This window comes from Callorhinchus milii, unplaced genomic scaffold (assembly GCF_018977255.1).
Source record: "Callorhinchus milii isolate IMCB2004 unplaced genomic scaffold, IMCB_Cmil_1.0 Scaffold12, whole genome shotgun sequence".
NCBI lineage: Eukaryota > Metazoa > Chordata > Chondrichthyes > Chimaeriformes > Callorhinchidae > Callorhinchus > Callorhinchus milii.
This window is the reverse complement of record NW_024704753.1, coordinates 5,033,698-5,159,639: the sequence shown is the minus strand read 5'-3', so window position 1 is coordinate 5,159,639 and position 125,942 is coordinate 5,033,698. Positions and strand designations below refer to the sequence as shown.

Sequence of the window (125,942 nt, the reverse complement as noted above, 5' to 3'; positions counted from 1 at the left end):
GTCTCTCTATCCCCTCCCAACACACACACAGACATACACCCTCCTCTCTCTCTCCCCCCAACACACACCCACATATACCCTCACTCTGTCTCTCTACCCCCTCCCAACACACACACAGACATACACCCTCCTCTCTCTCTCTCTCTCTCTCTCTGTCTCTCTCCCCCCCAACACACACCCACATATACCCACACTCTGTCTCTCTCCCCCCCAACACACACCCACATATACCCACACTCTGTCTCTCTATCCCTCCCAACACACACACATACATACACCCTCCTCTCTCTCCCCCCCCAACACACACCCACATATACCCACACTCTGTCTCTCTATCCCCTCCCAACACACACACAGACATACACCCTCCTCTCTCTCTCTCTGTGTCTCTCCCCCCCCCCCCCAACACCATCCACATATACCCACACTCCCCCCCCCCAAACCCACCCACATATACCACACTCTCCCCCCCCCCAACACCCACATATACCCACACTCTGTCTCTCTATCCCCTCCCAACACACACATACATGCACCCTCCTCTCTCTCTCTCTCTCTGTCTCTGTCTCTCTCTCCCCCCCCCCCAACACACACCCACATATACCCACACTCTGTCTCTCTACCCCCTCCCAACACACACACATACATGCACCCTCCTCTCTCTCTCCCCCCCTCCTCTCTGTCTCTACCCTCAACACACACTCACATATACCCTCCTCTCTCCCCCCAACACACACCCACATATACCCTCCTCTCTCCCCCCACCCCCCCCAACACACACCCACATATACCCCCACTCTGTCTATCACTCTCCTCAGCTGCTATTGGGAAAGCTGCTGCTGGGGGGGGGGGGAAAAATTCGCTTTACTTTGCAGTGCTCCTCTGTTAATAAGGCTATAGCGAACAGGAAAAATAATCAGAATTCATCTGTTTCTCTCCTCTTCAGCTTTGCCGATTTCATTACCAAATAGACAAGAGGATTAGAGAGACTCCGACCCCCCCCCCCCCACCACCACCCACTGCCCCCATTGCCCCTATGATGTTTTTAATGGATTTTTTTTTGGAAAAAAAAGAAAATGAAGTCAAATGGTTATCTGACCTGGACAGCACAGGTCTGACAGGGAGAGCACTCACTCCACTCTGCTTTTTGAATGGGTTTCTTTTTAAGTTATTTTCTGCTGATTTGTTGATTTTGAAGCAGTAATTTTCTGCTTTGGAAGTGAATGCCCCGCTTTCTGGGGCAGAGAATGGCATTTATCCGGAGGTGGAAAAGGAGCTTTACCTTTGGGTCCCGACGGCCCCAACACCCATTCAGTCATTACTAACTGCTGGTAAGGAAGGCAGTGATCACTGAATTGACCTAAACCCCGTGAAATGCCATCTCTAACCCAACAGCGTTTATCGTTCCATAGTTGGTCTGTGTTTTTACCAAACCTGAAGCCACATTTACAGCACTCACCACCACCCCCACCCCCCCCCCCCCACACCACCACCCCCACAACCACCCACCCCCCCCCCACACCCCCACAACCACCCCCCACCCCCCCCACCCACACACCACCACCCCACCCACAACCACCCCACACCCACAACCACCCCCACCCACACACCACCCCACCCCACACACCACCCCACCCACACACCACCCCCCACCCACACACCACCCACCCACACCCCCACACCACCCACAACCACCCCCCCCACACACCACCCACAACCACCCCCCCCCACACACCACCACCCCACAACCACCCCCCACCCAAAACCACCCCCCACCCACAACCCCCCCCACACACACCACCCCCCACCCACAACCACCCCCCCACACACACCCCCCCACACACCACCACCCCACAACCACCCCCACCCACAACCACCCCCCACCCACAACCACCCCACCCACAACCACCCCCCACCCACACCACCAACAACCACCCCCCCCACACACCACCCCCCACACACACCACCCCACAACCACCCCACCCACAACCACCCCCCCACACACACCCCACCCACCACAACCACCCCCCACCCCCCCCCCCACACACCACCACCCCCACAACCACCCCCCACCCACAACCACCCCCACCCACAACCCCCCACACACCACCCCACCCACACACCACACCACCCCACACACCCCCCCCACACCACACCCACAACCACCACCCACAACACCCCCCACCCACACACACCCACCCCACCCCCCCACCCACACCACCACAACCACCCCCCCACACACCACCCCACCACCACCCACCCCACCCACACCACCCACAACCACCCCCACACACACACCACCCCCCACCCACACCCACCACACCACCCCCCACACACACACCCCCCCACACCACCCACAACCACCCCCCACCCACCCCACCCACACACCCCCACCCCACCCACACCCCCCACAACCACCCCCACCCCCACACCACCCCCCACCCACACCACCCACAACCACCCCCCCACACACCACCCACCCACAACCACCCCCCACCCACAACCACCCCCCACAACACCCCACCCACACCACCCCCCACCCCCCACCCCACACCCACCCACACCACCCACAACCACCCACCCACCCACCCCCACACCACCCACAACCACCCCCCACCCACACACCCACAACCACCCCCCCACACACACACCCCCACCCACAACCACCCCCCACCCACCCACACACCCCACCCCCACCCACAACCACCCCACACCCACCACCACCCCCACCCACCCACAACCACCCCCCACCCCCCCACCACCCCCACCCCACCGCTCCCCACCCCATCATCTCCTCCCTGGTATTGTAAAAATAAAGGATTGAATCCACTTTCTTCAGTACCTTGTGTTTTTCCGAGTCTCCTCTCGCAGAGGATCTCTTTGTCGATCTCTGTTCTTTCTCCTGATGGCGATTCTTGGGGGTGAGTTAAGATCCACTTGTGACACGACAGTGGCAGGAACTCCCAAGGTCGTAAATGCACCGGATTTGTGAGCAGCTGCTGGGATTAGAGAGACACAGAGAGAGAGAGAGAGAGAGAAGAGAGAGAGAAGAGAGAGAGACGTGTCACTTTGTGGGCAATGGGAGGGTGGAGTGGGGGCAGTTTGTTTGTTTGTTTGGTTTAAAATTATTATTATTATTATTATTATTATTATTAAAATAAAGTCTTTCTGTGGCTGGGATGTGAAACTGAGAACCCAAGTGGGAGATTTTCCAGATGTGCAGCCGAGAATATGTTGGAACAGGTGGAATTAACCGTTTCCGCGCCGCTGTTGGATTTCTCGTGTAAACTTGCACTAAGTACGTGTGACTGATTGCTTCCACTTGTGTGGAGCGATATCAATATAAGCGATGTTCCGCCTCGCACCTTAATTTAACATTGCAATCAGAATTTTGTTTAAAAAAAATTGACAGTGAAGTTGGGCAACTGATCAGAATGCAGCACTAACGGTTGAATAGCATTGCAGGATCAGTCCTGGGTGAGCAGTATATCAATGAATGACTGATAAATCATTAATATATTCTTAATATCCACTGATAGCGGTGACTAAAGGCAAAATGCATTACAGCCCAGAATGTTACAGGTTTGGACTGAGTTAGTTAATCCGAGCGAGGGTCTCACCCCTGATCTTACAATAGGTCTTAAGACCCCAGGTAAGGTAGAGAAGATGTCCCTGATGGATCTCTATTCAGCTATCCCTGCTGAGGCGCATATAGAATCATACAGAATGTTACAGCACCAAAACAGGTCATTTGACCCAACTCATCTAATCTGGTGTTTAAATACTTCGAAGCATTTTGCTTCAACCATAGTTTCCGTCAGCAAGTTCCACATTCTCACCATCCTTTGCGTAAAGATATTCCTCCTAAACTCCCTTTCGGGCTTTCTTATGTTATGACCCCTCACTTGGGACTAACCAACAAATGGAAACAGCCACTTAGCATCTATCTTGTTGAATCATTTCATAATTTTAAACACCTCTATCAGCTTCCCACTCAATTGTCCACCTCCATCCATATCCCACACCAAACGCCACCCAAACCCTTACTCACCCCTTTGCACTCCTCGCCTGTTTCCCTAGCTCCATCAGCCAGAAATTCCAACTTCAACACCCACAGCCCCATCTGCATCAAACTCTGCACACCCATCATCCCAGTCCTCACCAGGCTCCACTGTCTCCCCATCTCCCAGCAGATCAATGTCATGGTCTTCACCTTTCATGCCCTCCATATCTCTCTGATCTCCTCCTGTCCTACTCCTCTGCTCAGCCTCATCCACTCAGCTAACGTTTCTGTTGGTCAGTTCTGCATATGGTCCATCACTGAACACACATAGTTAAGAAGTGGCGGCCACATACGCAGGAATCGGCTGGAGTAGGAGAAAAGTGCAAGCTCTAATGTGAGCTGCATGGCTTACTGGTTTCTCACATGAACATAAACTCAATGTTTATTGGAACTTTTCTAATCTCACGTTTCATTTTAAAACCAGTTGCCCATTTACTGCCTGTAAATAGGTTGGCTTTCAAGAGAGCTCACTTTTTGACGCCCAGCACTAACTCACCAGATTTCCAGCTAATTAAATATTTATCATGCAAACAAGACAACCTTGTACCTTCTGTTTACACAAGCCATTTTCTACAAGATTGATCTGTAAAGAATCATCATAAATCTAAACTTCGGAACTTGAGAGCAGATGTCCAGGAAAGGCAGGTTAGAGACAGAGTAAATCTTCCCACAAAGGAAAGGAAAGCTCTTCAGATGGATTATTCCGGAGATTTATTTCTTAAATGGAATCTGCTAACATGATGTTGCTTTGCAAGATTGCATTTGCAAACAGCCACACATTCAGTGCCTAACCTCAGCAAATACATTTTGAATATTCCCTGCAGTAAATATTTGAACTTTGACTGGCAATGCTTCCTCTTAATAATAATAATCCGTGCATTTGATATAGCATCTTATCACGTCGTTGAGACATCTCAAACCTCTTCACAAAATATACTGTAAAGTGAATTGACTGAGAGTTGCTTTTGCAAAGTGCCCCAAACTGGCTCCTTAAGCTACATATAAACCATGTTTCTTTTTTGCAACAAATTGCTGCTATTTTCATGGCTATTGGTCACAAAGGATGCTGTATAAATCATCACTTTACAGTGTGATTCAGGAGCAACTCTTGCTGGAGACCTCATGTGTTGGACACACACTCCCTACACTCATAGTGAATAGATCATTTTCAATGTGCATTTCCAGCTATCTTTGTGGTGACAATGGAGGAAGGATGGAGATAATAATAATAATAATAATAATAATAATCCTTGCATTTGATATAGTGCTTTTCACGTCGGGAGGACGTCCCAAAGCGCTTCACAGAACACACTGTAAAGTGAATTGACTGTATATTTGTGGGCGAACGCGGCAGCCAATTGCGCACAGCAATGTCCCACAAACAGTCGTAGATTGAAAATGACCAATTTATTATTGTTTTTGTTTGGGAGGGATTATTATTAGGCTCTGTGTGGAGTAAGGAAACTTGCCCAAGGTTTCGCCCTCTGCCTGGAATTGAACTCAGGTCTCTCACTTGCAAAGCGAGTGCTCTAACCACTGAGCTACAGGACTCCACAGTGTACAGTGTACAGATGAACAGTGTTCTTGAGGTTGAGCTGGTTGCAAGATGGCACCCCTTTGTGGAGCTGAAGGCACAGTGGAGATGAGTTGACTCTCTCTGATGCAATTGTTGGTCAAACATCTAGGACAGTCAACTCCAAATATTGTAAGGCACAATATTGACCAGTGACTAACCAATCTACCTTTAATCATCCATGTCACAGTTGGGGGGGAGGAGGGAAAATTAGGTTTCAGCCCACTTAGCACCTGCTAACCTTCAAAGCCAATGTCCTGACAGGTAATATGGTCATTGCAACCACTAAACAAATTCTCATCACGTGATTATTTTTAGTTAAATTCCAATACACATCTTGAGGTTCCTAAAGCCTTGGCCTCTGCTCTGTGAGCACAGTCAAAGTGGGAGTTGACCTCAGGTAGGACAGTGCACTGCAATACAAGCTTCCCCTGTGAGTCTCCTTGTTGAATCACCCCCCCCCACCCCCCCAAAAAAAAAGATGCATCTGGTTAATTGTCTTCAACTTAAATCAACAGCAAATAGAAACATTTTACATTTTGAACACTTGGTTTGGAACTCTCTCAGCCCCTGCATCTTTTTCTGAGATGCTATTCAACATACATGGCAATAAGCCAACTCTTCGACATCCTGCCTCTATTTAACTGAGCAATCAGAGCTTACTGCTGCTTACTGTCAGCATTTCTCCAGTTTAATTTGAAAGACTTTGTGTTGCAACTACAATCTCTCAGCTGTCAACTGTTCTTATTTGCATGGATAGAAACAGCAGCTTAGTTTTTGGAGAGGGATGCTGCAGTTTAGGTAGAGAGCAGCCTTAAGAGGACCAGGCTGTTCCAGTTATGAATCCTTTTCCTCAATTTCATAGCACTGTTATTAACAAACAGGCCAAGAAAGAACACGCATTTGCATTGATCCCTATACCAGTCTGAGATCATGGCATGTGTGTACACCAAGGCTGAACATATCTGCCCTTATTTTAATCTGAGTGATGCTCATTGAAGTCTGATGGGATTCTTCATCATTTCAATTTCAGGCACAGCCTTCTAAAGGAAAACAAGAAAAAAAATTCCAATGTGTATCAAAAACAAAAAAACCAAGAACAAGACAATCATGACTTGAGTCAACACGTTGTCTAACACGACACTATGTACTCTAGTTCCAGCTCACCAATGCGGCAATGTCTACTTTAACAGCAACTAACCACCTCTGTGACCTTTATTATAATTGATGATTCAAATTCGAAAACAATCTGTTTCCTTCGTTTAAGTATCATGCAGGATATTATAATAACAAATAATAATCCTTGCATTTGATAAGGTGCTTTTCTAGGTTCTTGGGCCATTCCTGGTTCGTCTTGAAAAGCTCTGGATGGTTAATGCTCCTGTAGCCATCTCCTAGTGACAGCTGCAACATTGACCTTGTGTGGAAAGACTGCACTGTTGCTTTTTCAATGCAATGATCCATTTCACTATTGTCGCAATACAATTCTGTATTCTGCTGAGCTTGGAATGCACCGGTGCAGCTCAATGCTGTCGCTCATTTCAATGCTTTTGCAAGTGAACTGCTTTCATGAATATGCGAACAAGGAAACTTGAAAAGACTTACCAAATGCAATCTGAAGTATGTGTCCCTATGAATGAGACTCGTTTTGCTTTAGGTTCAATTCTAGTTCTTCAATATCACAGGAAACACAAGAATATAAGATGTGGCAACACGAAAAAGCCATTGGACCCATCCAGCCTGCTGAGCCATCTGGTTCATGAGCCAATCTCACTCTTTATCTCTTTTACCCGACTCCTGGAATCCTCTGAACAACTGAATAATTCATCAGTATTTACCACTGATTTCAATAGCTGAACCCTTATATCACAAGAAGTTACAGTAGTTCTTGAATGATTGCAGCAAATCAGATCCAACTCTAAATGTGTTGGATTGCAAGAAAGGTACATTTATCAGGTGCCAAACACTGCAAAGCGTTTATTTAATCGGTGCATAATGATCCATCGCCGACGTTTCCCTCACATTGACTGAGAAGGAAGGACGGGTACAAAACGATTGCTCTGAGTATCTGAATTTGTTAACAATCCTTCCTGGTGGTGCATTATTCACAGGTAAGGGAATTTGGAGACCACCCTTTAAAGATCGACCCTACCTTTGTCAGTCTGCAAATAAAATGCATGCAGTTGTAATAAATATATTTGTAGTTTCTTTTGCATTCGTGTTGGCTTGCACGCCACTAAGAAACAATTTAAATTACAGAGGACGTTTCTTCCTGTGGGAACCTGATTGGAAGGGAAGGAGCTTTTTAGAAAGGTTTGCAAGAGGCAGCGTTCCTTCCCAAATGTATTGCAATTTAATAGCTCAAAAAGGCTACTCCTGAAACAATGAGGTGGTCAGAGCTCACCTGTGGGCAACACATCTGGATATCAGCCTCTGTAAAAGTTCTCCTCCATTTCCTAACCCACAAATAATGTGTTCAAGCCTCGAAAATGCGAAATAAATAGCAAAAGCTTTAATCCCCGCACACAGCCGCCATCCTCTACACTCAGCATCACTTCCATAAAACGACCAAACACACCTTTGGCTTTTGTGTTATTCATTTGGGGACAATGGCAAACACTGAATTCACAAGAAGTGCAACAGACACGTTTGCAGGAAAAGAACCGAATTAGAAGCAACTTGTTTTGGTTTAAGCCCCAAAACTTTGTCGATCTTTCCCATTCCTTTCCCGAGCACCAGGTGATTGCTCGCAGCTCCATCACCTCTGGACCACAGCCCCAGCACATCGCAAAGAGCCCTCACCATCATCACACAGTGTTCTGGCTCCATCTACCGACAGATCAAGGAATACACCTGCAGGAAGCCCTCAAGGTACATTCAGCAGCTCTCTCTGTGCCTGATGTCCACCATCGCAGTTCCCTGTTTTAATAATAATAATAATAATAATAATCCTTGCATTTGATATAGCGCTTTTCACGTCGGGAGGACGTCCCAAAGCGCTTCACAGAACACACTGTAAAGTGAATTGACTGTATATTTGTGGGCGAACGCGGCAGCCAATTGCGCACAGCAATGTCCCACAAACAGTCATGGATTGAAAATGACCAATTTATTATTGTTTTTGGTTTTGGAGGGATTATTATTAGGCTCTGTGTGGAGTAAGGAAACTTGCCCAAGGTTTCGCCCTCTGCCTGGAATTGAACTCAGGTCTCTCACTTGCAAAGCGAGTGCTCTAACCACTGAGCTACAGGACTCGATTCCTCTCTCTGTATTGTTGGATTGATCATATGGTCTCAGAAGAATCTCTTTCTTTCAAGAACAAATCCGATAGGTTTCTGTTAGGAAATAATATTTCATACGGTATATAGTTTGGGACCAGACAGGTGCAATGCAACTGCCAGGACGGTGGAAGGCGAATTGGATGGATCTTGGTCTTTTTTCACTTAGCGACTTATTATGTTCTAGATCTGGAAGTGCTGTTCTTTCACAGGCAACTCCTTAATCCGGGCAAGAATTTTACTTTGTTCCTTTTCTAAATGAGCATCGACACAGATGTTCCATCAGATGACTTTTTTTTTAAAATCGGTTCATTCCTAAAATTAATTGATTTGAAATAATCACTTGAGGATCAATTCCTTATCAATCTGATTCCAAACTAAGAACTAAAACATACGCTTATTGTTTTCTTCTTCATGTCATGACTTGGCAATCAACACCAGCAAAAAAATAATAATAGAAGTTTGAGTTAGTGCCTATAAAAATAATAAAAATCCTTGCATTTGATATTGCACCTTATTACACCATTGAGACATCGCAAAATGCTTCATAGAACATACAGCAAAGTGACTTGATTGTATGCAAAAACTCGATGCATCGGGCTGAAATGGGGACGAAAGAGGAGGGAAAAGACCAAATAACAATGAACTTACCTCAAATTTTACTGTTTAAAACTTTCCCATCAAATTAAATCCCAGGATTCAAACATGGGGTCTTAAGACGTTGACAATGATGTAATTACACTGCTATTCAGCTGGTAGCCTGGCTCGGTTGACAGCGATTTCACCTCAGCGACCCCATGTTGGAACTTTGGGTTGATAGTCCAGGCTGATATACCAATGCAATAATACTAATGATCCTTGCATTTGGAATAGTGCCTTATCACGTCTTTGAGATGTCTCAAAGCGCTTCACAGAATATACTGTAAAGTGACTTAACTGTATATTTTATGGGCAAATTGTGTGTGTGGGTGGGGGTGGGTGGGAGTTGTATTGTCAGAGGTGCTGTCCTTCAAATGAGGTGTAAAACCAAGGTCCCACCTGCCTGTTCAGGTGGGCTTATTGAAAAAGAGGATGTTTTATCCAAGTGAATGATCTTCCAGATAAATTAGGTATCTATGTCTTGGCTGTAAATTGGTGTTAGTCCAGATATAGTCAATACATTTAACAGTAATTGTGAAGTGCTGAGAGAGGTTTCAACATCAAATGCAAGTATTATTATTATAGGAATGCATGGTCTGGATTTGTATCTGTACTAAGCAAGACAGAAAGGGAACATTTTTATAGATGTTATCCTTTGTCGAGGTTTGTTGAAATGTAGTGCTGTAACAAATCATAGGAATTAATTCATTGGGAAACATAACAGACAAAGGTGTTGACTTATAAATTAGAGCAGGCATTCAAGTATAGCTCATCATTACATCAGTCAAGATGAGTCTGAGAGTGCGACAGGAGGGATTGAAGAAGAATCCACATTAGAAATTAAAAGGATTAAAGTATCTCTATTTTTAGAACATTTTACAAGAGAATGTAGATGTGTCTAAGTAATATAATAATCCTTGCATTTGATATAGTGCTTTTCACGTCTTCTAGACGTCTCAAAGCGCTTCACAGAATATACTGTAAAGTGAATTGACCGTATATTTGTGGGTGAAATTGCGCACAGCAGTGTCCCACAAACAGTTGTGGATTGAAAATGACCAATTTATTATTGTTTTGTTTTGGAGGGATTATTATTAGGCTCTGTGTGGAGTAAGGAAACTTTCCCAAGGTTTCGCCCTGCCTGGGTGGTTAAACCTAAAGTGGTTGTGCGTTCCAGATTACTGGCATGTGAATCCCTCTTTATTATCCAAACAGTAAAGAGCATTATATAAAACTAGTTATGTCATAGAAAGCTGAAAAGAAATGTAAAGTGCATCTTTCTGTTCTGTAGCATGCACCATCTCTTCAATATTGTATCCTGCTCTTATTCTCAATTTGCTTTCAGACAACCAGCACAAGCTGTAATTATGTTGAGAATTAGAGTATCTACTCGTGAAAGTAATTTGGTGGTCAGCTTGTTTTGTGAAATAAATTGTTATGGGAGATTAAAAGAAAAAGTCCAGTCTCTCTCAGTCACTGCACTGAGTATATGTCGAAAGTGCTGTAATATTCACATGTATAGAAAGTGCTTCACAAAAGGTCATAGATAATTTTTTNAGTTGCCAAGAAATAAATGGAAAATTGGATCTTTTAAAAAGGGATTGGTAAATTCTGGGAGTTAAGTGGTTTGGATATATTTGATTTGGAATTTAGTTGTTAGCCTGAAATAGTGCCAAATATGCAATACTGCAAACTTGTATTCATAAAAGCACCATTCTTCTTAGAGTGTCTGTCTCAATGCACCTAATGTCATTGGATTCAATATTTCAGTGTAATTTGTGATATTTGCAAACAGGATTCAAAACAATAACATCTAATAGAATTACCTCACATGCAGCTTATCACTGCTTCCTGATGTTTAATACATTGTCCAATATAATGCACACTTCTCAACCTCATTAGATTTAATGCTATTGATGCAGATTTATTTCCCGCATTTCTTCACACAAACTCAATATTAGCAGAGCAAATACCTACCATTACACCAGAGAGATTAAGATTGCATTCATAAACTTATTTTGGCCAGTTTGTAGCTTGTGTAACAAATATTAATTTGCACATCTATTATTTTGTTTCACAAAAAGAGACAGAGACAGAATACGACAAAGAGGAAAGTGTGGTAAATGCAAAGGCACTCCAGATCTGTCTGACAATGTTATTGCAACAAGAACTGATCGAGATTATTTAATTGTATCCTAAAGATCTTCATTTTTACTAAAGTAGACAGAAAGTTCCTTCCTTTAAAGATTCATTTATAGATACTTTTTAAATGAATTAAAAATATGTAAACGAATATGTTTATCCCCCAGACCTTCAACATTCCTGTCACACTACTGAATAATAGATAAAAATGTTGACTTGTTAATTATGGAAGATAAAGCAGACAATTAGATATTTATAGCTAATTATACACCAGTAAATTTAATTGAAAGCACACCAGGAAGGGATTGAAGAAGATTTCTATTATCATTGTAGATGCCTCAGGGAAATAAGACAAAGCTCTAAGTAACTTGGACCCAGATTAAAGCATACAATTCCTTGAGTTATGCCTTTGAAGCTGGAACAAGAAGGACAATGGCTTGAACCCACAATTCCCAAACTACAGGTTCCTGATTTCAACCCGACTATGTGCAGAAAGTCATGCAAAGTGGTTCAATCGTCTAAAAACACAGCAGACTTAAAAGCAGTTTTAATAAAGTGATGACTCGTTGTTGCAGGGATCTGACAATATTTATTGGTGAGGACCCAACTCCAATATTAAGACTTAACAACAATAATGTTTGTGTTTGTTTCTGACATATCCAAGAGTCAGAAAACACAGTATAAATATTAACATAAGTCAAAAAAGAAGACAAATAAAACTATCAATAAAACAAATTGTACTGAAACTGGTCTTTCAGCAATCTAAAATAGCAATCCAAATGACACAATTATACCTGACCAGCCCTGCTTACAACCCGACATAAGAAGGAAGGTCTGCCTAAAGATGTTATTTCAGCCCAGAACAATCAAATATCGCTGTGAAAGAACAGTACAAACATTAAGATTCATGATTATTGCCCAACCACCGAAAAAGCTCAAAACTCAATAGCCTTTCACCCTGCAAAGTCATAAAATATATTTCACCACTGTATTTAATAGATGGTATCAATTATATAGATATAGACATGTGATTACATTTAAAATCTCTGTTAGCACTTTCAATCAGCAATTTGGAAGTTTTTTTTAAACATTTGATAATACATGACTCGTGTTAAATTGTAACATCTCCAGGCTTTAACCTTTTGGTCAGGTTTTCATGATGCCCAACAATAGCAGGAAGTCTTCTAGGAAAATTGCACTGTGTAAGATGTATGTCATTTTTTAAAAAAATATTAAAAACATCCTGATTTGCTCTTAGAGGAGTGGAACAAAGAATGCCCGTCAGTCTTTAAAAATTCCAGAGTAACATGTAAACAGATTGTATGAATTCACTCTATGCAAACACTGTGTTGTTCACAGTTCTTCGTGACTTTGCCTGAAGGGCCATTGAGGATGCCCTGACACCTTCTCAGCAGCAGACAGGACAAGGCGCATAAATTCGTTCACGTCAAAAAAGTAGTTGGTAAACTTCGGATGCTCTCCGAGTGTAGGATGGTGTCCCTGGATAGAGAGAATTGGCAAATGATTAAATTACACCTCTCTGCCTTCTGCAAAGCAGTGTTTAGGGATACATGGAATGGAACTAATCTAACTACAGACAAGGAAATCATGCCGTCCTCATTGTCCGTCATAATAACATTCCTAATAATGGGGAAAAAAAGACACGGTTTCAAGGACACGCATGTCTTTTAAAAACTATTGCTCTGTCAGTTTCAAACTTACTATAACTTAAACTTGAACAATACGGTTTAGCCACAAACCTTATCCTGAGGCACAACTTTCTCTTTTTTCTCCCAAGTCATGTAGTGAATTCCTCGGAGTCGAGCCAGATCAAGATAGCAACGCTCATCTTCACAGTTATATCTACAAGGGACAACAAAGTTCATCACAGTGTTGAATACAGCACAGTGCTGTCTGTGTCCACACTGCTTGGGAAAGGAACCTGCAAAGTATCTCTTACTTACTCTGCAGGAGAAACAACTCCGTTCTATCAGAGTCAAGTTACATAAGGGAGAAATAAAAGAGGCTTAGACTATTTTTTTTTAAATCAATTGTCGCTGGTTTTGCACTGCTGTGAAGATATTGTTCCTCAGGGAAAGAGCTTGTGTATCATTTGAAGCCACATGCTTCATAATTGCTCTAACTTAAAATATACTCAACGTCTTCTACTTAAACCTTCAGTTTGCTCAGTGCAACTTGTCATGTTATCTCTAAGGCACTGTTATCAGGTGGCCCTAATCTACCATCAAATCGACAAATATATTGTACACTTTAAGCAGAATGCATCAGAATTCTGACAGACACACTGGAGTTGGCACAGCCAACCTATTGCTAGCATTATTCGCTTCAATGTAAGTATGAATCTCCCATTCTGTTCAATTTTATGCCTAGCCAAAAGAAAATAGTGCTACTCTATAACAGTACATAGAAATATTGGTTTGACATGCGTTAAAATTCTTCCACAGTATTTGAGATTTGTAAGGAAAAATGTAAGTACCTACAATTCAAAAATGACAGCCCAGTCAGGTAGAAAAACCAAGTGTGTGAGGCCAGCTCCGTGAATGGCAATAAAAATGTCAGAATTGTGCGTTACTTTCACTTGGTCTAAGAATTTAATGTCTCTGTAAAAAGATAAAAGACAGCAAAGTGAAGATTACACTCTTTACAATGGAATCTCAGAACAAATATAGAACTGAAAGCAACAACTCAAACCACGTGCATTGTTCTTTCCTCTCCAACTTCTTTGTACTTTGTAAGCAAATATCTCTGTCTCCCTAATGTTGGCGAGGCGGTAAAAGAAAATAAGCTCGGAAACGACTTTGGAATTTGGGAGGAAAATTGGGGATTCGGGGATATGTAAGATCGGGAAAGATAATATTTGTAAACAGAAACATTCAGATGAACTGTACAGGTCATCTCCAGCCTACGTGTTGCAATGCCTGAAGACATGAAGCAAGGATTAAGTTGCCAACACTATTTATTGCCACCGGGTGAAGTTAACACCAACTGTTGTCTCTTGTGAAAATGAGGACGTTTCAGAAGTTAATTTGAAAGATAATACACACTGTACAGCAAAATCTTCCCTATAGGTGTTTGCACATTACTTTAAATGCAATTTCCTATTTGGATTTTATTTGGTTTGAATATTTATAGAATATTTTCATTATAGACCAAGATATTGCAGGATGCAGGCTTGTGGAGAAGATTATTACAAAAGGAATGATAAATAGAGTGACATATTTAGTGTGAAATTGGACTAGGAAACCTCAGTTAAATGGAAGGAAAGATTAAGCATTGTATTCAATATGTTCTGATTTTAAAATTATTCAGAGTTCACGCCTTAAGGTAAAGAATTGCAAACACTTCTTTAGAAAGGCAATCAAGATGATCACCATCAGACAATTTTAAGCACCTGTTCTCAATGCAATTACAAATGATCAATACTCTCACTTTTTAACATTGATTTTGCTGAGTTCCCTTTGCTGTCCAGCTCAGATACCCCAGTTTGAAAATCATTATGGTACAAAGATTACAAGTTGACAAGGAAGTTTGAAAAGTACAAAACTTGAATGCCACACCTTGAACAGAAGTTTAAGTTCACTGTTAGGCTGAAATAAGCGCTCTGGGACACCCAGGAAGATTGTGCGGTTCGGATAGAATAGAGGAAATGGGGATTTAAAATAAAAATTTCAGGATAAATTGCGACCAGCACAGGCACAAATAATAATACGAATAATTAAAGGCTGGAATGGCTTTCTTTGGTGCTGTTTTTTCTATGATTCTATAATATTTTCCTAACATACAAAATATAACCACTAGGATTCACAGAATTCAGTACTTACTTATGATTGTAATCCACCATTTTGACATCAAATATAGATACTGTCTTCAGTGCATTCACCAGCTGAGGACAAAGTTAAAATATTTGCTATATGCTCAATAATTTAATTTTAATGAAGCTCTAATAAAATTCCCAAACCACTTAACCAAAAAAACCTTTCCATAATTTATAAGCAATAAAAGGTGTAATACAATATACCAGCTTCTGAAACTAAGACATGGGTATTTTATGTAAAAAAATACATTCATGCAATTTAGAACATAACAGAATGCTACAAATTCCCTAACCTCAGCCACAAGGTTGAAATGAATGCGTTTTTTAAAAAAATGCTAAATTGGATTAAGTTCAATAAAACAAAATTAATCATTGGTGTATATCTTAGAGGTTTTTGTATTACTCACCTCATCCTGGTTCAGGATTCTGCGATATTGAGTGCTGCGTACCAGGAGTGTAACACGAATTCTCCGATTCTTTACAAAACAAAAAACAATTACATTTGCTAAGAGGGATCGACATTTCCAGGTACTAAAACTTAATTCCTTAATGTACCAAATACTAACTCTTAATTCCTTAACTTACCGAATATTGAAACTTTAATTCTTTAGGTTAATCTAAAGAACTTCATTCAGAAAAGTATTTCAAATCATCAAATCAAATTTGCCCTTTTTAAATATGTATTCTTCACCCTGGAGCTTTGGGGAGTTCACGGTTATAATATAGAATAATAATCCTTGCATTTGATATAGTGCCTTATCGTGTCTTTGAGGCGTCTCAAAGCTCTTCACAGAATATACTGTAAAGTGAATTGACTATATTTTGTGGGCAAAATGTGGCAACCATTGCACACAGCAGTGTCCCACAAACAGTCATAGATTGAGTGACCAACTCAATTCAGTTATTATTATTATTTTGTTGAAGGAATTTTGAAGGAATAGTTGCAACAGATGGGAAAATATCACCATGTTGAGGCATTCCTCGCAGTTGGGTGGGTGACTGGCAGCAATGGCTGTTTATACATCTCAAGTGACATCTTTTCAGTGACTGTATGAGGACCATATCAATCAGAGCCAGAGGAAAACAGGCTTCTATGGTTCTCAAAAGAAGCTATGTTCCCAGGCAATCATTCAGTGCAGGAGGGTTGTCTAGCAGTGTTGTGCGAAGTGTAGGAGGTTCAGATCTCCCTCTGGTTTTAAAATGTGCAGACACTCAAGTTTTATTTGGCGTTTCTTGAACTGCCAGACAGAACATTCCAATATTGGCTGCAGACAAGGTCAAGTTCCTGTAGTCCCACAAGGATTTTCTGGGCCAATATGTGTCCTCTGATTTGGAATCATGGACCTTGTAGCCAGAGATCTATCTGAATTCCATTTCTTTATAACTGTTTGTGGGACGCTGCTGTGCGCAATTGGCTGCCGCGTTTCGCCCACAAAATAGACAGTTGATTAACTTTACAGTATATTTGATGCAGCATTTTGAGACGTCTCGAAGACGCGATAAGCACTATATCAAATGCAAATTATTATTCTATATTAATGGTACAGATTGTAGGTTGATCCTTCCATCAGCATTTAGCAACATTTTCTGTTCCAACCCTCCTGACCTGCAAATCACATGTAGTTGCTTTTAACCCTAGACCTGAAGACGTTCTATCTGGAGTTCAGGGTATCGGTGGGTTCGGAACATAGAGGAGGTGGGTTGGGAACATTACAATTACAACAGTCACCTGTGGACCATCCTGGGTAATGTTTAATCTGAAGGTGACGTGCTGGGAAAATGCTCTAAACAGTCCTGTGTTGGAGCAGTCAGGCACCTGTAATTTACAACCAAAGAAAAAGCATTAGCACATTGACTTTTATTTGTTAAAAACCTCCTACTAGTAAATATTGTTCAAACAGAGAGGTATTCAGAACGAGCCATGTTACATGTATACAAGATGCAAAGTGCATGAATGTTCATTTAACAACATTTAGGCCCGAGTCGCTCAAACTGTAAGCAGTATCAATAGCTACTATAAATCCCAGTGTCTAAGTCTTTATTGTGCCTCGCTATGCATATTCTTCTCTTATCAATTAAAAACAATCTGCTGGCCACCTTAAGCTGAATATCATCTCGCAGATTTTCAATAAAAGTTTGCATTTTGCAAAATGAGATTAAAAGAACAGTAAACGGAATTCACTTGTGGCTAATGAAACAGAAATCAATTGCTTTTGATACATGAAACAAACTTACCAAAGGGGTATTGTAAAATAATCCATAACGCATGCGTGGGAGTAATGAAAAGACTGCTTCCTTGAAGCATACCTATTTTAATATGCACAAGAGAAAACAAAAGATGTCCAAACAGAATTTGAAAAAAAATTGTATAAATTATAAAAATTCAATAGCATTAAAGTATTCAAAATGTTAAATACCCTTTTAAAATCAAATGTTTTTAAGTGTACGATTTCATGGTCAGTGAATGCTTTCCAGGTAGCACTAAATAAATCACCATATCCATAAGAACTCTGCAAGACAAAACCATGGAAAGAAATTAGATATCTATTGTGGGCATTGCAAAATATCAACAGATACAAACAGCAATGACCAGCTTTATGGCGGTGCATCACACATTGCCACAAATATACAAATGTGATCTGTCAATAGACAGCAGTGAGATAGCTGCAGTATCAGCAATGTCTTGTTCTGGCAAAGTTGTCAAAGCATTTTCTTAAACATTAGTCAGTTTGAAATAATTCAAAATGCAGCCTCACAATCAGAGGCAGTGGAAGATAACAGCAGAGGTCATATGAAAGTCAGCAGGTTTAATGAAAGTGAAGTAGCTTTTGAAAAACATAGCTTTCTTGAATCAATTTACAAAGAATCAGTGGGGTTTTAACATATTCCTTCAATGATTCGATCAGCTAGCCGACCATGATCAAAGAAACAAGTTGCTCAAATCAACTTCAAGTATAGGATCTAACCACAGACATTGAAAAATAATCTAATTTTCAAGGAGCGTTCAGAAGGATTTTCACAAAGTAAAATATGGACCGTGTCTGTGTGATCCAAAAGGAGCTCTTACACTGTGAATCATAGCAGGTTGTAACAAATTTCATAGCTACCAGAGTGGAAGCACAATGCTGTGACACAACAGAGTAAGCAACAGCACACAAGGTGGATGTGAAAACAATTGAGACACTCATTAAGTCTGGAATCAGTGATCACTTTACCAGCAGCTCGCTTTCATCTCTCAACAAGTTTCTTTGTAAATAAGTCATTTTGAAACAATCTGAAATGTTGTTTGAAGAGCAAAGGAACAATAATCTAAGAAATGCACTGCGTTTGAGATAACAGCAGTGGGCATAATAATAAAGTTAACAACAGTAATGAATTTGGAATGGATTCTGAAAAGTATCGTTATCTAAAACAATTTATGTAGAAAGCTGGCTGCAAAATCCGACAAGCTTCAACCTTATCATTTTAATGGAACGATCAGGTTACAGGTGGCGTGAAAACAGTGAAAGTGTAGCTCAATTCATTTTGAAGTGCAGGATATCAACATCCCCAGAGCATCGATGTCAAAGAAGAGATAAGCAGACTGTGCAAGGGTGGCAGACTGGCACAATTCAACGAGATAAAAAAGTTGTTTTTTTAAAACAGCAGTAATCATGGTCACATGAAAAAGGTTATGCCAAAATTTCACAGGTACTGAAGCAACAAAAATTAGAAAAATTGCTACCCCCATAATAATAATAATAATCCTTGGCACCTTTTGCATTGGGAAGATATCTCAAAGAGCTTCACAGGATATACGGTAAATGTAGTGACTGTATTCTGGAGGCAAACGCAGCAGCCAATTTGTCAATAATGTGGCAGTCAAGTTCGCCCACAAGACACACAATTTCTAATCTTTACAGTATATCCTGTGAAGCACTTTAGGGCATCCACCCAATGTGAAAGACGCTATACCAAATGTAAAGATTATCATTTTTTTTGCTATTTGATGACTCGTGGGTAAGAAATGTATCGTTCTGTTGTGTTGTGATTTTGATAATGTGTATTTAGAAAGGAGAGGCGCAATCATTACTGTATAACTTTACATTACTAAAGGTTCTACCCTGAGTAGCTGTGGACATTTTCCTTTGAGCTTGATAAATGATTTCTTTGCAATAAGTTATGAAAGATCTTTGTAGTAACTTTGGATTACTGTGTGGACAATCAACCAACAAAACATACACACATAACATCAGGACCTCCCACACAGGACTCAAACACTCCATGAAAACATTCTTCAGTCAAAAGTACTGAGCTGGAGTATTCCTTATTCTCATCAGAAATAACTTTTATACCTTATATATCTTCTCCCTCACCAAAACAACTTTCCATATGCATTCCATATTCATATTTCATGCACAATAATCTCAATAAAATTACACTGAAACAAAACCCATCCGACCTTTTTATGAAATTGGTTGATTATTATAACCTTGTTTATACAAACAAAACAATACAGGCAGGACTGTATTATATGGTGTGATAAACAAGGTTATGATCTCCAATTCATGTCAAGAAACTGAATTATATTTTGTGTAAAAGGTTATTCTAATTCCGAGTGACTGACATATGTGAGCTAAGATAAATAAGAGTTAAATATTCCAGGGTTCTCAGTTTACAAGAAAGATAGGCACTGTGGGAAACGAGGTGGGGGGGTAGCCCTGTTAATTAGGGATGAAATAAAAGCAGTGGAGAGGAAGGATCTGAAATCCGATGACCAGGAGGTAGAGACAACAAATAATAATAAAATAAATAATAATAAGGGGCAGAAAATATTAATGGGAGTGGTGTATAGACCCCCAAACAGTGATCACAATATAGCACAAGGTATTAATCAAGAAATCAGTGGAGCGTGTAGGAAAGGTAAAGCGATAATAGTGAGTGATTTCAATCTCCACATAGATTGGGAAAACCAAATCGGCAAAAGTAGGTCAGAAGAAGAGTTCATTGAGTGTATGAGAGATAACTTTCCAGAGCAGCGCGCCGAGGAACCAACTAGGGGACAGGCCATCCTGTAGCTCAGTGGTTAGAGCACTCGCTTTGCAAGTGAGAGACCTGAGTTCAATTCCAGGCAGAGGGCGAAACCTTGGGCAAGTTTCCTTACTCCACACAGAGCCTAATAATAATCCCTCCAAAAACCCAAAACAATAATAAATTGGTCATTTTCAATCCATGACTGTTTGTGGGACATTGCTGTGCGCAATTGGCTGCCGCGTTCGCCCACAAATATACAGTCAATTGATTTTACAGTATATTCTGTGAAGCGCTTTGGGACTTCTAGGCGACGTGAAAAGCTTATATCAAATGCAAGGATTATTATTATTATTATCTTAGACCTTGTTTTGTGTAATAAAACAGGGCTAGTCGGCAGTGTAGGTATTAAGATTCCTCTAGGGCAGAGTGATCACAATATGATTGAATTCTGCATTAAGTTAGAGAGGGATATAGTTAAATCCGAGGCAAGTATTCTGAATTTAAATAAGGCTAATTTTGTAGGTGTGAGGAAAGATTTAGGTGAAATAGGCTGGAGAATCAGATTAAAAGTTAAAAATGTAGACCAACAGTGGTAAATATTTAAGGATGTAGTGCATAATTCTCAGCGGTCGCATATTCCCTTGCGGAATAAGAGTACCACAGGGAAAGCAATTCATCCGTGGCTAACTGGAGCAGTTAAGGAAAGCATCAAATTAAAAGAAAAAGCTTATAAAACTGCTAAGTAAAGCAGCAAATCTGAAAAGTTTTAGGAACCAACAAAAAAAAACTAAAAAACTCATTAAGAGCGAGAAAAAGGAGTATGAGGGTAAGCTAGCTAGGAACATTAAGTCTGATTGTAAAAGTTTTTACAAATATATTAAGAGGAATAGGCTAGTGAGGGTAAATGTAGGTCCACTTCAGTCAGAGACGGGAGAAGTTGTACTGGGGGATAAGGGCATGGCAGAGTCCCTAAATCTGTCTTCACCCTAGAAGACACAACAAGTCCGCCAACAATAGGGATGCACCAAGGGGAGAAGGACAGGGAGGAACTTAGGGAAATTTTCATTAGTAGAGAATTGGTGCTAGGGAACCTGTTAGCACTAAAAAGTGACAAATCCCCTGGTCCGGATGGCTTGCATCCCAGGGTTTTAAAAAGGTAGCTTATGAGATAGTGGAGGCTTTGTGTCTGATCTTCCAAAATTCCTTGGATTCTGGAACAGTCCCCATGGATTGGAAGATCGCAAATGTCACACCACTATTTAAAAAGGGTGGAAAGGAAAAGATGGGGAACTATAGGCCAGTTAGTCTCACATCAGTGATAGGAAAACTTTTAGAATCGTTGATTAAGGATGTAGTAGTGCGGTATTTAGAGAAGCACAATATAATTAGGCCAAGTCAACATGGCTTTACAAAAGGGAAGTCATGTTTGATAAATCTCATAGAATTTTTTGAGGATATTTCGAGTAAACCAGATAAGGGTGAATCAGTGGATGTGGTCTATTTGGACTTCCAGAAGGCATTCGATAAGGTGCCGTATAAAAGGTTAGTCCAAAAGATAGAGGCCCATGGAATTGGGGGGAGCATATTAACATGGATTGGGGAATGGTTAACGGGTAGGAAACAAAGAGTAGATATAAATGGGTCCTTTTCAGATTGGCGGGATGTGACGAGTGGAGTACCACAACGATCAGTCCTTGGGCCTCAGCTATTTACCATTTACATCAATGATCTAGATGAGGACATCGAAGTTAATATATCTAAATTTGCGGATGACACAAAACTAGGAGGAAGTGTCAACACAGAGGATGACATTAAAAAAATTTAAATAATGCAGCACGACATTAGGTGATTGGGCAGGTAGGTTTGCTGATGAAGTATAATGTAGGGAAGTGCGAAGTCATCCACCTAGGTAGCAAAAACAGTAGAGAGGGTTATTTTTTAGAAGGGGAGAGATTGGAATGTGTTAGCGACTTGGGTGTCCTTGTACACCAATCACAGAAAGTTAGTCTGCAGGTCCAGCAAGCAATTAGGAAAGCGAACGGTATGTTAGCATTCATTATGAAAGGATGAGAGTATAAAAGTAGGGAAGTCTTGCTGCAACTGTATAGGGCCCTGGTGAGACCACACCCGGAATACTGTGTGCAGTTCTGGTCTCCTTATTTAAGAAAGGATGTACCTTGCCTTGGAGGGGGTGCAGCGTAGATTTACTCAGTTAGTACCAGGGATGAAGGGGATGAGTTACGAGGATAGGCTGACCAATTTGGGCCTATATTTTCTAGAATATAGAAGAATTAGACAGGATCTTATAGAAACCTATAAGATCATCAAAGGGCCTGATAGAGTAGATAGTGGGAGATTGTTTTCCCTGGTTGGAGAAACTAAAACCAGGGGTCACAACCTTAAAATCAGAGGCCAACCCTTTCGCACTGAGTTGAGGAAGAAATTCTTCACTCAAAGGGTGGTGAATGTATGGAACTCACTACCCCAAAGGGCTGTTGGCACTCAGTCCTTGAACATATTCAAGACTGAGATAGATATATTTCTTATTGCAAAAGGGATTAAGGGATATGGGGATAAGGCAGGGTTATGTTATTAGCTGGAGTTAGATTAGAAGATCAGCCATGATTGAATGGCGGGGCAGGCTCGAAGGGCCGAATGGCCTACTCCTGCTCCTACATGTTATGTTAAGATGATTTCTCACTTGTGGAATGAACTGTGAATTTAACTGTCATTATGTGCAATAATTCTATCACACTCACTTTATATTTAAATAGAATGGGAGCATCTTGCACTCAATTAAATGCAATCAAGAATCTGCCAATGTTTGCTAGCATTTGTGAATTTCCCAATTTTCTGTTTAGTTACCGTCCTTGTATCTTTACATTATGAGAGGAACAGGTGGAACATTTCCAATATCAACAGTGTATACTGCGTAATGGCAGCCACGGGAAACATAAATGAAGGACGTTTTGAGGTTAATAAAGATAGTATTCCTCACAGTAACAATATTATTGGTTTATGAACCCAATTTGGAAGGCTTTTCTCAAAACACCAACTTTGGTGACAATACAGGGATTCGCAAAAAGCAAAAGTTACTAGTCTTACACCTAGAAAATATAGTCATCTATCAAGCAGTAAATTTACTTTTAATTGCTTTACGACAGCCAGCATAAAGGTTACCGGCATTCACAGATGGTGATAAATAATTCAAATTCAAATTACACAGTAATAAATGTGTCATATATGAAACGTGGGGATGAAAGGCCCTTATCGTAAATTTAATTAAGTTTACTGTGTATAAAATAATTGGACGGCAACCTCTTGCACTCATATTCTAAAATAATGAAAAATAGACATTTCCAGTTTTATTCCTGTGTACCAGAAATGTTCAACCGATAGATTGTGCACCAGATAAACATTCTTGACTTTGAGTCAGGAGAGTATTTTGGAAGCCTTTCAAAACATTTCAGCTAAAACTCAAATTCAAACTGTCCTGCAACGAAATCCTAAATCCAACATCCGCAAAAAATAATTATGAAATTTATAGCAACAATCGTGAAGACAGCAACGACTGCTAAAGCAATAACAACTATGGATCAGGTTGGAGTGCTTGGGATAGACAAGGTTCATACTACAGTATCAAAATCTCTTAAAGCCATGGTCAATCTCATTGATTTACCTGATTTAGGCACAGAATATGGACAAAGGCCTCATTATCAGTTTTGTAGTCCACTTCAAGTAGCAAAGGAAAAAAGTACTTACTGTATCCCACATTACGATATTTACATCAGCAGCAAAGGAGTTGTTGATATGTTGGGATATATAGAGGTTCACAAAATCGCAGAAGTGGTGGTACATATTGACACCTAACAGTTCAAAAAAAAATCAGTTAATGAAGCAAAACTTTTTTGCTAATTGTAAGGGGAAAAGAGAACCATAAATTCTAGTAGGGTTACCTAACTGGATTTCCCCTAATCTTTCAATTTAAGTTTGCCTATGGTGTATTTGAAAACATTTTATTGATACTTTTTTTTAAAATTAAAAACAGCATGAGGGCTGAAATATCACAATTTGATGAATCGCCAATAGGCATAAAATTATACCTTACTTTAGAGCTAAAGGCATAAAATTATACAAAGTCATTGAGGCTTTGCATTATTTGGAAAATGACTTGGCTTCACCTGCGTCTAACTTCATGAAATATGTTGGCTTTTCAATAATGAGGTCACAATTTCCATCTTCAATGGGTTGAAAGTTCAGCTCCGAATAGGTTTGTAGTTCTGCAAACCTGTGAAAAGAATAGATTATACTGCTGAAAAGATACTGAACCAGCACTGTCAAATGATACCAACTACTTAATAATTTAATTATTTCAATTTGTTCCACTTTAAAATGACAAAGGTTTCTTGGTGTTATGGACATCCACTACATCTGTCAGATTAACTGAATGTGGTGAAATTCGCTGTGACATAAATGAATATTGATCATTCTTTAGCAAACTCATTATTTTATCATTCTGTTTTAATATATTGCGTATTATTTGCTTAGGACATTTAGATATTAAAGCCAACAGTGTAAAATACAAAATTTCATTATAAAAATGAATTAAACACCAAGATATCTGAACATTACACTGATATTTGCTCAGCACGTCACTTGCTTACTTTTTTCAATTATAGGCAATACAGTATATCAAAGTGCTACTCATTCCACAGTTTCAGTTGTCACTGTCTGCTTTTTTCCATTAAAAATTTTTTTTTTTGCCCACTTCGAAAGTGCAGTTCCATGGAGTGTAATACAGTGATTAAAATAAATTAATTAAAAGTGACTTCTTCCACCCAGATGAACAAAATTTGTAAATTGCAGCCGATGTTGCAGAGATCAGCAATCAGGCTTAGCTTTGAAGCAATGGTCACTTTTGCTCCTGATCGGTTAAAGCCTATCAACCATTTCACCTTCATTTAAAATCTTGTTTCTATTTTTTGCTGTAATATTTGAACACATTGAGTATATTTAATATTTCGCTTATTAAATATCAGGTAAAATATTTATTGTTGGCTGCCATGTTTCGCCCACAAATACACAGTCAATCTGCTTTACAATATATATTCTGTGAAGCACTTTGAGATGTCTCAACGATGTGATAAGGTGCAATATCAAATGCAAGGGATTATTATTATATAAAAAGAGAATATTGATTTGATCACAGATACCAGAACTGACCAGGATTGCAGAGGACTTTTATGCTCTCCTTCAGCCAGCAGTGCAGCCTTGTTCAATTTACAAGAACCTCCAATTTCACCAGCTTGAAAGAAATCCTCCTTATACCTGTTAAAATGAGATTTGTATTTTCATTACAGTACTGAAACATCAGTAATAGCACATTTACCTTCGCTGTGTATAGTATCAAAAAACATTTAGTGTTATTATATCTCAAAACTCAACAGTCCGAATATTTAACATGACTGAAAGGAAAAACTGCATGAGGTAGGGTTAAAAATAACAACATGATAATTAAATGTATTTTGGGGGAATAATACATTTGCACAGTTACAGTGAATCACGCTGTGAATCATAAAAAAAGCTTTATTTGGCTTTATCTACTATTAATCTGATTTTCATCTCATTTGATAAAGGGTTTATGCACATGATATAGCTCAGATAAGTAATTCAAGGAGAGCAGTACACATTTGAATGAGTTGCGATATTACATAAACAATAGCAGATGGTAATTACTGGGCTCAAGGCAATTACATGCTGAGTTCATGCGATAATGTACTCTGCCATGATTTACCTCAAATATAAAGATTGATTTAAAGGCCTCAATTAGTAACTCACTCTTGTTGTGCCCAGCTTTTCCTTTACCTCTCTACACATTTCCGAGGAATTTCCAGGATTATTCCTGATGTTTGACAGGAAATTGCTAAGAAATATAGTAGAAATTGCTAATAACATTTTTTACTGGAGAATGGGGGAGAGTGAAATTTAAGCATCAGAAGCATTTGGCATTTTATGAATAATATACATCATTTTTAAAAAATTTAATAAAACAAAATATTTTAAAATCCAAATTCAGAGGAAATTAACATACAATGTGGAAAACATGAGCATTAACATTTAACTAATCTGATATACATATTCCTGTATTTGTCTGTACAGTGGATGGATTGCTGACACCTTGATTTTAAACCTAGGAGTTAAGATACCTTTATGATGATTGGGGGAAGAAAAGAGAGAGGAGAAAATTGATCAGGTAAAAAGGCAAGTGAAAATGCACCGAGATCCCTGCAATGTAAGGTCAGACAATCTTACTTGCCGGTGGAACAAACTCGTCGCAGGACTATGAACCAGTTTGTGGCTTTACTACTGCCATGTATTGGTGAGGTGTTCAGGATAGGTTTGGAAGGATATTCTCGAAACACACATTCATATAAAGAGTTTGCTGTTTACCGCAATGTGAGATACGTGAAATCAGAGACCTATCTGTGCTTCTTCTTGGGTGTCTCAAATCAATGTAGAGATTTGTGGCTCTGCAGAAGCGAGTGTACTTTGAGCAAGTTAGGGATGAATCCCCCTGAAAAAAAATCCCAAAGGGGGAAAAAATATTAATAAAAAAATCAAAAGGTACATTTCCAATTGAAAACAAAGTCTGAAATTAAAACAGAAATTTGAAGAAATGTAAATGACGCAATTCAAAAGCAAAAATTGGTTTGAAAATCTTACTGGTTTGACCGATTCACATAGTGTTTTCATCTCTTGAAGCATGACTTTAACATAGCCGAAATCAGCTTGCTTCCAGAAGATCTCTTGTGCTGCTTCGATTGTGGTCGACCTGTTTATGAAATAAAGTGAAGAAAACTAAAAGGCCAGCATTGGGTTGTTCCACACACTGATAGCAACACTGATCAAGCTGTCACTCCTAGAGTCAGCACTATTTTTTGACTGGTTAACCATCTTAAAGGATACATCCTGACAGACATGACAGAGTATGTACAACTCATTCCCAAGTCGAGCCATCAGAGAGGAGGAAGAATGAACTGCAGGGATTAAATGCTAATTAACCATGCCATACAAACTCAAATTAATGGGCTTAGAATTTTAGAGCGCACAAGTGCACATGTACATTTTTAAAAAATGACTATGTGTTAGTCAGTAACTAAGTTGGAAAGCCTGACCACAATGCTTAATAATATTAATAATAATCCTTGCATTTGATATAGCGCTTTTCACGTCTTCTCGATGTCTCAAAGCGCTTTACAGAATAGACTGTAAAGTGAATTGACCGTATATTTGTGGGTGAAACGCGGCAACCAATTGCGCACAGCAGTGTCCCACAAACAGTCGTGGATTGAAAATGACTAATTAATTATTGTTTTTTGTTTTGGAGGGATTATTATTAGGCTCTGTGTGGAGTAAGGAAACTTGCCCAAGGTTTCGCCCTCTGCCTGGAATTGAACCCAGGTATCTCGCTTGCAAGGCGAGTGCTCTAACCACTGAGCAACAGGACTCTTAATATTTCAATGGATCAGCTTCTCAGGCATCTAGGTGTATTACAGGACTGTCCTGGGCTAATTTGGGCTTGGATTTTTCTGTCTCCCTTATTGGAAAGATACACAAAGTAAATACAGATGAATGGCCACTCGCAGTATAAATGATTGGCAATCAATTCACACAGTTGAAATTGTATACATTTGAAATTGTAGAATTTTACAAGGAAATATTTAACATCGTCTAAGACTTCCCCCTAAAATATATTGTTCTTCACCCACCACATCTCTAGAAATAATTTATATTCCAGCAATTTATGGGACAAATTTCTTGTTTTTTTTTAAAAAAGGATTTGTTTTTGCTCAAATTTGGCTTTCCAGAAATCATCCAACTGATCACCAGTTCCACTAACTCCATACATCAGAGAGCTGCAAAATTATCCACACTTAAAGAATTCTCATTTAAACATAAATAAAAATGAACTGTACAGTCATATTTAACTAACATTATTGAAGTACATTCATATGCACCTCTTGCTTTCCACCATGATACAGTACATGGACCTCCCACTAGTTTATGCACTACAAGTTTGTTTGAAGGGCGCTATATAAGCGCAAGTTGTTTTTCTTGTACTGTCCATCTCTTTTTCCACGCTAAGCGTTCCTATATTGGTGTACAGAATGCAGCTATCAATACCTTTTGGAGCAAACTATTGTGAAATAGTTTCACAAAACTGTTGAAAACTAATGAAATATTGTGTCAACCGCAAGTTTATTTTGCAAGAATTCCATAGCATAAGTACGCTGCAGAGATTCGATAACAATCATTTTTACAAAAATTGAAAAACATGCCACAAGCAGGTTTCCTTAAGCTCTCCCAAATCCCAGAAATCCAACAGTAATTGAACCTTAATTCCTCTGAGTTTTCACATGCTTTGATCGTGCAAAATCAAATCCAAACGTTTGCTAGCAGTTTCTCAAAACATTGTTTATGTGTACAAATATGCTCAGATGCACATTTTTTTTTAAAAAAACACACACAAGCACACTCTCTCAGGGCTTGACTCCTACAGCCATGTGCATCAGGATTATCTTCATCGGGTTTGAGATTGTTTCTGTTGAAGCCACAGTTCATACTGTATTTCCTAATCCGCTGTTCAAGGACCACACTTGGTTCTGCACTAATATATTAAAAAAAACATAGAATGGGGATATGTTGTTCTCAATCGTCCTCGTGACAAGAAGATCTTTGTTATCTATTCAAGTTTGAAAGGTACCATTTCTCTTATCCAATCATCTTACTTATTTTATGGGAAATGGTTTTAAACTCCAGTTCAGCATTTCTATTAGAATTTTTTCTCTCATATAAAATATCATCAGCATTACTAAGGATGGCCACTATTTTTTTTGTAATGTATCAAATAATTATTTGAATGTGCTGTAGTGCTGCAAGGCTTTTTGACATTTAAGATCCTGTATCAAATGCAATTGATGCATTGAATTATTATTATTATTAATATTTCACAATTTAAAAATAGTCTGAAGTTTGGCATTTTTCTTGCAGAACACAGTATTCTTTTGAAATGCAGAGAAAGGAAAGCTAGAGTATCTGATTCTCAATAATAAATTCACTGCATTCGCAGCCTTGACTAACACTTGTCATGGGCTTCCGAGCAGGGGATAGAGGTGATCAAACAAAGACCAGTGCAACTGGAATTGTGTACGAGTCTCAAGGTTGGGCCATTCAACACTGCTCACTGAAGAATTTTTAGTTAAATCTACACTCCAGAAGATTCTCCCCCACCCAAAAAAAATTAAACCAGAGAATGCCTTAAAATGTACAAAGCATTTTAAAACAAAGTATTTTTAAGTACTGTACATACATGTTATTGACTGTTTTATATTAATCTACTCATTCACATTGTTTTGGTTTATCATTAATGCCATTAGTTACTGGCTTTAATGTGGAATCCTTGTCAGAAGACAAAGCTTCTACCCCATTTGAGTGTTGTTTTTGAATACTTTTATATCATGTTTGGAAAGTGAAAAATTAAGCATCTTTTGAAAGTATTCAATCAAAAACATGGTGTATCACAATAGCAATCCGAAATTAGAAGGAATGCAGGCCTACAATGTTGTTTGTTGTTGACTGATATTTTCAAAAATAGCTACAATTAAATTGACAGCCTCTCTCTAAAAGCAAACATTTTGTGCAGTCAGTGGCATTTACTGACTTTTACAACTTGAATTTAACAGTTGCGCTGACCAGATCCGCACACCCAATCTTCACCTGACCCGATCACCAACATCTGATTGTTAATTTGCCCACAAAGTCTCCAATTACTTCACTATCTTTTGCTCTGGGTCTTACCAGCCTGAAGTGGCCTTGGTGCACACAGGGTAGCTGAATCTGTATTCTGGCTTGCAGCTTTTCTCATAACCCCAGCAGGATTTCAGTCTCTTCACGGACTCCTGAAACAAGAGAAAATGTGCAGTGACTTTATCTTTCTAAAGGTCAAATGCATCTCGTAAACTTCCTTGCCTAAATTGGCCATTTGTGGTGATCTTTGGACTCTTCACTTAATAAAGTGATAACTGTACCCAGTATAACCGTAAGTGTTAAAAATAGTCAATATAGTAGTTTACAATATACTGGAAAGTTGTGTTAAAACGTTTCTCTATCACGTTTCTTGTTAATTGTTTTTCGAGTACTTTTTTAAATGATACGCCCTCCTGATGTGAAAGGGACTATACAAATGTAATTTGTTGTTGTTGATATCATAATCAAAGTGACCATCTAATAAGTTCCTCAGTGAACAGTGTTGAATGGCCCAGCCTAGAACCCTGCCGCCTGCATCCCTACCCGCACTAAACTCCGCTCCCCAATTACCCCAGTCCTTGCCAGACTGCACTGGCTGCCTGCCCCAGAAAGGATCGACTTCAAGACCTCACCCTCCACTCCTCTGCACCCCCCTACCTCTCTGACCTCCTCTCTCTTCAAAACAGTGCCCGTTGCCTTCACTCCACCGGGTCTGGCCTCCTCCTTGTCCCCCAAATCCTCCGCTCCACCCTCGGTGGCCGGGCCTTCAGCCACTACACCCCGAGGCTCTGGATCTGCCTTCCTCACTCCCTTCGCCTAGCACCCTCTCTTCCTATTTTCAGGTCTCTGCTGAAGACCTTTCTTTTCGACCGCGCCTTTGGTCACCTTCTTCCTCCTCCCCCTGGCTCGATCCCGGGATCCGTTACTGTGAAGCGCTCTGAGACGCCATTTGACGTGGAGGGCGCTATGTAAATCCAAGTTGTTGTTGTTGACCAACTTCAGGACCACTAAATAAACAAAAGGCAAAATACTGCAGATGCTGGAAATCTGAAATAAAACAGAAGTTGCTGGGAACACTCAGCAGGTCGGGCCGCATCTATAGAGAGAGGAAAGTGAATTAACGTTTCATCGACCTGACAAAAGGTCATAAACCTGAAACATTAACTCATTTTCTTCTCTCAATAGATGCTGCCTGACCTCCTGAGTGTTCCCAGCAACTTCTGCTTTTATTTTTGGTTCTATGACAGGATATGTTGCCAATAGTTCATGCTATGGAGAAATGTAGACAATATAGGGAGGAAGGAATAGTTGGTTCCTATCTGCTCCCACAAAAGCTGCCTTGAAGTCAGTTCCTCTAGTTCAACTCCTTTTCAGTTGCAGCTCTACCCTTGATTGGCACAGTTGCAACAGAACGTGTGTTGACCACAAACGATAATATAGATGTTTTAGGATATTCCAGTTTTACTCACTTTCATACCAACTGAAGCTTTTATTCAAATAGGTCATCAAAAATATGTTTGGATTCTATGCAAATTCCAGCATAGTTGTTCACCACAAGGTTTGAAAAACTTGTTATCTCCCTGCAGTCTCTGTACGTGTTTCCTTTCTACTGGGGTACTATCCCAAAACGCAAGTGAACTCACAAATGTTTCTGTCGAAGAATTGCAAAAATCACAGTTTATAGCAAATATTCAAGCAGCGCCCCCTTTAGGATATGTCATAATTTAACACTTGACTTGTCTCTCAGAGTCAGCGCCAGTATTTGAACTCTCCTCTGACTGCTGTGCTGTTTAGAACATATACGATTAGCAGATCTAATATTTCCCCACAGTGAAAATTTGCAAATGAACTGTTCATGAAATGTACTTTCTGATGGATACGCAAGCCTACCTTAAATGGACAAAGAGGATCTTTTTTGCAAACTGTGGCTATGGGTTTGTTGTTGTGCAGAAAGTAACGAATATGGTCATCAGGCAACCTGATGTCGCTGTAACTGTACAAAGGCGCTTGCTTGATACCATCTGTATTATTTTGGTCTTTCTCTTCGAGTTCAGAGCCTCCGGCAGGCTGCATTACAAACTGAAGCAGCGTTAACATCGTGACTGCACAGATGGCAGACCTACAAAAGAAAGATTTAAACTTCTAGCAGATTTTCATTTGTGACTGTTCAGTCAGGAGTAAATCGACTGTTTCTATTTAAAGAAACAATAACAACAAGCACTGTGATGTTTAAGGAGTACAAGCTTTTTACCTGGAATGGCCTTTACTGTAACAATATGTATCTTGCTGGCGGCACAGGTTATGGAATATTAAAGCAATCTATTGCTGGGCACACAATAAAAGCTAAAGCTCATTTCTTCTGCTACATAATTTTCTTTGGTGCTAAATGGAGTCACCTGTGATAGATCACTCTTTAATCTTATACCTTTTAATCCTCAAACAGAGACATGAAAATGATGAAGAGGGATTACCCAGACATCTGGTTCGTTCAAATCTGTGCTTAAAGCAGCACATTACACTTTATCTGGCCCTTAATTTGTAGGAATAATGATCAATTTAATAGCTACACAATTTATCCAAGATTTACGTTCTGAGATAAAACTAGTGAATACCCACATATTAGAATTGAATCGAGCATCATTTACACCAACCCAGTAAAAATTGTTACTGATAATAAATACAGTATGACAAACCTGCTCTCCAAATGTTGTGTTCAAAGACCACCACACCAAACTAGTCTCATGCTGTTGATTATGTACACAAGGATAAATATATTTTCTCTCAAGTAAAATGTAGTGTCCTGTTTTTTAAGCATATACAGTAAACCTCACATAAGTCGCATCAGTTGGGACCATACAGTTATTATGATTTATGCTACGTATGAGTTATGTCAAACTTTCATGGAATATAAACTCTTGAACAGGACTTAAGCAGATTTATGACAGATTTATCTAAGGCTGCGGTTATACGATTTATACAGATCAGACCTATGAGAGTTTTACTGTATTGGACGAATTAGATGTCTGGGTAATCCTTACTTTGTAAATTGAATGGCCATTGATTGACACTGCAAGGTGATTTAAAATAACTTTTTTTTTCAGTTTTGGTACGAAAATGTTGCCATACTTACAGCCTCTACTGCAATCACCACTCATATAATCTGTAGTAAATTCACATTTTTTCCACTTACCTGAGTGAGTATTCAAACTGATTTTCAATGTTAATGTTGAATTCTTCTCTTTCTGTGCATTTACATTTACTGTCAGGTTCATTCTCCCACTCTGTCCTGGTTATCAGCCTAAAAAAGATACAATTACTTAACTTCACTTCCTGTGCGATGTCAGAGTCCAGTGTTTAAGCATTGGACATTTGAGTTTAGTTACGATTTCATCCTAACACAGATTAATTTCTCACAGCCAACTAGGGACTATCCAGGAGGGGGCAGGGGATCTCCTTGTAGCTGAACTGGCTCCAAATGTTTGTTGCTGCCTTGTAACTTCCCATCCATTGCCTCCAATTTACTGTGTCCGACTTATTCTGTACTTATAACACTGTTTTTGCTCATTTGGTGGGTATGATGCTTGCACTCAGGAAGACAATGACTGATACTGTTGATACCACTCATCTGGACATGGAAGAGCAGAGGGTCTGAGATATAGTGAGTCACTACTCAATGCATCCACACTGCCCACCGAACCGCGGAAATTACAGTGTGAAGCGGTCAGTGGCTTGAGCAGTTGCATTAACAACTGGACTCATAAATGTCATGCTTCATGGGAAGGGACAATAAGAGGAAATGCCGCACCTTGCTCCTCTCCCTTTCATAAAAATAAATAATCCTTGCATTTGATATAGCGCCTTATCATGTCCTCGAGACGCATCAAAGCGTTTCACAGAATATACTGTAAAGTGACTGTATATTTTGGGGGCGAAACTCAGCAGCCAATTGCGCACAGCAGTGTCCCACAAACAATCGTAGGGTGAGTGACTTTTTTTTAAAAAGCGTTCTGAGAAAAACCGACTAACAACCGGGTTCCTACTTACTGACGGGTAACCAGAGTGTGCGTGTGGAGTCAGGAAACTTGCCTAAGGTTTCGCCCTGCCCCGGGGTGGGGGGTGGGGGTACGAAACCCGGGTTCTTTTGCTGGTGAGGCGAGGGCTCCGACAACCCAACATGCCACATGACTCTGTGTTTCTAGTGCCTGGCTGCCCCTCTGCCCTGTGCCCCCGTGCCCTCCCTGTGCCCCCCTGTACCCTCCCTGTGCCCTGTACCCTCCCTGTGCCCCCCTGTACCCTCCCTGTGCCCTGTCGCCCCCCTGTGCCCTGTGGCTGCCCTGTGCCCCCGTGCCCTGTGGCTACCCTGTCCTGCCCTGTACCCTCCCTGTGCCCTGTGCCCCGCTGTGCCCCCCTGTGCCCTGTACCCTCCCTGTGCCCTGTGCCCCCCTGTACCCTGTGCCCCCCCCCCCCCCCCCCTGTGCCCCCCCTGTGCCCCCCCCCCTGTGCCCCCCCCCTGTCCCTCCCTGTGCCCTGTGCCCCTTGCCCCTGTACCCTCCCTGTGCCCTGTGCCCTGTGCCCCCCCTGTGCCCTGTGCCCCCCCTGTGCCCCCCCTGTGCCCTGTGCCCCCCTGTGCCCTGTGCCCTCCCTGTGCCCTGTGCCCCTATGCCCTGTACCCTCCCTGTGCCCTGTGCCCCCCTGTGCCCTGTGCCCCCCCTGTGCCCTGTGCCCCCCCTGTGCCCTGTGCCCCCCCTGTGCCCCCCTGTGCCCTGTGCCCCCTGTGCCCTGTGCCCCCCTGTGCCCTGTGCCCTCCCTGTGCCCTGTGCCCCTATGCCCTGTACCCTCCCTGTGCCCTGTGCCCCCCTGTGCCCTGTGCCCCCCCTGTGCCCTGTGCCCTCCCTGTGCCCCCCTGTACCCTCCCTGTGCCCTGTGCCCTGTGCCTATTCTCCTGTGAGGGAGAGGGACACCACCCAACACGTCACAGAGGCGGCGAGTGACGCGCCGCTGCCTCGCGGGACCCTGTGGGCGCGGCCGCGCGGCACTGGAGGGCTGTGACCACCGGCGCTACTTTGTATCGAGCGCCGCGTTCCAATACCTCGGCGGCTGTTTTGTGAATGGGATGAGTCGCGGGCAGTTCGGCGCCATCACCGGTGTTACACCGCAAACCTTCCCCCCCGACAACCGCTGGGAGACAGGCGGTTCCTGTCCGCCCCCCGAAACGGCATCACCTGCCCGACCCGATCCCACATACTCTCGTGCATTTGAGGCTTCCGTTGCTATCACGGATTTTTTTTTTCTTTCCTAAACGGGGTTATAGCAATAATAATAATCTTCGCATTTGATATAGCGCTTTTCACGTCTTCTCGACGTCTCAAAGCGCTTCACAGAATAGACCGTCAAGTGAATCGACTGTGTATTTGTGGGCGAACGCGGCGGCCGATTGCGCACAGCAATGTCCCACAAACAGTCGTAGATTGAAAATGACCAATTTATTATTGTTTGTTTTTTTTGGAGGGATTATGATTAGGCTCTGTGTGGAGTAAGGAAGTAAGCGATCGTATCAAATGTTACGACCCTACACAGGAAGGGAGAGTAGTGGGAAGAGGGGGAAAGGTCTTTTTTTTTAAAAAAAAGAGTCTCAAATCGAACATGAATAAATGTTCAGGTCGTCTCAGCTGGTGGCAAAGTTATCGCCCAGAATCATAAGCTACACGAATGAAATAAATACACGGCATCATTGAACATTTCTGTCAACACCTTTTTTTTAAAAAAAATTTGTTTGGATGGTTTTGCTGCAAAAATGCTGTCTTTAGTCCCCCAGAAACTGGTTTTCAGCAAGTAATCAGAACCACGTTATTCATAATATTTGTGGTAGCAGCACATACTCAACGTAATAGTCATAATTTAACATTACAAGCACAAACTATACAAGTCTCCAAGTTAAATATACAATTGGGCTGAAAATATCACATTGCCACATTTTGTGCATAATCAGAGCACTCATAACAAACTATATAAATTGCCAACTTGGTTATTTAATAATATCCTTGCATTTGATTTAGCGCCTTACCATGTCTTTGAGACGTCTCAAAGCGCTTCACAGAATGCACTGTTTAGTAAGTTGCACAAATTTGCCTCCATGTTTAGTAATGTAAAATTAAACCAGAAGTGGTTTAACATTGTGGAGCGTGTTGCATTTGTTGACAAGAGTTCCAGTTTGCTCTTATTAAAAGGTTCCAATTGTGGAGTCCTGTAGCTCAGTGGTTAGAGCACTCGCTTCGCAAGTGAGACACCTGGGTTCAATTCCAGACAGGGCGAAACCTTGGGCAAGTTTTCTTATTCCACACACCTAATAATCCCTCCAAAAAACAAAAACAATAATGAATTGGTTATTTTCAATCCACGACTGTTTGTGGGACACTGCTGTGCGCAATTGGCTGCTGCATTTCACCCACAAATATAATCAATTCACTTTACAGTATTCTGTGAAGCGCTTTGAGACGTCGAGAAGACGTGAAAAGCGCTATATCAAATGCAAGGATTATTATTATTATAAAATATAAATAACATCAAAGATGTAAAATGAAATTATACTTCTAAAGCTGCTTTAATTACTGGTCGTCACTGAGGGAATTGATCTCAGTTGGTGCAGCAATTGAAGTGTAATTACAATGGGCTCCAGTTAAGCAAGGGCTAAAAGTTAGTTAGGGTTTCCGTTTCTCATCACTCTCCAGAGCCCCATACAATGTGTGTGTATACATGTAGATACAGGTAGAATTGGGCTCTGCTATGATGCCATCATATTGTCAAATACCATTCCAATGTTCACACAGGAATAATGGCCTCTTTGGTAAACTCCTATAAAGACACCCATACCTGTGGAACTCTACCCCATAGAAAGAAATGACAGAAAAATTAGCGGGAGGAGGAAATTATCTGGTCTCACTGAAGAACAACATTTATTCTCCTCAGGTTCCAGCCTGAAGAAAGTATTTCGACTCTGCTTGAATTTTCAGATATTCAGACATTACATTAAGCCAAAAATGTCAAATAATATGCTAAATGCAGATACTATACCACAGGAAAAGATAGATCAGTTAAGAGGCTTTATTATATCCCAGATTCCATCAATGTACACAAACTATTTATATTTTAAATTTAGTTAGAACAATAGCACAGAACATGAACTGAAGTTATAGAAAGTTAGTTTAAATAAAGCACTTTTAAATTAAACAGACAGAATATAGCACCAGGAAAGAGTTATTAAATGTACAATGTGCTCGTTCAAAATAGTAGATTCTACCATTAAACCCTTTGAAACTATATATTTAAATGATTGCAACTAAACTTATTAGAAAAGGTAGGTCAATATGCAGGTTTTTGCTTTAGACAATAATCAGCAGCAATTGTTGCATTTTTATATACAGCACTTTTATTTCATTTATTTTAAACTGCTCATATTGAATAATTCTGCAATTTTTGTATTTTAAATTTTTGTGACTATAAGAACATTGAATAAAATAATATAACCTCTTAGGTTTAAATTTCATTCTGCCTTGCTAGTGTGAAGCATTTATCAGAAAAACCACACAATTTCTGAATATTTAATCTGCTGGAACTATACTTTGTATAATTTAAAAGCTTACACCTCAGGTAACTGAAACAAAACTGGTCTGTCTTGTATTCAGAAATACATATCATTTTGCCAAGAAATTGCATGTTCCCAAAGCTAACTTTGCATCCTTAAGAGAGATGTAAATTAGATATACTTATAATATTGCACATGAATTGTACAGGCCACTTTACCAAGAATATGTACTTTTACCATTTACACCTTTAGCATCTTCTCCTACGCAGGAAGATTAATGTCACACTGTACAGTTTTTCCTTTAAGGCAACAACACAGGGGAACCCCGCTGTCACCAGGCTGTTGGGATCTCGGGGATTCCAACCCACGTCATAAGCTAAATAGTCGCAGATGGATTATCAACGTCACCAGCCAAATCACCTGTGTGAGCTGCGCATGGGTGCACAAAGCCGGCCGGCAGCTCTCACACGGCGAAATGCACTGCTCTTGCCATGCGCAACTAACCTTAGTTAACCAACCAAATCCTTGCAATAACACGTTTTTCCTACTTTGACACCACAAAATGTCAGCCTCCATCACATGACCTACCCGCCATACGAGCGAGGCAGCATTATATTGTTGGGACGTGATAACAGGGAACACCCCCGTATATGATTAAAGAGGACAGGGCATATATACAGTATTTGTCAGCAGTTTGGGATTTCACATTAACAACGGGAGCCTTGAAGAAAAAGTCAAGGCGTTTTAAATTCAGTGTGGTCGTTGCTTTAACAGTTCGTCGATTTGAGCCTTGTACATGTTTTTAACATCTTCGAGGTCCAGTCGGAGTTCCTCGGCTTCCTCAGCTTTCTCACCATACATCTGCAGGATTGTGTTGTATCGCTGATCGATATCCTGATGAATGAAACACATCAGCTTGGTCATAAAGTAGCAAATTTTTACCAAATCCCTTTTTTTTTAAATATTAAAATATTACCATTTTAAGAGAATCGCATAAATCGTACGTACCTTAAGCTGTTCACGTAGTATAGGGATTTCATTTACTTTCTCCTGTAGTTCATCATTCTGTGTTGTTAACTTGACGAGTTCCTCAGCCATGATAGCTCGGGTCTTTTCTAGGCTAGAGATTTCAAGCTATAAAAGAGGATTAAAGAAAGCTGGTGTTCATATGCCATCAGTTTTATCTTACATTATCATTTGCCTTTTAGAATCTGCAGAATTAGAACTTAACACATCAGTCTTTGGAAGAATAATGTGGGGCCCAATCAAAAAGCAAATTATAGCTCAGAGCTTGCCTCAATTAAACAAATAAAAATTTGATTTTTTTTCACAACCAATAAGGGCTAGTGGACATGGCGAAAATAAAGTTTTTATTTAATTTTATTGGTCTTGCTCCCACCTACCTCTCCGTCTCCTAACCCTCTATCACCCTGTTCCCTATCAACCTGCACGCTCAGCATGTTCCGGTCTGCTCCATGTCTCCTGCCCAACCCACCAAAGCATCGGTGGCCGGACTTTCAGCCTCTCTGACCCCAAACTCTGGAACTCCATCCCACGGTCTCTTCGCCTCGCTTTCTCCCTTGCCTTCTTCAAGGCCGGTCTCAAGACCCTTCTTTTCGATTGTGCCTTCGGTCGCCCTTCCACCTCTCTGCCTTCCCTCACCCCTACCCCACCCCTCACACATGCTCGGGTCCCGACCACCGACTGTCCAGCGCTTTGGGACGTCCTCCCGATGTGAAAGGCGCTCTATAAATGTTGTTGTTGTTGTTCCCTCCCTCCTCTCAGCAGGCTCCGGCCTGCTTCACATCCCCCGCCTTGCTCACCCCACTATTGGCGGGTGAGCCTTACGCCACTCTGCCCCCACCTTCTGGAACTCCATCCCGCAGTCCCTCCGCCACGTCCTCTCCCTTGCCGCCTTCAAGACCCACCTCAAGACCCTCCTCTTTGACTGTGCTTTCGACCTCCCTGCTTCTTACCCTGCCCTCCACCCTCTCCCAACCTGACCCTCAGCTCGGGTCTGTAACCCTGTTTGTCCAGCGCCTTGGGACGTCCTCCCGACGTGAAAGGCGCTATAGAAATGTAATTTTCTTGTTGTTGTTTTCCAATAAATGTACATTATCAACTAGAGTCTCAACCATGACGATCTTATAGCAAGTAAATCACCAAGTCATTTGTCTCAGGTTCAATTCCAGGTCCAGGTTGAGTTTGCTGATCTCAGCTAGGGTGACAGTGGGAGTTCTACAATTGAACTTCAGCATCCTTGGACTTAGGGAGGGTAAAAAAAAAACAGCTTCTGCGCTAAATCACTGTTCAATGATGGCCTGCTGGAAGTGTGAATGCTGGGTCAGGTTCAACTCACATGAAAAACACCTGAGTGATCAAGGTAACCAAGGGCAGGAGTTGGTACTTTTAGGAGAGGATAATAATAATAATCCTTGCATTTGATATAGCGCTTTTCATGTCGGGAGGACGTCCCAAAGCGCTTCACAGAACACACTGTAAAGTGAATTCACTGTATATTTGTGGGCCAACACGGCAGCCAATTGCGCACAGCAATGTCCCACAAACAGTTGTAGATTGAAAATGACCAATATATTATTGTTTTTAGTTTTGGAGGGATTATTATTAGGCTCTGTGTGGAGTAAGGAAACTTGCCCAAGGTTTCGCCCTCTGCCTGGAATTGAACTCAGGTCTCTCACTTACAAAGCGAGTGCTCTAACCACTGAGCTACAGGACTCCACTTACAGGATAAAGGGCAAGAGAACTGGCAAAAGAAAGAACTAGCATTAAGAATGTACCAAAGATGGTAATAGTATTATTATTATTAATCACTTTTTGGAAGTGTACCATTCCAAAAGCTAACTCTGTGGAGAGGGTGTCACATACTATATATTCCCAAATTCAATTCTCAGATCTCCACCTGCAACTGTGCAATTTCTCCTTCCCTTTGCTTCAGTTGTGACTGCAGATTCTCAAAGACACTGGATCCTGCCCCCATTCTCAGTGCCTCATACAGGTTGGTCCCATTAGCTGAAGTGGTCATCGATCCAAACGAATGCTCAAACAAATCCTCCTGTAGAAATAAAATGTAATTTACCATTCTTTACTCACACTTTCTGGATTGATTTATTTACCCATTTTTAATGGTCATTCTAGATTTGTGCAATGCTCGTGTTCAGTCACTATTTATTCAATAGTTTAATAATCTAATATGAAAAACCTTTTCAATTGTGCCAAACATATTTCTTAATGAATTCTAAATAAATAAATCTTTTAAAAAGTTTAAAGATACACAAATCAATGATATATCAGTCACTTTCCTTCTATATTTCTCTTCAAACTAAATTATTTAATCCAAACATCAATTGACACAATTACACAACTTAGTAGATGGCCCTTTCAGGGACTTCTACTACAACAACAAGATTGCATTTATAGAGCGCCTTTCACGTCGGGAGGACGTCCCAAGGCGCTGGACAGTTGGGTCAGGACCCGAGCAAGGGGGAAATGGTCAGGGTGAGGGGAGGGAAGGGAGGGAGCGAGGAGGGGGTAGAGAGTCGAGAGGGGAGCTGAAGGCATGGTCAAAGAGAAAGGTCTTGAGACCGGCCTTGAAGGAGGAAAGGGAGGAAGCGGCGAAGGCACTGGGTGATGGAGTTCCAGAGCCTCAGGGCTGAGAGGCTGAAGGTCCGGCCACCGATGGTAGGGCGGGGGATGTGGAGCAGACCGGAGCCGGAGGAACAGAGGGTACGGGCAGGTAGGTAGGGGATAGTAGGTCGGAGAGGTAGGAGGGAGCAAGGCCGTGAATGGCCTTGTAGGTGAGGATGAGGATCTTGAATTTGAATTCTAAACTGCAGGACAACAAAGTATTCCTTTTGAAATAGGATTCTAGCATTGGCTAGTCCTACCTGCGAATGAATGGAAGCCTGCAAGGAAGCCATCTCAGCCCCACTGACAGAGCTGGATCGAGAGAGCGTTGGAGTGTTTAATGCTGGTTCCATCACCTGGTTGCTGAACAATTTCCGCTCCTTTAGAACGAACAACATACAAATAATGAAACAATGCCAAGAGGATATAAAGGTTTTAGCAAACACAAAATAAGTACATTTTAGATGCTCCTAATGCATTTTGGGTTTATTTCTTTAATTAAACTGATTCTAATCAATTAATTAAATTTTGCTGAATACCTTCTCTTTTAATGTCTCTTGTGCAAGAGTTGCTTTTTTTCTTTCATGTTCAGCTTTCAACTTCTCCATTTCCAACTGATTTGTCAACAGTGTCTAATTCAGGAAATAGAAGAGAATGTCAATACAAAGATTCACTGTAAGATTCTGCTCCAGCTTGCATTTGATTTAACACCATTCACGTTAAGAGGCCTCCTCATAGATTTTACAAGAATCTTATTGTAAAGTGCAATGACTGCATTTCGTAGGCGAACACTTTTTCGTTTCTTACCTTTTCTCTCTTTGCGTCTTCAAGTGCCTTAGTGTATTCAGCTTTGAGATTTTCAAACTCTACATAGTGCCTAAAATAAACAAACATAACTTTTAGAATATTTTTCTTCTACTGCAGGATGTGAATAATTGCAAGATAAAGTGTTTTTTGTTTGGACTTTGCCTTTATATTTGCTTGAGATTCTCAATTCTTAATTTTTCATGATTTGCAGTCACTTATTGTACTTAACTAAATAGCAAACGTAATGATATTCGCAACAGAAAAATAGTTTTGAACACATTTTTCATCTGATTTTAGGTTGTAAATAGGCGTTGCCAGAGTAAAGGATGAAGACTACAAAACAAACACACACATACACATTATAGCCAAGCTTCCAGCTTTATGCCACTCTGTGTGATCAGTGTCTATTCTTCTCAGAAAGCAAGTAAGTATCTTTGGGTCAAACTAATCCTACAGACATAAAGACGATTATACAGTATTTAGTGGAAGTAATCAAGAAAGACAAGATGAATTATCACGAATATCCAAAGGGGGTGCTATACCAGGTACCATGAACATTATCCTAAAGAGGGCAGTAGTGTATTACTGTGTTTCTACAAACAAAGGTATATATTGACCAAAATGTCTCTAGGCTGGCATAAATCTATTTTAGGGTATACTTTTTATATAATCAACATAATTTGCAACTGGTAAGTATAAGTAGAACACAGTACATTCTGTCCCCCAAAAATCCCTTTGATAATGCCAATCCAATTACTGTTTCTACACACGTCCACACATCTCACTTGACCCTACTGTAGGAAAACAAAAACCCTGACTCACAAGTTAATCACTTGGTTCATTTATAGAAAATTCATGGCCCTCAGCTACAGCCCTCAGAATGGAATCCATGTTAAAGCTAGAATCTAATTAAGGTACACCTCCTGATTGGCTCCCATTAGCGCCTCCACACCTCAGGCACTGACAGCATCACCTTGCTAAGCCAGTCTGGAACCTTGGCGTCTTGTCTGACCCTCAACTATCCTTTCTACCCCATATCTGCGCCATGTCCCGCTCTGCCTTCCTCCACCACCGCAACATCGCCCAGCTCCGCCACTGTCCCACACCGCAGGCCACCAAGACCCTCATACTAGCATTCATAACATCCAGGTTCAACTACGCAAACTCCCTGTTTGTTGGCCTCTCCCTCCATAGGCTGCAGATCATCCAGAATTCTGCAGCCCATGTCCTCTCTCGCACCAGGCTGTGACCCTGTCATCCCCATCCTCGCCCCGAATCCACTGGCTTCCCATCACACAGAGGATACAGTTCAACATCCTGGTACTCAACTTCAAAGCCCCCTACGGTCTTGCTTCCCCCTACCTCTGCAACCTCCTAAACCCCTACCAACATGCCTGCTCCCTCCAGTCTGCTTCACGTCCTCTGCCTCACCCACCCCACCATTGGCGGGCAGCCTTCTTCCACTCTGCCCCCACCCTTTGGAACTCCATTCCGCAGTCCCGCCACCTCACCCCCTTCCTTGCCTCCTTCAAGACCCGTCTCAAGACCCTCCTCTTCGACATTCCTTTGGTCACCATCCTTCCCTCCCTGTCCTCCACCCTCCCCGATCCCGACCCCCAGCTTGGGTCCGAAGCACTGATTGTCGAGCGCCTTGAGACATCCTCCCAACGTGAAAGGCGCAAAACAAATGTAATTTGGTTGTTGTTGTTAATTTTTGGAGAGCATTTGATTTTGGGGTCACAACTGGATCTGCTGATTGAATAGATCTGATCTGATCCATAAGCCGTTTGATATTACTCCAATAGTAATACAAGTGCTACAGGAGCTTAGGGCTATTTTAATGGTAATTTGCTTTTTACAATCATATACAGTCATTAACCAGGCAAGTGGGGATGCGCACTAAAGACCTTATGATGATACTGTTCAGTTTATCTATATTCTTACTTCCAGCAACATATCATTATTGAGGTTTTAAACCTCTTGAAGGCTAAAGACTCGGGCACAGATCATTCCTATTGCTTCAGTACGTTCACAAAGGTTTCAGAGTAATGAGATGCATGGGTGATTTCACACAAGGTGATTTTCTTAAATTGGGACCTATGGCTTTTATTTTCTGACAACTTTGCAATGAAATGAGCAATGGCAAGCTGTTGCCATTGCTGAGTTTTATTCAACGTAAATCACAATCACAAGTTTCTGCTATGAATTACCTGTTGCTTTCATCTTCAGTTTTTTCAAGACGGACTCTCTCTGCCTCCAAGTGAGCCTGCAACCTGCTCTTATCCTGGCGTATTAAGCTGTTCTGTGACTCCAAGGAGGAGATTTGAGTTCTGATAAGAAGCAGCTCTTCTGTGACCGATCGCTCTTTCTCCATAGCAGAAGCCAGCTGGGTTTGACTGTCCGCTAAAGTGGAGGTATTAAAAAAAAGTTAGGAACAATGTTTCTGCATGGTGTGAAGATTTCTTAGGTTTCATTATCACATTTTGAATATTAAGTATATTGAACAAATCTAGACATTTCAGTACATATACTATTAAATTTTCTAACCGCAAAACTACTTTTGGCGATGAATTTAGCCCTTGCCGTACCAATTTACGAGAAATCATACATTTTGTACAACCAAAGCTATGGTTTTTAAGCAAGTACTGTCTCTTTACATGTTCCCAAGTAATTCTCACCTAGTCTGTCAGACAGATTCTTTTCTAGTTTTTCCCAGGACAATGACTGTGCCACAAAGGTGGCTTGAAGATTTTCTATCTGCCGGAGCAGAGGCTTGCTTGCAGAGGTGACGCTTTGGCTCAGCTCCTGGTTCCGATTATCTGCTTCCTGAAGCCTCTGTGTTAAATTTTAATTTAAAAAATGTTTAATAGTGTGTCTTTTGTCATATCAGCCAAGACCTAGTGTCATGTGAGAAAATATTAAACAAAGATATAATACTTAAAAATACATACTCGGCAGCTCAAGCCATTTTTTTAATGTTACTTGTATCACTGCAATTACGATAAGCATATTGTACCTGTGGTTTAGTTTATATAAAAGCTCTTTGGGGAAACAAAATATTATAGAACCAAAGCTAATTTACAAATCCACTGGACAAATCCTTTGTTTCACACTCGGTAAGCACATTTCCAAGCCAGGTATAACTCAGAAAACAGTGAAGTTCTTCTGTTCATTTGTGAACAGCACAAAACTGGCAATTAGATACTCTATATTTAACCAGGTTTACTGAAGAATAGATGTACCATTAATGTAACAGATGTGCCACATCTTAAGAGAAAACTATTCTTTAAAATATGAATATACCAGAATTCTCCTCCAGACTTTTTTTTCCTGGGATTGCTCAATTGTACGTACAAGCAAATGGAACGTGAGAAAATTAATCTCATCCATATCTAAAACATGCAAGTACCTGCTGTAATTCACCAATTTCCTGACGTAAATAATCCTCTTTCCTTCCTTGCTGTTGTTCAGCCCGTTGAAGAGCCAATCTAAGATCTGCCACCTGTGTCACAAAGAAGTTTACAGCCCCATATAAAAATGTAAAACAGGACACATATTATTTGATCAGTCCACTTATTTTTTTCCAATCTAAAAGTGTCATCGGAAAATGTGTCAAAGCTCACTTATAAAAATAGTCTTATTTCTTCAAAATAATCAGCCTGAAGTTTAACAACTAATATTAAATGCATAGAGACTATTACAGGTCTTTTAGAAAGAAAACATCCACCCGATCAGGCAGACCTTGGTTTAAAATTTCATCTGCACCTCCACTAATGCAGCTCACTGCAATTAAGCAGAGCTCAAAGCACCAATTTATTTTGTTATTGATCATAATAAAACAAATGCAAATGGAGTTTACTAAATAGTCAGTCATTAACTCTATCCCCCACTGCCTTCGCCTTGCTTCCTCCCTTTCCTCCTTCAAGGCCGGTCTCAAGACCTTTCTCTTTGACCATGCTTCCAGCTCCCCTCTCAACTCTCTACCCCCTCCTCGCCCCCTCCCTTCCCTCCCCTCACTCTGACCATTTCCCCCCTCCTCGCCCCCTTCCTTCCCTCCCCTCACCCTGACCATTTCCCCCCTCCTCGCTCCCTCCCTTCCCTCCCCTCACCCTGACCATTTCCCCCCTGCTCGAGTCCTGACCCAACTGTCCAGTGCTTTGGGACGTCCTCCCGATGTGAAAGGCGCTCTATAAATGGAATCTTGTTGTTGTTGTTATATGTATTCCATTGTACATTATTCAAAATTTTGTCCACATTAGAAAGTAATTATATCTTTTTCACATTAATATACAAGCACTGTAATATAGAAATAATAATTCTTGCATTTGATATAGCACCTTATCACTTTTTCGAGACTTCTCAAAGCACTTCACAGAATATACTATAAAATGAATTGACTGTACATTTTGTGGGCGAAACTCAAAACACCAAGCTTATTCTCACCTGAACTGCAAGTGCTTCTTGTTGCTGCCTAGCCTCCTCCTGGGCTCGCTCCAATCCCAGAGAAAGTGCTTCCTTGGTTTTCATCTCATGACTTAAAGCTGCCTCCTGGGCTTCACTGTCTTTAGCTGCATTAGCCCTGTGCAGCTCAGCTAGCTCTCTGGAACAATCAGACAACGTTACAATCCAACCTTTTTTTTAAACCAACTTCAAAATAACTCTTGCACTTCACGTAGTGCCTGCCTTTAACGTCGGAAGGACATCTCAAAGTGCTTTATAGGACTTTTAACGTAAAGCATAGAACTGTGCATTTTGTAGTTGAACGTAGAAGCTAACCAGCACAGAGCAATGCAGTGAATGTAATGCATACAATCTCTTTGTTCAATCTCTTTATTGAACACTGTGCAAACTATTGCAGTATAAAACATTATGTTTTTCTATCTCTCCCCACCCGTCACTATTTCTTTGTGCTGCAATTTCCTCTCTGCTAGATGGATTCAACACAGATAAATCCTTTCATTGGGTGTATTTCAGATATACAGAATAAATAACTTACTTGTAGGAACTGTCAAGTGCAGACTGAAGGCTGCGATTCTTTTCCTTTAGTTCATCAAAGTTTATTTCTAAGTTGCTATTCTCTTTCTCCTGTCTTTCAACCACCGCATTCAGCTTCTTGATGTTCTCCCGATGCTGTTTCTCTATATCCTCTTTCCCGTCAAGCACCTGCGGGAAAATCCCAAAGAGTTCTTGTAGTTTAATGCCACTGTCAGTGGACATATAAAAGGCAGATGCATTAAAAATAGCAAAAAAATTGGTTAACCCTTTGAAGTGCAACTTTAATCAGCGTTCCTTTACTCACAAGAGATGCACAACATTTAAATCTTTTGCTACTGCAACAAACCAATCACCAATACAAACAGTGTAAAACTAAAACAGATGTTACTCAAGATTAGAAAAGGTTTACTCTAGCCTGTTGATGTCAAGCCCCAATGCTCTTCAGAAATATTAACCTTATGAGTTGGCTATCTTCTACTTTAGTGGAGGAACTTCAGGCAATAAATCCCTCATTTCTGACCTGTTGCAAATGCTGAACTTCTTCCTCCAGCTCCTTGATCTTTTTACTTTGTTTTGTGATCAGACTCTCGTTGTCTTTCTCCTTAGCCCTCATTTTCTTTATATTGTTTGAATTCTGCAGCTGCTGTTTCGAAAGTTTCTCGCCTGAAATTATTAAAATGAAATTTTAAAACAAATGTTTGAGTGTCTACTTCAGGCTTCCCTAGTAGTTACCGTAAGATTTCTTTAAACAATAATAGACATTGGAATGAAATAAATGAAATCCCTGTGCTAATGTTATCTGTACCAAAAGACTTTTCGTAAAAATCCCAAGTTTCAAGTCCTCCTGTTTTGGACAGCACCAATTTCAATCCAAGAACAAATACCACATATTATGGCAATCCAGTCCAGCATTTGAACTAATTGCCATATCATTACATAAATTTTTGTATAATCACTAGGCACAACTCTTATTCTGGTTAATTTATCCAAGAAACAAGCCAAGAACAATGAGTATATAACCTAACCTTAAAATCAAATACAGACATTACTGTTGAATCCAAAATAGGTGCATCTAATTCCTCCCCCAATTGTTTTAGCTCAAAAGACATCTCCTTTTCAATTTAGTGTGGCAATAATACTTACATATGTTCGAGACAAAGTGAAATATATTTTAATTGTGCGCAGTTGATTATTCTTTCTCTTAGTCACGCCAACATGCAAAGTGCAATGGTAGCTTCTACCTCTTATTCTCAGTTCTAATCAGACTGAAACTCAACTGGAATGTGCCAAGGGAACATTTAGAAAGATACATTCAGTTCAGTTTCTCCATGATTGCCTGACTTTGGATTCCTATATGAAATTTTCTTGTCAATGTTCAGAAGTTTGACAACGGACAGGAGAAACTAAACAAATGTATCTTGATTGGCACCTAAACATGATACAACTTTACACTGCACATTACTTATTGATTTGCATATTTTTACTACCTTCTTCCATTAATGCATTGATCTGGTCATCTTTCTCTCGCATAAGCTCTGCTGTTTCATTGGAGTTCAGCCGAGTAGCCAGCTCTGCCCTCAAAATCTTTAATTCCTAGAAAATTTCAAATTCCACACAGAAAATTCAGCAGTTTTCAAATGACTTTTCTTTTCTGTTTTACATACACAAACATTCAAATCCGTTCAAAGATCACAAATGTTATTAAAATTCCGATTGTCAAGGAAAATATAGAATTTTTTTCAAAAAAATTAGGTCAAATATAGCTGATTTCTGAATGAAGAATAGAGAAAATGAGAATGTTAGCAACATCAATAATTTTCTTTCTTTCTTACTGTCAAGTGTTCAGGCTTGTATTTCTCTAGCGTTCCTGCAGAATCTTTCAATGTCGCATTTTACATCTTTAATGTTTAACACTTCTAATGAGAGTAACAGCTTGGTTTCATGCAGTCGCACCTCCCAGCCGATCCGACTTGCTTATTACCCCCACCTCCACCAACCGCTTCCTCCGCTTGGCTGGCTCCGGTCTCCTATCGTCCCCTACCATGGTGGCTGTGCCTTCAGCCACTACACCCCGAAACTCTGGAACTCTCTCCCTCAATCCCTCTGACTTGCCCCCTCCATCCCCACTTTCAATCCCACCTAAAAACCTTCCTTTTTGATCGTGCATACGGTCATCTCCCCCTTCCCTCTGGCTCGGGGTCAGACTCCTGCACTGTCAAGCGCCTTGGGACTCTACAAAGCGTGAAGGGCACTATATAAATGCAAGTTGCTGTTGTTGTTTTACCTTTTTAACATTGTCCCTCTCCTTGCAAGCAACCTGGGCCTTCTTTTCCGATTCTGCAATACGATTGGTGAATTCCTCTTTTATGGGGGAGATGCCGTTGGTTTCTTCCTTCAATCCAATCATCTCGCTTTATTTGTGAATAACATTCCGAAAATAGGAGGTAAAGACTTTTAATCATTTCACATCATCGCAGATTGTCATTCCACACATTAAGTGGCATTATTCTAATTACTATGTAACAGTTAAAACTAAAATGAACATTTGTGTGTTTGGTTACAGTCATTCTAGATTTCAACAGGTATTTTGCTCAGTAGGACAGTGTCAATTATCTTGTTCAACAGTGCAAGGCTACTTTTATCACTTACTCTTTCAGATTATCAATCGTCTCCTCCAATCCAGCTTTATCCTTGCTAACAGCCAAAAGTTGAATCTCTCGCTTTTCCAGCTTTTCTGTCAGTTCATCAATTATCTGTTAATGGTTACCAGGAAAACAAGAGCAGAAATAATACTTATGGCAACTTTTTCCTCATAATTCAACGTCCACTGTTGACAGTATTTGAAGCCACTTCTCGGGAATCCTCAAGTGATTCTATTCAATCTCTGTCTAATTCAACAATTAGTTAAAAACTGGTTTCTCGAGAAATATGGTCTAAACATAGTCCTTTAAATGATAATCAAAATTTTTTGTAGTTGACATAGCCTTTTCACATTAAAATGCCCCAAAGCGCTTCATATCTTTGATGTAAAATGTAAGGACTATATATTTTGTAGGCAAATGTAGCAGCCAATTTATGCACAGCAATGATGCACAAACAACCGTGAAGCAAATCACGGCACCGTAGACAAGCGTTGGATTATGAACTCAAAGTCCCGATGTGGGGCTTAAATTCACAATCTTCTTACAGAGGTGCTACCAACTGAGTGCGGCTAACGCCGAATACAGAGTTTCTACTGTAACTGGGAGTTCATCGATATGGTCTCACCCCCTTACAAACTTTCACAAATGTTATTATTAAAATAACAGAATATTAAACTCAAGCATATGTGGGTTGTTAACTTGTGTGTACTGACAAATAAACTATTTCCAGATTAATGGTTAATAAAAGCAAACAGACCAGTAAGGTCTCAGGTTTGATCTCCAGTCTGGATTGGGTTAACTGATCTCTGCTAAGCCAGTACTAGGTCTGTTCAAGGTGACCTCATTATATTGCAAGTAAATGTCAGCAGAAACCTACAAAGAAACTGGGGAACTATGTTCGAGTGAAGAGCAAGTCTAGATTAAAACAGCTGTGTGAGAAGAGAGAGAAAGAATAATTGGAGGAATTCTGGATCTTAAATGGAAACATAGATGAAACACTAGACTCCAAAGATGCGAGTTCAAAGATAATTTATTTCATAGCCGTTGCAGCTTTGCTTGCAACCAAAGGATCCAATATGGAATGTAGATTGACACAGTCTCTCTCTCTATGTCTGTCTCAGTCTCCCTCTCTCTAGCTCAGTCTCTCTGTTTTTCTCTTTCCCAGTCTCTCTCTCCTAGTTTCTCTCCCTCTCACACTCTCTGTCTGTCTCTCTCAAACTGTCACTCTCTGTCTTTCTCTCTCTCCCACAAAACTCACAATCACTACACTTGATAATATATTGTTTGTCAGTCATTCTCTCTCTCTCTCACTATCTCAGTCTCTCTCTCACGATCTCAGTCTCTCTCTCTCTCTGTCTGACATGGGAGGACTCGAGTTCCAACGACAACCAGAAAGAACTGCCTTACATTTGTTGCAGAATATAGATGCATCTTTCTGAATGGTGTGTGCGTTCCTCTTTTGCTACGTAAATGCAGAATTCAATGCATACCTCATATTTTGGGGATAATTAAAGCATTTTTTAATACAGCTCATCAACGATAGGAGATTCGCCGCCAAAACATACGCCCAAGACAGTGCCAGATACAAGACCTTTCCGATGAGGCAGAAATCATGTCTCTACAACAATCGGTTATCGCGTGATTGTCGGATACACTGACGTACAGACAGACATTTCGTCTTTATTAGTATAGATTAATGTAGCCTCAGTGTAAAAGATTTACCTTTTGCAATTGAAGCTTCTCAAATTGGCCATTTGTCTGGCATTCAACTTCCGCAATTGCTGATGGCGGCTCGTCGATTATTTCAGCTTCCGTATTTTGGTTTTCATTCACTGTTAGAACAGGTACAAGCAAGACCTCGGGCTGCTCACTGTTAACTGGAGTTGCGCTTCGTCCACTCTCCTCCATTTCCGTTTCTGTTTCATCAAATACGATCTCTTTCAGCATCTCATTTGTGCTCTCTTCCACATCGCCCACTGGCTGCTCAGTTGGTTCTGAATTAGAAGCAGACTGTCCTCCAGACCCTGATGCCAGGTTACAGCCCCGGCCGGGCATGTCATCGTCCGAATTAATTTCACTCACACTCCGGCTGTCCAAAGACTGCACGCTGAAGGCATCGATTCTCTCAAAAGCATCCGAAGAGCTGGAGCTTTCAGTAAGTTTCTGATACTCGTCAAGGCGCTGATAGTCATTGCAGGCAGAGGTTGATAATAACTGAAAAGATGTCTGCATAAGGTGCAGGCTGGCTTTCGAATCCGCAGCCTCCTGTCTAGAACTTGCTGAGCTTTCACTAAGCACACTCTCGTGATCCAGCACCTCAATGTCACTGGTTGTTGAGGTTCCAGAGGAAAATGTACTGATGGGGGGAGAGGGAGTGTTACTTTGCCTGTCCTCTGATTTGGGCTCTTTTCCCTCCAAAACTACAGGAGGGGTGCTGGGTTTTGATGGGCTGTCAGGCAAGCTCTCTGAATGTTCATTTTTTTCAGTGTTATCAGTCATTTTTTCTCCCGTAGAATCAGCTAATGTACCAGAAGCCAAACTGTCAGACTCATTTTCTGTTGCTTCACCTAGTTTTTCATCCTCCTTGTTCCTCACCTCCTTTTTACTTGTACAAGATTCTGAGCTTTCTGAGGTTACGCTTGGCAACTGGCTAACAATGAGGTCATTGGACTCTTTTAACTCAATGTCATCTATTTCAAGTGCCTCTGAGCTCTCATCTTCTGAGTATGGCTTTTCTGGTACACTTAATTCAATGGATTCACTGGGCTTTGCAGTCAATGTGCCTTTTACCTCTTTGGGCAGCTGTGACTTGGCTGGAGGTTTAGAGACCACTGGAGTATTCTGAAGAGTTTGGATGTCAGCAGATAATAGAAAGGCACTGAAGAAGTTCTCTGATTCATCCACCACAGTTCGTGTAACTGGTGTGGTGATGGCTTTTAGTGAATCTTCAGAACAGGGATTGGGGCTGTTCTCTATAGGGGTTCCCCACTGGGTGGAAACCCATCCTCCGCTGATGGAGGAACTCTTGACTAGTAATGCTGTTGCAATTGAAAACACAAAATGATTAAAGTTGTTGATGAAGTGAATAAAATCGATTCAGTTTTCTATGTTAATTTCAAAGCAAATGACTGAACATCAAACATTAACTTCATTACCAAAAGGCTCTCTCTTAGACATCACGGATCATCATAAACTATCACAAATAAGGAATTAATGTTCATTCAAAACACTAAGTTTACAATGACTTATATGTTCCCTGTATTCCACCGATGACATTTCAGTCATCAGGATTAAGTGGAACATTACTCAAACATAACGAGACCCAATATCTGCAAATCCTGGAATGAAACCCAAAACACCTCTCATGTGATACTTGTCAGTTCATTTTCTTTCTTCTATTTCACTATAAAAACAACTTATACAAATAAAACGAGAAAACAATTTCACATAAATGGAATTTGTGGGAAAAATTGGAAAAGAAGTGAGGTCAGCTGCTTTTTAAACTGCTTTTAAAACTAACTTTCAAGCCCATTTAAAAAAAAACACTCCTGCTTTAAGACATATTTGAACGATCTTAAATGTGACTTTTTGGGGGTTTTGTAAATTAAGTGCCAGTAGACTCAGCCACTACCTCATTTCCGTTAGTTTAATCACAATGGGCCTTTCTGCCTCTGAGTATAAAGAGTTTATTTTCCAACCATAAGGTTTTTTCTCACCAAAGACCACAAACCCTGGTGAGTTTCAGGGAGCCATACAAACAGTACCATTCAGCAGTTTGCATACTGCTTGTAAACAAATTTCTTTCGATGCATTACTGCCATAAACTTTTCCATGTTTGTCTGGATTTAGATTACGTTTTATTAAAAAATGGGACACAATTTTTCAAAGAATTCTCACTGTCCAGGCTCACACATCAAGAACAGTTCTATTTGGATATTGTTCCATTTGTTTAGATGGACTGTTAGTGTATATTTCAAGGGACTGAAGTTTGTAAGCTAACACTCTGGACAATAACTATAGGTAATGATGAAATTAAGTTGATTTGGAAGAAAATGGCAAAGCTGTAATTTAAAGGAGTGAACTGTATTGCTGTAATCTGTTGCAGCAGCATTTACAAAACTCACTGCACTTAAAAAGCTAATAAGCTTTCCTTTTCATACTTAAATGGCATGACACTCTCAGACTGCTTATTTAATGCACTTATCAATTCAGGCAAATCCAAGCTTGAACATTACAACCGACTGTTAGCTGCAACCAGAGTCAGAGGCTGAATGCATGGCAGCACAGACGATGACAGATCTATCAAGTCAGAGGCTGACAGTGACCTGAAGGTAAACAGAGTTAGAGGGAATGTCCAGGGTGTCCTAACCCTAATTCAAATCCAGAGTAACACAGTTAACATTCAGGCCATTGTGACTGAACCGTTCGGATTTTTCAAATATATGTAAAAGTAAGAGTTAACAAGATTTGCACTGTAAACTACTGAGATCATTTTTAAGATTGGACAAAATAATTGATAGTGGAATCAGAAGCTGAAATGGATGGCAGATGAGATTCGGACGATGAAGCTGATGGCGCAGATTGAGGAATCTGATCATTATAACTATGGACAAACAAACTGATACATGTGTGTCCTGATTGATCACTGTGACTACTGACTGCCAAATCCACTTGTTATTTTCTTTGCTGTCATAATGTAATTAAAGTTTCAAAATACAGAGATCATCTTTCCACACAGATCTTTCAGCATGTGTCACTTTGAACCAATTCTCAAGTAGCCTGTAAATCAAATATATCACTGTAGCACACATCAACTCAAATTGCTCCTCAATTATCCTATATAAAGCTCAGTGGTTAGAGCACCCGCCTCGATTCCTGGTAGGGCAAGTCCTTGGCCAAGTTTCCTTACTCCACACACCTGATAATAATCCCGCAATAAATAAATAATAATAATTTGGTCACTCAATCCATGACTGTTTGTGAGACACTGCTGTGCGCAATTGGTTGCCACGTTTCACCCACAAATATACAGTCAACTCATTTACGGTATACAATAATGCACTTCACAGAATACAGTATATTCTGAAGCACTTTGAGACATCTAGAATACTGGAAAAGTGCTATATCAAATGCGCCATCAGCATATTATGAAAATAATAATAATTATTAGCTCTCTTATAAAAAGGTCTCTTATAAGCAGCCGTGGTTCAGAAGGGCTAAAGCTAAAATTGTTTTACTCGTCATAATCCATAGTTTAAGAAGACATTAAGAAAATGTCACAAACCCGTCATTATGTTTTAATAAAATTCAAGTGGGGGTGGAAGGTGTGGGGTGGGCGGGGGGTGGGAGCCTGCAATGCAACTGCACAGAACTTTCACAAGCCAAAGTTTTCCTGAAGTCTTGAATGACAACGCAGGCGCAAAATAAGAGTTTTCTTTTGTTGGGGGGCAATTCGGGAGAAGGAACTTGCAATAATATAGATAACAAATGTTGGGAAACTGGAGGAAAATCCAGGGAAACTGCGTACAAATTATGTGTCGATAATAATAATCCTTGGGTTTGATACAGCGCCTTATCGCGTCTTCGAGACTTTCAAAGCGCTTCACAGAACACACTGTAAAGTGAATTGAGCGTATATTTTGTGGGCAAAGTGCGGCAGCCAATCGCGCCCAACAATGTCCCACAAACAGTCGTAGATTGAAGTGACCAATTTTTTTTTAAAAAAAGGAATTGTTAGTGCCGGACAAGTGATTCGCCAATCGACTAACAACCGGTTCCTTACGGACTGCGGCGTAAACAGCGGCGCGTGGAGTGCGGAAACTCGCCCAACGTTTGGCTCTGCCGGGAATCAAACGCACGCGAGGCGCGCGCTCCAACCACAGCGCTACGGGTTCGCCACGATCACAAAACCCTACACATTACAGTATACAAATGATAACAAATAATAATAATAATAATAATAATAATCACTGCATTTGACACAGCCGCCGATCACCTGTTCCGGACGTCCCCGGAATTTACCGCAAAGTGAGTCGACTGTGAGGTTTTGTGGGCGAAAGGGCGGCACCGATCGTCCGCACAAACAGTCGCGGGTTCAAAGTGACCAAATTATTCTCATCATCTCATCATCTCATCATCAAAATATAATTTGACCTCCGCTCCGCCCGTCAGACAACGCCGAAGAAAGACTCAGACAAACAGTGATAAACGTCAGCGGACACTCCGCTCACGTACCTTCCTCATACCCCGGCGTTATGCTGTGGGCCCACGAGTCCCCCTCGTCCTCCTGGATGTCCAGGACCCGGTCGATGGATTTCTGGGCCTGTGACAGCGCCTGTTTGGCGAAGCTCGACAGGTGCGAGGCGTTGAACCAACTCATTGTCGCCTGTGTGGGGGTGTGTGTGTGGGGGTGTGTGGGGGGCAGTCAAGCGCCGATCCCGAGGCTGTCAGAGGCCTCCGGGCCTGAGCCAAGCGTTTGTTTGTTTGTTGTTGTGGCGAACGACTGACCGACTGACCCTCCCCCCGGTGACCCCGCCTCCCAACCCCCACCCCACACCCCCGCCGGACCGCAGCCTTCCGCTCCCTCAGCCTCAGTGGGATCAATAGGAAGGAGGAGCGGAAGGGAACCCCCCGGACGACTCGTGCCGAGTAACCGAGCGAGTGACCCGAGTCCCGACCTCCTCACTCTCTCTGACTCACTCTCACTCTCTCTCTCTCCGGCTTCTCCTCCACGTAGCAGCCGTGACGTAAATGGCCCAATCTTACCCCCACTCACTTCCCGGCGTCCCCTCTCCACCGCCTCTGCCCCACCTCCCAGCATCCCCCACGTGCCACTCTGCCCCACCTCCCAGCATCCCCCACGTGCCACTCTGCCCCACCTCCCAGCCTTCCCCTCGCGCTACCGCGCAGTGTGCCCTGCCCAGCGGCTCCCGGCGTCCCACTCGAGTCATTGCCCCGTCTCCCAGTATACCCCGCCCTCGGGCTTCTGCCCCTCCTCCCCCCCTCCAACACCCGGCATTCCCCCCAATCGCCTCTGCCCCACTTCCCATCGTCCCCCTTCAGCGCCTCTGCCTCACCTCCCAGCGTCCCTCTCGCGCCTCCGCCCCCACCCACCCACTTCCCAGGATGTCCCGCCCCCCAGGTCCATGTCTACTCTATGTCGTCACTGTCTCATCAGCATATTTCCCATCCCAAGATCCTCTGCTTCCACCCTCTCCGCGAATTGGAGATTAAAAAAAAACTATGGAAGAAAAAAAACTGCAGTTTTATTTCGTTTTATCGCCGAAACCGCCGTTATTGTTTCATGTTCCACGTTATTATTTGGGGCTCACCCCTCATGGGCGAGTGCTTCAATGGTTGGCAAGGGGAACTGGGGAACAAGCACTCACGGTAAGTGTAAGGGGGGCGGCAGAGATAGAGTTGTGTGTCGGTCCTGCTCCTCCCCAGCTTTGCGCAGTGGCAGTATCGTAGCCGATGAGGTCTAACCGAGGCGCGATTATTGCTTATTGAAAACTTTTCCCAATACCCCGCCGTGACGACTTGAAATATAGTCGGCATTGGCAATTTTTGACAGTCTCTGCGGAGACTGACTTTTCCAATACAAAAAACAGATGAATCTCTTTTCTTTTTCTATCGTTCTTCGTAGTGATCAGTGCGATGTGTGTGTCTACATATATATACATATATATACGCAATCGCTGTTTAAGAAACGTTAGTGATTTTTTAAGTGGATGTGATCCGATGTACCTAATGCGAAGAACAGATCGCCCGTTTCCGGCCTTGTGATGTCCGTCGGTCGATCTGCTTCTTCTCTGGGGGTGTAATGAATCCCTCCAACCGAATGGTAACGTGTGTCGCTCAATGTGTGGGACTCCGCTGTCGCGTTTCACCCGCAAAAAGTATGCAGTCGATTAACTTCACAGTGTACTCTGTGAAGCGCTTTCTGAGGCGTCTCGAAGACGTGATAAGGCGCTGTATCAAATGCCAGGATTATTATTATTATTATGGCGTAGGGGCAGACTTTCGGTGATGCTTGAGGACCGGCAGGCGAGGAGGTTTGGAGTATCAACTCAACAGCTCCCCCTTCACCCCGGGAGCGTCTACGGATAATCCCTTCACAAATAAATAATAACCGAAAAATAATGCGGCCGCTCAGTCGACCGCTGCTTGTGGGACGCTGCAGTGCGCAAATGGCTGCCGCGCCTCGTCCACAAAATATACCGTCGCTGCATTTTACAGGGCATTCTGTGAAGCGCTTTGAAACGTCTCAACAACGTGACCAGGCACTATATCAAATGCCAGCGTTCTTATTCTTATTCTCCCGATCAGCCCTTCTATCCCACCACACTCCTCCTCGTCTTCTCTCTCTCTCTCTCTCTCCTGTACCCCATTAGTTACTGCCTTTCTCGGTTCCAAGGTTGTCTTGGCGAAAGGTTGTTTCGCCCATAAAATATATAGTCAATTCACTTTACTGTATAAACAAAACGTAAAATACTGCAGATGCTGGAAATCTGCAGTATTTTGCGAAGGTCTGTGGACCCGAAATGTTGACTCACTTTCCTTTCTCCGTAGATGCTGCCTGACCCGCTGAGTGTTCCCAGCGACTACTGTTTTTGTTTCACTTTACAGTCTATTCTGTGAAACGCTTTGAGATGTCTCGAAGATGTGAAAAGGCACTATATCAAATGCAAGGATTATTATTATTATAATTCGTCCCAAAGCAACTGCCCCATCGCCCACTCTTCCCGACACAGCCACCTCCCCCACCTCCAAAAGGTAAATACCCCTTTTGCTCATCCACATCCTCACCCTTCCCAACTCCCCCCCCCCCCCCCTCACCCCCACCCTCCGCGGTCAATTTTCCTCCAGAGCCTAAAACCCTCCCTCTGAAGCCCTCCTCTATCACTCGCATTTCTCCCTAAAATATCCACTCCCTCTCAAATAAAACCCTAACGATCATCCTGAACGAGAATATCGACATCGGGAGAGCATTCCACGGTACCAGACCTCCCTCTACTTCAAAATCCTCCTTATTTATCGTCCTCCCTAACTGCCTGGTTGCTTCATCCCTGACATCTCCTCCCTTTCCTCATCCCTCTGGACAGAACACCTGATCATAATGGGTAATTTCAACCTCCACCTAAACTCCCCGTGCCCCATCTCTTCTAACTTCACTGCTCTCCTCTCCACACTAAACCTCACCCTACACAAACTTCCCCGACCCACAATCGTGGCCGCCACCTCGACCTCATTATCACTCACGACCTTAACATTTGCGACCTGTCCATCACAGACAACGCCATGTCAGACCATTTCCTCATCTCCTTCCACTCCCACATCCCACTCCCCTCTTCCAAACCCTCCACCATCTTTTTCCGACCTTGGAAGAAGCTTCCATCCCAGTCTCTCATGAACACCCTTGCTTCCTCAGATCTATTCTTCCCCTGGACTTCCACCCCTGCCCCCTGAAATCCAGATCTGTCTCCAAATGTACCCACTCCCCTGGTATAACTGTCACCTCCGTTGCCTCAAAACTGCTCGAGCGCAGATGGCACAAATCCAGCCTCACAATCAACCGCCAACTGTGGCTCGAGGATCTCCGCAACTATTACCTCTCCCTCTCGTAGGCCAACACTGCCTTTTATTCCAAAACCGTTTTGGAGACCTAAAACAATCCAAAACCACTGTTCTCCACCTCCTCCGTGCACCCCTGTGCCCCCACCCGCAATCTGCTTCCATCTTCACTTCAAATGCCAAGTGCAAAGAGGTCCTAGACTTCTTTGCGTCAAAGATTGAAATCCGCTTGGCTGCATCCTCCTCTCCTACGACCTCCCTCACCACCAGACCATCTACACCACCCTTTCCTTCCACCTTGGCCCATACCTCTCACAGTTTTCTATACTCCTTTGCCCCGATTGCTTCCCCTTCCCTCTCAACCACCCAGATGAAGCCCACCACCTGTTGTCTTGATCCCCTATCCATCCAGCTGCTGGTCACCCAACTGCCTCTCATCTTCCTGGATCTCTCCCTGCTGCTGGCTCACACAGTAAATAAGTCGCTCTCCTCAGGTTCTGTTCCTCTTAAAACTGCTGCCATCACTCCCCTCCTCAAAATACACACCGTTGACCCCTCAAATCTTACAAATTACCATTCCATTTTGAACCTGCCCTTTGTTGTCAAAGCTCTGGAATGCATTGTCGCTTACCAGCTTTGCTCATATCTATCCCTCCATTCCCTCCTTGAGCCTCTCCAGTCTGGTTTCCGCCCTGCCCATAGCACAGAGACAGCACCTGAACCTGTCCACGCTCCCCACTGAGAGAGGAGGGATAGGGAGGGGCGTACAAGACCCCATTTGTAACTGCGCCCTACAAAGGGCGGTAGAACCCCGAGGCAGGGAAGCCTTGGTCCTTTCACCAAAGTGGAGTGCGCAGAGGAAACCCCGCCTCAACCACAAGGGTGAGTCTGTTGCATCCTGCAATGAGATAATAACATGTTGCGTCTTCTTTCTGTAATGGGTTTGATACTGTCTGAGACAAGCGTAAATATATATCAACAAATAACTAGATATAATTTGTTTTAAAAAATTTGACAAGGTCACTAACGGCGTCCTCTCTCTCTGTGACCAGGGATGGCTCTGCCTCTCGTCTTCCTGGACCTCTCCACTGTGTTCCACACAATCGACTTTGTCAGCCTCATCCACCGCCTCTCCTCCCTCATCCACCCTAGTGAGACCTTCCCCATCTTCAGGTTGTGTCTGAAAACCTTTGACGGTGACTACGGTCATCTTCCCCCTCCCCCTGTTGTTGAATAATCAGTGTTTTTGTTTGCACTCTTAGCTGGTTTACATTGCCGGTGTGATTTAGTCACACTTTTTTTGTAGTTTACATTGCTATTCCATTGCGATTAATTAATGTAATTGACATAATATTGACATAATATGTGATATTGCCAATTGTTTGGCAGGAAAAGGTGTTGTAGGGACTTACCCAGTTTTTCCACTACAGGACGAAGAAAATGATCAAAACCAACAGTTAGTGTTTATTATTATTAAAGATTATTATTATTAAAGATTATTATTATTATTAGATGCAAAGATTATTATTATTATTACTATTAGTATTATTATTAAGTGTTTAGAGTCGGGGAGCGGCGGCAGGACAGCGCGGGGAGGAGCCTGGGCCTACTGACCCAGGTACTTAAACTCGACGCCGGAGCGAGTTCAGCCCCGGAGGGGAGGGGTGGGGACGGAGCGGGGGAACTGCGACGTCATAGATTAGTTTTCAGGTACGTGCGCGCGCACAAAAAAAAAACAAAAAAAAAACCTCTGCGCCCCCCCCCACCCCCCAGGGCTCACATCAGAGCCCACTATGGTCCTGTTGGGTTCGCTGCCCCAATCTACGGGATAATGCCATCCACCTGACCGCTCGCTCCCGGTCCCCGCGTGCGCACTATGGCTGCCGCTTTGACCCGAGCCCCCTCACCCCCTCCCTCCCACCCCCCTCCTCTCTCCCCCCAAACCCTCCCCCCTCTGCATCTCTCCCGCTCTCTCCTCCTCTCTCTCCGTCCCTCTCGTCTTCTATCCCCACTTGACCCTCCCACAACCTCCCTCTGTTCCAGCCTGGGAATCCTCCGCCGGGCTCACCGCGGCACTCGGCGTTGGCTGTCCAGCAGCAGCCACACCGACTGCCCCATTCCCCACCACTCTCGCCAGCCACCCCGGACACAGACCCGGGGAGCCAACCTCTCCTCCCTCATCCCCATCTCCCCCACCCCTGCCTCACAACCTGGACCCCCCTCCCCTCCCACACACCCTTCTGTCAACCGCTCCCTCCACATCGGACTGCAAAATGTCCGCTCCCTCTGCAACAAGGCCCTGGTCATCAACGATCTCATCCTTGATGAGAACGTTGATATCATGGCCTTAACAGAAACCTGGCTCACCCCAGGCGACACCTTCCCCCTCACGGAGGCCACGCCACCCGGCTACACCTCCCACCACATCCCCCGCCCCAACCGCCGTGGCGGTGGTGTTGCCCTTATCTCAAGGACACCACTTGCCCTATCCCCCTACTCCACTGGCTCTTTCCCCTCCTTTGAGCACCTCACCCTCTCCCACCCCTCATTCCTCTCCCTTAAAATCCTCCTCCTCTACCGGCCCCCTAAAACCTCTCCCACCTTCATCTCTGACATTTCAACACTCCTCACATCTCTTTGCCTCTGCTCCGATCGCCTCATCATCCTGGGCGACTTTAACCTACACTTCACACCCTCCTGCTCCATCTCCACAGACTTCTCTTCCCTGCTCTCCTCACTCAACCTCTCCTTACACATAAACTCCCCCACTCACAGTCACGGCCACCCACTCGATTTGGTGATCACCCGGGGCCTCAGTGTCTCGGATGTCACTATTACCGACAAGGCCATCTCTGACCACCACTTCATCTCCTTCACCACCTCACCCCCTCCCCACCTCCACCAGACCCACCACCATCTTCTACCGCCCTTGGAAGAAGTTACCCCCACAATCCCTAACCGATGCCTTGGAGTCCTCTGAACTCCTCTCCCTCTGGCCTTCAACCCTCACCGACCCCTCTTCTCCTCTCTCCCTCCTCCACAATACCCTCTCCTCCACACTCGATACTCTTGCCCCCATCACTTCCCGCACTGTCTCCTACTCCCGCTCCTCCCCCTGGTACACCACCCACCTGAATCCAAGATCAAGGGAATCCGCTCCGCGGTCACTTCCCCTCCAACTTCCACCCACCACCCACCCCTTCCCTCCCACACTCCGACTCCTACCCATCCTCCCCTACACACCTTCGTACCCGTTTCCCCACCCTCTGTCACTGAACTCATCCTATCCCTAAAACCAACCACCTGCTCCCTTGACCCCATCCCCACTCCACTCCTTATCTCCCAGCTCCACTTTCTTGCCCCACATATCACTGACATCATCAACCTGTCCCTCTCCTCTGGCTCTGTCCCCATTCCATTAAAAACTGCCATCATCACGCCCACCCTGAAAAAACCCTCCCTTGATGCGTCGCAGCTATCAAGTTACCGGCCCATCTCCAACCTCCCCTTTCTCTCCAAGGTCTTGGAAAGAGTTGTCGCCTCCCAACTGCGCTCTTTCCTTTCCACCCATTCTCTTTTCGAACCCCTTCAGTCAGGTTTCCGTGCTGCTCATAGCACAGAAACTGCCCTGGTCAAGGTCACCAATGATATCCTGACCATCTGTGACCAGGGCTCCCTCTGTCTCCTCGTCCTCCTCGACCTATCGGCAGCATTCGATACGGTCGACCACACTATCCTACTCCACCGCTTGTCCTCCCACCTCAACCTTCAAGGCACTGTCCTTGAATGGTTTAGGTCGTACCTTTCTCACCGTCTTCACTTCGTCTCGACGAATGGCTTCTCCTCCACCCCCCGCACTGTCTCATGTGGTGTCCCTCAGGGCTCTGTCCTCGGTCCCCTCCTCTTCACCCTCTATATGCTCCCCCTCGGTGACATCATCCGCAGACATGGAGTTAACTTCCACATGTATGCGGATGACACCCAACTCTACCTTTCCTCCTCTACTCTCAACTCCACGACCACCGATGTCCTGACAGCCTGCCTGTCCGACATCGAGTCCTGGACGAGAGACAACTTTCTTCAGCTCAACGTGCGAAAAACCGAGGCCCTCCTGATTGGCTCACGTCAGCGCCTCCGCACCTCAGGCGCTGACACCATCAGCATCCAAGGCTGCACTCTCCACCTCTCAAAGCCAGTCAGGAACCTCGGGGTTTTGTTCGACCCTGAGCTGTCCTTTCTCCCTCACATCCGCACCACAACTGGCACCGCCTTCCATCACCTCCGGAACATCGCCAGACTACGGCATTACCTCACCCCTCACGCTGCTGAAACCCTGGTTCACGCCTTTGTCACCTCAAGGCTGGACTATGGGAACTCTCTCCTCGCCGGCCTTCCCGCCACCTCCCTCCACAAGCTGCAGGTCATTCAGAACTCTGCAGCTCGTGTACTGTCCCGCACCAGGCTTCGGGACCACATCACTCCCACCCTCGCTCGCCTCCACTGGCTCCCCATCCCCCAGAGGATTGATTTCAAGATCCTCATCCTCACCTACAAGGCCATTCACGGCCTTGCTCCCTCCTACCTCTCCGACCTACTATCCCCCTACCTACCTGCCCGTACCCTCCGTTCCTCTGGCTCCGGTCTGCTCCACGTCCCCCGCCCCAACCGCCCTACCATCGGTGGTCGGGCCTTCAGCCTCTCAGCCCCCAGGCTCTGGAACTCCATCCCCCAGTGCCTTCGCCGCCTCCTCCCTTTCCTCCTTCAAGGCCGGTCTCAAAACCTTTCTCTTTGACCGTGCCTTCAGCTCCCCTCTCGACTCTCTTCCCCCTCCTCGCTCCCTCCCTTCCCTCACCCTGACCATTCCCCCCTGCTCGGGTCCTGACCCAACTGTGCAGCGCCTTGGGACGTCCTCCTGACGTGAAAGGCGCTTTATATAAATGGAATCTTGTTGTTGTTGTTGTTTCACCATACCTGTACTTTTCACAGCTTTGAGACCAATTCTGTAAATTCCACTCTTCTGATACAGGTTTTTGTTTTGATCTTTGAACATAATTTCACAACAGGGGCCATTAACAACAACAACAACAACAAGATTTCATTTATAGAGCGCCTTTCACATCGGGAGGACGTCCCAAGGCGCTGTACAGTTGGGTCAGGACCCGAGCATTGGGGGGAAATGGTGAGGGTGAGGGGAGGGAGGGAGGGAGCGAGGAGGGGGGAAATGGTGAGGGTGAGAGGAGGGAGGGAGGGAGGGGGGAAATGGTCAGGGGGAGGGAAGGGAAGGGAGGGAGCATGGAGGGGGTAGAAAGTCGAGAGGGGAGCTGAAGGCACGGTCAAAGAGAAAGGTCTTGAGACCGGCCTTGAAGGAGGAAAGGGAGGAGGCGGCGAAGGCACTGGGGATAGAGTTCCAGAGCCTCGGGGCTGAGAGGCTGAAGGCCCGGCCACCGATGGTAGGGCGGTTGGGGCCGGGGGATGTGGAGCAGACCGGAGCCAGAGGAACGGAGGGTACGGGCAGGTAAGTAGGGGGATAGTAGGTCGGAGAGGTAGGAGGGAGCGAGGCCGTGAATGGCCTTGTAGGTGAGGATGAGGATCTTGAATTCGATCCTCTGGGGGATGGGGAGCCAGTGGAGGCGAGCGAGGGTGGGAGTGATGTGGTCGCGGTGTCTGGTGCGGGACAGTACATGAGCTGCAGAGTTCTGAATGACCTGCAGTGTGGAGGGAGGGCCGGGAAGGCCGGCGAGGAGAGAGTTCCCATAGTCCAGCCTTGAGGTGATAAAGGCGTGGACCAGAGTTTCAGCCGCGTGAGGGGTGAGGTAGTGCCGTAGTCTGATGATATTCCGGAGGTGATGGAAGACGGTGCCAGTTGTGGTGCGGATATGAAGGAGAAAGGACAGCTCAGGGTCGGACAGAACCCCGAGGTTCCTGATGGCTTTGAGAGGTGGAGAGTGCGGAGCTGATGGTGTCAGCGCCTGAGGTGCGGAGGCGCTGACGTGAGCCAATCAGGAGGGCCTCGGTTTTGCGCACATTGAGCTGAAGAAAGTTGTCTCTCGTCCAGGACTCGATGTCAGATCGGCAGGTGTCTGTTTTGTTTGTTTTAATAAAAACAAACTGCAAGAAACAAGCATGTATCACTGCAGCAATGTGAGGGCATATGATTGTGCTCGAGTGGTTTATTCCACTGTGATTGTCACATCATCCCCCAATGACTATACTCAACCCTTTGCTGCTCTTTGCTGATATGCGCCAATGCGTTTGAAAAAACGATTCACTATTTACGGAATAATGGTTATTTTATAGGCAAATGACAATGAACCTACAACTCAGCGCTGTTGCTTCCGAGTGTAGAAGCAGAATAAAAATCTTTGAACAACTAACTGTCCAATGCGTATGTAGTTTTCCTTATATATCAATAAAGGTCATTTCCGTTCAAAGTCAGATTGATATCTTTCTTGAAGATATTTTCTTATCTTCCCATTTGAACTGTGCACATTTCCAGCTCTGTAGAGGAATCCCCCCACACCCCCCATCCCACCCCTGAACTCGAAAGCCACACTATCCAAATGCTGATTGTAAAGTGTTGCAAATGATATTTGTATTTGGGAGAAAAACGTGATTATGGCTTATTTCGAAAAAAAAAACTTTTCCTAATACCTCAGCTGTTTAGCCTTGAAATACAGCGGTCACTGGCCATTTTGGGACAGTCTCCAATAACGAATGCAAAGAACAAAAAGAAAGAAATATTGCACTCACTGAAACAAGTAGAAATGGAAGTGTGGAGTCCTGTAGCTCAGTGGTTAGAGCACTCGCTTTGCAAGTGAGAGACCTGAGTTCAATTCCAGGCAGAGGGCGAAACCTTGGGCAAGTTTCCTTACTCCACACAGAGCCTAATAATAATCCCTCCAAAACAAAACACAATAATAAATTGGTCATTTTCAATCTACGACTGTTTGTGGGACATTGCTGTGCGCAATTGGCTGCCGCGTTCGCCCACAAATATACAGTCAATTCACTTTACAGTGTATTCTGTGAAGCGCTTTGGGACGTCGAGAAGACGTGAAAAGCGCTATATCAAATGCAAGGATTATTATTATTATCATTAATTCCTGGAACAGACTCTGGAATAGACTTCGCTGCTGCTGTGAGCACCGAACAAGCACTGCACTCCAGCAAGTCAGCACTTATGAGGGGAGGAGAGGGGGGGCAATGTTTTGAAGAATATTATTTGAAAGAAGTTTGTGCAGAGTTTCCAAACCAACTGCACCTGAACCTGGTCCAGAGACTCGCTTCCCGCCATGTCCCGTGTGACGCCATCAGCTCATTTGCATACGCGGCACAGCGGTTTAAACAGAAGCGGTGGTTTTTGAACGCTTTGCTCTCCGATTCTCCTCCGTTTCTTTTTTTTTTAAAAGTCGCCGAAAAGTCCCCGAAACGTAACGCAAAAGTGCGGAATCGCAGCCGGACATTGCCAGCGGCTGATGGTAAGTGAGAGGAGGAGGGCGGTGGGATAAGCCGGCGGGTCGGGAGGCCGTGGGCAGCTTTGCGCAGTGGCAGTATCGTAGCCGATGAGGTCTAACCGAGGCGTGATTATTGCTTATTGAAAACTTTTACCAATACCCCGCTCATGGCGACTTGAAACATAGTCGCCGTTGGCAATTTTTGACGGTCTCCGCGGAGACTGACTTTACACAAAGGAAATGAGAGATGTTGACGCTTCCCTTTCGGCTGTTCGGGGCCGTTTGATGCCGTTCAGTTCCATCCTTCCTTCCTTCCTTCAAGGCCTTTCTCTTTGACCGCGCCTTCAGCTCTCCTCCCTCCCTCCCCTCCCCCTGACCATCTCCTCGCTCACTCCCCCCCTCACCATCTCCCCCCTCCTCCCCTCCCATCTCCTCCCCCCCTCACCATCTCCCCCCTCCTCCCTCCCTCCCCTCGACCATCTCCTCGCTCCCTCCCCCCCTCACCATCTCCCCCTCCCCCCTCCCCCTCCCCCTCCTGACCATCTCCTCGCTCCCTCCCCCCTCACCATCTCCCCCCCTCCTCCCTCCCTCCCCTCGACCATCTCCTCGCTCCCTCCCCCCCTCACCATCTCCCCCCCCTCCCCCTCCCCTGACCATCTCCTCACTCACTCCCCCCTCACCATCTCCCCTCCCCCCTGACCATTTCCCCCTCTGCCCCGGTCCTGACCCAACTGTCCAGTGCTTTGGGACGTCCTCCCGACGTGAAAGGCGCTCTATCATTGCAGTCTTGTTGTTGTTGTTGTAGCTTCGATTTTATTCCGTGTATTTTTTGCAGTGATTGGTTGACCAGTGGGTTACTTCACAGCTTAAAATTCCGTCTCTTACGTCAATTACCGAAGGGTTCGGTTCCTTCCTGTATTCTTGGAGAGTTAATTCCAGTGCTAATTAACACTGAGATAATAATCATTGCATATGATTATAGCGCCTTCGAGATGTCTCAAAGTACTTCACGGAAAATACAGTAATAGTAAATGGGAGTAACCGTTATGGATTGAGAGACCAATTTTTTTTGAAGGAACTACTACCCCCAGAAAAGCGATCCACTGATCAACTTACAACCAGGTTTCTACTTACTGCTCAGTAAACAGAGGCGGGTGGACCAAGGAAACTTGCCCAACGTTTGGCACTGCCAGGAACCAAACCCAGGTCTCTCCCTCGTGAGGGGGTGCTCTGAACACTGAGCTTCAGGACTTCTACAGAGATCTAATAAGACCACAGATAAAAATGTCTTAGCTCTTTCTTCACGCAAGGTGCCAGCATACCTCAGTTACTAGTGCTTTTGCCTTTGAATCAGAAGATTGTTCAAGCTTCACGTCAAGACTTTGGACTGTCCACCCTGACATTTCATTGCATTGTTGGGGCAATGCTCCATTGTCAGACTTGCCATCTTTTGGATGAGACATTAAACCAAGGTTCTTCCTGTCTGGCTATTGAGGTGCGCCTTAAACATCCCATAGCACTACTCGAAAGAGAAGTTTGTCCTGGCCAACAAACTGTCCAAATAAAAGTATTTTTTAATTTCATAACTGGGACGTCCTCCTGACATGAAGGGCGCTTCACAAATGTAATTTTGTTGTGGCTGTGTGTGGGACGTTGCTCTGCGCAAATTGGTTGTTGCTTTTCACGACAACTTGCATTTATATAGCCCCCTTTGGATGAATAGTCTTGGGAGTGCTAAACAGGGGTGTGATTTGATGCTGAGCTGCAAAATCTTATGAATCTCTTTTAAGATGACTCGACAACATGATAAGTAGCTATATCGAATGGAAGGATGATTGGCAAATTATCATCATTGCAGTTAACCCTTAATTGTTCAGCACCTCGGGACATCCTGACGTAAATGTGTTATATAAATGCAATTTGTTGTTTTTGGTAGTAGGAAATCCCACCTTCATTGCACCCCTATAATATCCATCATACATCAATCATTCTGATTTTCAGAAGCATCTCAAACACTAACGTCAGCTACTGAAACACAACTTGCTCTGAAATCAAAATAAAAACTGAAGAAAATATTTCCCATCATTGTTGCTTTGACTTTCATTTTAATGTTAATAATGCTTCAGTCAAAACTCCCATCACACAAAACTCTGCATGTCCCTGGTCAGAACGTAAGAATACTGCAGCACTTTTGCAGATCTACAAAAAATAACCAAGATTGGCACATTTTATAAAGAGCTGTCCAACATTATCACAAGCATACAGAGTACTTTATCTCCCCGCCCCCATCACCCATAAAAAGATTGTAACTGTGCAGCTAGCTGACTAATAAAACATACTACACTGGGGGCGTCACAGTACTTCTCCAGCTTGAGCCGTTTAGAACATATCTACACTTACAAGTCAACCATCAACAATGCCTTATTTATTGTACATGCCCATCTTTACCAGGAGTCAGTTCAATCGCAGGGATATCCTGGTAATTTATCCCTTCCTTTCTTCCCCTCAGAGGATTTCAAATCACTATGATTTGTACTTAGAGCCCTCCTGTCACAAGTGGTGCTCCCCAGAATATACATTTGGAGTATAATTTTCATTTCCATTTCCTTCCACAAGTTTTCAAATTCAATTGCTCTCTCTCTGCTTATTTTCAACCTCTTCGCTCCCTCGGTTTGCTCTCTACAATTTGCAAAGTGTAAAATGAGTTGGAAATACTTGATCTAGAGTTCAATCCAGATTTCCACTTTTTAAATGTTAAACTTTCAAGGCTGCATTAGAATTGGAGCACCTAAACTGAATATTTTTCATTTATTGCACACTTATTTATTGTTGTTTTGGGAAATGTTTAAAACAAAAACAGGTTAGAAATTTAGTAGAATTAACATTCTCTGCTTTATCAGCTTTTGAATTTCCACAACACATCACAGCAAAGATGTTTACCAAAACAAGGTTTAACATTGGACAGCTTTTTAAAAAATGGTCATATGATTTTCTGCTGTGAAATACAGGTGAGTGTTTAACACTTGCCAAATGCCCTTTTTTTTAAAAGTGTTAAAGTCTACAGTGTGAGCTTTACTATGTCAGATATTTGCTGGAGCTAATATTCCACGTCAATAAATACATAAAACCTTCAATGTTATTAAATACACAGGATGTGAAATTCTTCCATCGGGGGGGAAAAAAAGTCCAACTGAATTTTCATTCAGCAAAATAAAGTCTGTACAGTGTATGAAACAATCAATTGCTTTTGTACTGTAAACAAACTTTACAATCTCACAATTTTCACTAGGTTACAGTGCACAAAATAAGTAACAAAAAGTACTCTGACTTGCATGCCAAGTGCCACCGCGTTCTATATGCAAGTTCCTTTCTAATACCATTGGGTGATTCAGTTGACAAATCATTTGAAACAATATACTGCACATAGTAGATCTTCAACCATTTGAGGTGTCATGTGCCACCAGTAAATATATCCAACTTCAAATACAAGTCAGTTAAAAGATAAATGGGTTGTTCTCTGCCCATGACTGAGTGGGTAAATGGACTGTCACTGGTGAAACACCAAGTCATACAGATCACAAGGTTGTAGGCTTCAGTTCTGATCTGTGTGCAGTTGGCTGATCTTGGCTGGGGCAGCAGATAGCATGCTACAATTGGCTTAGGGAAGCCAACAAATTTAGCCAATTTCCAATTGCTTTCTCGTGACTGCTGCTTAAAAGTGCTTTTGTGTGGATAAACAGACAGACTGCCAACACACTCAATGTCTAGGCTCTCACAGGACATCTGCTCCTGTGGAACCACAGCCTAGCATGCCGATGGCATTGAGACAGAAGCTGGGGAGAATCCCTCAAAATAACCTAAGCGTATTTAAAAAAGTCAGTAAATTGACGATAAACAGATTGTTTTTGCCTACTTCAACTTCTTATATGGTTTAACTATTAAAAATGTATGTAGATCTGTCAAGAAGTGAATTGGAGTTTGAAAAGCACAGTCTGGGGCGTTGTGATATCAGCCACTGCCAGTTCCTGTCCATTTGCAAGTCCCAGCTCTGAAAAATAAGATTTCAAGAACACATTAACATCAAGGAAATTAATACATTCACTCACGTGCAGATATTTAGTTTTTACAGATCTCTAGTGCTTTTAAATTATCTGTTCCAAGGACTTTATTCCTAGAGTACAATCTGAATTATGGACTGATTGTGACTTTTTTTGAAAATTTCCCCACTTTCTCCACAATTTGCAGGGGCACAGCCAAAATGTAGCAATGCAACCGTCAGATCAGGTTAATAAAAGTACTCAATATTCTTGGTCTATATGCCTCAGTATCACTCTGCTACTCAGACATCAAGCTGATCGTCATACATTGATGTCCTATTATCTGGAAGATCAAAGGGAATCTGGAAGTCACTGCTACAGAAAGCCATGGATGAGAATCCAATTAAGGGATTGAAAAGAGAAGAAGATACTTGCAGAATAAATATGGCAGGAAGGTGGGACGAGGAGTTTGCAGTATGTGAGCCATAGAACAGTCCCTAACAGAGCAGACTCAAAGAGATAAATGATCTTTTACTGCTCCTAATTTTCAATGTTCCAGTGTTGTATCTGCTTAGGGATGTTTAACAGATAAAATATAGCTTCTTAAAATGTTAGGGCCAACCGTGCAAACTCGAGCACCTTACTAACTCACCTTTCAGGGTTTTTGAAAGATTTGGTCTTGTTCTTTCTTCAATTGATGCAACAGTCTGTAAAACATACCTGAAATTAGCTTCCAGTGTTTTCATAGGAAGTTTACTTTCCGTTAAAAAAAAATCACTGGAAGTTTGCAGAGGAGTAAAAGAAGCAATTTCTACCTGTAAATAAAGTGTTTTGTTTTTTCCATCCAAAGTTGCAGTGATAGCTGGGGATTTCATCTGCCTAAATAGGACACAGACCAATTTCTATATTAAAACACAAATTCAAACAAATAAGACGCACTGCCAAAAGTTAATACACTACCGAATAAGTAGTGATATCTACAAGGCACAATGAGGAAGACAAGTGGAAAATTTACATTGTAAAGGAACAGGGAAGAAGTTAAAACATTTATCAGTCCACCATTTGCTATTAATAATACATTTTGTGCAGTTTATTTTCACTTTATTGAGCAAGAGATCAGAAATGACCTCAATGGAAGAAATCCTACCCTGAATCTTGATAGAGTAAACCGACATGCTTAAGTCTCACGACAGAATATTTTAAATTTTCATACATTTTAAAATATTCCAGGAATCTGCAATAGCATCAAGCAATGATTTAAGTGAGACTTACAGTGAAGCACTTTGCGTCAAGTAATCAATAATCTCCTGAAGTTTAGCAGAGGGTGAAAACTGTAGTTCTTGAGGGACTTGGCTGCAAGCAGGGCAGTTTTCCTTCAAACAAAAATACAAATCTTAATAGGATGCTGCAATATTTAGGCTTTTTCCAGGTGCTTTCACGGCAATTAAATAGAATGGAGATATTTTGAAAAAATGATAAACAGGTGCACAGTTTTTATTTGCTGCAGTTAACATAAAACATATAATTTCTTTACCACAGAAGAGGAAAACAAGTGGAAACAATTTAGCATAGAATTAAAATATATGTAATAGCTTTTAAGAATGATTTTACCTTGCGCTCTGCCTCAAACGTATAAGTGTATAATCCATCAACGTCATTGAACACCAAGTAGTTATTCAGAGGAATGTACGCACTGTATAAAGAAAAATACCATGTTTAATGAAAACAATTCCCCTTCTGAAGACAATGAAAGCAGAAGCAAAACCATCAAGTGCTTGAAATAAAAATGAAAATTTTACCTTGAAGCAATTTTGAACACTTCAGTGGCACATGTTGCTAAGGAAGTAAACAGAATTTGTTTCCCAAGATTAGTTATTGATGCAGTCAACACTCAATCAAAGAAACTAATACAAAACCAGCAGCTATAGCAGAAAATCATTCAATATCAACAACAAATTTATAATATAATCCTTGCATTTGATATATCGCCTTATCACGTCTTCGAGAAATTTCAAAGCGCTTCACAGGGTATACTGTAAAGTGAATGGACTGTGTGTATGTTGTGGGCGAAATGGCCACAAAATTGTGAACATTCCAGGCAGAGAGCGAAACCTTGGGCAAGTTTCCTTACTCCACACAGAGCCTAATAATAAACCCTCCAAAACCAAAAACAATAATAAATTGGTCATTTTCAATCTACGACTGTTTGTGGGACATTGCTGTGCGCAATTGGCTGCCGCGTTTGCCCACAAATATACAGTCAATTCACTTTACAGTGTATTCTGTGAAGCGCTTTGGGACGTCCTCCCGACGTGAAAAGCGCTATATCAAATGCAAGGATTATTATTATTATTATTTGCATTTATATAGCACGCTTCACGTGGGTAACATCTCAAAGTGCGTAAATAATTCAGTAATATCCTTCCTCCAATTTATCTCAGCAAAGATATCATGTAGTAGAACCATAAAACTACAAACTCTCGTGCATGAAAGCTAACTTGAGGATTTGCTATTTTCCAAAAGTCCATTTTATTGTAACCATTATGGATATTTCAATTTGCTGTACATATGGTGTGTACATTATTAAATCAAAGCGGTGAAAGGCGGTAAAGTTAGACAATACTACATCATATCCCCACATACAATGCAATTGATTGTCGGTGAGTTTGTGTCTTGGAGGTTCCACTGCAACTATAAATGTCGCCCCCTGTTGGTTGCTCCTGATATCACAAAGGCTGTTCCGCAGACTCCAGAATGGTCCAAAACGTGTAATTTTGCTTATATTATAACTGACAAGAGTGTACTTGCACTTCAGCAATATTAACTGTGAAATCAGAGTTAATCAATCTTTTAATTTGTCACCTCACATCCCGCAATTCAACGAAAACAGAAAAAGGTACATCACCAGTATCTGATTGGCTTAAATACACTATGTACCTGCAATCACTGCATTGGTAGACGCTACTGCGGGAATAATTCTCTTTACAACACCTGCAAAAGAAGAACAGAAGGTAAAGTTTCATTAAAAGACACGTTTACACACTGTGATTTTAAAGAAATGGTAAATGCCCAAGTCATTAATTTATAGGACTCACCTTGTGTCAGTCTATATGTGATACCAGTAATGTTGAACTGAGCTGCTCTTTCAAGCGATTTCTGAAAAACCCACTGAATATGCTCTGGATCATCTCCGTCCAGCGCAATGCCCTCTAGGAAAATAAAAATATGTCCGTTTGGTACAAAAGCTGTTCAAATACCGTATAAAATCAGATTCTAGCAATCCTAAGGGAATGCTCATGTTATAATAATAAACAATAATAATAATCTTTGCATTTGATATAGCGCTTTTCACGTCTTCTCAACATCTCAAAGCGCTTCACAGAATATGCTGTAAAGTGTATTAACCGTATATTTGTGGGAGAAACAGCAGCGTCCCACAAACAGTCGTGGATTGAAAATAACCAATTTATTATTATTTTGTTTTGGAGGGATTATCATCAATATATGTATAATAAATATATGTTCAATGATAAAAGTCTGTTAAGACATTTCCTGCCTCCTATTACTCGGATCAGAACATGAACCTCTATTATTTACTGATAACATTTTCATCTTCCATTAAACATTAAGTTTCACCACTCTGGTCTAAGTTTAAAGTCTGAGTTATCTATCTCTAACAAAACTATACTTTTGAGTTTATATTAATATTTTGAAATATTTATAGTAATTCATGAATGAAACCAATTATCTATTGAATGCACTTGATAATGATTTCAAGAAGACTTGCATTTTCTTTTAAACTAAGGTTAAAAACTTACCACCAAATGGATTTTCTTTGGGCCACTGCAATATCCTGGCATATTCAATACAGTGTTCAGGAAGCCTGGGCATAGATGCAATTGTACACATAGGAAAGTTAATCTGGAAGAAATACCAAACCGAAGAGGGTAATAATAAATAATAATCCTTGCATTTGATATAGTGCTTCACAGAATATACTGTAAAGTGAATTGATTGTATATTTTGTATATTGTATATTTTGAAGTGAGGGGTTGTTTGTATTTCTTTTTAGGTAGTTTGCAAAAAAATTAAAATAGTTTTAAAACCGCAAGAATCAATTTTGGGGAGTTATTAAACATTTCTAGAAGTACCTAATGTAAGCAAAAGCAACAGGTGCAGTTTTCTATACAATAAACTCACCATTTCTACCTGTTCAAGTCTCAGGTCTTGACCTGAGTAAAATTACTAACAACAACAACAAAATTTCATTTGTATAGCGCCTTTCAAGCCAGGAGGACGTCCCAAGGCGCTGGACAGACAGAGTTACGGATCCAAGCTGAGGGTCGGAGAGGGTGGAGGGCAGTGGGGGGAAGCAGAGAGATCGAAAGCACGGACGAAGAGAATCTTGAGATGGGTCTTGAAGGTGGCAAGGGAGGGGGCGTGGCGGAGGTATTGCGGGATGGAGTTCCAGAGGGTGGGGGCAGAGTGGCGGAAGGACCACTCGCCAATAGTGGGGCGACGAGGCGGGGGACATGAAGCAAGCTGGGGACCGCTGAGTGGAGGGAGCGAACAGGATGGTAGGGGGTTAGGAGGTTGCAGAGGTGGGCGAGCAAGACCGTGGAGGGCTTTGAAGGTGAGGACCAGGATATTGAACTGTATCCACTGTGTGATGGGAAGCCAATGGAGTCGGGCGAGGATGGGGGTGATAGGGTCGTGGAGCCTGGTGCGGGAGAGGACATGGGCTGCAGAGTTCTGGATGATCTGCAGCCTATGGAGGGAGGAGTTGGGGAGCTCGCATAGTCGAGCCACGATGTAATGAGAAACACGTATGAAGTTTTCGGCCGCCTGCGTGTGAGACAGTGGCGGAGCCGGGAGATGTTGCGGAGGCGGGGGAAGGCAGAGCGGGTCATGGCGCAGATGTGGGGTAGAAAGGATAGTTGAGAGTCAAACAAGACCCCAAAGTTCCGGATTGGTTTAGCAAGGTATTAAAACCATGAACCAGATGTTACCTGGGGAGGGTAGAGTTCCAGGGTACACTCTATACATGCCGTCATTCCAGGCAGGATAACACGGGAATTGCCCTTAAACCCTTCTGTCCCACCATCAATCAGCGGGATAATGGAACTTGGGTCAAGTGTTGACTCCTCAAAATTCAAAAGGGATATCTAAAGACAACAAATTAGATGTAAAAATCCTGAGTTCTTTAACTAAACATACAGACGTGGAAGTATAGGAAGAGCTAGTGAAAAAGACTTTACTAAATAATCCTGTGTAGAAGACTAAGACTATTTTGTTTACACGTTAGTTTAAATATACATTTCACTTTCCTACAATTGTTATTGTATTTTTAATTTTTTCTGTATTTTTCAGCGATTGCTACAAAGAATAGCACAGAGTGACCAAAAAGTCGCTATACCATTTCATTGTTTAATAAGTCTTAAAAGAAATTCTGATTTTTTTTTAGATAAAGGGGTAGTTATCACGACTTTTTGGTCACCCTGTAGCAGCTTTTACATCTCATCAGTTCAGATCACTTTTTAAACTGCTCCAGCTTCACACTTGTGGCCTACGCTGTTTTGAGAATCCCATCACGTGAGAACTACTTTACAACTGTTACTATTACAATTGTTAAAACAGATCTGCTGCTCCATACCAGCATTCCATTAATCCATCTTCGTGCAATGATAGAATCCAATCCACAGACAACTATGTGAAATTCTGAAACAAAGGCATAGTTCAGTAACACAATACATCTATTGAGATACAGATCAAGATAAACATCCATTCTTTTGAGTTGATTTCCAGTACCTCACCCATGGGACTATATTTCCTGTGTAAGCCTAAATACCGAGTGTTGAGGAAGAGAAAGAAAATTCAGATTGTAACTGAGTTAGCTTTACTAATATCTATAGATATCAATTTTCCAGCGGAGGACGCTGCATAGCGATCAAGAAGCTGGCTGATTTTCACTTCCTTATTTCAACTACACTGAGGCTCTTCAAACACCAAATCAGCTGATCTCAGTTAAAATCAGCTAACTTAGCACAAAGCCCTGATTTTTAAACTATAAGATACCAGCCTGGCTCAGTTGGCAGCACTCGCCTCAGAACGAGAAGGTTGCCGGTTCAACCCTATTGAGACTTTGGGCTCATAATCTAACCTGACATTCCAATGCAGTACTGGGGGATGCTGCTGCCTAGTCAGAGATGCTGCCCGATCCCACAGCAATTTTCGAAAAGGGAGTTTCTCCCGACATGCTGGCCAATAATCCTCCAGATAAAATTTGTCATTCTTTTCATGGTTGTTTGTGGGACGCTATTGTTTGCAATTTGGCTGCTGCATTTGCCCACAAAATATAATTACTGCATTTTACAGAAAGTTTATAACCCTTTCATTTTGATATAGCGTTTTTTATGTCTTCTAAACATCTCAAAGCGCTTCACAGAATATAGTGTAAAGTGAATGGATAGTATATTTGTGGGCAAAATACGGCAGCCAATTGTGCACAGTAGTGTCCTACAAACAGTCATGGATTGAAGTGACCAATTTATTATTATTTTTTCTTCAGGGATTATCATCAGGCGTGTGGAGTAAGGAAACTTGCCCAAGGTTTCACCCTGCCGGGAATCGAACCCAGGTCTCTCGCTTGTGCTACTGGACTCAACTATGAAACACTTTGAGATGGTGACAAGAACAGTATACCAAATGGTCAGATATTATAGAGCAGTAAATGGGTTGTAGCTTCATCGGCAAATTCTAAGACCAACCCCTCCCACATAAAGCCAATTGCTGTGTTCAGAAACCAGTTTTTAAACTTACGCCTGTAGAAGGTATCACTGAAATCTTGGATCTTTTTGAAATGTCTGAATATTATGTTAAGGACTGTTTTGAGGCAGTTAGCGTCAGCTTTAGGAAGTTTTAACTTTGATGTTTTATAATTCTTTCCTACTTCAGCAATCTTCCGCTATCATACAGTCTTCCTTCTGCTGTGAGCAGATAGACTATTAGATCTACAGAATTCTCTCCAGCCAGCTTGAGTTGGAAAGAAAGCTTTCCTGATACACTTGACATTGACGACCTTGGGGTTTTCCTGCGTATCTTCTCTCTTGCGAACACCACTTCAGAGAAATAGGACTTCAGAATTGATTCTTTTGCTAAGACTATTTCTAATTTCAGGTTTATTTTGGTCATATTTAGTGCCAAGACAAAAAAAGGATACGGAACTACATTGCAGCCCGGAATTCGACTATTGATGAAGTCTGCAGCTACTTCTGCTTTTGGCCTTCCTACATCTTTTGATCTGTGAAGAAATAAAATGCTTAATAAGAACTTAAATCACTGAATATCCACAAATTGGATCATTTTAGGCATTCACTCTGAATGAACATTTTTTTTTATAAAGCAAACCCAGGTTAAAGGAATTATTTTGAAATAAATTTGAAGATTTTCAATTTCCAATCAAAGTACACTGCCTTTCAAATGGTGGATTGAATTTAGAGTGTACGATTTGGGACGTACTTCCGATGTGAAGGACGCTATACATAATTGGTGTTGTTGAATATTCAAGCTCGCTAGATGCTAACTTCAAATACTAAATGTTAACTTATGAAAAGCACCGAACAACCAGAGCTGTAAAAGTAACATAACATTGAAATATGTCAGAGGAAGCAGAAAAATTGGGGTTTATTCCATGAAGTCCCAAACCATGCAATTGCATCAGCTTTACTGAACCTTGAATGCAGGTTTTATAGTTGGATCCACATTCTAAATGGGTGCCGGGGGTTGGCACGTGGTATCTTGAGCTCACTTGCAGAGTCACCATTGATGTCTTGGAGCCCCTCTCACCAAAGAGAATACTTTATGCAACATAAGTCCACCACGTTAGCCCACAATGTCCGAACCTCTGATATACTGAAGTGCATTATAGCAAAACTGCACTGTATTTGCAACCATGACTTGCAAACTGAAAATCCACTGCCAAAAGGTTACAGTAGTAGTTTGCAATGTAACCTTACAAATCACTTACCTAAATAAAAATTGCCTATTCAGATTAGAAACATCTATTGTATCCATATCAATGATATCAATTTGCCTGAAGCCTGTTAAAGCCTGTGGTAAAAGAGGTAAAAGCTTAATGAATTGGTGTCACTATTTTCATCTGCGTACAAAACTTGTTTGAAACAGCAGCCATATTTAGCAATAAAATAGAAATAAAATAACATTACCAGATCTTTAAGGAGTTCACATCCCAAACCACCTGCTCCAATAATCAGAACTTTACAGGTCTCCAGTAGAAATTGGAGTAACTGAAGAAAGAAACTGCAGTTTAGTGGTTGACACAGACGTAAAACAATTACAACCGAAATTAAAATTCTACTGCCTTAACTTTTATATAATACAAAATTTCAAATACCAAAATGCCACAAATAGAACATCTACATCCTGAAAAATACTACATTGGATTGATTAGTCACTCTTTGTACAGATTATCTTTCAACAAACAGATAAATCTTTCTCTGATCCTACTCTGACAAATCATAAGGAGTAACATTAGAGTGTACGACTTGGGCTGACATCTTTGGTTTTATAGATGTCAAAGTAGACCCTTAGGCAGGAAACAAAATGAGCACACATTGATCACACTTTGCCCGAGTCAAAGTACAACTTCATCACATCAGACCATGTTTAGGGATGCAATTCTGAAACATATCTAACTATCTATCTATCCAGCTACTGCAGATTTCACTGGTATCTGGCATTGGTAATTTCACATTAGATTACACTACAGCAAGAACAAACTGCAGCGGCTGCATTCAAAACGATGTTCCAGAGCTAACATTTTTGGTACAAAACTGAATGGTTCTCACTTCAGTGCTCGGTTCAAAATCAGGGTGTGTGAATGGTCCTGAACGTTCCAGAAACGTCTTCACGTGGCTCCAGCGACCTTCCCAGTCTCCAGTGTCTCCATACCCACCATCAACAGACATTCTGCACAGAACACAGTAATCTCAACTGGAAAATCAGTTTTCACAACACAAATAATATTTGAAACATTTATGAAGTAAATACATAGTTTAAGTATTTTCGATTGACCAGTTCAGAATTTTAAACTGGGTCTCCCATAGCTGAAGAAACTCCAGACTGGTTGTATCAAACAAATCTACCAGGAGCCAGTTATGGAATATTGTTAATGGAAGTCCAGAAGCAGATCTGCTTCTTTCATTTTGGGAGAGTAGTACAAGGTATACTGAGATGCAAAGGGACTTCTTATGGGTGATGGATAAAAAATACATAACTTAATTGAGCTTATCTAGGAAAGAGAAATGCGTATTTAAACTAACGTGTAAGCAAAATAGTGGTACTATTCAAAAGAAAAGGGAGCTTCTCCCAATGTCCAACAATCCCCCAGATAAAATCTGTCATTCACTTAATGGTTTGGGACATTTTTGTGTGAAAATTTGTTGCCTTACAGTAAATTCTGTGAAGCGCTTTGAGATGTTGTGACAATGTGATAAGACGCTTGTATCAAACACAAGGAATAGTATTATTATAAGAATAAGGATGTGTACAAACAAAGAAACATTTTGCTGCCTGCTGGAAGCTATTTTTATGAACCAATCAATCCCAATGATCACAAGTTGAAGTAAAGCCAAAATAACACCTGACGCACAATTATTGCAAGGAATCTAGGGATCTGGGGTCTGATATTCACAAGATTTCTTTGGATGAAGGCGGCCTTTTGATCTCATTCTTCCAATCATCGATTATCCTCCCGTCACAGAATTAAATGTTTTTAGTTTTTTAAATGAGTCCAATGTGCTGGCCTCAGCCAAATGCACCCTATCGTCTATCCGGAAATTGTCCTTTGGAACCCTAAACCTGTGTCCTAATGTTCTACTGTCACGGATGTCCAAAAACATTGCACTGGATTTACTTCCTCAGTCCAGTTTCAGTCTCAAACCAAATTCGGTGCAATGAGTGCAGCTTATCCAGACAGACAGCTTGCTTCATACAATTTTCCAGCTAAATCAGAGAACAAACCCCAAAAAGTTGAGAAACCTACTTATATTAACAAAAAAGGAGTGTGTTTTTGTTTTAAAAAAAGCAAGCTCCAGAAAAATAAGTTCACTTTCAGTTGCTGTAGTGGGGTTTTGTGATTTCTAGCCAAAGATTCTTCCAAAGCCCGGCTCAGTAGTAGCACTCTGGCCTCCGAGTCAGAAGATTGAATCCTCCTTCCCCACATGCCCTCCACGATCGCAACCAACAGCTCCTGTCCGAAACACTGATTGTCCAGCATCTTGGGACGTCCTCCTGACGTGAAAGGCGCTATACAAATGTAATTTTGTTGTCGTGTGGGTTCAAGTCTCATGTGGGGATTGGAACTCACACAGTCTAAGCCATAGGTCTCCCAACACTTTGGGCTGTGCTCCTTAATGTGAATCCCTAAGGCACTATACCAAATGCAAGGATTATATTATTAAATATGATTAAAAATATGATATTAAAAGCCACGAGTCCGACCGTATTTTTTTTGAAGGATGCAGGTCGATCCCTGAAGGCGGCAGGCTGACCGGAGCCTCCCTACAGTACTAGGGTGACCATCCGCCGGCCAAATTTAATTTGCCCTGTCGTGAGTTCAGCAACAAACTGAACGAGGGCAGTAAAATTCTGAAACAGATACGCTTATCTTAGGAACTGCTAGACAAAAATAACTAAGTAAGGTTCACCTAGTTCACACTCTACCATCATGGAAGTTGCACCCAACAATAATAATGGAGATGTTGTCTAAGTGATCATCAGATACAGAAATACAGCCATGAATCCCTTAAACTCCCTCTAGTGCTGCCGGCATTAGTAATTGTCGCCAGTTTTAATATTTATATATGGGAATGGGAGCCGCTTAAGACAGACACGTCAGGGCCAGCCGTTTTGTCCGGCTAAAGCGGTTTCTGCTGTATGTTTCCTCGCATACGGTGACCCTTCCTTCCTTCCTCATACACACACACATACACACACATACAGACAAATACCCCTTTCACTGGAGATGTTGTCTAGCGATCATCAGATACAGAAATGCAGCCATTAATCCATCCATTAACAAGCGCCAGTGTTACCAACATCAGCAAATGTGGGGAGTTCATTTTTGTAATACTCTCATTTACATGTGAGTGTGTGTGAGAGGGAGAGTCCAGATTGGGTTTATATATTTAAAAAATAGTCACCTTCCTACCTTCCTTCCCTCCCTCACACACTCACACCCTCCTACACTCACACTCTCCCTCCCTCCATCACACACAGTCCCTCCCTCCATCACACACTCCCTCCCTCACACACACTCCCACCCTCACACCCTCCCTCCCTCCATCACACACAGTCCCTCCCTCCCTCAGACACACACTCCCTCCCTCACACCCTCCTTCACACACACTCCCACCCTCACACCCTCCCTCCCTCCATCACACACAGTCCCTCCCTCCCTCAGACACACACTCCCTCCCTCACACACTCCTTCCCTCACACTCCCTCCCTCACACACAGTCCCTCCCTCCCTCAGACACACACTCCCTCCCTCAGACACACAGTCCCTCCCTCAGACACACACTCCCTCCCTCAGACACACCCTCCCTCCCTCAGACACACTCCCTCACCCCTTCTCTCCCTCACCCCCGCCCTCCCTCACACGCACTGGTTTCCCCAGGGCCGGGCGCCCAGGCCTGAAGCCCCGCCGCTAACATTTGAAATGCCAACACTAACTTGTCAGAGTGCTCTTCTACTTTCCTTCTTTTCTTCTCCCTAAAAGGAGAGAATAAAAGAAGGTTCAGACGTCCTGACCCGAGGCAGAGGGGGGGGTGGGGGGGGTGGGGGGGGAGAGCGGAGCAACAGGGAGAGAGAGACAGAGAGAAAGCGCGCGACGAGGAGAGAAAATCGAGGCGAAGCGGGAGCCGCCGCACAATACTCACGGCGCCTCCACATCCGCCATAGCTTCCCCCTCCCATCACTACCCACAACCCCCTGCGCCAGCCCGCCAGCCCGCCAACCAATCACAGCCCCGCACCGCACAGCGACACGCCCCCAGCACTCATACGTCACCAGCACTCATACGTCACCACACACACACAGTGCTACAGCCACAGCATCGTCATCATCAATAATATATAATATATATACACCATCACTAATAATATATACACCGTCTCCAATAATAATATATAATAATAATAATCCTTGCATTTGATATAGCGCTTTTCACGTCTGGAGGATGTCCCAAAGCGCTTCACGAACACACACTGTAAAGTGAATTGACTGTATATTTGTGGGCGAACGCGGCAGCCAATTGCGCACAGCAATGTCCCACAAACAGTCGTAGATTGAAAATGACCAATTTATTATTGTTTTGGTTTTAGAGGGATTATTATTAGGCTCTGTGTGGAGTAAGGAAACTTGCCCAAGGTTTCGCCCTCTGCCTGGAATTGAACTCAGGTCTCTCACTTGCAAAGCGAGTGCTCTAACCACTGAACTAAAGGACTACACGACACCATCTCTAATAATATATACACCATCTCTAATAATATAAACACCATCTCTAATAATATATACACCATCTTTAATAATAATATACATCATCTATAACAACAATATATACACCATCTATAATAATAGATGGTGTATATATTGTTATTATAGATGTCTATAATAATCTATAATAATATATACAACATCTCTAATGATATATACACCATCTCTCATAATATATACAACATCAATAATATATACATCTCTAATAATAATATATACATCTCTAATAATATATATACACACCATCTCTAATAATATATATACACCATCTATAATAATAACATATACACCATCTCTAATAATATACACACCATGTATAATAATGTACACCATGTATAATAATAATATATACCATCTCTAATAATGATATACACATCATGTACAATAATAATACATACACTATCTCTAAAAAATATAATATACACAATCTATAATAACAATATACAGCCACAACATCTCTAATAATATATACTTTATAATAATAATATAGATCATCTATAATAATACACATACCATCAATAATAATATACCATATATAATAATAGTATATACACCATGTATAATATTATATATACCATGTATAATAATAATATATACATCAATAATAATAATATACACACCATCTGTAATAATAATATAATAATAATCCTTGAATTTGATATAGCACTTTTCAGGTCTTCTAGACGTTTCAAAGCACTTCACAGAATATACTGTAAAGTGAATTGACTGTACATTTGTGGATGAAATGCTACACACCATATATAAATAATAATAACATACACACCATCTATAATAATATACACACCATCTATAATAATAATTATGGACTAAGACGCTGCACAGTTAGGGATTTGGACCCGATCAGGCGGTTGGGGGGCGGGGGGAGATTATGGATTATCTATCAATTGATAATCATATATCAGCTATAAAATAATCAATATATCATCCATAAGGCTGATAATCATGTAACATCTACAGACTAATCATGCACTATCAATAAAATAATGTATAGCCTAATAATACATGATCTATAAAATAACTAATACTGTATATTGTTTTGAAAGAGAGAACAAGACAGAATTGAAAAAAAACTGTATTGCAATATCTATCCTGATGTGAGTGTGGATCTGAGGGAAGAAGATCATTTGGCAAAAGGGCAAACATTTAGAAATATTGCGTCAGGTTCTTTGCAAATAAACATCGTCTTTAAATAGATAAATGAAACACTGCGGGTGGAACTCATCCCACAAGCAAAATGTGCTGGAGAATGGTAATACTGATGTACATAAGGTATACATACATACAGTGAGGGTACATAAATCAGAAAGTGGATTGTGATGTACTGCCAAACAAAATTAGTAAATTCCAGCCAAGCGAGAATGAGCTTTTCATTTTGTTTAATAGAAAAGTGGGGCAGTTGCGTTCACCCATTTTCCTTTTTTCCGCCTCCTGCAATTCTCTCTCCCTCATTACCGAGTGCACTATTGTTTGCAAAACTGTTTGCAATCTCTATCCTGATGTGAGTGTGGATCTGATATTTGCAAATATTGCAAACAGGCTCGCACATGCTATCACAAAGCACCGTGTATTGGTAAGAAAATGCGGCAAGCTGATCTCCACACAGACCACAAATGATAATAAGTGAACTACCAATTGACAATGGAAGATTGTTGCACAGATGATTTGCTTTATATGATTATTTTTTCTAACTATCAGACTGTGAGACACCGCCGGGCGCAAACGGCTGCTGTGCTTCGCCCACAAAAGTCCATTCGCTTTGCAGTATATTCTGCGACGCTCGGTTGAGACGTCTCGACCACGCGATGAGGCGACGCACCAAATGCAAAGGCGCTCATTATTATCATTGGCATTATCCTAATTAACCTCGAAAGGCTCGGGAGCCATTGTCCTGGACGGGTAAAGGGCGCTGTACCAGCGCGGGGTGCTGATCCTGTTGTGAATTGACATGGACCTGGTCTGGTTTCACTGTCTTACCATAGACACACACACACACACACACATACAGCACTCACAGACACACACACACACACACAGACAGACACACACACACGAAGACACACTCACAGACACACACAGAAAGACAGACACACACTCACTCACAGACACACACACACACACATACACACACACACACACACACACGAAGACAGACACACACTCACTCACAGACACACACTCACTCACAGACACACACAGAAAGACACACTCAGACAGACACACACTCAGACACATAGACAGACACAGACACACACTCAGACACACTCAGACACACAGACACACTCAGACACACAGACAGGCACTCACACTCAGACACACACTCACAGACACACACTCACACACTCACAGACACTCACACTCACAGACACTCACACTCACAGACACTCACACTCAGACACTCACAGACACTCACTCACACACGCGGGGATGTTTGAGGCAGTGAGTGACTGTGCCGCGGGGCAGAGAGAGACCGACACAGTCCCTCCCACCACATCAGGACCACAGGGGGTGGGTTCCGGGGGCGGAGCAGTTTGACGCTTTCTTAAAATATTGGCACATCCGGTGGTTCAGCGGAGCGGTGTTTCTCTGGTTCTCTCCTCTCTCTCTCTCTCTCTCCTCTCTCTCTCTCTCCCTCTCCCTCTCTCCCCCTCTCCCTCTCTCTCTCTCCCCTCTCTCCCCCTCTCTCTCCTCTCTCTCTCTCTCTCTCTCCCCCCCTCTCCCCCGCGGGTTATTGCTGTTGATATGGAGGTGCAGTTCGCGCCCCTCAGACCGTGGGATGACTTCCTCTCGGGTTCCGCTCGCTTCGCCCGTCCGGATTTTAACGATTTGGCCAAATGGAACAACCGAGTGGTCAGCAATTTACTGTACTACCAAAGCAACTACTTGGTCACAGCCGTCACCGTCCTCTTATTGGTCGGGTAAGGGAAGGGGTCTCTGTGTTTGTGTGTGTGTCTCTGTGTGTGTGTCTCTGTGTCTGTGTCTCTGTGTGTCTGTGTGTGTCTCTGTGTGTGTGTGTGTGTCTGTGTGTGTGTCTGTGTGTGTGTGTCTCTGTGTGTGTGTGTGTCTCTGTGTGTCTGTGTGTGTGTGTGTCTCTGTGTGTGTGTCTGTGTCTGTGTGTCTGTGTGTGTCTCTGTGTGTGTGTGTGTCTGTGTGTGTCTCTGTGTGTGTGTGTGTGTGTGTGTCTGTGTGTCTGTGTGTCTCTGTGTGTGTGTGTGTCTGTGTGTGTCTCTGTGTGTGTGTGTCTGTGTGTGTCTCTGTGTCTCTGTGTGTGTGTGTGTGTGTGTTTCAGGGCCTTTCGCACGAAAAAAAGCCACACAAGATAATCTTTGCGCGGATTGTATAACGCTGCGCCTTTGTATTTGCGCACAAACCAACACCACAACACACAACACCACAACACACAACAAACACCAACACACCAACACACACCAACACACCACACACCAACACACAACACACCAACACACAACACACCAACACACACCAACACACCACACACCAACACACAACACACCAACACACAACACACCAACACACAACAACCAACACCACAACACACAACAAACACCAACACACCAACACACACCAACACACCAACACAACAACACACAACACACCAACACACACCAACACACAACACAACAACACACAACACACCAACACACACCAACACAACAACCAACACACAACACACCAACACACAACACACACCACCACACACCAACACACAACACACCAACACCAACACACACCAACACACCACACCCCAACAAACACCAACACACACCAACACACACCACACCCCAACACACACCAACACCCCAACACACACCAACACACACCACACCCCAACACACACCAACACCCCAACACACCCCAACACACACCAACACCCCAACACACACCAACACACACCACACCCCAACACACACCAACACCCCAACACACACCAACACACAACACACCAACACCAACGCACACACACACCACACCCCAACAAACACCAACACACACCAACACACACCACACACCAACACACACCACACCCCAACACACACCAACACCCCAACACACCCCAACACACAACACCCCAACACACAACACCCCAACACACCCCAACACACACCACACCCCAACACACACCAACACCCCAACACACACCAACACCCCAACACACACCAGCACACACCACACCAACACCAACACACCAGGCGGAGAGACCTCAGCCTTTTCTTGTGCTTTATTGTATTACAGCAATGTATGAATGCAGTGTCCAGTCGCTATAACTAACACATACAAATAAAGAGAGGGGTGTGTGTGTGTGTGTGTTGGAGGGGGGGGGCTGCTTTAACTATTTATAGTCTCCTACCCCCACTGTCTGTATGTTATAATAATTATAATAATAATTATAATAATTACTAATAATCATCCTGGCATTGGAGGCATCTCAAAGCACTTCACAGGATATGTTGTAAAGCGTAATGACTGGGAATTTTGTGGGGAGAAATGTGACAGCCAATTGCACACAGCAGTGTACGACAAACAGTCATGGATTTTTTTTGGAGAGATTATTATCCCCGGACTGACAACTGGGTTCCTACTCACTGCTCGGTAAACAGAGGCGTGTGGAGTAAGGAAACTTGCCTCATGTTTTGCCTCGAACAGCAATCAAAACCAGGGCCTCCGATTTGCGAGGCGAGTGCACTAACCACTACACTACCAGAGTCACTTGGGGCTTAGCTGGTTTTATTGCATTACGTTTCCTTAAAAAAATGTGAAAACTGCTCAAATGCTTTGCCTGGAACTACAGGGTGACCAAAAAGAGGACCTGCCCACCCACCACACACACTCGGGTCTTAATCCCTGACTGTTCAGCCCCTCGGGACGTCCTCCAGATAGGAACAGCGCTTTACAAATGTAATTTTGTATTGTGTATTGTAACATCTAATGAGGCTTAAAGAAATGATTTGTTTTTAGATAACAGGGTAGCTGAAAAATAAGACTTTTTGGTCACACTGAATACAGGAAAAATGCTGTATTATTCCTGCAAAGATTTTTTTAAGCTTGACTTGAATAAACCAGTTACAATGTTAAAGTGTGCAGTCACAGTGTATCAATGTTTATACCTCTTAATACCAAAGTAAACACTGATCATTGTGTAATTACACGCCATGCTTATTCATGCTATCTTGTGACACTGAGGAATTGTCAGTTAGTTATCCTGTAACTCTTTCTCCAGTAAACTCTCCAGTGTCAATGTGAAATAGGCTTCATTAACCAGCAGATGAATCAACTGCTGATGGGACTGCTATTGCCATCCTACTTTACAAATAATGTTCATCTCCTTCAAGGTTTGTGACCTTCCCCCCCTCACACACACCCAGACCCAGAAGCAGTCTTAAGTTTTTGCCGGTTTCCCCTCGATGGTTCTGCATGGCATTGAGATGATGCCCTGAATCACACTGTGTGAGGGTGGGTTGGGGAATATTTAACTTGCGTCTCCAAGCCAATATCTCTCTCTGTATGTTATCAGTGTGGGGTTCAGCTGTCTTTTTCCATAACCTTTTGTAATTTTTTTAAAAAAAATCTGCTGAGGTGTTCTGTCTGGAAATATATAGGAAAAGTGCTGTATTAATCCAGCACAGTTTTTTTTTTAGCTTGGGTAAACCGGAGAATTAGTCATCATTTGGGCTGAGCTAATCGATCAATAATCTGCTATATTCCCCAGCCCTGCTGGTGTATGGTTCCACAAGTATCAGTTTAGTTCCTTTGTCGATTCGTCATCTGTGAATTTTAGCTGATATCGTCACTAGATTATTTGACCAGAAAGGGTGGGGGGAGGGACTGGTAGGATAAATAATAATCCTTGCATTTGATACAGCGCTTTTCACGTCGGGAGGACGTCCCAAAGCGCTTCACAGAACACACTGTAAAGTGAATTGACTGTATATTTGTGGGCGAAAATGACTGATACTCATCACAGGTCCAAGTCTTGTCTTTATACCTTTTACACATTGCATGCAATCCGGGACGCTCTGGATTTAAGCGCTCCAGGATGCAACTTGGCATAAAAGGTGCTATATAAATGCAAGATGTTGTTGTTGTCACTTCATGTTGCAGAAACATGGTGAAGCACCTTGAGATATTCTGAACATTATTGGCGTCATACCAAATACAATGGTTATTAATTTATTTTTTTCAACTCCTCACTCTTTCATTTTAGTTGTTTTTTTTACAGAAAATGTTGTAAAGAAGTGAAATCCTTCTGTAGCTTCATCTGCAAGTTTTCTTCCATTTTGCTGCTGCCAGAATATATTTGTGACTCTAATATTGGAGTACATCCTGCGTGACCTTTAACTTTCATAGTGCTGGCTCCTGTCAAAGGTTAAAGCCTGGTTCTGTGTAAAATGAAACCATGTTTTACACAAGTATTGGGTGCGTCATAATGAAAGGAGGGTGATCAAAGGGATGGTCGAAGAGGAGGATCTTGAGATGGGTCTTAAAGGAGGCAAGGGAGGGGGTGAGGTGGAGCAACTGCAGGATGGAGTTCCAGAGGGTGGGGGTAGAGTGGCTGAAGGCTCGCCCCCCAATGGTGGGGTGGGCGAGGCAGGGGAAGGTGAAGCAGGCCGGAGCTTGCTGAGCGGAGGGAGCGGGCAGGATGGTAGGGGGTTAGGATGTCGCAGAGATAGTGGGGAGGTACTGGAGCAAAGCCATGGAGGGCTTTGAAGGTGAGGACCAGGATCTTGAACTGTATCCTCTGTGTGATGGGAAGCCAATAGAGCCGGGGGAGGATGGGGGTGATAGGGTCACGGAGCCTGGTGCAGGAGAGGACACGGGCTACAGAGTTCCGGATGATCTGCACCCTATGGAGGGAGGAGTTGGGGAGGCCGACAAGCAAGGAGTTTGCATAGTCGCTTGATGTTATGAATGTGTGTATGAGGGTTTCGGCAAGACAGTGGCAGAGCTGGACGATGTTGCAGAGGTGGGGGCAGGCAGAGCAGGTCATGGCGCAGATGTGGGGTAGAAGGGATAGTTGAGGGTCAAACAAGATGCCAAGGATCCGGACTGCTTAGTAAGATGGAGTGTGCATCCTTGGATAGTGATCCTGTCAGTGCCTGAGGTGTGGCGCCAATCAGGAGGGCCTCGGTCTTGTTGACTTTCAACTGAAGAAAGTTACAAATACAGTCACTACACTACATGGTAAAGTCTGTGAAGCTCTTTGAGATGTCTCGATCGAGCGATAAGCTCTCTGGGACCCTACCCTGTGTGAGGGCTGCTATAAATGCAAGTTGTTGTTGATAGGATGCGAAATCAAATACAGGATTGAAGATTTGGATGTACAATACCGAGGAGAGCCTCATTCTTACTGTTCAGACCATAACAGCTAACTTTCCCCCTTCGCCTCTTCTGTGACCATTACGACATCATCTGGGTCCCAGACACACCTTTCCTCTCTCTGGTCTGACTATTTTGTTGCAATCCCCCCCACTTTGTTTTGCATCATTAACACCTCGTTAACCCATCATCCCCTGTCCTCTACCCCATTTTCTCCTTTGTCTTCCTTGCTCTTCCTCCCCACCTCTCTGTTAGCCCTTTAAAACCTCTTCCTCTCAACATGCCCCAGTTCTGATGAAGGGTCATGGACCCGAAATGTTGACTCACTTTCCTTTCTCCATAGATGCTGCCTGACCTAAGAGTGTTCCCAGCGACTTCTGTTTTTGTTATATACTACTTCAGGTCTTTAATGAAATGGTTGCTCAGAGGTGCAGATTGTTAGCAGTCCTGCTTTGCATTGATGAATATTCTGTTCAAATTTGAGGGAACCAATTTCAAAGTAATTATTGCAGTGTCTAATTTGCCAACCAAGCTTGGGAAAGGATTTGTGACTTTCAGCGTCTTCACCAAATCGCTTTCCCCTCCAATGTGATCATGCTTACAGATGCCTCCATACCATTGCTTGTACACCCGCTCTTTCCATTTGATAATAATAATCCCTGCATTCGATATCTTCGGATCAGCTGTCCAACAGAATCCATCTCTAGATGGAATGAGGTTTCCTAATTACACAAATTGATCAGTCACTTCATGACTTTTTAATAATAAAATAACCCTTGCATTTGATATAGCGCCTTATCGCGTCTTCAAGACGTCTCAAAGCGCTTCACAGAATATACTGTAAAGTGAATTGACTATATTTTTGTGGGAGAAATGTGGTAGCCAATTGCACACAGTAGTCGTGACCAAATTATGATTATTTTTTAAAGAGATTATTACCCCCGCAAAAGCGAACCGCCAATCAACTACAACCGGGTTCTACTTATTACTCTTTGTGTGATTTTACTGCCATGTTTGTCTACAAAAATACAGTCATTACACTTTACATAGTAAAAAAAATTGTGTGAAGGACTTTGGGACATTTTGACAATGTGATAAAGTACTATATCAAGTCCAAGGACAATTGTTATTGCTGAATGAATTGAAAGTGGAACATTGCATCTATTAATAACTACAGAGCTTGATCTACTCTGAAATGGAGAGCTGATTAAAGTACTGGTATACTTTAATTTATCTTGTTTTTCAGTCCATTCTCTGTCCCTAGGTTTGGTTTGAAACAACAATAATTTTCATTTGTATAGCACCCCATCCCAGAGCATGAAACCCGCTGGAAGCCGCGCAATAGCCAGAATGTACCATGTATTCCTCCCTCGCATTATAGATATACCATTTACCCGTACCATTAAGCTAGTACAGTGAGAGCTGCTATAGCCATTGGAACATTTTTTGCACCAACTCCCAGTTCTGCTCTGCTGAGACTGTTGTACTGCACTGAGATATTTAATGAGAGAGGTGGGGGAGGAAACAAGGACAATATTTATCCTCTTAGAGACTAGAGTTTGGAATTGTGTTAAATAGAATCTGTTTCCTTTCATCATCCAAGACGAATTAAAGTATACCATTTGCCCTGTCCTGTGACTGTTTCTCACGTTTCTTATCTTACTTCACATGGTTCTTGATTCAGTGTTTGGAGCAATGTTGATCACATATTATAACTTAAATTTCTTCATTGGTTTTGTTTTCTCTCTCTGACTATGCATGAATTGTGTAACACTTCTAGCCTGGAAACTGAGAGCTGTCCTTCTAAATATAAATGGGCAACGACTATAATTGATGCAAGGCCACAGAAATCTGGGCATATACACAGGCAAACTCAAACTTTCCAATGAGTCTGACATTAGAGGATGGATTATGAGTTCACTGCAGAGGAATGGCGCTTGGACTGCTGACTGTGATGCAGTCTGCTTCAACTAAATGGTTCCAACTGGGATTTAGGCGAAGGAAGGAATGTTATTATTAACACTTGTATGGCTCGTATTGTTCCACTGTACCTACGTTTTATGAAAAGATAACTGTTAGCTTTGGAAATATTTAGTTACTGTAATTAAAAATTGCCTTATTGGATTTTTTGTGGCAGGTTTGAACATTCATTGTTCTCAACAAATTGTAATTGTTTTTAACCTGATGACTGTTTATCACTAAATGGTTGCTGGAATATTTTTGCCCACCTACACACACACACAGGGGTAGGAGAGGAACATGAGGAAAAGCAGAATTGATGTGGAAAGTTGACTGAAGTTTACAGGGTTTGTCAAGTGCATGTTAGTTGCTTAAGCTGGGTTCTTGCCCCATTTCCTGTAGGATGTGAATCGTTTGAAGATACAAGTATAGCTACTGCAGGAAATGGAAACTCAGAAGGGGGTGTACTTCTGTAGTTTAAGTTGTGCAAAGGGAGCTTCCTGCCAGAAAATTAGTAAAATTGATGTGCCGTTAATGCATGCAGTGTTTAATTTTTTTGGTGCCTCTGAATTTCAAGCTTTTTCCTGATTGGTGCTGTGTTAAAAGTGGCAAATGGGAGCCAAACAATAATTGCTCCCAGTTCAACCTGTGCTGTAGGAGTGCTGACACTGAAACTGTTTGATCCCTTACCAGAAATTAGCACCTTTCATCAAAAATCTAAACTCTCGTTTATAACAGAAGTACCAGACAAGTTGGAAGGAGAATTACTTTTATTTTCTCAGTGTACTTTCACCTGTTTTCCATCCGCTTTAATCAGAATTTAAACTACGTGAGGACCCTTATCAAAGAAAAAAGCACATTATTGTTGTACCTGATGTTTCCACAGTGGGGTGCTGTGCATCATTTGTGACTCAAGTGCACTATTGGTCTGCAAAGCGCCATAACTGGGTACTACAGCCTTAGAATGTGATCTCTTCGGTGGTTTACTCACAGAGCGATACAGTGACAATCTAATAAGGCAGGCAGATGGATTTAATATACAAGGAAACTTTACAGTATATCCTGTGAAGCACATTGATACTTCTCGACGATGTGATAAGCCGCTATATCAAATACAAGGATTATTATCTAATTTGCTCTTGAATGAGCTGATGCAATTTCTAATGTTCTCCAGTTAAATGTGCTAGCAACATTTTGGATGTTATATGATACAGTAAACCTCACATAAGTCGTATGAGTTGGGACCATACAATTAATATGACTTATGCAAAGTATGAGTTATGTCAAACTTGCATAGAATATGAACTCTTGAACAAGACTAGGCTGCACGATGTGGGTGATTATATGATTTATACCGATCAGATGTGTGCGAGTTTTACTGTGACTGTTGCCACTGCTTGTGTTGAACTGTTCATCTCTAATAATACTGAAGCATTGTTTTATTTCTGCTGACAGGTTTATGCAACCCCTTCAAATGATCCTAGGAGGGGCAGTGGTTGTGCTGGTGTTCACAGGCTCTTTGTTGGTGTCCGAAAACAAAGCAGTTATTGGGAATTTCAAGCGTCAGTATCCGACATCTTTTGTTTTGATCATCCTGGTGGTTAGTCACTTTCTCATGTCGCTCTTCGGAGGAGTGATGGTCTTCCTATTTGGAATCGCTTTACCATTAGTTTGTAAGTAATCTATCTCCCATACAAATGTATGATGCTCAAATGTTAATCAATACTTTTCATCCCCAAACAGATATCAGCTAGAATATTTTTGTTTTTATGTGTGAAGGATGGTCTGATGATCTCAATAGAATGTGAGATTAGTTTGGATGAAAAAGTACCTTTGGTCAAGATCCTCACCCTTGTCTTCAAATCCCCCCACTCCTCTGCACCCCCCTACCTCTCTGACCTCCTCTCTCCTCAAAACAGTACCCTTTGCCTTCGTTCCTCCGGGTCTGGCCTTCTCCTTGTCCCCGAGTCCTCCGCTCCACCCTCGGCGGCCGTTCCTTCAGCCATTATGCCCCGAGGCTCTGGAACTCCCTTCCTCACTCCCTTCACCTCGCCCCCTCTCTTCCTATTTTCAGGTCTCTGCTGAAGACCTTTCTTTCGACCACGCCTTTGGTCACGTTCCTCCCCCTGGCTCGGTCCCGGGATCCATTACTGTGAAGCGCTCTGAGCGTGGAGTGCACTGTATAAATCCAAGTTGTTGTTGTTGTTCCATTTAATACTTAACCTGACTATCCTCCCATCACAGCATCAATCTTTTACGTTGGACCTCAACCACCCTTCCCGGTACCCTGTTCCAGTTGTTAATCTGTCTGGAAATTGCCCCTTTGCAGCTCTAAATCTGTGTCCCTCTTTTGTTCTCGTCTTCATGTAATTCGAAACTTCTTATTAGTAAAGAGGAAGATTAGCAGCCAAAATGTTCTGCTCCAGATCACCATCCTGTTGAAAGATACGCACATTTGATGTGAACAAGATTGTTCTTGATTTGCGCAATCAAAAAGCAGGTTGCACTTTGCTCCCTCAGTTCATGCAAATGGTCACTTGGGCGAGCAACTAAAGGGCTGCTAGTACCATTATACTGTATCGCAGCCAGAGTCAACTCCTTCAGGATAGGGGAGAAAATTGGCAAAAACAAAATCACTTTTAAGTACTTTTTTTTAGAAGATGAATCAATGTTCATGTGATCTTATTGAGAGGATTGTGTAACTTTGTCACAAACCACTATAGCTTCAAACCATAACTAGCAGAGAATTATCCAGCAGCTCTATTACCTGGTTTAATTTGCTTGTGTGAATAAATATATGATATATATAAAAAAAATGCATGACAAAAATTACTGAAACTACTGGAGAGGGGCGGGGGACTGGAGAAAGGCAGATGTTACTCATATTTTTAAGAAAGGTAACAAAGATGACCCAGGAAACTATAGATTAGCAAGTTTGACGTTCATTGTGGGTAAAATTATTAAGAATAAAATCTTATTAAGAATAAAATCATGGAGCATCTGGACAGAAATAAAATCATAAATGATAGCCAATATGGGTTAATGAAGGGAAGGTCTTGCTAATCTAATTTACTGATTTTCTTTGAGGGGTGACAAGGGAGCTTGACAAGGGTAAGGCTGTGGAGGTTGTATATCTGGATTTCAGTAAGGGCTTTGATACAGTTCCTCTTGAGAGGTTGGCACTGAAAGTAAAGAAAGTGGGAATCAGTGGAGGCATAGTACGATGGATACGCAATATGTTGACCAGAAGAACCCAGAGGGTGGTGGTACAGGGAATGTCAGCAGACTGGGAAAATGTAACCAGTGGAGTTCCATAAGGGCCTGTTTTGGGACCTCTTTTATTTAATATAAATGACCTGGAACTAGGAGTCGCAAGAACAGTGGCTAAGTTTGCAGATGACACCAAGCTAATGAAGGTGGTAGATTGCGAAGCTGAACAAAATAGGTTGCAGGAGGATTTGAACATACCTGAAAATTGGGCAGACCAGTGGCAGATTCAATGTGGAGAAATGTAAAGTGCTTAACATAGGGTCAAAAAATCCTGGAAGGGACTATTATTTGAACGGAAGGAAAATAATATGTATGGGAAATGAAAAGCACCTGGGGGTCCTGATTGATAATACATTGAAGCTCTCCCAATAATGCTCTGTGGCAGTGAGTAAAGCAAACCAGATATTGGGATGTATCAAAAGATCATAGCAAGCTGAAATAGCAGGGTAATCCTGCCACTGTAGAAAAATCATTGGTGAGAGCATACATAGAATACTGTGTATAGTTCTGGTTGCCACAGTACAAAAAGGATATTGGAGAAATCAAGAAGATACAGAAGAGGGCAACCAAAATGATTGAGGGAATGGAGGGACTGGACTATGAGGAGCGACTAAGTAAATTGAGCATGTTCATGCTGGAAAAGAGAAGATTGATTGCTGTCTTTAAGATTCTAAAGAGGCAAGACAATATAGATCATGACAGGCTGCTTCAACTTGTCCAGAATAGTAAAACCAGAGGACACGGCCTGCGAGTGAAGGGGGGATATTCAGAACAAATCTACGCAAACACTATTTCAGTGAGCGAATAGTGAACCTGCGGAACAGGCTCCCTAAGGAGATGGTTGAAGCAGGAAGTGTTGATTCTTCCAAACACAGTTTAGATTATTTTCTTTTAGGAAATAACATTATGGGATATAGTACATAGGTAGTTTGGGACATATGTGCATGCGACCGCCAGGAAGGTGGAAGGTGAACTAGATGGACCTTGGTCTTTTTTCGTCCAGCATTACTTATGTTCTTATATTAAAATAACTTTAATTCTGCTTTCATGTGAATACATCCTAAAATGTTAATTCATGTAATATTTCAGTGATCTTCATACATTCTTCTCTACGTCTTCGCAACTTGAAGAACAAGCTTGAGAACAAGATGGAAGGGATTGGCCTGAAGAAGACGCCAATGGGTATCTTAGTGGATGCGCTTGGCCAAGAACAGGAAAACATTGCCAAAATTGCAGACTTGTTGGCAAATCGAAGCAAAGATTAACCAGGAACTGATGATCTGTATTTTATTTTTATCAGCGGCTTGGTACTGGATTAATGATCTTCCATGGTTAAATATTCCAAAGGGCAAATGAGTAGTTTAAACTTAAGTGGATTGAAAACTGAAATGCTTTGCGAAAAAACTGAAATCGCTTGGCAAAATACTGGCTGGTGTCTCTTGTTTTTTTGGCTTTATATAATAACTGTCATTGTTTGCTTGTATTTAAAAAAATCAATAGTTAATACAGCAGAATGTGAATTGATAATAAGCATAGTTTACCTTGAGTGTTAGTTTTTGATGTGATTCATTGTCTGCAGTCCGGAAACTGACAAAGGTCTCTGGTTGGACCTGCAGCTTTGATAATGCTTTCTGTATTTGTGTTCAGGTACAGTGCATTTCAATGGTCTTGGAGCATGACTGCACTGTAGCATTAGAATATATCAGAACTCATTGTATTGCATTATATCAGTGATGGATTAATTTACATCCTTCATCACAAACCTAACATCCAAGTTTCATTAAGTGCAGAAAATTCTGATCTTGCGTACCATTATGTATAGAATAATGTTATGATTTCAGTCAGATTTATGAAGAGGCGCATTTTTTAAAAAAACTAGATATTTTTGTTGTGTTATCAGCTAGTTTATGTATAAAGGACATCTAGAAGGCTAAGGTTCAGTCTTGTGGTATTAAATTTCAAATGCTAAGTACATTCAATAAAAAACATAAATATGAATTTCTCATGAAACATAAAACTATTCATCCTTCTCTTAGAGAACAGCACCATTGGGCAGAAGGTGCAGCTAATTATAGTAATTAGTCTATTAATGTTAATTAATAGAATATTAATGTTTGCTCAAATATTACAAGAGGAGTTCCTGAAAACTGAGTTTAAAAAAACATTGATTGAAATTTCACCGCTTCAATGAAACAACAGACTCAATTCCAATAATTCTAGCCTGTGAACTACTGCTATAATGTTGTTTCTATGGTAGGCAGTTAAAGTAACCATGTAATTTTTAATTGTTTGGAGGTTCAAAGGTGTACAACATGTCTCCTTGCATGAAATAAAGGTTGCTTTAAAATACTTTCTTGTGTTCTGTTTGAAGAATGGCACATTCTGTTATGCTTAATCAACATTACAATTTACCTGTATAAAATGTACAATGAAACCTAACTGAAGAGACCTTGCGATTTAGCACAAATTCTGTACAGTTCATGATTGAGCCCACATTTGGCTATGAACAAAAACAGAACTATTTAAATTGCTAATCTTCAAGTCAGACCTTGGGATGTGAAAGTTTCAGAAACAATACAATAACTTTTATTGTGATGTCTTGAGGTCATCAATTTAAATGTCGTATTAATTTAGTTCCAGTTATCCTATCACAGGAGTGTCTTACTTTAATCAGAATGGTCTTCAGTATTCCTAAGCTCCAGAACAACATTCAAACATTGACACCAAGTGAAATGAGCATTTTGTGTCATTCATGTTAATAAAACATAAGTAGCTTATTTTATCTTCATTGATTTTTTAATTGCATACTGGCATGAATGCATACATTTATTAACTTTTGACATCGGCAGTGCAGGAAGACTGGCAAAATTGTCTGTAAAAACTGAAGATTTTTACAGTAACCGTGAAGTATAATATGCAAAACAGTTTAGCAGGAAACATCACTTGACTGTTCATTGTTAAATTCTAGAAGAATATTACCAACTTCACTGAGCAGCATTGACCAAAATGGCACCGATTTACCAGTTCCACGTAGATTAAAACAAAATACATTAACATGGACTTAAGGCTGTTTCATAGGGCTTTGTTTTATGAGCTGGGAGTTTTTTTGATAAACAAACAGTTTACAGCTACAGCAGTTAAGCCATTCAACAAAATAGAAAATACAAAGCTAATCATTTAATCATTTTATTTTATAATACATTTCCAGAATCAATGGTACAAATCTATGCTGAATAAATAACTTTCAAATGCAATTGGCTTTTAACGCTCAGTACGTGATTTGTGGAGTTGTTCAATACAAAAAAAATCCACTGGAAATGTTCTTTCATAATTGTTTCCGTGGAGATATGCAAAGAGTAGGGACTTGTCAACATATTATTCAGCCACTCTGTCTTTGGTTGCACAACACCAATATTTGAGACGTCACTCAGCATTCCATTTCATGATGATTATAAATCTAATTCAGGATATTTGGCAATTGAACCTGTACACAAAATAACAAGAATAAGTGAATGTCAGTGTTTATCAGAAGATATATTCTTAATCACCAAATTACAAGGAATTGCACACTTGCTCTCTTATTGGGCAAATTATGCCCTTTTCATCACTTATAAGTTGAAACCATCACAGTCCTATAATATATTATTGTACTACAATTCATAATTAAACATATTTATATACTATGTAAAATGTATCCCAATGTTATTTACTAAAACCAGGTACATATTGATGCACTGTGTGAATAAAGATATGCAAATACAGAGATTTATTTGGGGAAGGTTTTTTGCAGTATTTAAAAAATGCAGCATTAACTATTTTTGCAATGATCAATACTTCAGTTTCTCTTTCCTCATCGCTCAAGCCCATTGGAAATCATCTACAACTTGGAGAGTTAAATAAGGCTCATCACTGCTCTACAGCAGTGGGTCAATTTTCTGCTACCTTTTCGTCATCACACAACTGTGAATTAAACTGGTTAAAGAAGTCAGAAAACAATGGCTGTGAGCATGTACTTTTGCTATTTAGTCAAATCAGGAATATAATCAGAATTGGCGATGAGCCAGTTATGATTGACAGCTCTGCTCTATAAAACATGACAGGACATTTGGAATATACATAAAATGAGCAGCAATGTCATCTATATGATTCATTAACTAATCAAACCACTCAAACAGCAGACAATCCTCTGATTTTATGATGGAGAAGCTTGATATCTTTGATAGATAGGAGTCTAGTCAAGACTATTATTACTTATGGAAAGAGTGACTCATCTGACACCTATTCATCATTTCGATGAGGCACATTTTTATCCAGCAATGAAGTACGTACCAGTTGGAGATAAAACAGATTGAAGGGATTGCCTACACTTGAAAGAGAAGGATCGGAGTCTTATCGAAATGGTTACTCTTTGTCAGGCCAACAAGTAAATGATGATAAACAACTCAGCTGGCGGATGGCAGTCAAACCAAATTCAAACTTGCTTTCTATTAACATTCACCAGGGGTGTAGTGGGGGGGGAGGTGGTGGGGCAGCAGGGTCAAGAAGGAATAAATTTGGAGAGTATTGAGGCCAATATAATGCATCGACCACCATCTCAGTTGAAATGAGTTAAATCAGAACTGATCAAGGTTGAAGCTGGTACTCTCCTAGTCTGTGTGGCTCAGTAACATGCTAGATGGTGCATTTACCTGCTGATCCATCAGATAGCCACAGAATACCATTAATATTATAAGAGAAAGAGTTCAGAGCAAAGTAGTTACACCAGTGATATAAACATGGCACAGTGTCACTTCTATTCATAATAATTTAACTGGAGAATAATGGATACAAGAGTTATTTGGAGACAGTGAACGCATTCAGATATCATAAATGCATCAGTGTCAAACATCTCTAAGCTTTTTATATGAAATTAGAAAACTGGCTGGCTTTCTCATATGTATGAAGATTAATGTAACCTAACATTGCACAGGGTGAATGGTACCACCAGTGAACGGTGTAAAGGTTTGAGAAAGACCTATTATATTATAAAGCATCCCTGAGGAGACACCAGAAGTTTAAGAAGATTTCACTTACAGATTTTAGGTAAGCCACATTGCTGTGACGAATATCATTCAACAATTGATCCCGAGGCGTCTCTTGAACCAAAGGTGCTTGTCGGCCTCTCGGAACTGGCTTCAATGTCTTTATCATGTCCTTCAGATTGGCCTTTTCATTTAGGTGTGTCCCATTTTCATCAGCCTTGGCTTTATTTTGCATTTTGGAAGTTCTTTGGAGTTTCACTTGGGATGCCTCGGAGTTGTTTTCTGGGAAATTGTCAAAGGACAATGATGGATGGGTTGGATGTTTGTTGAACATTGCGAAGCCAGGCATATAGTCACTCAACATCTCAAGCAGCCCAGGGGGAAGATTCTGCAAGGACTCCATCATCTCTCCCTGTTCTTTTACCGATTGGTTCCTCTGCTCTTCCAACCTCTTTTTCCTCTGTTGATCCAGATTACGAGTCAACAGGTTTGTGACAACCATCCGTGGGCCAGGCAACTCAAAATGGTAGCCCAGTTTTAGGAGGGTAGTGTTGGCTTTCAAAAGCCTGGCAATTTCCATCTCAGCATGGTGACCCAACATGTGTCTTTGGTTGTGAAACCTCAGCTCATTCAGAGTCTCGTTAAACTGCAGGCACCTCATGATAGCCACGATGCCTTTGCCTGTGATGAAGTTGGATTCGATGTTCAGAGTGACGATCTTCTTGTTCTCCCGAAGCATGTTTGCCAGGGCAAAAGCCACGTTCTCATCTGCCCCCGTGTTGGCTATGCTAAAAGTGGTGATGTGTTTGTTCTTCTTCAAAGCTTCCACAAACTCCAGTAACATGTCTTTGGGGACATTTTCTATATTGTTCAAGTTGATTTCTTTAAGGTCCGCTTTGTTCTTGCGAATATTATTCAAAGATTCGTCTAAAAGTGTTGGGTTTCCTGAGGGCCTAGCTGTCAGTTTCAGAAAATTACTATCCAATCCAAGCTTCTTTGGTGTCTTTATTTTGGCTATTTTCTTCTCTGCATTCTCTTGACTTTCATTCACGTGTGTGGGATCTTCTTTATTCTCTTCTTTGCTGCCATTCACATTGCTCTGATCTTCAGTGGAGGAGCTTGGCTCTGGCTTATTACACACAGTCATGGTATCTTCATTCTTCTGCTCCATAATCGGCTGCTGCAGTGGAGAATGATCTGAATTGCTGCTCTCTGATATTTCATGTGCATCTCTGATATTTTCTTCAGCGTTTAACACAGGTTCAGTCACTCTCTGGTCTCCACTTTGCTGAGTCTTAAGAAGCCCCAGCATTTCCTTCTCCTTCTCTGGTTTGCATTCTATCTCCCTACAATCAACCACGTCATCAAGACCTTGCTGAATCCATTGGCTGTTTTCATTCAGACATTGAACAGTTTCTTTGAGTTTATCGCTATCACCTCGGACATTTGTGTTTTGCTCACAGCTGTTTTTTTCTTCAGCTTGCAGCTCCTCCAAAGCCTCAGTTATATTTTGCTGTTGAGAAGAGAGTTCTTTAATCTTTTGTTTTACATTAACATGTAGTTAAGGCACCATATCACATGGAAGGATTATTATTATTATTAGTTTCCTGATACTAGTAAAGCTGTGACACAATAGGGTACAATTTCACCTGAGTCTAGATTTACGCAGCATTTCAGAACACACAGAATTTGGCAAATTCTTAAATACAGCCATAATTTTGAAGCTGGTTGTCTGTAAGTTTCTTTTAAGAGCTACAGAAAACGGCTTCAAAGCAAGACTGTGTTTAAGCACCCTGAGATGCTACCCTGCATGAGGGGCGATATATAATTGCAAGTTATTGTTGAAGTTGTTGTTGTTATTTAAGAATTTGCCAAACAATTGTTCACCAGGAGCTTCTATTACACAGGCTCTGAATAGGTGGCTTTGGTAACCACACAACACTACCCACAAAATATACAGTCAATTCACTTTACAGTGTATTCTGTGAAGTGCTTTGAGACATTTCGAAGACGTGTTAAGGCTCTATATGAAATGCAAGGATTATTTTTATTATTATTATTATAGGTGTCCAACAAAGGATCTACTATCTATTTGTGTTTTGGTTGGTGGGGTTCAGGAAGTGTCCACACCACCAATTCTCATTGATGAATCAAACAACTCTGATAATTGTCACTCATTAACAATGCCCTCTATTACTGCTGAGACATTCCCCAAGGAGGATTCTTGTTAGACATGATAGTCATTTAATCCATCTCAAATGACTGAACCCAGAACCTTTTGACCCCAGTCAGTTCCTAAATCCAATGCTTAATTTCTTCAGGAAGTGACTTAGCAAAGGACAGCCAACTGCACCATAAAATGGGCAAATAAATAAATAAACCTCCCAATCAACGTCTGACTGCACTGGGACTATTGTTGAAATCGATGACAATTATCAAGAACCGCAGGCAGGATGACTCATTTACATTAATCCCCCAGGGCACCCAATGGAGAGCTGTATATAGAAACGCTTCATTATTACTTTGCAGTCTGTGTTGGTGTGAGAAGGGGAGAGAGGGAGCGAAGGAGAGAGGTGAGCACTGAGCTAGAGAGATAAGTGACCCCCTAACCAGAGTTCCAGCTGATGGAATTTACCTGAGGACATTGGTTCAATTGAGAAACACAGTAATTGGTTGAAACACTCACCACTGGCTGCTGGGCAACGTTAACAGGGACCCTTTCTTCATCCAAGATGCGACTCGTCTCCTTCTCCCAGTGTATGTAGTCAATCAGTGACCTGTGGTTGAAGGAGCCGGTGGGAGGTCTGGCCGTCTGGTCTCTCTGTCTATGCCCGATGGGCACCTGCAGGTCTGGCTCCAGATCGTCCATCTCGCTCTGCAGTTGTTTCAGCTCCTCGGCGGACAGTGTGGCAAGGATCTCATCCTCTTCCAGATCCCCTACCACCATGGACCCTTCTGCTTCTTCTTGCCCAGAGTCATTGCTGTATTCAGACATCTTCAGCTACAGGAAGGGAGAGTGTCTTGGAGAGTGGCTTTCAGCTCAAGCAGGAGCCCTCAGACCTGTTACTTTCCTCTGTCTTCACCCCCACCCCTACTCCTACCTCAACTCCCCTCCACTCCCCAAAAATATGTTGCAATATGGGAGGGAGCAGTAATTCTGCTGCTATCTGCGTGAGATCTATATTAAGCCCAGCTTGAGCAGCAAGTGTATTTATGGGGCTGGAGAGTTTCAGCAGCTTGTGTCAGCTGCAGGAGTCACACTGACATGTCACTACAGCTGGCCTGTCTTCCCTTCCTGCTCAATCCACTAGGCTTTTCCAGAATATTCGATTGGCATCGCCATTGGACACAACAAAATATACAATCAATTCACTTTACAGTACATTCTGTGAACCACTTTGAGACTCTCGAAGACATGGTAAGGCGCTATATCAAATGCAAGAATTATTATTGTTATGTAACCACACAAATATCCACTTTCGGCGTCATTTTAGCATAAGGTTTGCCTACCTACACACAGTCACTACACTTGACAGAGAAAGGACTGTGAACTGCTTTGAGACATATTGACACAATAAGACACTGTATCAAGAAGGATTATTATTACAGTATTATGTCTAAGTCAGTGTGTCATCATTGTTGAACTAGGACTTTTACAGTTATATACTGGTAATGTTTGCTCTGGTTAAACGATCAGGAGCATAATTGCTCCAACTGTTGACTGACTGGTAAGATTTTTTTTGGCTATTGAATTTTAAGCTCCCCCTCCCCTCTCTAGTAATAATAATATATCAGAATCCTTGCATTTGACACAGTGCGCCTTACCACCTTGTCAACATGTCTCAAAGCACTTCACAGGATTTACTATAAAATGTAGTGACTGCATATTTGCCGATGAACGCAGCAGCCAATTTAATTTGCGTACGATAATATCCCATAAACAGCCATGAAGTGACAGATCGATTCTATCTGGAGGATTGTTGGCCAGGACAGCAGGAGAAACCCTCTTCAGTAATTTCCTGAAGACATCAGTGCAGTATATAAATATTTACTGAGCACAACCTGTTACAGGTGTGTGATGGGAGGACAGGGAAAGGAATGTGATGAGCAAATTAGATGCAAGTAGCGTTTGCCCACAAAATGCACAGTCACTGCACTTTATAGTATATCCTGTATTTCCCGATGTGAGAGGTATTACATCAAATGTAAGAATTATTATTATTATTATTACTACCTTGGAAACTGATGAACATAAAATAAAATGAATTATCCTCAAAGCTACTCCCTTGTGTGTACATGCTAACTGTCAGCTGCCAGACCAGTGCTACAGGCGTGGGAGCAGCTGGGTTGCTTGTCCTTTCACTTGGGGAATGTTGTGGGAGACAGGAGACAGTAAATAAGAAAGCCATTGTCAGTGGCACCACCAGACATTTTGACAATGTGATAAGGCATTGACGATAATAATAATCCTTGCATTTGATGTAGCACCTTATCACATCTTCGAGACGTCTCAAAGCGCTTCACAGAATATACTGTAAAGTGAATTGACTGGGCATTTTGTGGGCGAAACGCGGCAGCCAATTGCGCGCAGCAGCGTCCCACAAACAGTTGTGGATTGAGCGAAATTATTTTTATTTATTTTAAAGGAATTATTGCCCCCGGAAAAGTGATCTGCTAATTGACTAACAAATAAGGCATTGTGGTATACATTCAGGAGAAATTGTCTCTTTCTTCAATTCATTTCAGCTTTATTTTGGGGGAAAGTGAGCTTTTATTCATAATGCGTTCTATATCATAATCAACACATAGAATGTGTTGAGAAACTCTGTTAATTTCACCGCTTTTGGTTTTCTTAACCATTTATAATAATAATAATCTTTGCATTAGATATAGCGCCTGATCACATCAAAGTGCTTCACACAATGTACAGTATATTGTAAAGTGGATTGTAAAGCACTCTGAGATGCCATCCGGCATGGAGGGTGTTATATAAATCCAAGTTGTTGTTGTTGTTGACAGTGTATTTTGCGCACAGCAGTGCCCCACAAGCAGTCGAGGATTCACTGATTTTTTTTGAGGGATTATTCATGTTTTTCCATTGCTTCTAGTTAATCAAGTTGTATCCACGAGACACTTGGCCTACAAAAGATTCAGGTTATGGAGGGATGGGAGGCAGAAAACTGACTTCAGGTTTCTATCAAAACTGCAAGATTTGTTCTTGTTCGTGCTTTAAAGATTAGTTATTAAACTGTTTCCTACCAGACAGAACCAAGATCTCACCTGGTGGGAATTGTAGGCTTATAAAACGTGCTCTAAGGCAGTCTGTTGCTTTTAACAGGGCACCAGAATCTCTGAGGAAAGCCTTCAGTGTAGCGCACTGCTTTGCAAGAGCGTTACTGAATAATCTACAAACACGATGTGTGCGATGCCCGAAGGTCACCGTTGTTAGCGCACAAAGCGTAATCATCATCATCCTGAGATGGAGCTGCTACTCATCTGACTTGTAAAACATTAAAACGACGCACACTCTATTTATTCGGTTTATGCTCATGGGTTTGGAATGCGAATGTACTCTTATCCAGATGGTCTTGCAGTTGTTCTTTTGCTTAGAGGCACAACTGCTAACAGCAGTGTGAAAGCTCTTAAACCATGCTACTGGAGGGTCAGTTCACATATCTATTTATATTCGGCACTTTTGCTCACAGGAAGATTACCCACTGACATTCATTTCACTTTACATGACTGAAAAAGTTGTTTAGACTTCTACTGGTTCGTCGAACCATTAGTCATTTAGTTAAAATTTTGTTGTTTTTTAACACGAGAGGCATTGGGAAACCTAAGGTGAGCAAAACACAAAGATCTATATATGCAGCTTTCCCCATTACACTCTTCTCTTGTGTACTGCAAACACATTTTAAATAATATAAAATGGCGTCTGATTTCATTATGCTAAGGTTTCTTGAATATTGTAGTGTTTGTATATACCATGTCAGGAGCTCATACTCTAAATTGATATTCCAGTGCAGTACTGGGGGAGCGATGCATTATTCGAGATATTGTACTTCAGATGCGACATTAAATCGCAGTCCTACCTGCCTGTTCAGGTAGGTGGCAAATTCTCATGACACTATTTGAAAAGGGAAGAAGTTTTTCCTAGTGTAAGTGGACAACAATCCTCCAGATAAATTGATCTTTTGTTTAATGACTGATTGTCAGACCTTGCTGTTTGTAAATTGTCTGATGACCCACTAATACTGAGCATGAAAAAAATATACAGTACATATTAACATATCCTGGAGTGATCTATAAGGATATCGACACTTAGGTTTCAGATGACACTGACATAACATTCAGGCTTTTCTCTCATGGTTTATGGCATTATCTGACACTGGTTAATAATAATCCTTGCAATTGATATAATAATAATAATCCTTGCATTTGATACAGTGCTTTATCACCTCTTTGAGATGTCTCAAAGCACTTCACAGAATATACTATAAAGTAAATTGACTGTATATTTTGTATGCAAACATGGCAGCCAATTGCGGAGTAAGGAAACTTACCCAATGTTTCACCCTGCCGAGGAAATGCAACCCAGGTCTTCTCGCTTGCGAGGCGAGTGCTCTAACTACTGAGCTACAGGACTCCACCTTGTTCTACCTTGTACTATTTTATACATAATCAAGAAAGGGATGATGTAAGTATTAGATGACTTTAGTTTTATATTAACCAATGAACTAATGATTCAACTATTCAAGAACTGCTCAGGCAAATGTAACATTATAATGCTTGGCAACAAATCTCCTCAGTCAACTGCAGTCTACAATGATATACAGGTACAATATACTGTCCTTTCCACATATCTCTCTGAAATACATGTACAATAAACATGAGTAAGTTAATACAGTTGGTGACAGAGATGAAATAACCTGATATTAGGGTTTGTCTTCTGAGATATTACTGAAGATGAGGCCGCTGCTATTTATTAGCCACATCAAGGGTTGGCCTAAGATTAAAAATGGACGGAACATGCTTAGGCTCTATTTTTAATTGGAGGTCAGAGATAGGTCTTGATGGGTTTACATTTGCTTCAGGATTCGATTTCCCATTGCACAGTTGGCTGAGCAACAGATACAGGGTTGGTAACAAGATTTCCTTTGAGATTTATTTACCTGTCATCGCTGAAAGAGATGGGGAGATAGTCCTGCACACAAACCTGTATTATCAGACCAAATTGTTGCAGCTTTCCAATCTGCCCCACACTCAGCAACAAACAAAAGAATGTAGACGGAAATATGTGCGTCATTTGGGGATAATATAGTAAAGATCACAATGACAAACACAAATGAAAAGGGTCGGCAGGGATAGCAGTGGTGGAGGAAAACACAGCATTCTGGAACAGTAGCTCTCAACCATTGCACAGTTGTTACCCAAAAATGAGTCATAAGGAGTATCTTCTTGAATTGCAAAAACATCTTTGCAAATTTAATATACCAGGGTGCTTGCCAATAATCCTACAGATAAAACTGCTTATTCAATTCATGGCTGTTTGCGTTACTGTGTGCAAATTGTCTACCGTGTTGGTCAACAAATATAAGGTCACTTCACTACAGTGAATCTTGAGGAGTGCTTCGAGACAGTTCGACAATGTAATAGAACTCAATATAAAATGCAAAGATTATTATTATTTGGAATCTGAGATGTGGCAATCATTTTACATTTTTCTTTCTGTCTTCTGGGTGTTGTTGAAATGTGGAGACTTTAAAATATTTTGATCTGGTATCCTCAGCCTCATCAGCGACAGCAACATTCAGATGCCCCAGTTGATACAGATCCCACTATTTATTTTAAATCGTATCGCTGTGTGTTTTGACTTAATCCCTCGCATGATGAAAGAAAGGTGTTTGATCTGCTTCATAGCACTTTGTTTGAGGTTTCCTTTGTATTAGGATCATTTGTTATGTTTTTTTAAATTCTAAACTGGACTTGTCTGACATCGCATGCATCAGCCCATCTGTTACACGTTGGCTGGTTCATATTTTGCATACAGGTACACAGATAATCCAGAAGCCCCTGGAATGGAGCCAGCTGCCTTTGGGGCAGAGAGGAAACAGTTGAGGTATCATGGAACAACACCAAGAACAAGCCGGGGCCTCTATAAGCACTGCAAATTACATGTTGGAATGCGCTGGATATAAGATCCAGGAAATAAGGTAATACAACAACAACAAGATTCCATTTATAGAGCGCCTTTCATGATGGGAGGACGTTTCAAGGCGCTGTACAGTTGGGTCAGGACCCGAGCAGGGGGGAAATGGTCAGGGTGAGGGGAGGGAAGGGAGGGGGCGAGGAGGGGGGAAATGGTCAGGGTGAGGGGAGGGAAGGGAGGGAGTGAGGAGGGGGTAGAGAGTCGAGAGGGAAGCTGAAGGCACGGTCAAAGAGAAAGGTCTTGAGACCGGCCTTGAAGGAGGAAAGGGAGGAAGCGGCGAAGGCACTGGGTGATGGAGTTCCAGAGCCTCGGGGCTGAGAGGTTGAAGGCCCGGCCACCGATGGTAGGGCGGTTGGGGCCGGGGGATGTGGAGCAGACCGGAGCCAGAGGAACGGAGGGTACGGGTAGGTAAGTAGGGGGATAGTAGGTCAGAGAGGTAGGAGGGAGCAAGGCCGTGAATGGTCTTGTAGGCGAGGATGAGGATCTTGAATTCGAATGAAACAAATCAGAGAGGAAAATAAATGGAAGAGATAAAAAATAAATATTAGATAAGAAGGGGAAAAAAATGCACAGAGGAACAAAGCCGGGAATGTACAAAGGACATACTGGAGCAAAACAAGGAAATTAAATATTAGTCAGAAAAAACCCGCATACCAGGGCAAAATATTACGTGTAGGAAGAACTGCCAGAAAATCTGAACGGAGTTTAAAAATAAGATCAAAGCAAGAAAAGATTAGCCTGAAGCCAAGAGAGAAAGATAATAAATTTAAAGAAATAGGCAAGAATATATTTTTATTTATCACATATATCTTTTTATTCATTAGTTTTAATTCTGTCAGTTTTCTCTCTTTTTCTTTCTCTGCTGCCTGTAGGTGATGGCCATGATACAAGTGTACAGGTGGTGTACAGGTGGAGGTGTCTGCATGCAGGAAAGGTTAGTCACTTGTCAGTGAAAGGAAGCAGGGTTGGGTTGAATGGTGGTGATAGGAACATTTTTGATTGATTACTTTTGGAGGCATCAGGGACTATCTGTCTGTGCATCTACTTTGCCTCAGGAAATAAAGCTGATGGGTGTGAAGGTCTCGAAAGGATGAATTTTTAAGGGAGGGGGCTTAATGGGTCAATTACTTTTTACCTCTTTCTACCCTCTTAAATTTCTGAAGAAGGTACCAGTGGGATGTAATAATAATCCTTGCATTTGATATAGCGCCTTATCACGTCTTCGAGACGTCTCAAAGCGCTTCACAGAATATATTGTAAAGTGAATTAACTTCATTTTGTGGGCGAAATGCAGCAGCCAATTGCGTACAGCAGCGTCCCATGAACAGCCATGGATTTCGCTCTGACCTCCTCTTTGTCCTCCCAATCCTCCGCTCCATCATCGCTGGCCGTACCTTCAGCCACTACGCCCCGAGGCTCTGGAACTCCCTTCCTCACTCCCTTCGCCTCGCACCCTCTCTTCCTATTTTCAGGTCTCGGTTGAAGACCTTTCTTTTTGACTGCGCCTTTGGTCACCTTCTTTCCCCTCCCCCTGGCTCGGCCCTGGGATCCGTTACTGTGAAGCTCTGAGACGCCGTCCGGCGTGGAGGGCATTATATAAATCCAAGTTGTAGTTGTCATTGTTGATTGACCAAATTATTATTTTTTGAAGGGATTATTACCCCCGGAAAGCGATCCGCCAATTGACTAACAACTGGGTTCCAACTTACTGCTAGGTAAACAGAGGCGTGCATACAACAAATCAGTAGTAGCTTTTGAACCTTCCAATATATTTGACTGGAAATGACAATTCTGTCACCAGTCTCGAGGTGGCAGTGTTTTACACACCTTTGTATTTCTGCAAGTTGTGTATCCCAAGAGATACCATTGTTGTCCCCAACACAAAATGCAAACAAAATGCCAAACAGCACTTACCTAAATATTTTCTTGCATTGTGAATGTGCATGAGCTTTTCAGTCACCAAGTAATTATGAATTGACTGGTTAATTAATGTAATGGTGGAGGGATTTTGCAATGTCATTTATTTCAGTCAATTATCGTGAAAGAAATGGGAAAATGTGGAACTGCACAATGTGAGGAAGAGAAACACATATAAAGTGAGATCCTGTATTTGGAAGTGGAAATCCAGTGTATAATACCGCTTGAATATATTGAATATATATATTGGGACGTCCTCCCAACATTAAAGGCGCTGTACAAATGTAATCTTGTTGTTGTTGTTGAATTGTCGGTCTTTCCCCAGAAATTGGAAAACATCCTGCTGTGCAAGTTACAGGTCTGAGAGCACTGTTGTGAATCATCTGCAATTTAATATAAACAGATTGTATGTATGTATCAGCTTCTGCAGTTCACATAAACTGCTTTAACTGTTGCCTTGTGAGTTATCTGTAACGGAATATGGGATTTGGGGAAAGGATTTTTATCTATATTTTTTCCACCAATTTCCTTGCCCTGAAGACATTGACTCATGCTGTGAGTGAGGGGCAGAAACACTGACTCAAATAACTCTGATAAGTTTAACTAACAAAACCTGGCATTTCTATTGTAATTGTATATCTCGTGTATGCCTCATCACTTTGACTTGAGGTGTGGACATATTCACAGCCCCTAGAGCCTTGATAAGTCAGGTAGGCATTAACCAGATAAGTACTGTACTTTGCATTTAATAGTTGTTTGTGCCTAAACAACATGGAAATATTAGCACCTGTTATGTTATCAATAGATTAATCTAAAATATAACAACCAAAAATTCAAGTTTAGATTGATATTCTGGCATCATTTACTTAAGAGAAGGCAGAACCAATCGATATTAATTTGTCAGATACTTGAACACTTCATCTTATGCAAATATTGTGAGGAAATAATATCCATTACTTAAATCACACAGGGTTCTCTTGCGAAGTTCAGTACTTGAGAACAGGTCAGAATGACCTGAAACTAACAATGTGACAGATTAGCCTGCAAGGAAATACAGGCCCTTACTTTTTCAATTATTGCAAAGAAAAACATGAATTGCAGCTGTAACATAAACATTTGAAAATATTGAATTTCAATGTATACAGTATTTTGTTGCTTTTATTTGAAAGGTAAAACTGAGCCAAATGACTAGGCCACCTTGCTGTTTTGCTGTGTAGTTAGTTTGTCCAATGTATTTGGTTCGGTGTCTATCCTCACTCTTGTATTCAAATCCCTCCACTCCTCTGCACCCCCCCTATCTCTCTGACCTCCTCTCTCCTCAAAACAGTATCCGTTGCCTTCATTCCCCTGAGTCCTCCGTTCCACCCTCGGCGGCCGTGCCATCAGCCATTATGCCCCGAAGCTCTGGAACTCCCTTCCTCACTCCCTTCGCCTCGCTCCATTTCTTCCTATTTTCAGGTCTCTACTGAAGACCTTTCTTTTCGACCGCGCCTTTGGTCACCTTCCTCCCCCTCCCCCTCCTCCTGGCTCTTTCCCCTCCCCCTGGCTCGGCCCCGGGATTCGTTACTGTGAAGCGCTCTGAGACGCCGTCCGGCGTGGAGGGCGCTATATAAAATCCAATTTGTTGTTGTATCTGGGTGGTGCCATTCATTGTGTGGAGTTTGGATTTATGCACCTCTTCTTCTTAAGGTACTCGATTGCTTTCCCCACAAATGCTTGAACTCAATACAAACCATAGATTATGGATGTCAGTTTTGAGGCACTTCAGGTAATGAGAGGAGTTACTGAGAACTTTGTATAACTTGATTTCCAAAGTTGGCATGAGAATATGATTTTATTTTATTTATTTTTCCTACCCATTTAGTGGCTTTTTGCACATTGAAGTGCCGGCTGGCGTTTCTCCTCTAGAGATCTTATTCTTAAGAGTTCATGGGTATCTACATTGTAATGGGAAGGCTTTCTGCCAAACACCCTCTCTTGTTCACTTATTAGTGTGTAATATGCTTTTTCAAGCATCTATCTAATTGCCTTTAAAAGATGATCCTGGTTCAGTATATGCATTTGACTTCGACTTACACAAGCTCAACAGACTCCTTCTTTGGTTCCTCTGTTTGTTTGGTAGCCATTATGCTGCTATTATGTAATCAAATGCATGGATTAGTATGCAGCATCTATTAGAAGTTAGACAGATATGAGCCTTTCGAGATATTTTTGCATTACCAGGTTTTATATTGCTGTTCTCATTAAATAAATCATCATTGACCTGTGGAATACATGAGTTTTTGATAATGCAGTATTACATTTGCTAGGTCCGATCTGAACTCAGCAAAATATCATGCTTGTATTTTAAATGTAATTAATTTCCATTTTTTCCAGATATTTCAGAATTTCAGTAATAACCTTGATTTCAACCTGAAGTTAAAATAAATCCGTCCTTGTTTTGTGAAAATGTGGTTGCGTTAAATGAATAGCACCATCTCAACATGTAATAGCCTCCAGCTGTAATTTGAATTGAATATATATGTACATCATGCAGCAGTGAAGGAAATCAAGTGTCACTGTAGTCCTGTGTCATGCTGCCTGACTTGCCTGCAAAGATTTTGAACACCACTGAGCATATTATGCTCTATGTGGTCAAGAACAGATGTCTGCAGTAGCCCTAGGTCACTGAGCAGTTATGAGAAAATAGTTTGGTTGCCAGAAGCATCCAGATCATAACACAAAAGCTCCAAGTAAAACATCTGTATAGATAGGTGAGATACAGAAAAACAGAGTTCGGAGCCAAAAAGCACCAGACATGCTTTATGACGTGTATAAAAGGCTAAATTAATCCCTAAAACAGGGACTAAGACCAATATCTACTGTTTTCCGCTTGAATTTGATAAAATCTATCCTCTGAAGTGGTATGTAGGTTCTTCATTGACAAATTTTATTTATGATTATTATGATCAGATCATATTTCACAGATTGCAGACAACACACATGTAAATTATCTGGCAACAAGAGCTCCCATTACCAACTGAGTTTTTTGGGGCAGCTTGTTTATGGCCAGAAGTATATTTTGCTATTTACTAAAGAAGGAACAGGCCTGTCTTGTCTATTAATTAAAATGCGGGGATAGCAAGGCCTTAGCTTAAATACTGCAAGCTGAAATGTAAATGTGCAATCCATACAGTTCTTCACCAACCGTATTAAGTATTTGAAGGGAATCACCACAGCAAAGACTGCCATAGTCATTTTGTTTTGGTCAGCCGGGTGTCTTGACACATGTGGAAACCCATCACCGTGCTTAACAATATCCAAACCAAGCTGAGATTTCCATTCATCACACCTACACTTGGAAATCCCAGAGATAGATTGTTGGAATGGAAAGTGCACTCTCTCCCTGCTTACTTAATTCTGGAAAGCAGCTACAGAGATGTCTGCTTGATTCTGATATCCCTGTAGCTGCTTCCCGTGTTTGCCACAAATCAACCTCGCTGCCTGATCCTGGACTTTGCAGATGGGTCAGAGGAAGCCTCTCCACTGCATCCCCAGGAGCTCAGATCCATAAAGGATTAAAGTCATGCCGTCTCTGAACTTGCAATAAGCAACAACCTATGAATTATAGAGAATACCCAAGGTTATAAACATGTAGTCCAGCTTCCATTTAATACTGCAAAGTGTTTCTTTCCATTCCATCCACTTTCCACTGTTGCATGTTCATACCAGCACGCATACATTCCTCAATCTACCCAGCAATATATTGCTGAATGATAGTTACCTTAAGTGCCAAATCAAACGAACTACAGATTTGTACAAATCTTTACAGTCTTTTTGATGTAGCAGCCCAGAGGTCTAAAAACAAGAATGCTGTAAAATTTATATTACCATTCCAAGGAATGTACTTCTGGAAAGAATTTTAATGCAGTGAAAGATAAAATTCTGAGACAACTTGGGGTAGAAAGCTTCAAACGAGGGTAGGGAGGTTTTTAAAAAAGTCAGGTTCCACTCTTGCTTGTTGCTTATTGAACCCTTCTGTAAAATTGCTTTAATCAGCTTGTCAAGATGAGAATCGGAATAGGTCCATTGATGATGTCTGCAATTTGCAGAGTTGCATCTTGTAACTACAGAAAACATAGAACTTAAGGATTTACATACACTATTTTATTGGTCTCCTGTTTAAAGCATGTTTTTACATTAACAAGTAAAAACAGGAGTGTTATGTAAAGGCATACACAAAAACATCTCTCCAGGTAAAGCTGTACAAATATGCAAAAGAATAAGTTAAAAGCTCTTTCTCCTGACCACCCCTCCCCTCCCTCCCACAATTTTCCCACCATGAATTCAGATATTTTTCAATGAATAAAAAAATGACTAAGAACCAGCTTACCAAATTAGTTTACTATATATTACATGCTTTAGAACAACAATAAAAATGCCCACAAAAAACAGTCATTCAGAAATTTTACATATGAAACAAAATTTGTAACATTTTCCTTGTTTAAAATAAGGAAATTACAGCACCTTTCCATGGATTCCAGCATGGGAAGCACATATTCACCATCAGAACTTGGAAGAAAATGGCCAGGTCTTTAAAACATCAACTTGTAAACTCCATGCATTGTATAAATGCCACAAAAATAAAAGCACCCGAGGCCAACACTGGTGAATGTGTGGGTTTTCCAAATAATGTGAGGTAAGGGTAACCCTCATGTGTACTTCATCTTATGAAAAACATTATTAACAGGTCCACGTATACTGACTGCACAGGTATAATCCTGTGTGGAGATGTTCCATTTTATTACCTTTGCCAACACAACTTTTTAATAAAGTTCAGAACAGAACTTGCCAGCTACTACTCCTTTGTCCTCACCATTATAGCTGTAGCCTCAAGGGAGTCGCCTTCAAGTGAAGAAAGAATGAAGGGAGCAATATCCTACATAATTTGTGGAAACGTCAATGTCATTTGCTCCCTCTCCCCTCCTGATTCTGGCAACTCAGGCTGACTGGGCAGGAGTGGGAACACTGCCTTTTCGTCCCCCACGACCAGGGGCACCAAGGCCATTGTAGCAGCCTACTGTTGCTTCGGTTGAGATCAAGTGACTCGGGATGGATCAGGGATTGAACCTGGGACCTGGAACATGGCTCAGAACCACACCACACATTTACCCAGCTTGCCATTTGCTGCTTTCATACTGTGGCCCAAAGTAACATACTCATCATTTGATGTAAATGCCATACAATCGTTTTTCATTTAACATAATCAAAAATGGCTTTAAATCCCCATTGAAAATAATGGGAATCACTAATATGTGTTGAGATAATTTGATCCATCTGGTTCAGGAGCAGAGTACAGTACCTGAATTGCAGAAATTGTACCAACACTGGGCCAGCCAGCCAAGATCTGCATTGTATAAACTGAATGATCACTTTAAAAAAAAACGTTGGATTTTACAACAGTACTAGCCAATTTTTTCAATGATCTGGCATTGTGCTTTTTTTAAAAAAAATAAATGAATTTTTTATTCCACATACTCTTTTCGATACAGTTCGGAGGCTCATCTATAACCTATACAATCTAATTGTATTTTTGCTAATTTATTTCTATGCAGTAAGTGTTCCGAGGTCCTCGAATAAAGGTCACTAATCTAAGCTAGATCATCAGGTCCAAGTTGTTTTCTTCCTTTTAAATAAACGTGTTGGCAAAGCAACATTAGGCAAATTACCCAAAGTAATGTTTCAAACAATGGTTGCCTTTTGCAGACAATACACCATCACAATTTCTATCAAAATGCACTTCTCATCACTTATTGGCACTAATTCCACCAATTCATTCGAGCAAAACTCCAAAGTCCACTGATCTGTAACACAGTCACCAGTTTCTTGCCATCAAAACACAAAATCATCCTTCATTTAAAAATGTGAAAAACTCACTTTAGCCTTCAAGGTATATATCCTTTTCTTCACTAGCCTATGTTCTCCGCAGCACAAAATATGTAGTTTCTTTTTATATCACAGGACCTGAATTGCAGAAATTGCTTGACATCAAAGAGCATCTACTTCCACGGTATTTTGAAAGCTGCATTCACAGTATTTAATTCTTTTTAAAAATCAAAAACTTATTCAAAGTGACATCTATCTGCACTATCAATTCAATAATAAAGTAATCCACTCACTGCATTTTACCCTATATTTCAAATTGCATTTAAATTTACAACTCGATATGTAAAGCAAACGCTCTTAAAAACCAAGTTGGTCAGACGCTTTCTGTCATTTCAGGTACAGTATCTCCTGCAAACAATGCAATGTACAAGTGTGGTTCCCATTTGTGGAATTAAACCTTTTTGAATAGATGGCAAAAGATGCAAGGCACACACAGTAAGTTATTGATATGTTGAATAAAGGCTGAAAGTTGTCCGGCAGTCACTTAAACCAGTGTCCCAGGCTTAGCGTCCGCATGCCACATTAACACTTGCTCATCATCTTCATCTTCATCATCATCATCACCATCGTCGTCATATAGATCCTCCTCGAGCTGACTGCCACGGTCTGCGTTGTCCAAGTATGTTCTTTCTGGATAAGGTCTAGGAAATATTTTGTAACAAAATGCTGTTAAAAAGATTGTAAAGAACCCCAGAAGAAACTTTAAATTGAGAGATTATCTGAATTTAAAAGCATTAAAGCAAATTTCATCTTTACTGCAACTTTAGTTTCTAAGTAATCTCCACTGCCGGAAGTTCACAGGAACAGGACCTCCAGTTAGTTTAAGAAAACATATTCTCCCATATGCTCCACATAAACTAGAACGGTCCTCTTTTATTTCTCATTGAATACCTTTTGCTGTGACAAAATGCAGTGCAGTTTAGCAAGCTTATTCCCTTTTTTTGAATGAAGGTCTATAGCTATTTTGTAAGCTATCCTAACAACTGACTGTGAGCCTAAGCTGGTAGTTATGGTAGTGAGGGGTGGGGGAAGTGGTTGAAGGAACAGTCAAATGATAGATCTTAAGATGGATTTTGAAGGCAACAAGAAAGGGAAATGACATGAAATCTGAAATGGGAGTTCCAGAGAACAGGGATAGAATGGCTGAGAACTCGGCCACCAATCTTACAGGAAAAAAAATGATTTAGACCCAAAAAGACATCTTTGACAGTGGCTTGGGACATTCAGCATGGCCTGGCTATCGTAAGCTGAATTCATGTTATTGGTTGTATTCCTTTCACTGGTGGAAAGTTTGTAAGTCGGATGATGCCTTTACGGAACTCCAGTGCCATGTTGGATACTAATTGTACCAAGGTCTTGAGATGTGAAATACTGCAGATAGGAGCAAGACATGGCTGTCACAATCAATCGTGCCCTGTGCTATCATAGCTCATATTAGATCATGCACTGATGAGACTGCACGAGGACAATAGTGAAGGGAAGTGTGGGAAAACAACTTTCAAATTAAGTGCTCTATTCACTTTAGTAATTAAACTTCCAGCATCTCCTATAAGTCTGAGGCTTGTCAGCTTTTTATATTCACTCAGCTCTCCAAGCTTGATAGAGCTGTTCATGCACATCTCTGGTTAAGCATCTTAATTGTGTCTCATACACATCAGTAGAATTTTCAGGGTGAATAATTTTTGTTTAGGGTTGTACAAATGCTGCTGATGTTGCCAAACAAGGTCACTGATAACTTTATTACAGGCCAAAACAGTGCTCGCTCCATAGATGGAATACAGACTTCATAACAGGGTAGTCTGTGGAGCTTGAGAAATCACATAAAAGTTTCAATCTTCTTCATTAGTATTATTATTATTATTAGAGAAAATTGTCTTCTTAAAACGCAAACAAAACTGGATAGAGAAGAGGTTGTTACTGGAAATACTGCTTCACTTATACTTACAAAATAAGTGAATAATTATGAATTAAAGGAAACTTAATAACTGACAAGCCTCTTTTTATTATTAATCGATTATATATTTGAACAGTTGCACAAGACTCATAAGCTTTCTACAGCTACAGGTTACGCAATTTATTGGTTAATAGCTCAATACATACAGGCAAAGAGCAAAAGAGCGAGGATCTTGCTGCCAAGACACAATGCAGTAATTTAGCATGGAGATGTTAATCATTCAATAGAGAAATTGGATTTGAAAACTAAACTGGTGGGGTTTTTTCAACATCTCAAATACATCTTCATATGGACATAATTTAATTGCGGACATTTTCAGAACTCAACAGTAACAGTCAAGGAGAAAACAGTCTTTAGATAAAATATCAGCGTTTCAGGATTGGGTTTCAGAACTCTTCAATTTACCCATTTGTTCAAGCAGCAACACAGGAAATGTATTAGGGTTTCACCATCTTGATGCAGAACTCAAGATTATATTTTGCAACAAGCTGTTAAAGCACGTTTTACACATTGCTTTAATTATCCGTATAAAAAAATCGATACAGGAACCAATTCAGCTTGCTAAGCTTTTTGTTAGCAAAACAGCAAAAGTTATCAGCCACCACAAACACACACACTCATGTGAGCATACTTACTACCGCTGACTACAATTTCAATTTGAGTATTTAATGAATATTTCGTTTCTGTAGATATGGTGCTGGTTGTGCTCAGAAAATATTGGTAAACTCTCCTGTTCTTTGTGAGGAAAAGAGGAAGTGGAAGAAGCGGAGGAAAAGGTGGAGGAAGAGGCAGACGAGTGTCTGGTAGGAGCGGTACCAACGGCAAGGAAATGGTGGAACTCAGCAGAAAAAGGATCGTCAAAGGAGATGCAGGAACTACGCCTACAAAACAAAAAAAATGACCGACAAGCAAAATAAGAAATTGTTATTTATTTAGATATTCCCCTTGTCAATTTCCTCCTCTTCTCAAGGCCGTGAAATTTTATTGGGGAACAACTCCACAGTTGTCATCAGTCCTTTCCTACCTTACCCACATGGGCATTTTTCATGTTCAAGCCTGAATAGTGAGTGTTAAGAGACTATTCAACTGTGAGCCCACCTGGGGCTGATCTGGTTGTCGCTATTTCCACATACATGCACTTATCCAGCAAGGGTTACAGTGCGTCACTCAGGAAATGAATGTCTGGCTGAAGTCAATTATAGCATTTCCTTACATTGTCTTAACCAACTTAGTACAGAGTGATGTTTAAACGTGGGATTTTCCCATTCTAAGAGGCTCGACAGTACACTTTGGAGTTCATTTACTCTCTCAGACATTGAAAGTTTTATTTACTGTCTAATAAAAAATTACTATTGCTTGAAAGATCAATACAATGTCTTGGGTGTGTGTATGTGACTCATGATGGGATGATACAATTAGGATACTGGATAATTTCTATCAGGTGCGATATCAATTTCTATTAGCTCATCAAAAAAATCCATAAACTTTACTCAAAACATTACATCAGTTACCATCACTCTAATCCCTGCTTCTTTTACAGAGGCAATTTAAAAAAATTACATTAAGGTAAAGTTTTCTTGATTTATTGTGAAAATATTAACAATAGACCACGTTGACTCAAATGGTGTCACCTTACGCTCAAAGATGATTTTCAATTGTTTGTTCCTATGTTGATTTGCTGCAGTGTGTGTTCGGCTTTTAATAAAAATGCAACTGGACTCCAGGAGCAATGTGGTACAGTATGAACATGTGTCACTACCAGTCAAGCTTCCAAGAACTTTACTCCTGTGCAGAAGGCACCAACCAAAGTTCAAGTACCATTTTGGTGATACAAAGACAAAAATCTACCTATAGTTTGTTAATCTAGTCACACTGGTGTGTAATCAAGGCAGGTTTGGCAGAATGAACATGATTAAACATGCAGAGTTTGACCTTTTTACACTCTGAAATGCAAAACACAAATCGGACCAGTTTTGAAATACAGCAGCAGAAACGGGATACAATAATTAAAGGCAGTTTTCTTCCAACAGAAAAATGATTGTAAAAGAGGAGTGTTTTAAATCACTACCCTTTCTCCATGCGGGGGAGGAGGGCCGTCAGGAGAAATGTTCATTTTCTTCTCCTCCAGTGTTCAGATCTACAGGAGTTAATAATGCAAGAGGGAAAAGTGCTTTAAACCAAAAGACTCATCCTATAGTAATGTTTCCCTTTAACCTATTTGCAGAAAAAAANTCAGATCGGTAACATGGCAGGTATTTCTACTGATATAAGCACATTTTAAAGCTGACATTGCTAATTCAGGTTTCTACTTTTTTTTAAAAAAAAATTTTTTTTAGAGATAAATATTTACTGAAGCAGACTTTTAGCATGAACATGCAATAAAACATGGGTTAGGCTGAAATTGGCTTCTGGAAGTGGAGCAATTGTTCAAAAACGTTACATTTTGTAGTCTTTTTAAAAAAAAAAAATTCCCGATGTGAACACACGTGAACCAAATTACATTGACATTTCATGATAACAGTATTAAGCAGGTTGCTTTTTTCTGCAGACATTCCTGACACTCACCTGCTCTGTCGTGCAGTATTGCTGTAGGTGCTATTGAAAGAGCTTGTATAAGGTACTGGATCATATTCTTGAAGACCCATAGTGTGCTGGCTCCTCCAGGTTCCTGTGCTAATTGCTGAAGAGACTAGGATAGAAATTATAACTATTAATATCAATATTTTGGAACATCTAGTGATGCTTTATTTTTACTGAAAGATTATAGGAAAGTATGATTGTACAGGGCCAGCAAAGACCACAGTGATCTAAAGGACAATCTGAAAGTTAAAAGAGAGCATATAATAGACTATTTATCAATACAATTCTTGGCAAAATAGCTATGCAATTCTAGTTTGCATTTGTGGACACTACCTTCACTGTGTCACATCCACATATTACGTAACAAGGCAACCCTCTCAGAACGTACCCAGTTGAAAGCATTTATAATGCTGGCATATTGTGGGCTGGTGCTACACTGCAAGTTTGATAAACTGGCTTGGCATGCCTTGTTTTGCTTCAGATTATGAACCTGGACTGTCATGTTATAATGGGGTTGCCCTGTATTCACCAGTCATTAACAAAGCGATTAAACTTTAATAGCCCTCTTCTGAGCTGGAGTCTGTGATCAGAAGAGATTTCAAGTATAGTATGAATAGACTATTGAATACAATAGCTTCTCAAACACTGCAGAATTCCAAGACAAGCATTTTCTGTCCTTAAAACCAGTCAAATACATACATTAATTTACTGTCTTAATTTACTTCCAATGCAGTTCATTGCGTTTTCCCTGTCTGGGCAGTATTTTTGTTGATCTTTATCAATAGTAGCTGGCTGGATTCTTCTGAAATCTATCCACATTAAATCATAAATTATCCTGATCCGGATAAAGCACTTCAGGTAGACACAATAACGTGAACGGAATTTATGGATATGTCAAATCTCTTAAATCTAGCACAGACACAAATGCTTCCATAATGAGCTTTAAAACAGGGCCATGAACATATCAATGTAGATAAAGCCCAGGTTTTTTTTTCCCACCCAGCAATATCATATAAATTTTCTGCTCTTTTCCTTCACTGTATCTAATTAAGTTGCCTGTCCCTTTTTTTAAAAATCAATGATGATACTTTTTGAGTTCAATTTCCGCACTACTTTTCAACCTACTTCTCAGTTATCATTGCAACTTCTGCTGTTAATTTGGATCAGCTAAGAGCTTTCACTGCAATAAAATAGAACTGTGGCATAATGGACTTGCACCCATTACCCGACAAGAAAGAACCTAAACATTAACCAAAAGACAACACAGACTTGATGTTTCTTCACTTGAAGGAGTCCTTTTAGAGTTTTCACATTCTTTCCATTTGCAGTTTAAAAATAGCAAAAACATCCCCTCCTGATTAATATATTTTAGAAGAATGTAAAATTTATAATCATTGCTACTTTACAACATTGCTACTTTTTAAAAAGATAAAGGGCAGAAAAAGAATTAAGTATAACATGGGAAACCAATTTGGTAGCAAAATAACAATCCTTGCATTTGATACAGCAACTTATGACGTTGTTGGGATGTATCAAAGCGCTTTGCAGGATACACTGTAAAGTGGACTGCCTTTGTATTTTGTGGGCAAAACAAAAATTACTATAAAAGGAGGAAATGGGTAATTCATAGAATTGAATGTGAGCTCAGAAAAGGCAATGGGGAAGATTAGCTTAGACTACAAATGATGGCATCAAATGCCTGATGGAGGGGAAAACAACTCCATGACATTCACCTACCTGATGAAAAGCTTGTAGCTCTGCTGGTTGTGGAAAATGGCCCTTGCATATAAGTAAAACCCAGACTTTGTTGTGAGCCCCTGTATGAGTCCAAGCCTGCCTGCAGGCTGTGATCCCTGTGCGTCGAGGCACGCTCATACCAGCCACGAAGACTTTCTGCTACCAAGGCCTTCTGGATGTTTTTGGTGATTTGTTCATTTTTAGCACCTCCCCTACGCGGATTCCTTAGGGTTGCATATGGATTCTGAGACATGCTATCAGTTTCGTCCGGGTAAAAGTGGCTGTAACCTCTATAGTATTCAGCACCAGAATGCAATGATCTGTACGGGGCTTTGACATTGTAGTGACCTTCAGTGTCATTTTCATACGTGTATCCACATGGTTCAAAGTCACTGTACGGTTGATATCCTGGAATATAGTAGTCAGATGAAGGTTGGTTATGGGAGTTTTGATAAACTCCATTTCTCCCGTCCTTAGGTGCTAAATTAGGCATGCTCCCCGAAGTTGCGGAGGAAATGTTTGGTTTCTTGTGCCTTCTTCTTTCTCTTGACCGACAGCCCACGGTCATGGTGCTGTAGTATTGGTGAGGTTTGTTTGTTGAGCTGTAGTACTCTGCACTCGATTGACTGGTGTAGGATGACCCATCGTCCAGCAGTTCTGTACTGTTACTTCTTTGGGCTGGCGTGAGGGAGAATACTGCAGTTTCACTCACAGTCTCATCTTGTTGGTTCGGCTGAGATTCCAAACTGCCGCTGCGCTGTCTAAAGTGCTTTGGGGAAAGTTCAGGTCTGTATGCAACAAGATAGGAAAATGCAAGATAAAAAAACTCAACAGTCAACTTTAATGTAGTTTCTACTTTACAAAGTCTCAGCCAGCTGTCCCTTTCACTAAATATTGAAACAATTGAGTTCGCTTTCAATCATTTTCGATTCCAGTGGTAGCCTGGATATCTTGTACTTGATATGCACATGCAAATTAATCACAAGACAAAGGACTATCAGTAATCAGAGAGCAGGTAACAGGTGATGTTTAGAAATAAACTAAAATCTACGCAGGAGTTATTGGCGATGCTCTGTGTGAATCTGAAATGCTACATAGGAAAATTAAATGCAGGAAAACAAACAACCAAAAAACAAGGCAGGAAATATCGTGCTCATTTTATGAAGCTCCTTATTAAGGTATTTCTGTTACACATACAACAACAAGCATTTATATAGCGCCCTTCACGCCAGATGGCATCCCGTAGCGCTTGAATATCCTATCCTGCTCGTCACCAGACTTGGTTGTATATGAGACCACTTATTTAAACTACGGTGATAAATTTTTCAAAACACAACTTATTGTTCAAGGTCATACCGTAGATGACTGCTGCTGTAAGCGTTACGAGTCAAAACTGGTGTGGCTGGCATACTTCTTCCTCCCTGGCTTTGCCTCCCTTGAGTTCTGTAAGGGCTGCTGTGTGTTGAGCTCAGTTCTCTGTGACTACGCAGTGAGCTATCCTGCACGTAGTAAGCTTCATTGCTGATGTATCTGGAATACAGTGCATTTTCATTTCATTAGTTAAGTTTTTCAACGCACCTTGACGATTCCAGCTTGCCGAAAACAAAACGTTTTCGTCAAAGAATCGAAGGATTTACTTTTGCAGAGAATTCAAAAAGCTAAATTTTAAATATGCATTTTTAACGTTAACTCAAGAGAAAGCAAAATATATTGATTTTTAGACACACACAGCGCAGTAAATCCAAGAATTTCTTACCTTGGTTGTCTTACGTGTCCCTTATCATGAAACTGTTCACTTGTAGAACTCCTCCTCTGTCGACTGTGCTTAATCTCAAGGGACTGTGGAGGAAGCGGTCTTGGCGTTTGCTGGCTAGAAAAGGATCTTTGTCTCTGTACAGTACGTAGGTCATCTGCCATTCAAATGCAATAAAAGGCAGAAGTTACAAAGAGCTAAAAATATATTTTTCACCAATGTACATAATCAGTAATGTCACAGTAACAATGTCACAGTGCAAAGTACTGCTATTTACTCAAGGTACACATTACTTGTGTCTCCCTCTTCTCTTTTCCCAAATGTGCTCATGCAAGGTACGAGTTCACATACATCAGGAGCCATCTGGTATATGTCTAAGAGACCATTCTTCATTGGCGTGCCTGATGGGGGAGTATTCGCAGACTGCCTTTACCATTGGTAACATCGCAGCTCAGCCCACTACTGTCCGTCCCTGTCTCAAGTTGATTCTGATGCTTTTTCCAGCAAGTTGTAGTTTGGAGGACATAAATTCAAGTCCATTACTGGGGCAGTACAAGGAGAGATTCAGAAGAACTTCTCTCCGAGAGAGTTGTCACGGTATGG

General features: G+C 41.6%; 6 protein-coding genes and 2 non-coding genes across 10 annotated transcripts in view; 3 read left to right on the top strand and 5 right to left on the bottom strand.

Annotated features, from left to right (window-relative positions):
- Nucleotides 1-12,747: 12,747 nt before the first annotated feature.
- Nucleotides 12,748-35,496, bottom strand: eogt (EGF domain-specific O-linked N-acetylglucosamine (GlcNAc) transferase). Of its 2 annotated transcripts, XM_007895202.2 has the most exons (17): nt 35,440-35,496; nt 33,541-33,648; nt 32,241-32,469; nt 30,402-30,502; nt 27,267-27,375; nt 27,023-27,117; nt 25,767-25,871; nt 24,725-24,831; nt 24,306-24,409; nt 17,948-18,040; nt 17,766-17,837; nt 17,260-17,346; nt 15,938-16,006; nt 15,538-15,599; nt 14,197-14,316; nt 13,456-13,558; nt 12,748-13,195 (listed from the first exon to the last, which is right to left on the bottom strand). In XM_007895202.2, the coding sequence occupies exons 1-17, from the start codon at nt 35,487-35,489 to the stop codon at nt 13,049-13,051; spliced, it is 1,761 nt and encodes a 586-aa protein (XP_007893393.2). In that variant the 5' UTR covers nt 35,490-35,496; the 3' UTR covers nt 12,748-13,048. The 2 variants fall into 2 exon arrangements, with proteins under 2 accessions (XP_007893393.2, XP_042195534.1); XM_042339600.1 differs by lacking the exon at nt 12,748-13,195 and having other exon boundaries at nt 13,507-13,558; nt 14,193-14,316.
- A 1,940-nt stretch (nt 35,497-37,436) lies between these two features.
- tmf1 (TATA element modulatory factor 1) lies at nt 37,437-56,548 on the bottom strand. The gene is made up of 17 exons (XM_007895203.2): nt 56,256-56,548; nt 51,744-53,059; nt 50,029-50,132; nt 49,664-49,790; nt 48,867-48,972; nt 47,900-48,042; nt 47,381-47,547; nt 46,828-46,984; nt 45,794-45,886; nt 45,063-45,219; nt 44,595-44,787; nt 42,385-42,454; nt 42,117-42,209; nt 41,838-41,957; nt 40,853-41,005; nt 38,941-39,066; nt 37,437-38,826 (listed from the first exon to the last, which is right to left on the bottom strand). Exons 1-17 carry the CDS (start codon nt 56,398-56,400, stop codon nt 38,683-38,685), a joined length of 3,414 nt encoding a protein of 1,137 aa, XP_007893394.2. The 5' UTR covers nt 56,401-56,548; the 3' UTR covers nt 37,437-38,682.
- Nucleotides 56,549-57,465: 917 nt separating this feature from the next.
- LOC121849985 lies at nt 57,466-57,606 on the top strand. Its single transcript, XR_006085440.1, has one exon. It is a non-coding gene; the product is annotated as a U4 spliceosomal RNA (small nuclear RNA).
- Nucleotides 57,607-67,127: 9,521 nt separating this feature from the next.
- On the top strand, nt 67,128-67,269 carry LOC121849988. The gene has a single exon (XR_006085443.1). It is a non-coding gene; the product is annotated as a U4 spliceosomal RNA (small nuclear RNA).
- Nucleotides 67,270-69,136: 1,867 nt separating this feature from the next.
- Nucleotides 69,137-83,128, bottom strand: uba3 (ubiquitin-like modifier activating enzyme 3). Of its 2 annotated transcripts, XM_007895204.2 has the most exons (18): nt 83,046-83,128; nt 82,840-82,878; nt 79,953-80,073; nt 79,311-79,391; nt 79,112-79,194; nt 78,305-78,385; nt 77,905-77,948; nt 76,739-76,803; nt 76,095-76,250; nt 74,904-75,006; nt 74,181-74,294; nt 74,023-74,076; nt 72,885-72,921; nt 72,697-72,778; nt 72,358-72,458; nt 71,901-71,964; nt 71,738-71,792; nt 69,137-71,096 (listed from the first exon to the last, which is right to left on the bottom strand). In XM_007895204.2, the coding sequence occupies exons 1-18, from the start codon at nt 83,063-83,065 to the stop codon at nt 71,008-71,010; spliced, it is 1,389 nt and encodes a 462-aa protein (XP_007893395.1). In that variant the 5' UTR covers nt 83,066-83,128; the 3' UTR covers nt 69,137-71,007. The 2 variants fall into 2 exon arrangements, with proteins under 2 accessions (XP_007893395.1, XP_007893396.1); XM_007895205.2 differs by lacking the exon at nt 82,840-82,878 and having other exon boundaries at nt 83,046-83,126.
- Nucleotides 83,129-86,231: 3,103 nt separating this feature from the next.
- On the top strand, nt 86,232-98,592 carry LOC103179787 (PRA1 family protein 3). The gene is made up of 3 exons (XM_007895207.2): nt 86,232-86,597; nt 94,429-94,646; nt 97,333-98,592. The coding sequence occupies exons 1-3, from the start codon at nt 86,422-86,424 to the stop codon at nt 97,506-97,508; spliced, it is 570 nt and encodes a 189-aa protein (XP_007893398.1). The 5' UTR covers nt 86,232-86,421; the 3' UTR covers nt 97,509-98,592.
- A 1,070-nt stretch (nt 98,593-99,662) lies between these two features.
- lmod3 (leiomodin 3 (fetal)) lies at nt 99,663-104,465 on the bottom strand. Its single transcript, XM_007895206.2, has 3 exons — nt 103,951-104,465; nt 101,317-102,777; nt 99,663-99,727 (listed from the first exon to the last, which is right to left on the bottom strand). Exons 1-3 carry the CDS (start codon nt 104,257-104,259, stop codon nt 99,701-99,703), a joined length of 1,797 nt encoding a protein of 598 aa, XP_007893397.2. The 5' UTR covers nt 104,260-104,465; the 3' UTR covers nt 99,663-99,700.
- A 13,426-nt stretch (nt 104,466-117,891) lies between these two features.
- Nucleotides 117,892-125,942, bottom strand: part of LOC103179788 (FERM domain-containing protein 4B) — a 78,409-nt gene continuing 70,358 nt past the window's right edge. The window contains exons 19-24 of the mRNA XM_042339687.1: nt 125,343-125,496; nt 124,943-125,116; nt 123,587-124,374; nt 121,835-121,958; nt 119,905-120,150; nt 117,892-117,956 (exon numbers count right to left, since the gene is read on the bottom strand). Coding sequence (XP_042195621.1) covers nt 119,922-120,150; nt 121,835-121,958; nt 123,587-124,374; nt 124,943-125,116; nt 125,343-125,496 — 1,469 coding nt within the window. The 3' untranslated portion in view covers nt 117,892-117,956; nt 119,905-119,921. The remainder of the gene's footprint in view (nt 117,957-119,904; nt 120,151-121,834; nt 121,959-123,586; nt 124,375-124,942; nt 125,117-125,342; nt 125,497-125,942) is intronic.

What these genes read in the sequence shown, in the direction of transcription:
- eogt (XM_007895202.2), bottom strand. Translation starts at nt 35,489, where the DNA reads ATGGCGCCGAACTGCCCGCGACTCATCCCATTCACAAAACAGCCGCCG. An exon ending in ACCAAGGCCACTTCAGGCTG is followed by an intron (nt 27,376 to 30,401) that starts GTAAGACCCAGA and finishes TTTCATAAACAG; the next exon opens with GTCGACCACAATCGAAGCAG. An exon ending in AAAAGTCCTCTGCAATCCTG is followed by an intron (nt 24,832 to 25,766) that starts GTCAGTTCTGGT and finishes TTCTTTTCACAG; the next exon opens with GTTTGCAGAACTACAAACCT.
- tmf1 (XM_007895203.2), bottom strand. Translation starts at nt 56,400, where the DNA reads ATGAGTTGGTTCAACGCCTCGCACCTGTCGAGCTTCGCCAAACAGGCG. An exon ending in CAATGCATTAATGGAAGAAG is followed by an intron (nt 48,043 to 48,866) that starts GTAGTAAAAATA and finishes TAATAATTTCAG; the next exon opens with GCGAGAAACTTTCGAAACAG. An exon ending in ACTGAAGATGAAAGCAACAG is followed by an intron (nt 42,455 to 44,594) that starts GTAATTCATAGC and finishes TGTTTATTTTAG; the next exon opens with GCACTATGTAGAGTTTGAAA.
- uba3 (XM_007895204.2), bottom strand. Translation starts at nt 83,065, where the DNA reads ATGGCGGATGTGGAGGCGCC. An exon ending in AATAGGCAATTTTTATTTAG is followed by an intron (nt 78,386 to 79,111) that starts GTAAGTGATTTG and finishes ATTTCTTCACAG; the next exon opens with ATCAAAAGATGTAGGAAGGC. An exon ending in ACAAAACACTTTATTTACAG is followed by an intron (nt 71,793 to 71,900) that starts GTAGAAATTGCT and finishes TATGTTTTACAG; the next exon opens with ACTGTTGCATCAATTGAAGA.
- LOC103179787 (XM_007895207.2), top strand. Translation starts at nt 86,422, where the DNA reads ATGGAGGTGCAGTTCGCGCCCCTCAGACCGTGGGATGACTTCCTCTCG. An exon ending in ACCGTCCTCTTATTGGTCGG is followed by an intron (nt 86,598 to 94,428) that starts GTAAGGGAAGGG and finishes TTCTGCTGACAG; the next exon opens with GTTTATGCAACCCCTTCAAA. An exon ending in AATCGCTTTACCATTAGTTT is followed by an intron (nt 94,647 to 97,332) that starts GTAAGTAATCTA and finishes GTAATATTTCAG; the next exon opens with TGATCTTCATACATTCTTCT.
- lmod3 (XM_007895206.2), bottom strand. Translation starts at nt 104,259, where the DNA reads ATGTCTGAATACAGCAATGACTCTGGGCAAGAAGAAGCAGAAGGGTCC. An exon ending in ACGTTGCCCAGCAGCCAGTG is followed by an intron (nt 102,778 to 103,950) that starts GTGAGTGTTTCA and finishes TCTTCTCAACAG; the next exon opens with CAAAATATAACTGAGGCTTT. An exon ending in ATGTGGCTTACCTAAAATCT is followed by an intron (nt 99,728 to 101,316) that starts GTAAGTGAAATC and finishes TTTTGTGTACAG; the next exon opens with GTTCAATTGCCAAATATCCT.